Source organism: Haemorhous mexicanus, chromosome 3, assembly GCF_027477595.1.
Source record: "Haemorhous mexicanus isolate bHaeMex1 chromosome 3, bHaeMex1.pri, whole genome shotgun sequence".
Classification (NCBI taxonomy): Eukaryota; Metazoa; Chordata; class Aves; order Passeriformes; family Fringillidae; genus Haemorhous; species Haemorhous mexicanus.
The window spans coordinates 98,032,709-98,176,887 of NC_082343.1; the positions used below are offsets into that span (position 1 = coordinate 98,032,709).

General features: G+C 40.0%; 1 protein-coding gene across 3 annotated transcripts; it reads left to right on the plus strand.

Moving 5' to 3' along the window:
* The first annotated feature begins 24,935 nt into the window (after positions 1 to 24,935).
* ERICH1 (glutamate rich 1) lies at positions 24,936 to 117,012 on the plus strand. Of its 3 annotated transcripts, none has more exons than XR_009485939.1 (7): positions 24,936 to 25,066; positions 40,460 to 40,651; positions 54,695 to 54,829; positions 82,889 to 83,266; positions 85,934 to 86,128; positions 113,965 to 114,053; positions 115,860 to 117,012. XR_009485939.1 is itself a non-coding variant. In XM_059842803.1 (6 exons), exons 1-6 carry the CDS (start codon positions 25,045 to 25,047, stop codon positions 90,453 to 90,455), a joined length of 996 nt encoding a protein of 331 aa, XP_059698786.1. In that variant the 5' UTR covers positions 24,936 to 25,044; the 3' UTR covers positions 90,456 to 98,737. The 3 variants fall into 3 exon arrangements, 1 of the variants encoding a protein (XP_059698786.1); XR_009485940.1 differs by lacking the exon at positions 115,860 to 117,012 and adding an exon at positions 115,665 to 115,683; XM_059842803.1 differs by lacking the exons at positions 113,965 to 114,053; positions 115,860 to 117,012 and adding an exon at positions 90,382 to 98,737.
* The last annotated feature ends 27,167 nt before the right edge of the window (positions 117,013 to 144,179 follow it).

Sequence of the window (144,179 nt, forward strand, 5' to 3'; positions counted from 1 at the left end):
GATACATCCCACCCAAGAGAAATAAGAGTGTGAATTAGGCCTGTCAAATTATCAGCAAAACTGCTTGTAAAGATAAAAAGGGGTGGAGAATCCGGAAGTACCAGTCATGATGTCCAGGAGAAGAATTCTGATGCAAGAAAAGCCTTGAGGGAGTTAATAAAAATGTGCTTTGTGAAGTTGAGGAAGCTGAAGCTGCATTGAGTGTGTGATCTCGAAGATGCCACTAATTTTAACCATGAGAGGTAACTCAGTTCATTGAAGTGGGAAATTTCACAAATAGAAGTATTGGCTATATGGAATGCTATCTTTCTGTGGATTCTGAGATACACTGAAAAGGAAAAAGCAACGAACCTTATTGTATTAATAATATCCACTATAAAATGCCTGCCATTTCCTTTGAAATGTTCTCTTTACAGTTTTCTGCAGAATTCAAACTTTAACAGATACTTAAATCATGAAGGTATTTTTTGCCTTGTCCTGAAAAAACCCCGGTTATATTTGGAGAAGATCACTGTATTACAGCATTTCTTATCCATGTATCAGACAGCACAGGGCAATGTTGTCAGCCTGGTAACACTCTTCAATATTGTTATCTACTCTGTATACATTGCTTTAGAATTAATATTGGCTAGGAAAAACTTGATAACATAGATATTTTATGTGGAACAGTTCTCAGTTCCTGAAAACACTTCTCAAGTTAAGAGTGATATCCTTGTAAGAATTGGGGAAAGAGCTAATAGTCTTTTATCTTGATCAGTGATGTGGAAAAGATAAATTAAGGCACTAAATCTATGCACAGTAAGAATTTAATATTGGTCTTCTTCTTCCTAGACAAAGACTTTAAACATCCTGAGAATATTGAACTAGTTGAGGAAGGGGAGTGCTGACTGATATAGTAAAAAGTAAATTTAGATTGCTTTAAACCCTTGGAGTTGCAAAGATATGGAAAGCTTTCCAAAAGACAAAATAAGAACACAAAATAAAAACAACCAACAATAAATAGAATTGGGACTTAAATCAGTCCAGTGATATATATGTCCTCATTATCTCAGTGATCCCAGTGAACCTTTTCACTCCTAAACACTTTATTCCTAAGAGTAATTTTTCATTACATTCTTGATCAAGAAGCAGGTGTGTTCCAACATGTCACTACAGCAGTCACATGGCTCTCCCTGGCCAGGGGGCAGCTGTGGGGGGCTCTGAAAGCAGAGGAGCCCTTCCAGCTTCCACGGCAGGTGCTTGGACTCTTGCCTGCTCACCAGGCCGTGTGCAGGAGCAGAGCTGCGCAGCCTCGTCTGGCCCTTGTTCTGTGACCTCAGACAAGACACTACGCCTCTCTGTGAGGGACTTTCTCTTTGACAGTGTTACACAGATTGTGAGAAACAAAAGCAGTCAGGACCTTTCACCATATGCACTTATGCTCTACTGCAGTAGGAATAAATAAGGACAATAAAACTATGTCATACAGGTACACTTCTCTCAAAGTCACTCAAGTATCTGTGTAAAGCTACTGCTGAAGGTCCTTTCCACCATTCCCAATTATTAACCATCTTTTCCTCATGCCTGGTCTAACTAGACTGGTTGGATAAATGTCATTTCTAAGAATGAGTGACAGAGGCATATGGCATCTAAAAAGTGTGCTATTTATGCAAAGTTTCTTAAAAATAAAACCATTTTTAAATCTAAGAAGGTTCTAAAATGTAAATGAAAATAAAATAATTGAGGTTGTCACATCAGGCAGTTGGAAGTCAGGAAACATGAAATGTCTTTATTTGGCACTTCTGAATATGTATTAGGATACAAACTTAAATTACACAGTGACTGACTGATGACCAGAAGGGCTCCCATTTCAGGCATTCAGTGCAAAAAAAAAAAAAAAAAAAAAATCACCTTGTACATAAAGTCATGTTAATGAATAAGGAAACTTCCAGTGTGCTAAGAGTAATAGGAGCCATACTTCTGGCTGCACATACACCCAAGAGGACATTAAATTACTTCAGAGAACAAGATAAATTAAACAATACGAGCACATCCAACATCTAGGATCCATCCAGAATTGTTCAGAAGAGATTCACCAAGTCCTTCATTCAAAGTGCAAGAGAGGATTGAAACTGCAAGCAAAAAACGTTCCAGTGTTTCTCAGGGGAAAGAAAATGACATTATTTCAGTCTCTAAAATTTAACAGGGAAATCAAATCTGTGCTCCAACAAAACCTGAAAAGTTAAAAGCAGAAATAACCTTTTGATCTGTAAAGGGATAGAAATATGTAATTACATATTTAGACAGCAAAAGTCTGATAGCCAAAGGCTTACATGGGATACATTAATTAAAGTAGTTTTGATAATTTACCTGCCTTGCTGATGAACAGTTTTCAAAGCTATTGACTGGGAAGCTGATACTCTTTTACATAAGTCATTCCTAAAGACTAGAATTAAATTCTGTAAGCTCCTATACATAATTGATACTCTCAAAGAAACCCAAGATAGTACAACAGAAATGCAATTTATGTGAAATGTTTTAATTTCTCTAATGCAAATATAAAGAATTGTACTAACTCGAGATTTGGTCAAATGTGCACATCCTTAGGAGATTAAGCCAAGAATAGTTACACCAGCTCAGATCCACAGCCCATGTAACATGTAACAGTAGTGCCCTGCTTTCATCCACGGTCAGTAGGAGATATTTTAGAAAAGTGAAGAAACTGAATGCCCCTTCTCTGGATGCACACTCCCAGCTTTTAGCAGTCAGTGTTTTCAGATCCTCCTGATAAGAAGTTGCGTCTGATCACTCTGTGAAATAAGTGCCAAGAGCTCAGTTTTCTATGTTATATTCAGGAAAGTAATTCTTTTTGGTCAGCTAACACAGAGAAATCAATAGAATTGTTAAATGAATGAAATCACTTGCACGTTTAAAGCCTAGGCCAGTAGAATGAACCTTTCTGAAAGTAGCCATGTCCATCACTTTCCTGGCTTCTCACTTCCTTCTCAAGTCAACTTCTCATTCTTTTAAAGTTGAGATGACAACAGCTGGTCACAAACCAATTAAATACTAGGCCCGTAGTGAGCTGTGTTTCCAGCAGCCAGGATTCTGGAAGTACACATGGTCTCTTTGAGAAGCACTGCTCACAGAGAAGTTCCCAGAAGCAGAGGCACAATTCAGCCCTAAGGGCTGAGAAGCAAGGGAGTGGACATAAGAGCAGGGAAATACAAATGGATGATTAAAAGTATGACTAGAGTATGATAAAGTAAAACAAGCAAAAATGGAAAAGAGCAAAAAGAGGAACAGAGCCACAAGCCACATTGAAAGGCTTTGTAGTGAACGGAAGATCTCATTTGATGAAGCTTAATGCTGCATTAGGCTCTTTTAATAATCTGATCATTTTGTGAACTGCTTCTCTATCTTTCTGCAATGTAAGGTTCTTTTGTCAACTCTTGATTTTTACAATAGCTATTCACACTTCTAATTATTTTTTACCACACTCTTACTCATTCTGGATTTAAAAATCTGCATTTTATATTCTTATTATACTAATGTAAATTTAGAGAGAAAATCTGAGTAGCAACTGAAAGAATTTCACTGCTAGGCTACTTTTCATTCTCCATTTAGGACAGGAATGCCTCGATTCAAAAGCAATTACATAAAAGCAACTAATACATTTAATAAGACTGATCTAAAAATATTTATTGAAGAGAGGCAGCACTGCTTGACAGATTTTAAGAGATGAAAGAACAAACCACATTCATATATGGACTATAATAAGACTTCCACTGAAATAAATATCAGTATTGTGGCTTTGAACACAGCTCCTCTTTGTATTTTTGAGTATTACCATCACAGCATTATGTTACCACACTAATGGCATGAGAAACTACTGAACTGCAACAGATTGCACACAACAGACAACTCAGCTTACCCTCTGTTTAGTTATTTACTTACATCTTTTCTAATATATAATATAGCATCCTTCCAATGTGTTTATCCCTTTACCAAGTAAAAGCTTCTTCACAGAAATAAGCAAAAAAATCTTCCCCTGCAAACATCAAAGTACCTGAATTGAGAAGATAGGTTAATCAAAAAAGGGCATTTGTATATGAAGTTTTAATAAGCCTCAATGATGTTATGGACACTGAAGTTTTACAAAATATTTCAGAGCGGTGCTAAATGTAACAGTAAGGTTCCTTTCTGCATGCTCAATTTGAAACATGAACTTATTTCCTGTAGTTCTCTCTTAAATGCCAGTCATGTCAGTTCTGAATATGCATGATGAGTTACCTTTCTAAGATCTACCTTGGCCCAGCCCTTATGCTCATCAGCAAATGCAGCAAGAAAAATAATTTAAAACTGCACATTTGATCACAGACACAGAAAGGACTTATTAGGTTGTGCAGAGCATCCACCTCATGCAGCTTCACAGCTTTTGGATGAGAGGAGATATTCCTTTCCAGTTTGCTTTCCCACCCCTTTATTTAGTTATGCTATTTGCATTTGCTCCTGTTGGGGATGGTGAATATGAGGCTGCTGTGCTGTAGGTACAGGTAGAGCAAATACACTCTTGTCCATCGCTCCTCTAAGATACACACAGTTTCTTAGCATGACTCACATTATTTCTGTAGCTCCCACCTTTTATAATTTCACTTTCCGGCAGAGTTCCTGACTGGCAGATTGCTAACACTCCTGGCCTTTTTTCTTGCATGGCATTTTCACTAGCAAGAGTAAGGTCAGTCAGAGTAAGGTCAGTCAAGTCGGTACTAAATCCAGATTGAAACTAATTAACTTCCCCTTTCCAAACATACCTTAAAAATGAACTTTCCTAAATTTAGGCATTAAAATTTTATGATTATTTTAAAATTAAAATATTAGAAACATGCCTTGTAGCACTTGAGCAGGTTTTCGTTTATCTGAGATCTGTGGCCTGACTGGCCACAGTGACTTAGGATTCTTATTCCTTATGAAAAACCACCACATGAATCCCTTTATATTCTTTTCCAACTGCTATGGCTAGCTCACAGTGCCCAACCTGTAGCTTCAGAGTAATATAGGGCTTAAATATTCATTGATTTTAATTTTAATTAGCAGCATATTGTTTCTTCTTCATATTTAAATAATCTAGCATTGAGTACAGCTTGGAATTTCAAAGAATTTCCTAGTAATTTATGTAATTAGCATGTGAATAGCATTGTTTTTAAAAAATCTGTAAGAAATAAAGCATCAAACTACCTATTCACTTCAGTAACAATGATGCAGGTCCCATACATATTTACTAAAATATAATAGATTGTGTTTCAGAGCTTTAAGTTGCCTTATTTTTCTTTATTTTTTTTTAGGGGCTTGGAGTGTATTTTCCTTTATCTGTTTGTTTGGAAGTGGGTGATTTTTGCTGTGTTGCTGATTACTGAGACTTTCCTTACCAGTAAAAGCTGGCTTATTGCTTATAAGATCTCATATAGATCTGCTTTCTTCCAATATGAAGCTGTTTCCAAGTCTTTTGAAAAATGTCAAAATCAACTAAGATAATTCTTGGATTAATTTGTGAGTGTCACTATTCAGTTATTGCTGTAGAATAAATATTCTATTATAGAAGATTAATATACTTTCACAGTAGGGAAATCAGCCACGAGTGTGAAAGAAACAGAGCAGAAAAAAAATGACATATAATTAGAATGAGAACTCAGGTCAGTAAATGTGTGCTGTTCCAGTGTGGATGATCTATGCCTGCTCTGAAATTCTCAATGCAGCAAATTTCTGTCTGTAACATGATTTTCTTCTAGATGAGGGTAACTGTAAGAGATGCAAGTAAAGAGATGACAAATAAATGAAGCTTGACATAATATCCATATGTGATGTCCAGTGCCATTCTGAGACACTCGAGTGTGCAGGTACCTGAGTCACCTGCACAGTGGCAGGAAAGACACAGAAGCTATAGAAGACCAAACCTTCCTTAAGCACCATCTGGAAATAGGGATGGTTACATATGTGTTACCAAGTATTGCATTAAATCTGTAGAAATCTGAACAAGGTTCCAAGAGATCACATTAAGAAAGAATGTAGGAGTCCTACAAATTAGGAAGTCTTAGAAATAGAAGTCCTAAAAAATTTCCTCAGTCCTCCACAGTGAAACCTTATTCATTGCCTTGCTTGCTGCTCCAGATGACCCACACAAACATAATGGGTGCTGCCCTTGTGTTTGTGTAAGGTGATAAATAATTATTTGGTATTTATGATTAAAATTCTGGTAAGACAATCTGTGCTAAATGCTTAAAACAGACTTATTCTGAAACACTTATACATCTGGTATGCTAACTGTGGCTCAGTAAAGTTGAATGTATATTTTTAAAGGCAAAATCCTAGCAGTTTTGCCCACGGAACAGGTAGGATGAGATTCAGTTCTCCTACATCTGAACTAGTCACCTCCATGCACCCTTTGCAGTCAGTCTGATCTATTCAGACACCTACTTCAGAATGAGATTAGTTACACTTTACACTGACTAGACCTCCACTGACTGTAAAGAAATGCAAGGGCAACAAGCTCAGATGGAGACATCTGCAACTCTATGAATTCCCCACATTTTGATAAACACCAATATGAATTGTACACTGAATCCCACTGAATTCACATTATTTTTGGCTGTAAAAACACCCCTACACTTGTCAATTCAGATAGCAATACCCACAGCTAGAATCGCCCCCCAGCTCCCCACTGAACACAGCACTACTAGCCACCTAAGACAGGAGATGACAATCTGAATGATTTAGCCAAGGTTTCAGGAAGAGTTCATAGCTTCTTTTTAATTCCATTCTTATCCTCACAGGCATGGGCACAATATGAACTTCATTCTTTTGTGATGTTAATATTTGAAAAACATATTTAAAGCCTCTGATGACCCATAAGTGTGAGATCTTATTGTGATTATTACATAGTTTGACTTCATCCCCAACTTCTGTTCAGGCTGCATGGATGTGGTCTGGTGGGAAGATTGCTGCACACTTCAGATTCCCACACTTCAAGCATTTGAACTTCATAATACTAAAGCAATGTTTTGATAACAGAAGATCAATTAAAAACTTAATAAAAACCATGTAGACATGACCTGCCAGTCTTAGTCCTAGGTACACAAATGTTGGTTCATGAAAATCACTGATGACTGTTCAAAGGTTAACTAGGCACAGAAGGTGTAGCAAACAGGAAGGATATTGTTTGGATTTCAAGTCAAAACCTTGAATAAGACATAGAGGCCAAAGAGCAGAAAATGTCAGTTTATGGGAACAGGTCTCTTTAGTTGATGGACTAGTAATTTCTTGAACAGATGTGACAATGAAGTATTGAGGTACCACAGGCAAAGAGCCAAGCAAAAAAATTATGCTAAATTAATATCCAGGTGCTCCACAAGGCAGAATTCAGCTCACAGATCCATGAGGCACAAATACTGGTGTCTACAGTTCCCAACGTGCCTATGACTCTAGTACAGTAGTGGTGCCTCTGGTAATAAATTCCCTGAGGCTCAATTCAGCTGCTTGCATACCAGCGCCTGGTGTCACTGCTGGTGCTCTCAGATGCAATGCCTGACCTCCAGGCATTCTTTGAAAGAACATACACCCTCTGTACATCCTACAATGCACATTCTACCCTGTGCAGGTGTGACAGATAACCTCAAGCCCCTGAAATACACACACAGAGGCTGTTCAGCTGAATTTCTCAGCTGCTGTTGCTGTACTGATTCATCTTCCCACTATGGTGGGATCTTAGGCACAGAGGAGTTCAGTCAGTACATAAATACAGGTGATTATTATTATTATTATTATTATTATTATTATTATTATTGTTGTTGTTGTTGTTGTTGCTGTTGTTGCTGATGTTGTTATTGTTGTTGTTAATGCCTTCCCCCAACTTCTGTGGCTGCCTCTTTACTCGGAGCTCTGCTGATGCTGGGAGATGTCACACAGAATCTAAGAAGGATTGGAGTCTTTTAGTGCAGTAGCTGAGAGCGACATGGAATAACTTAAAGTTTTTGATATGGCATTAGATGTCTGATAGAGGCAGAAAACTACATTCAGATATCTTAATCCCAAATTGAGTATCATCTGTAGATTCTGACATAAATGCTACCCTAAGAATTGGTAGCTAGATTGTAGAGCTGATTAGAGCAATAGGTCATAAAGAATGCAATTTATAAAAGTAACCCTTTAAGCTTGCAGAGACGTGAAAAGAAGTGTGATGGAAGCAAAGAGTGGTGCTCACAACCCCAGCTGGCAGTGATGTTTTATAGCTGGGTTGAAAACAGGAACATGCATTGCATACGAAGTTCATAAAAATGCAGTGAAACATTTTAATGAAAGAAGACGCTGCCTGAATGGTGTAAGTGCACAAAGGCTACCACTGTACAGAAGAAAAAAGTTTATGGTCATTTTTCCTACAAAGTATTATTTATCCATGCCTAAATATGATTTAGATATTTATGTGATTATGATAGATGTGTACCACATCCATGTTTAGGTAATTTATAAACTAATTATTTCTGTTATTTTATTGATAGAAAATTGTGAATGTATAACAATGTCTATAGAGTCTTAAAACACAACTAATAACAAGAATATTGATGAGAATTGGAGGGAGAATAGCCATATCTGTATTGAACAGTTATCTTCTTTTTCCCTTAGTGTCCTGCAGAGCTAGAGTAAGCTAACTATTCAATAATCAAAAGCAACAGAAAACAGCTTAGAAGTCAATTGGACACAAAAGTTGGAACCTACCTATGTGAGTCAAACACAAAGCATACAGGCTCTTTGGAGGAAAAAAAATGCTAAATTTCTTATAATAAAGGTACTTAGGGATCCATTGTAAAGTTTTTGCAATAAAGAACCACAAAAAACCTATTTAATTTCATGCTTACAGGGCAAGAGAGAGGCTGTTTCTTTAATGCATGAACATGTGCCTATTTAGGATGCTGAACTCACTAGGACTAGGATGGCTTACAGAAGTTTCATATGGAGCAACAACAATATCTATTAAGACTTTTTAAGGTATTAACAGTATTAAATTTTAGAATGTCATGCATTTTTTTACTCTTACATATAAATAAATTGAACACTTATCCTGAATCATTACCAGCTTTCTCAGTTGAAATTTTCTAAGATTCATTCAGTTAAAAAGAAACTCTGTGACTGCTTCTAAAAATAGGTGTGTGTGCAGCAGAGCTGCTTGTAAAACAGAGCTTTGCAATCTTTTAAATCCCAACAATAACAGTTCCATTTAATTAAAATTATTTTTTAAACACTGAAACTTTTCAAATATATCTGCTTCTGAAAAAAGAGAATGGATATGTGTATAATGATGAGCATTATGTATACTGACAATTTATCTCTTTTATGCTAGCAGAGCTATGGGAGTATAACTTTTGACTAAACATTCCATTTCAATGGCAATTTTCTGTTTAACATTCTAATGGTCAGTAGCAGATTCAATTCAAAAAAATGCCAAAGTAAGTTCAGCTGCAATAAAGTGCACAAGAATTTTCTTCTAAAATATTATTTTGTTACTTTTAATTTGTTGTGTTATTTTAACTCTAGGATAAGCTAAAGGTAGCACAGTGCAGAGTTGCCACTTCAAAAACTGACAGTAGATCAACCCAGAAAAGGCAGAACATATCCTTTCCAAGAACACCATGGATGGAGCCAGCATTTCCATGTCACTGTAGAACTTTCCACTTTTAGCATTTTAAAATGAGCACCATGACTATCTAGACATGAAAAATCTTGTTAAAAGGACCAACATAGAGATCAAACTCCCCAGTTCAAATGTAGCTGGTGGGGGAACACAAACACATTTCTTAGGTGACTGCTAAACTTCTCTTAGCAATAGTTGAAAGAAAGATAATATCAAGTATTCCAAGCAGACATTTCTGCCTCTCCCTTATATTCCTTATCTCTCAACCCATTTGCTTTTTTTTATACCAAATTATTTTATGCCTCTGATATTTTTATGTATTTAACTACAGGCAGCAATCAAAATGTTGGCACTTCCTGGCTACTAACATTTAAAGCTTCTATCACAAGAGAGGAGGAGCATGTCATGTACTTATAAAGAATAGATTCATTACCAACAATTGCTATTATTGGCATGTTTCAAATAGACTCCAAAACAGCCTTTTTCTATGTCTTAACCTCCTGTTGCTGAGCAAGGAATAGAATCAGCAAGCATCTCAGGAGATCTGACAAAAATTTGCTTACTGATAGGATGAGAGAAAGAGAGAGACAAAGAGAGAGAGAAAGAAAGAAAAGAGAGAAAGAGAGAGAAGGCAGGTACCCCAGCCCTGCTACTGCGTAGAACTGCACTAAACCAGACTTTTTACTCTATGAAGATTTAAAAAAAAAAAAAAAAGTGTGCATGAGACAGGGCATACAACTCAAAGTTTATGCAGTGTTAGGACACAATTTTTAACTTTCTGCAGAATTCAGGGCATGAGAACAGCTGATTCAAATGCAACCTCATATTAATGAGAAGTCAATTATTTCTGATGTATTTATGCTTATTTTAAAAGCATCTTTAGCAACAGTGAGAAACTACAATAATGAGATTAATTCTTTCAAGACCTGTTTAATATTATGGCAAAATTCATTCCCTAAATGTATGAAAAAAAAAAAGACTACCTGTAGATTTTCCTGACAAAACTCACCATACCTTTATATACATCCTTTATGATAGAAATCCACCTCTGAGCCAGTCGTCCCAAGCTCTGGTGTTGACACAGCAGCACTTTCCAGGTGTGATGCAGCTAACCTGCCTTAGGGCAAGGCTACATCTCCAGTTAGGGCTGCCCATCCTACTCCACTCTCCACACCAAGGGAACCAAGTTCCAGTAACCACTAGTGACTGTCCCAATGAGCAACTACAAGATGCACATTTAATCAGATTAACCTCATACCCAGCAACAAAGTGTCGAGGAAAGAACTGAATCTGTAAGTCTGTTTGACCACCATTTCATTTTCCTTTAAAGTCAGCATCACTAAAGCACATAAAATATATCAAATACTGTGAGAAATAATGGATGCAAATTATGAGAAGAAACTAATATATTTCATCAAGAGTCACAGAATTTGCTAGGCAACATTTCCCAGTACTATACATAAGGGACCAGCATTATCCACAAATCAAGCAATGTTCTTATTTATTTCAGAAAATATTCAACATAACAAATGAAAGTACCAACATTACAATTATAGTGGGAGGCAAGAAGACAGTAAAAAGAGAGCACTAGTGGGAAAAAGATAGCATGGGAGAGCTACATTAATTTTTATAAAGAACTAAAAATGCTTCCCTGTTTGGGAAATCCACTCTGAGACCTTTGACTGTGAGAGCAGGGGCAGAGGAATGGTGATCTCCATAAGCAAGGCAGGAACATCACTTTACACACAGCCCAGCATGTGCAGAGCTCAACCATGTAGTGCTAGGACAGGGGAGCTTGTAGCCGTGCAGGCAAGATGCAAACTGAGATTTTACCAGCACCTAACTTAGGGATGGGCTACACAGACCACGACTTGGAAGACTTCCTGATGCACACAAGGAAGACATGGAGAACAAGGTCCAGGACTTAGAGGAAGAGGTGTCCTAGGAGAAAGGGAAGCCTGAAATAAAGGACACAACACCACACCTGCACCTATGCCTTTGAAAGACTTCAGAGTGAGGTTTTGAAAGACTTAAGAGTGAGGTTTTTGTAGTTTCAGTAAGCTGCATTACAGAATGGAGCTATTAATTAGCTAATGAAGGTTGTCATAGAAGGCCTAAGACATGCAATAAATACTGAGGGTCACTGGGTACTTTTTTGCTTATTAAAATGATATCTTATATTTAAAACTCTTATTGATTTCACTTAGACCAAAAATAATTTCATCTTCTGAAGCACTATTTAAAATAGATCACGCATTGTCAGCTCTTTCAAAGGAAATTTCTAAAAATGATGGAAAAGCACATGCAGCCCTGTACAGGATAAACACTAAATCTGTCCCCCTTCTCAGTCTTTACTGGAGATCAGCAGAGAGGATTGCTGACTGCGCTCTTCCCAAACACTGCACCCAGAAGAGAGGTCAGTGTTCCAGTGGCAGGGTGAGCTTTGGAGCTGGTAATTGTGGTTAGGCAGCAAAATGCAATATGCTGCCCTGCTTCAGTATGGCCTGAAGGCATCATCTTAGATGGAGAAAGCAGAGATCTTCAGGTGCCACTTCTCTCCCAGGCCCCTCCTTCAGGGTTCTCTGATACCAGCAGAGGGATGGCCCAAAGTACTCCAGTAATTCTCATCATGCCAGTGACTGGGGCAGTGTGCAGAAAGTTCAGAGATGGAAAACTCACTGACACCATAGAAGAATGGACTTCCCCACTTACAACTGGCCACCAGTCCCAAAGATGGCACATTAATCAACAGAGCCACTGTGGAATTCCATGCAGTGTTCTGGTCTCAAGCACTTGATACACCATCAGTGATCATCGATGGAAGGGGAGGCTATCAAGCAAAGGGCACTGCACAGTTTGGGCAGAATAACTTGGTGATGATCTCTCTTAATACATCAGCACATATCCCAGCTCAGTGTTTTGGGGTATCTGGCTGCCTTTCTGACAGAAGCAACAACAGTAAGAAAATGTTTTTTCCCAGTTTCACATTAGAAGAAAAAATAGGAACATGGATTATTTGTTCGTAAACAACATAGAGAAGCCACAAATACAGCTTTTCTTGTAGGTAGTTTTTGATCTTTATGACTTGAAAATGCCCATGATCATCAAAATTTTGCTCAGAGAGTTAATATATAGAAGTCACCTTTTCTGTGGAAGACTACAGGGAAAAGAACAAACAACTGAAGTATGACACAGCCCAAATACAATGCTAAAACCCAAAACCCTGCTCACAGCAAGGTGTGTGCTTAGGGATGCCTTTGCCAGCTGGCACCTAAAAACCAGGTCTGAGTTCAGAGGCAAAACCTTCCTTGTTCACCTGTAACTCAAATGGCTGAATTAAAACATTTCAGATACTTCAGATGGCTGGTTTTCACTGGGAAGTAGTCTAATTTGTGAAAGCTAAATACAAATAAGCTGAAGTCTGAGCAACTGACAGCTCAAATTTGCACATAGCCAGCACAGCGCTCTCCAAGCATATCTGAAGAGCACTTTATATGTGCTCATTTATTATATAAAATAAAAAAGACACAAACACATCTAAATCTCTAGGATCCATTACTTTTAAATTTGCCTTACCACTGAAGTTTTTTCATCAAAGTCGATGGTAACAGCCAGGTACTGCCACTTAAAGAGCTCCACTTGGTGCAATGCAACACAGGTCTTGGGCAGGATTTAGTTACTCGCAAACAGGTACCTGGTATTATTACGGAAAGTCTGAGCTACCTGAGGTGGACAGACTTCTTGTATCTGTTGGCAGATACAGCACATGGATTACATGGGACTCTTCTGGAGCCATGGCTGAAGGGCAGAAGTGTGACTATCTATAGTCCCTAACATGGCCCTGAGCTCTTCACCAGTGGTAGGGAAGGGCCACCTTGGGGAGCTGGTGCTCCCTGGGCAGTGCTGGGTGCCCCTGACCTGGATTCAGCCAGGGCTGCACAGGAATCTTGGAGATGCTACAGCACCTAAAGTAGTGCTGGGCATAAAGGGAGCCCAGCTGCACTTAGCCCCAGGTGTAAGCCAGAGCTATCCAAATGCTGCCTCCTGTCAAAAATGAGGATGCTGTGTTCTCCTCACCCCCCAACACACTCAAATGCCATGGAATCAAGCACAGGTAAAGCAAATTGCCATTGTGCAAGAGAAAGCCTGCAATATCCGTAGTGACCAAACCACAATTGGGAACAGGAGGTTTCAGCCAGCCTTTTTTGCTGTATCAAGAAACTTAATGAAGGTCGAGGTTCAGCCAAAAATACATGCAAGATATTTTTACATGAATTCACAAATATACAGCACTTCAACGCCAGCTGAAATTTCCAAGTTTCCCACTGTGAAAAAAAAAAAACCAAAAAAGCCAAAAAAACCAACAACAACAAGAACAACAACAAAATGAAGTTAATATCAAGGAACTTCTGAAAGATGTTGTTTCCTGGTGACAACAGGCAACATTCCAGGAAATTATTTTCATTCATCTCTAAATAAAAATTTCAAATCACAACTGAGGAAAAAAAAAATTATACATAACCACTAAATGACCTTATACCATATTTTATTTTTTACAAGAATCAGTTCAACTCTGTTTTCATCTTTCAATTCATGAGTTTTTTCATATATTTATGAAAAATTACTTGCCTCCATGTGGAAAAAACCTGAAAATATTACTAGTTTCATTTTCATAATGACTATATGAATTCTACTTAGCTATTGCACAATATCATTAATTCTATATTATCTTCTGGCTTTCCACTTTTATTTGTTATACTTTTAATCACTTCTTTTTTTTCCAGTGGGAATATTTAGGCTACTCTTAAAATTCTAATCTAAGGACACTAAAGATGTTGAAAATTTACTCTTTGCTCTGCAATCTTCCCTCTTTCTTCACTCTTCTTTGTGGAACATATGCCTGGGTATAATCACAATTTGTTGCTTATACATACAGTGCATTTTTCTAAAAGGTTTATGGCATAGAGATTGAAACAGATTTGTGTTAAAACAATACATGAAAAAATCTATCAAAAATAATATCAGAAAATTCTCTAGGTCAAACTACCCGATTAATAGCTACAGCCAAAGAAACAGTAGCACTGGACAGTTAGAGTAAATTTTCATGGATACAGTTTTTAAGAAAATGCATCAGTAAGGTTTTTTGGAACAGTATTTCAGTGTATCTATCATTCCTTAATAAAGGTGACATCTTGCATGCACGTACATAGCTCTTTATTTTGGTATTTCTTGCAAATCTTACAGGTGAGATTTCACCAGTGGTAGTGATTACAAGAGCTGGACATATTTATGAAGGGAGGAAAAGGCTGGAGAATTTTATGTTTTGCTCTGAAAAATAAAGGCAATTAATGATCACATCAATGTCTTTCAGAAGGGAATTAAGAGGGGAATAGCCTGGCTGCCAAGAATACTTTGCTCCTTGTGCTTTAAACTCCGAAACACAGGAAAAGTTTGTTCCATTGGTCAAGAGATGCACAACTTTCATAGCAAATTTTAGTAATAATAATAAGATATTTCTTTAGGGTAACTTGGATCAGCCCCATGAAAGATGTTGAAAAAGAGAGACTGAGAGACAAATTTTATTCATCATCATGTAGCATTATGCAACTGAAGTTAATAGCAGAATATTGTTTTCTTTCAGTAAACATCTTCTTGGGTTTTGTTGGGGTTTTTTTAATATAAGTTACCCTCTTTTACGGGCAATCCATTTTCTGAGTAAAGAACAATCCAAATGTGTCCTGGCAGCTAACTCATATCAGCTGAGCATTTTCTATAAATTTTTATATATCAAGATACATTATGCAATACTGATGTCTATTTACCTATAGTCCATGCAATTTTTTCTTATACCCATGAAAACATTAAAGTCTGTCAATCTTGCATGATGCAATTCCTAAAATGTGTGTGATACCTCAGGAAAGGGATGTTATGAAGTTTATTCCTGCCCCTTACATATAACCAGAACAAGGCAACCAAAACAGTCATCCCCTGTATTGCACTATTAGGATCTCTCCAGGGTTACATTCTGACACTTTCATCTATATTCTTGATCATTTGTCTCTTTTCTTCTGCTGCCAAGCAGTACCACATGCATCCCTAAAGCTCTCCATGATACTCTCCCTTTTTTCAGCACTAACCTGGGCTTGCTCCTGTGTCTGTTCACCCTCCAGCTCACAGACTGCAACATGAAGTGCAGGAAAACACAAATGTTAACAAGCTGCACCTAGAGCAGTGATTGTTCTAGCAGTGAAGCAAAGTGTTAGATTTCATTTCCAGGCTGTAATCAGAATGGAAGGCTTTACACATTCTTGTGATTCTCAGGTATCACACTACTTTGCTAAGCTTCAGTGTCCATGTTGAAGTAACAAATGGACATTTGTCAGCACATTTTAAACAAAATTCCATCCAATTAGGAAATATACCACAAAGTTTTTAAAATAATGGAGTGCAATTTAAAGAAATTAACAAATGCAGAGAAAATATTCTATTAAATGAAGTTCAGAAAAGGCATTTGTAGATTTCTTTAAAAAATGAAAATAAAAATGTATTACATTGCCCAGGAGTGGAACTGAAAAGAAGATTACTCACAAACATGCCAGGAAAGCTCCTGAAAGAGAATGCCATCTGAGTGTGATGTGCTTATATAGGAGAAATTTTTCCATTTTATTGATCAAAGCATTATTCTACAGCCTAGCATACACTGAGCTTCTCAGCTTTGTATTTTGCTTTTCTGCATCATTTTTAGAACAGCAATTCAGGACTATTTTGGAAAGTAAAAAGAAACAGAAAAATCCCAGGGAACTGATCAGAGACCTGACACTGGTTAGCAAAGTAAGTGTGCTGCATAACTGATCCACAACTAAGAGTATTGGAGAGACTTCCACACTAAATTGTTAGCACAGCACATGATAAAAATAATAATATATCAGATGAGACATTTACTCAGGTATGCACAATACCAAAAAGCACCATAAAATGAAAAAAATATTTTGAAATACAATAATTAAGGGGGGAGGGGGAAATAAATACACATAAAAAAGATAATTCAAAATGAAACAAGTTAAAAAAAATTACCTGCACTATAAATTCCCTCAAGTTTGAACACACAATTCTATATGAGCATTTTACTGGTGAACAGGAGAAAATTTCCACTGATTTCTGTCACCTTTAACAAATTATTTTAGCTGTAGAGAAACATTAATAGGGTTGGGGAAAGAGAAAAACTCTGGCAAGCATCCAAAATTAATCTATTAGTTTTTAATCTGAAAAGAAAAATAATAACTTCAAAATATTTAATTTACTATTTAGATCTGTTTTAATACTTTGGTCCTCTATTTCCTTACTTTCAAATGTCTCTATGTGCCTTTCAATTCATAAAATAATGTAAAAACTTTCTAAATCTTGTTGCAGCTGAAACCTTGCAGTGTAGATAACTCAAATTTTCATGATTAAGGTCAATGCAATATAAGAATGCATCATTTTACTAAAGGAGATGAAACTGCAAAGTATCAGAGAAAAAATTTCTCCCTTAGAAGTGTCATGTTAAGATTTTTGAGGAGTACATTATGAATTGTCACTTAAGAAAACTGTTATCAAATGAGTTACCATCTATATTATTATAAAAGTACATGATATCATAACGAATTGCATCCCTTTTCAACTTCATAAAAAGTAATTTTTTCTGAAACACCTCACTTGCTATACTCACCCCTTGCATAATGAAGAGCTGACATATATTGAGATGGAGACACTAAGAATCCAATGAATTTCAAGACTGGCAACAAAAGTAATGCTGCATTCTTACATGTACTGCAGCCTTTTCTGTATATAATGCTGTAAACCACAGGACCTTGTGACAAAACTATTCTGATCTGCAGTAAACTGGATTTTCAATAAACTGTTATGAAGGAGCCATGCCTAAGCTACATGTAACATTTTGATTTCTCAGTCTACTAAAACTTGAGGGGAAGGAAAGAGCATTCCAGTTTATTTATTTGAATTCCAGAAAGGAAAAGAGAGTATTTAAATTTCTGTTAAATTACTAAGAAAAAAGTAATTTACACTAGTTATTTAAAAATTAATCTATTATACATTGAAGCTATTCTCTAAAATCCCATAGTTTATCTAGCTCTGAAAACTAATTTTGGGCTTTTGTGATATGAATATAAGCTATAGTAGCCACTCCTAAGTGACAGTATTTGTAAACAGACCCTTCTATGAATGAGATCAAAATCTCAGACTGAAATAAAAATAAATTTATCATGTATACAATGCATAATAGGAACAATTAACAATCATATTTTTTTTCAATTCCTTACCTTTAAGTAAAACATAATGGCAAAGATAATCCCAAAATAGGCCAAAACCAGGCCAGATGCTAGATAACAAAGCCACAAGTTGCCATCAAAGAAAAGATCAGTTTCATGTCCTGTTGCCAGAAAGGGCTGGAAACATCAGAGGGGCCTGAGCTCTCCTCCAGAGGGAAGGTGATGCTTGTGTCATTGTTACCAATGGGAGCCCATCATCTTCCCAGCTGGAGGATATTAATACTTCTCACTGACACTCAGCATCTTCTTGCTGTGATGGTCTTCATAGCCCAATTTAAATAAACCCACACATTCTTAAGTCTACATGTTATTTCCTCTGCATTGTGTTATCATGAGGAAGCCTGATTAAGAATTGAGACAGATACATAGTTTTTTCAAGACATTTGGACATACTTTTCCATTTCCTTTTCTGGCATTAAAAAAATATTTTTCTTGCAGCTTCAACTATGCAGGATTTGAAATGCTGCAATATCAATGGAAGTGAATCAGAGGAATAAAACCAAGTGTTGTCCTTCTTTCTGCTCATCAGGGAAGATAATTGTTATCAAATTCTAAAATTAAAAATATATTTGTTCATTTAAGTGAAATCTGCTGTTGCACAGAAGATAAAGGTAGCCTTATACTGATGCTGTTTGGAAAGAATTTCACTCTGCATGAATGAGGAAAAAGTGTTGTCTTTTATCTTACTTGGACACTGCTTAGACAAATTCGAGAGAATAAGAGTGTTTATTTTCTGTAGCTTTATATCCCAATGACTTATTCATCCATAAATCAACAAGAATGTGGAAGATCCACTGGGGTTTTTTCCTTGCTCCCTTATTTTTAGAGTATAAGAAATAAAAGATGTAGTAACTACTTGAGATTCTTTCACTTCTTTCACTACTGTCTGCTATTCAGGGGAAAAAAAGAGGTTAAAAAGTAACCTCCCACTTGTGGCAATTGAAGCTATTTGTTCAGTGTTATTTTTATAGGCTACTTGTGAAACTAGAAGGCAGGCGTGAAAGCTGAGAAGTTCATTCTACTTCTCATTGCCAGAAAAGCACAGAATAATACAATAGCATACTTCTGCATTCCTGCAGCTGCACAAGCTCTAAAAGCCACCACATGAGAGTGAAATGGTTTGGACAAAGTTTCCTGTAAGGGTAACTTGGTTATCTGCATCATTAATAATATTGTGTCTGTTTTCTATAAAAACTCACCAGCTTCTCCAGTTGCAAAACTAGGAAAATTGATGGAGACTTTGGTGATATTTTATGATATGTAATTTGCATAACATTATTAGGGCATTTAAAAGTTTCACAATACAAGCCATACCATCAAGAAGCAAAGAATCACAGGAAACTTATTCAGCTGACCTCCAATGCACAAAATAAATTTCATGAAGAATCAGCATTTTTTAATAAATGTTCATGCTAAGGGAAAGTAGATTCCAGACAAGCCTAAATAATTATTTTGCATCCTCATCACACCTTAGGGATTACCGACAATACAGCATCACCTCAATTAAAGGAGAAAGATAATAAAAATAGTTTTGAATTGTTTTTCTCAATACTGACCTGCTACCTCTCCAGGACAATGCAGAGAAGTTGTTTCCTCTGAAAGGCAGCATGCCAGAGGCTGAACACTGCTCAAGCAGCCTTTCAGCTTCCAAGATGAAATACATATGAGAGACACCTTAATTGACCACTATACTAGAGTGGTGTTCAATTTCTCCCTAAATCTGTCATAGTTTTCCTAATTGATTTCAATGTCATTATCAAGATTTAACCTTTACTTTTTCTAGAATAAACTTTGAAATGCAAGAACTTTTGTGTTCAAAATGAGATCAGGTCAATCTGACAACATTAGGATGCTCTTCTTTCTTCTGACATAACACATTTACTTTTTTAAGAGAGTATTTAAGATGGAAGATGGCAAATTGAGAGTGGTTGGAAGAATTTTGCATAGAGAAGGAGAAGCTATGAAGAACCCAAGATGGGGAGCTATAGCGAGACAGAAAGCTCTAGAGTATACTTAAGCTCTTTTTATTATTTGTGCAAAGTCTAAATCTCTAAATTTCTGATTTTTGTCTTGTTGGATTTATGCATTTGATCATATTTTTGAGATGTTCCACTGCTGTCAATTTATCTACACACAGTGGTTGCAGCATCTCCTGAAGATAACAAACACCGATTCCCCTTGAGAGATAAAAGCCTTCATCTATGGTATACCTCATGTATTTCTGCTAACTACTGGTGTATGCTACCTTTACTATCAAAAATAGAAAGAAAGCCTTTTTATATCATAGGAATATACGCTTATAAAGCCACAAAAAATTGAGAGGGCTTAAGGCCAATGCCATTTTGGAAGTTATTTGCTGTTCATTTTCAAAACTGGCAAGGACAGAGAAATGTGACAAATATGGAATGAAAATGCATGGAAGATAAGTAAATTTTATGCACAAAAGAAGTATTTAAGAGAGTACAGTGAGAAACAGATAAAAGAAAGTGAGACCAAATATATATGCATGCGTGGAAACGCTGATTGAGAAATCTAACTGCAGTGATTTCCATCCTCTCATCACAACCGAGCATGTACTAAATGAATAAACTGCTACTTGACATTTTCTAAATAAATATCATGGGAAGAGTACTTATTTTACTTTAATGAATCATTTCAGCCTCTCCAACAGAAAGTAGTTGTGATGAACTATAATCTGTTCTGGGAAATATAGTTCTATAATGGAGATATATATGGACTGAAATATGAGAAGTTGTGTTCTCCAACAAGTCTGCTTTAAAAGAGATTCTGATTCATCTATGCCCACTTCTACTTATATTTGATCATAGCTGTTGACATACTGTATCTGCCATGCTGAGAGCTATTTCTCTACTAGAGGTAAGAAAGCCATATGGTTCGTGGATGACTATGAATTTTTGCAAGGCAAACTGAACTAATATGTGTATATTTTTTTTTCCTGTAGCTATTCAAACAAAACTATCCATTTAGCAAACAGAACATTTTCAATTCAATGGGATATTTTGGCCCATGTAATACATTTCTAAGGACTGAAAGTCTTCTTTAAATGCAATCACAATTGATGGTCTAACACTGACTTTCTGCATTAGTGATCCTCTCATTCACCATGCATGGTTAGATATAAACAAATTCACTGCACTGATTAAGTGAAGCAACAAACAAGACTTGTCTTGTTCATGGAGTAGAACCAAAACAGCTGTTTTTGTTTGACTGATGCAGATTCAAAAGGCCCCCAGTGGTACACCTCATAAAAAATCAGCAGGTTATTTGAGGGGTTATGTTCTTTTTATTACTAAATCTTCTCATAGGATTATCGTAGTTATACAAGGAAATTGCTTTGACTACATGTAATTACAAACAGGGAAAAAAAGTTACTGCCAAAGACAGGTGTAAAATAACATTTTACCATCCTTGTTAGGGCTCAAAAAACACATGCCAACAATTACTCCAAAGTCCACAATTTAGCCAGGCAAAGCTCACAATCAAGCTGAAATTCAGTCATCCAGACTGCATCTGCAAGTATTTCCTATTAGAACATCTGCTGTCAAAAAACCCTTTCATAACTGTGACATGATAAGTGGAGCAGGACAGGCAATGTTCAGGGGAGCTTGCAGAGGGCACCCTCTGGGCAGAATACTGCTTGATGTTCAGACACAGTGGAAACTGGACATGCAAGCTTGCCTCGGGATCAGGTATGAATCCCTCTATTCGGGGATATGTTTCTTATATCACATGCACCAATTATTATTAAAATAAGTTGTTTCATGTATTGGAATTCATTTAGAATATAACTTTCAGTTTGCCACAATGGACCTTGAAATTTTTGTCTTGCTTTGGTAACTTTTTGTTTCAACAGCTTGGCATTGCCAACAGTATCAGTATTAATATTTGTGGGATCCTGCCATACACAAATGTGAAATCCCAATCCCATTAAGCCATTGTGGTTATTACCATTGATTCAGCAAGTCTTGGATTTGACTGTGATTTTATGTGTTACATAGACAAAACACATTGTCCTCAACACCTCTGTCAAGAGTGGTATATGTTTGCTGATTGTTACATGCTTGCTTAAAGCACTTGATTGTTAAATGCTTGCTTAAAGCACTGAGGACTTCACTCTAAGTGTAATTTCAATTTGCACCAGGAATTTAAACTCATTTCAGAGGGACTGGAAATTCTAAAAAGTTTTTAGAGGTATTCCCTATACCATTCTAGTGCAAACTAGATATATGACAAGCTAAATGCAAATAGCACTTTATGGTACCAAAATGAAAAGCTAAAACAAAATCAACAAATTTATTTGACAATGCTAGATTTTAGTTCATGTGTTACTGAACAATGGCATAATAAATACATTCTTTAACTTAGGAATATTATGTCATACCACACAGGGTCTGCCTCGAGCACTCACAATTAAATCTCCAATGTATAACATTGTAATTCATAAAACTATTAAACATTGTCTGAGTCCACATAACATACATTTTGAAAAGCGTGCAAAATGATGGGGGGAAGAACCTCTGAAATATAAATGATATGATCAGCTTAGCACTGTAAAAATAGCTGCACACAGAAAAATTAAAACTTGCAGTTGCGAAATAAAGAGTTTTATGCAAACCATCTGGAAATTACTTAAAAGTATTGCTATATTGCTGAAAGCACAGAAATATAAAACTTCAACTCTTCCTATTTTACATGTTTTCCAGATAAAACACAAAGGCAGAAAGGCAACAAATCAGAGATGTGAACGGCTGACACCTCAAATACACGTGCATTATAAAATATTACCATCCATCCTCTGGTCTACCCCCAAACTGCTTTTTAAAACGTCCAGTACAGTCAGTATGCCCCCTTGACACATACTACAGTAGAAAACATTGAGTTAATAAGACTCCACATGAGATTTCTCCTCGGTCACATTGAGGTGACCATTGCTCCTCGCAGGATGCCTGCTTGCAGTCATCTACTACCTAAATGGCTGGAGGTATCCAGTGTTTCAAATTTTTGTCAGTGCTCTGCTTGTGTTGCTACTGTGAAGCAGATAGAAATAGTTACAAAACACTCCAGCGCTAAGAAGGGCACTTGCTTTCACAGCCGTGATCTTGGGCTCACACCACCTTAGGTGACGGGAGCACTCGGTCACATTCTCAAGTCTTTAATCTGGAAGAGATTCAAGTATCACCTGCTCCCAAGGCACATTAAGCCTGTGTAGGAATGTGCCGTAACGAAGCAAAATTGGAAACAAACAATAGGTTGTCGCCGTAAATTAGAACCCTTTAAGTTTTAGGGAAGTTGAGGCCGAAGCACTAATAAATGGATTTATGGCTAAACGCCAAGCTGTACGGCACCGGCACCGCTGTTAGAACTGGGACACCAGCAGTGGCAGGAATTAGGTTACGAAGGCGACAGAAAGCGGGACGGTAAAATAAAGTCCCTTTTCTGCAGCTCCCGCCGGCTGGAAGGGTGTCTCCCACTCCCGTGCCCCGGACCGATCCGTACCGGCCCCACCGCAGCTGCAGGTCGGGGCGGGCCGGCCAGGACTGCCCGCCCCGACGGTGGCGGCCGCCGGGCGGTTTGCCGGCTCCGCTCCGGGAAGCGAGGCGGGCTGGGGCGCGCTGCGCTCTCATTATGACTGGGTAATTCTTTTAGTTCTCCGGCAGACGGTGTTTCAAAGGACCGCGGAGGCTCTCAGCCAACCCGCCCGCGAACGCCGCCCTCTGCGTGGCGAGAGCCACCCGTGATCGCCCCTCGGTGACCGAGGGCAGCGCAGCAGATGAGCCGGGCTCCCACCCCCGCGCTCCGGGTGCGCGCCCGCGGACTCTCCAGCCGCGCCGAGCCCTGTGCACCCGCGGCGCGGCAGACGCGCAGAGCCGGTGCGGACACCGTGCGGGACTCACCTGCCGCCCGCCCCTCCTCGGCTGCCGGGCTGCCGCCCCACCGTCCCTGGGGGCCGGGCAGTCCCTCTGGAGGACTGGGACAAGCCTGGCGGAGCAGCGCGGCCGCTCCGACGTACCCGCACCCTCCCCGGGGCGGCACGGCACAGCGGCCGGGAATGGAAAGGGGGGAGCGGAGCAGGCGGCGGTGCGCCGCCAGCCCCGGCTCCCCGGCCCCTCCTCACGGGGCAGCCCCAGAATCACGCGCTGCCAAAATTTAAATCGCCCCAGCACTGCGGCTCCGCGCGCAGCATCCCCCTCCTTCCGCCGCTCCCTCCGACCACACCGGCCACACGGGAGGGTGCCAGACCGCGGCCACCCCGCTCAGGCATCGGGCACTCCGCCGCGCAGCCGTCCTGCCCGGGCTGTACCGAGGCGAGACCCCCGCCACGGCGACACCGCGCCCGGGCCAGCGCGACGCCGGGACGCGCCGGTGATAGGGATGACACCACAACCGACGGCGCGGCTGGCGCGCCCTCGCCCCGCTGCCTAGGCGCCCGTCCCCGACGGTGCGGTCCCCGCGCGGACCCGCGGCACCGGCACCCGCCCGTTCCCTCCGCTGCTTGTGCGGAGGCTCCCCGCGAGCAGCCCGGCGCGCCTGCCGCCCCGACGGCGGTCCCTTCCCTTGCCTCCCCTCCCTCCCTACCTCCCTCCCTACCTTTTTCAGCGCTGACATTCTAGTGCATTATTAACGCGGCGGGTGCGGGCTGCGGCGGGTCGGGATTAAGGAGACGCCGGGAGCGGGAGCAGCGGCGCGCGCCCAGCGTCCCCCGGCGCCGCTCACCCGCCGGGGCCGCCGCGCGCCGCTCGCCCGCCCGCCGCGCGCCGCTCCCCCCGCCCCGCGCGCACCCTCGCCCTCGCTCCCGCGCGCGCGGCAGGGGCGCCCCCGCCGGCTATGCGCAGCAGCGCGCCCCCTGCCGGAGGCCGAGGACATCGCGCCCGCTGAGGCGGGGCGGGACGGGGCGGAGCCAAGGCGCGGCGCGGGGACGCCCTGCCGCAGCCCCGCCAATGGCGGCTCCCGGCGCCGGGACCGACAGGCGCGGCGGCCAACGGGAAGGGGAGCTGGCGCGAGGTCGCGGGGGTGTTTCGGAGGGCCCGTGGGGCCATGGCTGGGAGCAGGAGGAATGGTGAGTTCGTGTCGTGAGGACGGGTTAGTCCTGCTGTGCTGCCGTCGGGGTTGGTGACGGAGGGAGCTGAGGGGCGGCGGTGACGGCCCCGGGCGCGGCTGCTCTCAGCCGAGGTGTGTTCCGGCCCGGGCGCAGCGCGCTGCTGCCGCGGGACTCGCTTGTTCCGCTTCTCGGCGCCCTTCCCGCGGGGGAAGGTGGTGAGAAGCCGAGCGAGCCTGGCGGCGGGGGAGGCGGGTGGACGAAAGTTGCCTCAGCGGAGCCGGCCCGCCGCACAGGCGGGGCTCTGGGTGCGCGGGGCGCCGGAGACTCCGGGGCTGAGCCCTCCCCACCTCCTGACCAGCCGCTCTGGCTCGAAGGGGCCGGGACGGGTTCTATTGACGAGTATTTCTGCCTCGGGGTGGGGAGAGAGTAAATAAAATCTACTTGTCTAATCACAAAGTGTTTTAAGATGACACCTTTTTTCCTCAATACGCACATACATGCGTGCTTACTTGTTAGTGACCCTCTATTTCGGCTTAAAGTGGCTTAGCTCACTTCTGAAATAACTGTGGTACTGTGCTTGCAAAGAATAAGATAAAAGCCTTCTGCTATCCAAGCACAGCTTCAGTCTGTTTTGTTTATCTAAATGTTTTATAAGACACGGCACAGGAAGAACGCAGTAATCAAAATACAGGTGTTCCATGAGTAATATCTTATTCTTAAGGGGTATCGAGTAGAGCTGAGCTGTGAGAGCTGAATACTTGCGTCCTGTGGTTGGCTTTTGCGTTTTCAGACAGTTCCAGCATCCTGAAACTGGAATACTTCATGGGAGGGTAACAATTTGAGAGTGAAACTGATCACTAGAGTTAATGTGTAAGCTATTTGCTGACGGATTGCAAGTAGAGATCGTTTGAAGGAGGTTTAAATACACAGCAGTGTTCTCTGTGGTTAAGATGCAGATTCGCTGAGAGGAAAGGAGAAGGAGTTTGTCTTCTATGCTTTGGGCATGTGAATTACAAATTGATGATTTCTGGAAAAAAGTGAATTAGGAAGATTGTTTAAAAATGAAGGTCAGATAAAGAGCTACTTCTTTTGGTAGCGTGTCAGAGAAAGCTAAAATGATCATGCTGGGTATCTGACTTTACAATGTAAAGTCGGAAATCATTCATGTTTTATTCAGCTGCTCTAAGGAGCCTTGACTTTAGATTGGGAGAAAATACAGTGAGAAATACAAGGATGTCACATGCTCCCCTAGGAAGGAAATAAAATACCTGGATGAGTTTAGAACCTCATCTGATCAGCCTCTGTAGCCCATAGCATATATGAAAACTGTTGACTTTCTGTTGTAAAACAATATGTATTTTTGAAAGGACAGGTGTCCTATAAAAGCTGAGAAAGAAGGTTTAGCTGCTTCTCTTTAAGGTTAATTTTGCTGGTTTTTTGTAAGAGTATGTTGAAATGCTGAAGACAGATTTTTGTCTGCATTACAATAGAAAAACGAAGCTTTTTGTTTTGTTGGGAAACTGGGCCGTAATACAGAATAAATGGGATGGTCAACAGCTTGTAGGGCATAAGTCTAATTGTCAGTGAAGAGAAACTAAGTAGTGAAAAACCAGTAGCGCAGGTAAGTGAAATGCACTTCACTCTGCCAGGAAAGGGTGAGACAGGAGTAGTTGAGAAAGTGCATTTCTTTTCTTTTAGTTTTTGTGGAGATTTTGTTTGTTACTTGCTCATGTACCAGTGATTCGTGACAGGGCTAGAGGTACTACCACTGTCATTCTGTGTGTTGTCAGCTAGGTATTGATCCTGTCTAGGACAGCTGAACTCCTAATTTGTTGCTGTTAAACATTGACAATTGCATCTTGAAAGCTTTAGTCATCATTCTTGAAAGTTTGTGCCACCCCAAAATAACACATTCGTAAAGGGTTGTATGGAGAGTAATGTTCCAGCTGCTGAAGGGTAGAGATAAGGTATTGATGCAGTTGTAGTGTACATTATTGATATAATTGCCAGTAAAAAGTGATAGTAAAGTTGTGCTGTACAAGGGATGATTTAGTGGGACAGCAGGAGGCTTCCTATTGGAGAGATTAGACTGGAGAGCAAATGTGGGCCCTTGATAGACATCAGTGACCAATGACTTTAAATAGAGAATATTGCTTCAAGGAGTGCTATTTTCATCTCTCAGGTGACTTGGGGTAGAATTACAATGGTCGTTGAAATGAGATTGCAGTTCCTTAGTTTTGGGGTTTTTTGTTTTGCTGGGTTTTTTTTTTAATTGCCTATATCACATATTAAATATCTTTATTCTCGCAGAAAAGCACACCATTTCTTCCCTTTTTCTAGTTTCAGAGAAGCATTGATTATTGGAGATCTTGAGGTTATTCAAATCCTTTTCTTATTTTTGGTTTTCAAACTCAACATAATTTTTTGGCAAATACTTTGATGTTTTACTGGGAAAAAATACACCCTTTTTTTTTTAAGCGGGTGTGTTTTCTTTCGTCATCTATTTCCCATCATTTAAGGTAAATATTAATTGAAAATGGAGTTTCATGCCTGACATTATTTTTTTTCCTTCTGTGAGAAGTATCTTGCTTACCCCCCAAATGTGACCAAAGATTTATTATAACATACCAAGATGTAAATTATATTTGGATTGTAGTTGCTAAATTACAAAAAGCTGGGTTTTTTGTGATTAAATGTAGAAGCTACACTCGACTAAGTGTACTTGACTCTGCCATTGAAACCCTTTATGGAAGGGGGAAAAAGTTTTTGTTGCTGACCTTGGTGTTATGCCTGGATGAGAAGTGCAGTCAAGGAGAAAGGCCAAAAAGGTAGTGAAAGAAGCAGAAAGTATATACGCAATGGTCTTCTATTTAGGAAGTCTGCAAGGGGAGCACGTGCTCACAGAGAGCAGAGCCAGATATAATGTGGTCTTTAGGGTTCTGTGTTTTGTGTGGGTGGCTGTTTGAAGTTTTGGCATTTTTTCGGGAGATGGAGTGTGTTGGTGTATGGTTGGTTTGTTCTTAGGAAGTTCAAGCAATTTGCACGTGCTTTGCATTGAGATAGGATGGTCCTCAAGCAAAGGTGGGACTGTTTAAACGTGCTAGGGAGTAATAATATTTAGGATCAGGTGTCTGAATCTGTGTTATATAGTAAAAGTGGTGGTGTGTGCTGTTAAGGTGTGTCTGTTTGTAGTTACTTTGCCTTTTTAAACATTCAGTGTGTAAAGCCTTTCACTCAACGCTAGGTTTACTCTTGCTGTAACATAGATTTCTGGATTCTATCACCTCAGAGCAAATCCGCTCACATACTCACCTGCTAGTGGGATGAGGGAAAGAATCGGAAAAGTGAGAAAACTCACTTGACTGAGACAAAGACAGTTTAATAGGTAAACCAAAATCCACACAAGCAAAACAAAAGAAGGAATTCGTTCGCAGCTTCCCATGGGCTGGCAGGTGTTTAGCCTTCCCCAGAAAAGCAGCAGTCCTTTACCTGTAATGGTGACTTGGATGACAGACATCATCACTCTGAGCATTCCCCCCTTCCTTCTTTCCCCCAGCTTTATTTGCTGAGCATGTCCACATACGGTCTGCATATCCCTTGAGTCTGCTGCTCCAGGTGCGTCCCCTCTCAATTCCTTGTGTACTTACAGCCTTCTTCACTGGTGGGGTAAGTAACAGAAAGGGCCTTAAGACTGCTCAGCAATAATGAAAACATCCTTGTATTACCAACCCTGTTTTCAGCACAAATCCAAAAGAAAGCCCCATACCAGCTACTAAGGAGAAAATTAACTCCACCCCAGCCAAAGCCAGCACAGCTTGTCATGGCAATATGTGGTTTCTTATGTTTTCAGTTATTTTTAGTTCAAAAGTTTGAAAACTGTTCTCAAGAAGTTTGGATTTTTGTGGGTTGGGTAATGACTTAAAGTAAAACTCCATATAAGTCTAGAAAGAAAAGAAAAATTCAGTTGCATTGGAACTTCCATAACTTTTTTGTGATGGGATGTTTGGTGTAATATTGATTTCTGTTATATATAGAATAGATATGCTTGCAGAAGTTGCTTGATTTTCTTATAATCAAATGTTGAAATCACTGCAAAGGCTGATATATTTACTCTTTGAAAAAATCTATGTAGAAATTCAGTTAATGTTTTATATAATATGACCTTATAAAGATTTCTTTTCAATAATACTTAATGTACAAATCTGTTGGACTTTTCTTTGTGTTTAGTGATACTACACCTGCCAGTTTCATGGTTTGTTTTAAATACTGGTATATTGACCTTCATTTTACCTTCCTTCTTCTCATGTGAAACTGCCTGTTTAAAATTTGCAATTTTTTTCTCTTCAGTAATCTGAAGTCAGAATGAGTTGTGGGTTTTTTGTGTTTTGCCTTTTGATTTTTACTGTTTTCAGCTATTTTGATGTTTTCCATATTACTACTATAATTTACCATAACATTTTACTTTAGCCAGTGTGTGTCATATGCTCTTTGCATCCCTATTGAGGTTGAAGTAAGATTTAAACTTTCTGAAACTTTATACCTGTGTTGGCCTCAGATTGGTCTCTGAGCAGTGATAAGTGCACAGCCTTCCCCCTTCCCTCACCCAAATCTGTCCAGAAGAGAGAGGAAAAAAGTTTTATAGAATTACAGAGTACGCTGAGTTAGAAGGGAGCAGAAGAATCATTGAAGTCCCATTCCTGCCCCTGCACAGCACCATCTCCAAGAATCACACCATGTGCCCAAGAGATCTGTCCAAATGCTTCTTGAACTCTCTCAGGCTTGGTGCTGTGACCACTTCCCTGCAGAGTTCCAGTGCCCAAACACCCTCTGGATGAAGAACCTTTTCCTGATGTCCAACCTAAACCTTCCCTGACACAACTTCAGGCCATTCCCTTCAGTCCTGTCACTGGTGACCTCAGAGAAGAGATCAGGATCTGCCCCTTCTCTTCCCCTCACAAGGAAGCTGTAACTGCAGTGAAGCTCCCCTCCGTCTCCTCCAGGCTGAACAGAACAAGTGCCCTCAGCCACTCCTCATATGGCTTCCCCTCAAGGCCTTCATCATCTTTGTAGGTCTCTTTTGGGGGCTTTCTAACTGCTTTGTATATTTCTTATATTGTAGCCCTCAAACCAGCTCACAGGATTTGAGCAAGGAACAGTCAGCAGTGAGGATTTGAGAGTGGGACAATCAGCAGTGCAGAGTGGGACAATCCCCTCCCTTGCCCAGCTCTGCCTGATGCCCTCTGGAAGACAATGGGCCTTCCTGGCTGCCGGGCACTGCTGACAGTCTTGTGCAGCTGTAGTTTACAGTTGGCTCAACTTAGTGGCCAGAATTATGATTATTAATAATAATAATAGTCACCAAAGTTGAGTTTTGGTAAGGGGGTATGATATCTTCAGATGTTTTCAGTGAGGTGTGTTCGATTATGCCAAGTAAGAAAAAGATAATGGTGCAGTATGAGGAACATATTTTTAAGTTTTGTAGAAGATAGACTGTATGCACAAATTGAAACTATAGTGAAATGCTGTTTTCCCAGGACGGCAGTAGCAATACACATTTTGCAGGGCTTCGCTACAAGGCAGATGAGGTTCTTATGAACAGCAGAACAAAATCCTGGTGTTCTCGTTGTGAACTTCTTATCATCTTGGTCATGTCAAGTTTATTGGATGTCTAGGATCTTGTGGCTGCAATTAAGGTGGCCTACTGACAGATCTCTAAAACCGTTGTTGAGACAGGATATCACGATCTATTAGTCAGATTCTAGTTGAACTACACACTCATGTAGAATTTGCTGACAGATGTAACGCCAGTCTTACTGATTTGAAACTGCAATGTGACAGAGCCTGTGCTTGGTCTAGCTGAATAAATTTCTTTCAAGCTAAGAAGAGAAAATAAATGTTGGCTTTTTCTAGCAATAAGTTACTGTTTTGTATCCGCAATTGCTATGAACTGTGTTGGTCTGGAGGCTCACAGGTCAATCTTTCTTTGTAATAACACTCCCTTTGTAATAACTGCTTAATTTTGGTGGATGCATAGATATGGGGTGTTTATTCACTATATTTTTTTCCTTTGCTACCTTTCAATCTTACTGATGTATGCCATATACTTAAATAAGCTGCAGCTCTTCAAAAGTTATCTCACAGATAGGAGAATTCTATATTACTGAATTTTAGATAACAAAGTGGGTTTCCATGTGCTATAAAAAGTAATACTAAGTAAAAAGATAAATGGAGATGTATTTTATCAACTACTACTTTAGAGCACAAAAATGGATTTTTTTCCCACTGTGGTTCTTCAACCTGTAATAAAGAATATGACAAGTGTAAAATTAGGGCAATTAGCATCTGATTTTTTTTTTTTTTTTTTTTTTTGTCTAATGGGATATTGAAGACTAATAGATGCTGTTTCAGTGAAAATAATGTCAGTGGTCTTGAGACAAGCCGTGATATTGTGAAGTTACTATTACACACTAGATATAAAATAACAGCATCTGCATTTCTTGTGCCACTCCCTGTGACGTTTTGGTTAAGAACCATACTGATATGCAGCTGATACCTAGTAGTTCAAGCACAGAATTCTTGGACCTTGGATACAACTAAATCCTTCCATTATTTCATTCCCAAATAGTACATGTGGGTTCTTTACACCGTGGCTTCTTTACACCATTACATATTTAATAATAGCTTTAGCTGTTAAAACCATCTGTTATGTGTAATGTCAATGAGACCAATTGTAACTTGTAAAGAGGACCATTCCCACCTTGTGTAGACATCCTGTGAAGAACTGTACAATTTTTTCTCTTTAAGATGTCATTAAAGTTTTGTTCGTCTTGTAGAACTGAAAGGTTGCCTAAGGAGCTAGTCAAGTTTAAAATAATCAGGTTTTTATATCAGCATTTCACCATGGTGCTTCTACTCAGTCTTAGTTTTGGAGTTCTAAAAGCAAAGCCAGGAAAACTGCACAACAACCAAGCAACATCATTGCTTGTGGGAGAAATGGGATGAACAGCCTTTGTTCAAAAAACCTGCTCTCTTGACAAAGGCAGGTAGTTAAAAGTAAGGTGTGTGAGGCTGAAAGACTGCTTTCTGGGCCAAAAGAGACCTCAGAATCAAGGTTTCTAACCTGCAGGAAATCTCCAGTGGGAAACATATTCCTATATAATGTAGGATTCCTTAACCTAGTAAGGAGAGGAAGAAAAAGGTCCAATGCTGAAAACAGTCAAATTTTTCCAATCTAAATGGCAAACGTGGTCTGTGTGTGTCTTGTGCCAAAGGTGATAAGGCACTGGAAAAAACCCTGATATGAATTATGGAGTTCATTTAGAGTCTTTTGAAATATATTAAAAGTATTGCGATACAAGTTTTTGGGTCTCAGTGTAGGTAGGTGTGTAAAAGTACTTCTCCCAGTAATTTAGACGTGATGGAGTAGTACATTTTCTGGCATTAAGATGCAAGTGAATTCTATCCTGAAATATGAAGCTGAAAAATTACTTGGTGTCTTCCTCAAGAAAGCATATCATAAAATAGCAGTGCTGTTTGGAAGGAAGGACTGTAAATTCATAGATGTGTTTTAGTCTGACGTATGGAGACTGAAGATGTAGTCAATGATCTGCAGAATGGCCTCCTCTTTGACTAAACACAAGATCTTGTAAACTGTTAGCTTCTATGTTTGTCTACAAGTGCCTCTTGAAAGAGACAGTCGGCTTCAGCCTGAATTTTCTGCTGCAGATCTTGCAGTCCTTGCTTTTTTATCCTTTTTTTATCCTTTAGCTGCTGTAAGAGCCTGTTACCATAGCTTCGCCTGCAGGATGCGGACTGCTTGCAGCCTGGGAACACAAAGCAAAATACTGTACCCGTTCCTATGTACATAAAACTGTACTTTGATCACAGCTACGATTCCACATATTTCACTATTTTTTTCCCCAGTTGGAAAGATCAATTCTGTTATTCCCATGATACTGCTACAGTGCTTTGCTTTGGTTTGCATGTACTACGCTTGGTGAAATGGAAATACATCACTCTTGGCAAAACTGACATTGCTGATAGCAAGAAAATCACATTTTCTGTTTCTTTCTCCTGCCTTGAACAAGAGCATCCCATCTTAGATGTTAGACACACCTTTTAGGTGATCTGAACTGTCAAGCTACACAGAATGTAATTGCATGTCACTATATTGTTCTTTTTACCATATCCCTGCACAGCTTGAATGTTTTTTGGTAAAAATGACGAGGATTGGGGAAATGATACCCTCTTCAGCTGCCGTGGAATGTTTAGTAGTGGTTAATTACTCTCTTTCTTTCTTTATTTTAATCTTTCGGTAGTTGCTGAATTGGTATCCCAAATCTGGGGATCTTCTCAGCAGCTAAGTGATCCCTGCTCAGAGGATTTGGGAGTTAATGACTAAATAGCTATTAATTTCCCTCAGGACTAGAATATGTTGTGCACTTACACAAGCTCTCTTGTCTTTATTCAAGCCTTTGGTCTCTGCCATTTCTAGCAATGGTTTAGGGTCTTTGAGCTTCAGCTGATTCCTTTTTGTTTTGTTTGTGCCGTTTTGGCTGTGGGGCTTGATGATTGGAGGTTTTGTTTTCTCTAAGGTCTGTGTGTGTGTGTGTGTCTTTTGCTTGTATTGGGAAGTTAAGGTCAAGGTTAATAAATGTAGTTATCTTTGTAGGTTCTGTGTATTGATTTCCATTTACTCTAACAGGGGCCTGTACTCAGTGCACCATCATCTCTACTAAGTACATCTTGGGCACTCAGAGGCTCATTGGCAGAACTGGTGTCTTGTGTACATTGAGGTCTCTGGAGCAAGGTTTAATCTGCAGGCAAAACAGGATACCTTGCATGCCATCAGGCATCATAACTTCAGGCTAAATTTTGCCCTGGTAGCTGAAATACAAACTGAATGTCTTTGTGAGGCTTGCAGAGCCATGACCCAAGAATCACTGTGTTAGGCCAAATAAGCACAGAGAAAAGACCTTTGTTCATCAGTTTGGCCAGCTGAACAGCTCTTTCAGAAAGAATCTAGAAGACTCAAACTATGAAACTATCCTGTATGGTTAAAGGAAAAGTAAGCTTTGTTGGGCATCACTTAGAGGAATGAAATGACTTCTGGCCTGAAGGTATCATCAGTCTTCCACCTGCTAGCTGGTAAGAATAGCAGTCTAGCTAACATTTTCTGTCTGTAGCAGTCTTCTAAAATGCTTTGTCCTGATAAACACAGTCATCTCTTTTTCAAGAGTCACTCTTTTTCAGGTGGTTTCCTTGAAGGTCTCTGGTCAAGAGTGTCCAGGCATCATTAAGGAAGAGGAGATGATCTATGCAATGGGATTGCATGGATCCCATGTTATATCCTACTTGGCAGGGCCCTCCACAATTTGCTCTAGTTGATCCTGTTCCGAGCTTTTGGATTAGACTGGGTGATGTCTGGAGGTCCCCTCCAGCCTTAACAGTTCTGTGATTTTTATGATTATGTTATAAAGTAACTGTCCTTTTGTGCCCTTCATAGGAGATGTGGTACTTGCATGATAAAAGAGACTTCAAGGATTTAAATCCATTCGAATACTGGAGAGCAATTCTTCACTAACAGAGATGAACTGAATGTTTTAATGAAGCCTTGTCCATATGTTCTGCATGAGGATTATCATTCTGTCTGCTCTTTCCGTCCTTTTCCATTCTGCTGTACTATCCTTCTGCTGTAGCAGAAATAGCATATTAGCACATCTTGCACATGGAATGGTTTTAGAAGAAGTTACTGATTCTTCCATTTTTGGAAAGCTTCTGTTTGTAGGAGAGACAAAGAGACCAAGTAGGGCAACTTGCAAGCTTCACAGAGTTCAGTGCTCCCAATGCCATTTTACTTTGTTCTTGCTGCCCAACTTCCACTTAAGTAGGCAGGAGGCAACCAAATGAGAAATGTGGTGGAGGTACTTACAGTATGGATAACAAGTAGCCAAAAGTATGTGCCAAGCATTCTCCACAGAAATAGTTTTGAGGAAGCACAGAAACGTTTCTGATGTTTTTCCAAACTTAATGCATTTAGTTCTTCAGCATGCTTTTGTTACAGTCTAGTCCTGAGTTTTGAGTCATGCTAAGTCCTGTTGCCCGCCCCAGAATGTTCATAAATCTGCAGTGCTATTTCAGTGTGTTTGTGGATAGTCTGCTTATGTATGTAATATGAATTCAGTCAATGTGTCAATTTAATACATAGCCGTCAAAAATGCATTTATTTGAAGGAGGCTCCTTATTCATCTTGTGAAATTAGTAGTAGAAAGGTCATGGATGTTCACAATTTGTATCAGTAGCCAGCATGTGTTCTGCATTGTATTTCTTGGAGTTACACTTTGCTTTTTTATGTGATGTCAAGTGTAGACACTTGGTGCTTTTTTCAGTTTTCTGATGTATTTGTACTTCACTCTTTCCAGATGTGAGTTGTCAAGAATTAGCCATGGAACTTGTTTGGTATGTATTGCAGCTTGTTCTCATGTCTGAAAATACTGGCTCCTTTTTGTCACTGAGGAATTCCTGGAAAGTCAAGTGTTATAGTGTTTCTTCAGCTCATTGCACAGTAGGAATATTTTAACAGTGCTGCATGTTTTCAGCTGGAAAGTGATTTTTTTTTCTTTTAAAATTAAATGAAAAGCTTAATCAGAATCAAAAGACTACATGAACTTGAACAGTTTCACAATCAGTTATGCTGACAGGAAAATGTTAAGAAATAACTATATGGATATTAAGTTGACTATCCTATGGCTATGCTGAGAGCAAGTCTTACTCCATTTTGAAACTCTAATAGGTAAGATACATTTCTGGTAGTAGATATTTTTGCTTGAATTTCCTTTGTTGCTAATATTCTGTTAAGGGGTAGTTATTTTTAAGGGTCTGAGCAGTTCTTACCAAATTGACTGATTTCTGATGCTGAATAATACCAGAAACATCAAGTTAAGGAGAGGTTTTCAATAGGCAGGAACTGCTCCATAGCATCAGGCAAGACCATTCTCCTGTGATTGAGCCAGTGCTTGTGTATATCACACAGTACCCTTTTTTTCAAATAATTGCAGCGATAAAACCCTCTGGCAAGAGCTTCCTTTGTCACGTGAAAAATGTTTTGGTAACTCAGTTCTGAGACTCTTAATTGCAAAGCAGAGTGCTAGTTTGGAGCATGTAAAGCTGCTGAGGATAGCAGAATGGGTATTCCTCAGAGCCTAATTTCTTTGTTCACTTATACTGAGGACCACTTTGTTCAGGTTTTGGGCTGCAGGCAGATTTTCATTTTCTTTTTTATTCAGGGTAGAATATACTTAAGATTCCAAATAGTTCAAAATAAGTCAGTTTTTTCAGCACTTTCTGGGTGCTGGATTCTGCACCTGTATTGGAATAATTACCAATATATCCAGATGGGACTTGTCTGGCTTGACTAGCTTCTGCTGCTTGACCGAAAGGCAGCAACTGTGGTGTTTTCACCTCAGAGACACCTCTGGCTGTGCTGGATGCTGCAGCTGGCCCTAGAGACAAACCCAGACATGCAAAGCTCCGGTTTACCTCTGTGCAGATGCTTTAAGGCGAGGTGAAGGAAAGGAGTGGGATTCTGCTAGAGGGTTTTGATGCAGAGTTTTATTCCAACCCGCAGGCTTCTGAATCCTGTAACAGCTCTAACAGAATCCCTCGAACCGCGTGGTCTCTGGCTCTTTTAACCCCAGGGAGAGGGGGAGGGAAGGGGTAAGGATCCCACCAACCAAGTGCAGGTTGGGCAGGTCTCAGGTGCAAGGGACACTTGGGTGGGCCAATGGCCCCCCGGGGAAGCCAGGCATCTTTTGAGCTCTGCCAATCACTCGACGCCCTTCTGGAATGCCAGGGTTGACAGACAGCACTCAGCAGGGGTCAGGGTGGGGAGAAAGGAGAGGTGATTGGCACCTGGGAAAGGACCGGGATACCTGAGACAAACTATGACATCCCACTGCAACACACCTGGCATGGGGCAATGCTGGCTGTACAGACAGGCTGGGGAGTGAGATTCTAGAAAGCAATGCCATGGAAAGGGACATGGGTCAATGACAAGTTGAACATGAGTCAGCAGTTCAACTGGTTGGCAGCCAGGAGGGCCAACCCTGTTGTGGGGGGCATCAGGACCAGCATGGCAAGCCAGGCAGGGAAGGGGATTGTCCCACTCTGCTCTGCTCTGCGGTGGCCTCACCTCGAGGGCTGGGGGCAGTTTTGGACACCACAATATAAGAAAGATATTAAGCTATAGAGAGCATCCAAAAGAGACCTACAAAGATGGTGAAGGACCTTGAGGGGAAGCCATTTGAGGAGTGGCTGAGGGCACTTGGTCTGTTCAGCCTGGAGGAGACTGAGGGGAGCTTAATTGCAGTTACAACTTCCTTGTGAGGGGAAGAGGAGGGACAGACCCTGATCTCTTCTCTGTGGTCACTAGTGACAGGACTGAAGGGAATGGCCTGAAGTTGTGTCAAGGGAGGTTTAAGTTGAGTATCAGGAAAAGGATATCTTCATTCGGAGGTTATTTGGGCCCTGGAACAGGCTCCCCAGGGAAGTGGTTACTGCACCAAGCCTGACAGAGCTCAAGAATTGTTTAGACAACGCTCTTGGGCACATGATGTGACTCTTGAGGATGGTGCTGTTTAGGGACAGGAGTTGGACTCAGTGATCCTTGTGAGGTCCTTCCAACTCACCTGATTCTGTGATTCTTCATTCACCTGAGTTAGGTGAACTGCTGGGGTTCGTTGCTTTCTGCTGTCTTCAGAAGGCTTGAAATGCATCAAGTTTCAAATGAGGACCTTGTAATGTCTGTGTGTCAGCACTTGTCGCTTCTGTTTTGTTACAGATATTGGAAATTGCTAGTAATCTTAAGAGATGATGACCTGTGTCAGTGCTGAGATGCTCTGACACAGATGTGAAAACTTTGCAGGCAGTAAAGAGCTCCCTCACTCCACATCTTGCTGCTTCTTCCAGTGTCTGCTGAAAACTCCAGCCAAGTGGATGTTGTTTTGGTGAATCTATCACTGTTCCTGATCTAGATACTTCTTTCTGAGCAAAAGAGAGTTTTATCAAAGAATAACCTCCTCAGTATTTATACCCTCCAAGGGAGGCATTCTATCAGCTTGCTTTCTCAAGCAAAAGTATTAAAGATGGGTAGAGCTCCCATGGGAATTAGAAGGAATAAATGTATCACAGCAGGTCTTATCTTGCTTTCTGAAGTAATGCTGTTGTGTGTATGAATATAGTCCCTCAATTTTAAAAATGGAAAGGAAAAGGTGATGTAATTTGGGGGGGAGAGATGACTAGGGAAATCACATTTCAAGGTGAGGAGCATAAAAGACAGTGTAGTTATGAGGAGGCTGCTCTTCTCAGCAGATTTGGAGATATATTTGTTTATCTAGATTTATCAGTATGTCAGTGATCATTTGCTTTGGAAGAACAGTTCCCTCAGTACAAGTGCTTAAATGTTAATGTGTGTACTGGTTGTGGATGTGCTAGAGTTAATTTTCTTCATAACAGCTCCTGTGGTGATGTGTTTTCTATATTTGTGGTGAAAATAGTGTTGATGACTCAGGCATCTTTTTGTTATTGTTGAGCAGTGCTTACATGGAGTCAAGGTCTTTTCTGCTCCTCACCCCACCCCACCAGCGAAGAGGCTGGGAGTGCACAAGGAATTGGGAGGGGACAGAGCTGGGACAAGTCACCCCAGATGACCCAAGGGGTATCCCACACCATATGGTGTCATACTCAGCATACAGAGCTGGGAGAAGGAGGAAGTGGGACACGTTTGTCTTCCTAAGTCAGCATTGGATGTGATGGAGCCCTGCTTTCCTGGGGATGGCTGAACACTGCCTGCCCATGGAAGTGACGAATGAATTCCATGCTTTGCTTGTGTGCATGACTTTTGCTTTACCTATTAAACTGTCTTTACGTCAACCTGTGAATGGTCTCAATCCTATCTTTCTGTTCTTTCCCCCATTCCATGTGGGGGAAAGTGAGCAAGCAGCTGGGCTGCCTATTGGCATTAAACCATGACATTTAGTAATGGCTGTACTGTAGTTTATTAAAATGCTGTAGTGTTAGTAGCAACACTTGGGAAAATGACTCAGGATAAACCTCTTGGATAACTTGCTTAAGAGTCAGAGATCTGCAAAAGGCAGTTAACTTTGTCTCATTACGCGGGTTATTTCCATCTGCTTTCTTTAGCAGAGGAGACTAATCGTGGATTTTTGTCTTTCTGGCTGTAGACTAACCTGGCAAGGGAATCTTATGAAAATGCACAGTCACTTGTTCATGTCTGTCTATCTGGAAACTAATCATAGCCCATAGCAAAGCTCATGTAGTTAAGCATTTACATGAGAAAACATAGTTGCCAGGGTACACTGGAGGTAGTTTGTCTGCCAAGGACTGGTTCAAGGATGAAGGGTTTTTTTCAGTTGTGAAGTAATTTATTGTCAAGTTATGTGACAATAAAATGTTTTTCTGCTAAGCTTCATTGGGATGCATTCTTCTTAGAATTGAAGTTATTTTCTCTTGGCAGAATTATTTTATTATGAATCTGCAGCAGGTTGCTTGTGTAGTGTCCACAGAATTTATATTAAATCTGAGGCTGCGGTTTAGATAACATTTTTCTCCTGGTGTCTTTTTCCCCACCCCCACATACCCCCATATCCCCTTGACCACACAGAATTCATGAAACTAAAGATGTTGCTTTGCAATAGATAAAAACTTTTAGTAATACTTTAGTATCTTTTTAAGTTATTGAAGTGTGCACATATATATTCAAAGGTAATGGCTTTGTTAATGAGTAAATTATTTGCATATGTTTCTTTAATCGAATGATACTTGCATTTTACTAACTCATAGCAGATTGTCGGTGTCGTCAGAAATGGGCCCATAAGAAGAAGAGGCGTATAAGAATACTGATAATTCTGTAGAAATAACTGGTTACCATGTGTTTCTGCTGCTGTCTGCTTTTGGTTTTTCTGTGTGATTAAATCATTGTAGCTTACTGATTTTAATGAGTAATTCAATTGCAGTGCCTCTGTGCCAGAAGAGACCTGCATTTTGAGCAGCCTTATGACACTTGCATAGAAAGATTCTAGTTTTAAAAATTGTGTGTTTAGTCTGTAAATGTACTGTTAATTTATTGCCAAAATTTAGTCAAATAGAAGACTTTAAATGTAACCTTGCTAGTGAACTCTGGTGTTTTAAAGCTGTTTTTCTGATTCAAGTTTTGAACTTAAATACATTTTTTTTCTGTGTCACCTGTGAGAGCTAGAGACTACTCAAAACAGGCTTCCATGGAACATGAGAGAAACTGTCTCATATCAATTAGTTGTTGGGGTTTCTGAAGTCTGAAAGTATTTTTAAAACACTGCATTTCTTCATATTAAAAAAAGTTTTCTTACCCTGCAGTGTTCTTGGCGAAATTACTGAAACGACTCTATGGTGAAACTTCATCATCTCTTGTTCAGACTTCAAGTAGAGAAGAGGAGGTGGTTCTTGAAAATCTTGGCTCAAAATCTAAAGAAAAGAATTTGGATAATGTTCAGATTTCATCAGCAGATGCTAGCACATCAACTAATACACCCTGCGAATCATTTCAAGGTGAGACTGTGTTGTCATTTTTCTGATAATATGCTTTTAAATATAGCTGCTTTATTTCAGAACAGTATAGTGTGTCGTTTTTTTCATCTATTGATACCAACGGATGAATTTGACTACTAGGATTAGTGGTACTTAATACCTGGAACACTTGAGGTCCTGTGAAAGTCAAGAAATAGTCTTGATGTATATGCTTGGATGCAGCATTTAGCAAAAGCAAATATGAAAGTTCAGTTTAAACGGTAACTGTCTTTGATATAATGTCTCTTAAATAGTGATAAAATGACTTCTACTGGTATAGCTCTGCTCAGCTGTTAGAGATGCAGATGAAGATAGGTGGGAATACATGACCCTGCCCTCATGCTGCAACAGAAACCCCATGGGGAGGGCAGATCCATCAGAAGGCAGATATTAATTCAGAAACTATATTAGTCCCTTGGAAAAGAGCATTATGTTGTGTGTGTTTATTCAATGAACATGGCACATGAATATTTGAACAGGTAAGTAAAAGTCCTTTTTTTCTCAACTAAGTTGTAGAATGTGAAGGGCATGCCAAAAGATGGAGCTGGAAAATGAGGCTGTGGTATTACTTGTGGGTAAAAGGCTCTGCACAAGTATAGAATGAATGTGAGCTGCTTTGTATTCATCTAAAATCAGATTTTGTCATAACTATAAGGCTGTTAAACTGGCTTGAAATAGAAGGGTATGTTCCACAGAGCATAAAATAAAAAGCTTTCTCTGGGGGAGATCCTTACTTGCTCACAGGGAAGAACTGGTTGTAGATGTGGTCTGGGGCAGGAGAATAATGTCCAGAAGTGAGCAGAATGATTAGTAGGGTTAGAATTGTGTGCTACATAATAACAGATGTTTGTCTTGTTCAGGGATCTGCTTGGTAGGATTAATGAGAAGATTAGTCTGAATTGCAAAGGAGCTCTGAAGAGCTGGTTCAAGAATAACCTCTCAAAGCACAAGAATGGTTTGTTATGACATGCAGAAAATAAAGCAAATGTGGCAGGATGCCTGACAGAGCTCAGATGTGTCTGGGAAAGCAGCAAAGGGAAGGTGGAGGAAGGCTGGCTGGGACAAGGTAGGCACAGGAGCTGTGTCATCACTGTGGAAGCAGTCCCACAGTGCCTGGCAGAGAAGCACAAGGTTCAACCAACAGACCAGTGACACCAGGCAAGTTAATAGTGACAAGGCAGGTCTGAGGTCAAGCCAGTATCTCAAGTCTTTGTGTCAGTGTGTGTGCATCACTTGGTCTGAAATATCCCTCTGGTCAGTTGGGTCACCTGTCCCAGCTGTGTCTCCTTCCACTCACCTCCAAGTTCCTCACCAGCGTGGCAGTACAAAAAGGAGGAAAGGCCTTGGCTCTGTGCAGGCCCTGCTCAGCAATAACAAAAACATCTCTGTATTATCAGCCCTGTGTTCAGCACACATCCAGAACACAGCCCTGTACTGGCCACTGGGAAGAAAATTAACTCTACCCCAGCCGAAAGCAGCGCACCATTACTGTAATACAAGGTTGCATGGAAATTTCAACTTCTTTAGTTCTGTGTTTTATACTCGATTTGGTTGTCAAGATTAGTACTTCTGGTACTTCTTTTGAGTAAGTCAATAATGAACAACATATTTTCAAAAGCTTGATAAAGCAGTAAACTTATTCTGTACAATTATATGTGATAGCATTGGTAAATAATGGTCCTTTCAAAATACGGAACAGGCTATTTATTTGCTCTATGATAATGGTGTGCTAATTATTCCCAACTATGGAGTAATTTCTTAAGCTAGAACTGTTTTTCTTTGTAGTGAATCTATACCATTCCTTATAAATTAGGGCAAAACTACCACTGAAATGGGAGGTGAGGGGGAGAATTTATTTTACCTTGTGATTTATAACTCCTCGGATTTGTTTATACCTGATTCCTATTGCAATATTCTTCAAGATAATGAAAGAAAGGCTTTTTATTCAGAATCCTAATACAGGGAAAATATAGCTTATGGGATAAGAAAAAAGGAGTAAAAAGAACAGGTTTATATTTAGGATTTTCACAGCAGAGCAACAAGGCTGTTTTTTAAATTAACAGCAAACTATAACTAAGTTTGTTATCTATAACTAAGTTTGTTATCTGTTGGAGGCATGCAAATGCCACAGTAGTACAGAAAGGGTTCTGCCTTGTTTCAAGTTCCACATATAAGTACTTTTAAAAAAAGCCTTGAAGTGATAAACTCATAAGAAAAAAATAAATCAATTACCCATCTGGGAAACCAACGCACAACCATTCTTTTCTGGTTGTGATTTTATTTAAATTTAACAAACTCTTGCATTTAGATGTCGTGATTTTATAGCATTGAACACTGAAAGTACATGTTTAGAGATAGTAGAAGGTTTAAGCTATAAACTCTGTGGCCTCGGTGAAAGCAAAACATAAAAGCATTGATTGAATTTTTTGATCATAAACTGTTTTAAATGACTTCTTACTTACAGACCAAAGATTATGCACATAACTACAAGACAGCTGATGATTTAAGTAGCAGTAGTCAAAGATGACTAATTGGAAGAAACAGTGGAAAATAAGGAATTTGGTTTTTTGTAGATACGAACTCTTTCCTAGTTTGAAAATTTATTATTTCAGTCCTACAAAATGCTACTAAAAATGATCTAGTGTCAATAAAAAGTTGAGGATTTCTTTTAAAGTAAACTGACTTAGTCTTAAGTATTTTCTAGCATTAAATAACAGATTTTACTGTAAAACTCATCACAGTGCCCTCATTTGCCTTAACAGTTACTCTCAGATTGTGAAAATATCATAACCAATTTGTCTGAGCTAAACTGCCACCACCTTCCACCTGTGAGATTCTGATCTTTATTGGAATGCAGTTTGTAGCATTGCCTTGAAATTTTATGGGAATGTCTCTATTGTCCTTCCACATGCAGGCTTTTAAGATCATACTTTTATAGCCTGTAAATATTTGCCTTTTCATGCCTTTTTTGAGACCAGATTGGAGTTCAGACGCTTAAGAAGATGGAACCAGCAGTACCTTTGTTAATGATTGGTTCTCATTTAATTTTGGATAATTAATAATTTGGTATCGGAAAGGGTTATCCCATAAAGCTCCTCACATAGTTCTGGAACCAAAGCTTTCAATAAGACCAGGAATAACTGGAGGTGGAAGGCAAATTCTGAGGGATATTGTCCTTTGTAACTGTAGAGAGGCCTTTTGAATGGTATTTGTGTTTTCTTCAGGAAGGTGGTAGTTCCGTTAGGCATGGAGAAAACATGTGGAGGAATCATCCTTCTTCTGGGCCCCAAAGAAGAAGAGTAGTCATATCTCTTTACTTGAAAAGAGAAATTTTGGATTTTTAAAAAACAAACTAACCAAAACAAAAAAACCACACACACATGCAAAAAAATCCCCCAAAACTGCACCCCGCCCCCCCCCGCCCAAAAAAAACCCCAACAAAAACAGCCAACCAAAAAGCCTACCAAGCAAATGACAAACCAAACCAAAACAAAGCAAATGCCTGTGTGCAGAATTTTAGTTCTAGGGTATAGATATTAAGATATACCTTCCCTTTGGATTATAGTTGTCCTAAATCAGACTTTTTTCCCTTTTGTACCAAAATACTTTGTAAGAAAATAATGTAACCAGAGTAGGGATTCCTGTCCCCCAGAACAATTAAAAAAGACTTTCTAAATATTTCCCCCCTTGAGGAACTTCATTCATCCATAGCAAGAGCTGTAGTTCTTAATTTCAAAAGATATAATAAAAGCATAAAATTAATGAGGGTCTAGATTACCATCTTTATTACCTTAAACCATTTTAAAGTTCCACAGAGGTAGTGAACCTGATTCTTGTGGAAGGCAAAGCATTAAAAGAGAGCAAATGGAGAGTTGAAAGCTCCTATAATAAGAGAAATTTTCCCTAAACGAAGGATATTTTGTGAATCTTAAAAGTGCTTTAAAACTTGCTGTATCACAAAAAAAAAAGTATCTAGCAAAAGACTGAGCATTTCAAAATATAAATTGCTCACGTGGTTATGGTTGTTGGCTAAATTCTGTCCCGAGAATTGGATTTGTTAGTTTTAGACCTTTGTTAGGGCCAGATCTACTTGCGACCAGATTAATATAGTGAAAAATGTTTCTTGTGAGGTCTGCAGTTCTGTGATTTCTTTACTTTTTTGTTGATATTTTAAAACCTCAGTAATTATTTCTATTAGCTTTGTAGTATATATTCAAAAGCGGCATGCATGCCTCTAACTAGAGATTTTCTAATTGTAGAATTGGTTTTCCCAGAATCACAGAATGGGTCAGGTTGGAAGGAACCACAGTGGATCATCTGGTCCAACCTTCCTGCTCAAGCCAGGTCATCCTAGAGCACATGGCACAGGATTTCACAGCCTTTCTGGGCAGTCTGTTCCAGTGCTTAGTCACCCACACAGTAAAGTTCTTCCTCATCTTCAGGGGGAACTTCCTGTGCATCAGTTTCTGCCCATTGCCTCTTTTCCTATTGCTTTGCACAGACAAGAAGAGCCTGGAAATGTTCTCTTGATGCCCCATGCTTTAGATACTTACACACATTGATGAGGTCCCATCTCAGTCATCTTTTCTTGAGGCTAACAGGCCCAGATCCCTTGGCCTTTCCTAGGACAAGGAAATGGCCTCCTTGACCTTTTTCTTGGTCAGAATTATAACTACTTTTTATAAGAGGTGGAATTTACTGATCAGTATTTAGCATCTTCCTTATAAAAATGAAAATTTCAGAGTTGCTTGAGAAGGATAATTGCATTCAAGTTAAATATATGTCAGTATAAATTGTGCTGTGCCACTTTTGATTTTTGCTTTTTCCCTTATTCTGAAAAGGGAATTTGAAATGCAGAGAGCCTAGCCAGAGTTTTGGATCTTGTGGAGATAACTTTAGTTAAACTTTCTCTCTCCTTCATTTATTTAAGTAAGAAATAGTGAGGAATGTTACTAAGCTGTTGCTAGTAATAGGTTTTAATTTTCAAAAAAAGCTGGAATCCATGTTATACTATGTAAATGGACAAAACACAATTTACTACCTATTCATTAAATAAAAATGTGAATGTCTTATCAAATGTGACCTATCCCAGCCCTGTTATCCTATATGAGAAATTCGTGTCAAAATAATCACAGCTGTGTGATTATTTTGTGTTCTCCTTATTTGTTCCACTGAAGTTATTGATGCTGACAGTGTACTGCATTTAAATCATCACTAGGACATAGGACTGTGTCCTTTCTCATACATGGCTGTCTTCCTGCAGCCGTTTTACTGTAGAAAACTTGAGCTAGTGGCAGAAATGCCTAGAAGACAAAACTTGTCTAAAAATATGCATGAACTGCCCTGCCTTTTAGTTGATCAAATTGATGAAGTGCTTATGGTTGAGAAATTAAATTCTAGCAGTACTTAATGCAATAAACAACTTTAGAGTCTTGTTAAACAATTCAGCTTTGCTTTAGTTAATTACTTTGAAAGGCTGTCTATTGTGAATAAGCTAAAGAGCAATGGAGATTATACTTACTATACAATAAAGTGTTGTCACACACTCTTATAGCCTTTTCTCAAGGGTTTAAAAATTCTCTCATTGCATGGTATGTTACAGTGCTGTTATGCTGTGCAAATGGGACACATGTATCCAGGAGTAGAGTATTTGACTGAAGATACCAGCCCCTGGTGGCTGTAGTAAAAATGGTGCCCAGCCAGTTTTACAAGCCAGTATAGCTATGTGTTTCAGGGGAACGTAGAAATGTGGGGTTTAGGGGAGAAGGGGAAAAAATTCCAAAAGCCAGCCTAAAAAACCCCAACCATTCCAAATCCCACAAACAAAAAAACCCCTTCTCTTTTTGTTCAGACTGAGTGGGCTGTATAATGTCTGTAACTTCTGTTTGTGACAGAAACAGTTCTCTTGTTGTTCAATTCTATAGCAATGGGTTTTTTTCTGGGTTTTAGAGGGGTTGTTTGCTGCTGATTGACAGATTCCTTCCTTTTCCAGTGTTCTTATGTATATATGTTAACTCCTCCTCCTCTTCTACATGCTCATTGCAAGCAGCTTGGCTGTCATAGGGAGAGCTGCTGGCCTCTATGAGGCTTCTGTGAGCTACTAACTGAGCTGTGTCAGTAGCTAATCTAACAGTGTGTAGCAGTTGCCTACGTAGAGGAGAAAATGCCAGCTTTAGTTCTGAGTGTTAACAAACTCTAAACGTAAACTAGTCAACTGCTGGAAAACTAATTATCTTGGTAAAGGAAATAGAAAAACGGCTTGTTTAAGAACTTGATAAAATACCCTTGGCTCACCTAGAGATGGCTGATAGTACTAAATTGAATTGAACTCCAGCATAATAACTGTGTCTTAGCATTCCTGCTGTCTGCTTTGCCTCCTTGTTTGAAATGATCTTCAGTGCATTGGTGACAGAACGGGTTGTGTGAGACACCACTCCTGCTCCAGTTTACACTGGGGAGTTTATCACTTATGCTGCTATTGTCAAAATCATAGTTATGCAGAGTGAAATCCCATATTTTCTGCTGTTGCACAAGCTTATTTTCTGCTTGTGTTTCCTATCAACTCTACCTTCTAACAATTTGAAAAATGGAAATGATTATAATGTGAGCTTGGTACTGAACTATGTTCTGAGCAAATACTTTTCTGTAATATTTTGTGCTTCGCATTGTTTTTTACACAAATGAGAAGGGACTGTTACCAATAACTTCTAGCTATAGAATAGAAGATGTGAGTTTAGAGGGGCAAAAGCTTTAAAACTTTAAATTTTGTTTAAAACTTTAAATTTTGCTTTTACTCTTACGAGCACATCTATTTATTTTCTGGTCTTGTTTCAGGTACGTTCCAGTAATGACATAATCACTTCATCAGTGAGGATAATTAAATAATTGCAACTTAGGCATGGCCTTTTAGATTCAATGTGGTTGCATTTTTTTTTAAAAAAGGATTGATTAACAGGGATATATTTGGCTTTTGAGAAATGTGTTGAACAAGTAAGATCTTCAGCAGGAGAAGTAATTGAGCTGCATACTAGCATGACATTAAAATAGCTTTATGTTCCTGCTTATACAGCTAGAAATCTTCAACATCTAATCAAAGTATTGCATATAGTCATATACCAGGGCATATGTGGGACACATATACCATTTAGCTGTATAGTTTGTTTCATTGTTACCTCCTATATTCAACTTTCAGAAAACAGAAAGCAGCAAAATTTTAATTCCACCATCTGCTTGTAGTCAGATTCATGTCTGAAAAGTGTTCTGTTTCTTATTTTCCTTATCAGTGGTTTTTCCATGCTTCAGTCTCACTTTGTTTTATGCTTAGCTTTCCTTACTTTTTCCAAGGAAATGTAGATATTTGAATGGTTCATAGGTAAAAAGCAAAAGTATCTTCCCCAAATCATGAGTGAGAATAAGAGTAAGAAGGATTTGTACTTAATCAGTTTTTTCTCTGTGACAAAACATAATGCCACCCCTAATGTAGTGAGACTGAAGCTGAGTTTTAATGATAAGTGCTGCCTCCAATAAAATGAGCTGTAATAGAGCCTTTCTACGTGTCTAAAAAATAAACTAAATTTCAGAGTTAGTGGACATGTGGGAGGTTGTGAGGGAAATAAATGTGAGCTTGCTTGTTCTTTGCTTTTTGTTCATTTCCCATCTCAAGTTTGGGCCTTGTAAAATGTCTTATTGACCTCAGTTTCCTTTTGAAGTTTTTTGCTTTTTGACAAGTGGAAGGAAAACACCATGATGAGGAAGTACTTCTGAGGATTTTCTCATTTCATTTTCTTCTTTCAGTGCTCTAGTCTAGTATCCTCTGTAGTCTACACTTTCTCTTTTCAATGAACTGAAGAACTTTTGGGAGTGTGGAGGGTCAGAAGGGAAGTAGTTTTTAACTAGCTTGAATTTCAACATGCTGCCGTGCACAAGTGGTATACACCTTAAGAATTGGGAGCAGTTGTCTGTAATATGGCTAAGACTCTAAAAAATAACAGCCTGGGAATTAAGTGAAAACATGCTTTGCTTGAATATCAAAGGATAGTGGACTTGGTTTTGTGTAAACATAACTGAATAAAGTATCAGAAATTAGGGTTAATCAAAAAATTCAGTACTGCTGTCTGCACAATGTTGTTACCATCACAATTATAAAAAAGAGGATTGGAATAAGTATATTGTACTACTTCCCCACAACGTTCTCCAATGGGTGCTGCTTAAGGATTCTCTGAGCCAGAGGACAACATGTACCTCTTTAATTAAAAGGCTTTTATCACTTTATTGTTTAAATGTATGTAATTGTGCAATTTAGAATAGAACTTTAAACTTTGACGTTTTACTTGGCAAATAGGGGAATTTGTCCTTCCATAAAGAATAGCAGACATCTTCAGACTTATAAAATGTCACAACTCTGAACCTTGCAGAAGAAAAAGTTTTTTCAGCATTCTGTTACATGTATTGGTGCTAATAGAATATATGATATTAATAACAGTGTATTTGAGAAAACTGGCTATCTGAAAGTCATTCAGAAAACTTTTTTTTTGTATTTAGAAAAGTATAGAGAACCTTTGTAAGGAATATATATCTCATCTTCTGCCAAGAAGTGGCATGAGTGACTGCCCTTGTTTATTCCAATTTAGTAAGGATAATGAGGTCGAGTCCGTAGTGACTAGTAGCGTTTGTGTTTTTTTGTTTGTTTGTTTTCCACCCAGTGTGACTTCTCTAGTATTGAGGGAGAGAATACTATTGAAAACTGCGGTCAAGGAGTTCCACCCTCCAAGGAAAAGGTCCATACTTTCCAATTGCATAGGAGACTAAAAGCTTCTGTCTTTGTGTAAAGCACTCCAGTGTGTGTGAGACTAGAAGACAAGGCTGCACTAAGTCAGCCTGGGAACTGAGGTTGTTTGTACATAATGTAGCACCTCATGTCCCTGAGGTTACTTTATTGTACCTTATAGACTGAAATAGCTTGATGTCCAGGAACTTGGATATTGTCTGAACAAAAATGAGTATGCATTGAGAAATGGGTAGGTATTTAGGTTCACTGGATTTGTTCATGCCATTGAAGGATATTTTGATGTGCTCACATTGATCAACAGGAAAAGTATTCATTTTTCTGTACCACAGTTCAGGAGGACACTCAAGGTAGTCACTGATACCACCTTTGGTACACTTCAATTTATGAAGCTTTTTGAAGGAGACGACTCTTGCCCAGGATTTGAGTCCTGTCTTTATAGATTCTTGTCTTTCTAGTCAACGAAGGGGAAAGTTATTGTGTACAGATAATGAGGTATATATGTTCCTTGGAAATTGTCAGAGTTTTGGAGTCACAGTGTCACTTGTATGCAATAAAAATGAGGAATAGCTGTAACAGGGTCATATTCTAGCTGACATACTAAGTAAAAATCATACTTTAATACAAAATTTTTTAAGGGAAATAACAGACCTCATTCAAGCCTTATTTTTGTCTTGGTCATATCTACTGTAACACGGTACAGGAAATGCCTACTACCAATAATGACTTTTGTAGAGAGTATGACACTGAACTATTCTAGACCTCGTATTTGATTCAGCATCAATTCCTCATTTCCTGTGTAGGATGGTTTAGGAATGGTACTCCCAAATTTAGTACTCCCACTAAAAAGAAAATCATCAGCTGCTCCCCTCTCCTTCTCCACTGGGAGACAAAAGGCAGAGATCATTGGTGAAAATAAGAAGTTTACTGGAAACAACAATGAAATAAGAAAACAAACAAATAGCAACAATGCTAATAACAATAATGTACAAAGAGAGGGTAATTGACAGGCAAAATGTTCACCCCAGCCCAGGACACTGAAAAACAATAGCAAACAGCTCTTCTGCCTGACAGGTATTTCCTGTGACTGGAAAGGAGCACCTTTCTTGGAAGCAGGAGTCCCCTTTCCCCAGCCCCTGGAATTGGCCTGAGGTGATACTGAGTAACCCTGCTGTGTTGGCTATGTCCTCTGGGCACAGCTCAGGGCAGCCCAGAGCTCCTGGATCAAGTACTCAGGTGGGCTCAGCCTACCCAGCAGCTTGTGACTACAGGCACGTGCCACTGCAATTGGCTGCTGTAAAAAATAATTAACTGGCCAGAACTGGGACACTGTGCTGTTCTACAAAGACCTATTTTGGGGGATGAACTCTTTCCATCTGTTTGGAAAAGTGATGACTGGGTGTTTCCAAGAGGTAATTTTGTGGAAAAGATCACAATCTTGGTAAGATTAGGCTAACTTACAGTTGTTTGGGTGGGAGGGGGAACTGCAGGATTTTCTAGCTTGACTTGGGTTCTCTGTTTGCTCTTATGACTTCTGTCATATGGGAGCTTAAACTTGGGTGAGTTATCAAAGCTTTCTGAGTTGCAGAGAAGCACTTCACAGGTGAGATGGCGTTTTTGTCTTGATTGAAAAACTTTACAGGGTCCTGGTGTCCAGTCTCTGTCTGTAGGACTTCTGTGAGGGGAGGCCAGGGATACCCTGTGCTGCACACAGCCAGTTCCAGCCCACCCACTGCAGGACACAACTGAGCCCACAGCTGAGGCTGGGGCACCCTAAGGGACACTTCTTTAAGAAATGAGAAAACAATCCCAAGACAGGAAGGAACTAAAAGGAGTGGCAACAGTGGAAATGCTAGGGTCAGAGGAGGAGAAGCTACTCTGTTTTTGAGTAAATGTTCCTGAAGGATGACAGCCTGTGGAAAACCCCTGTGGGGGAAAAGGAAGGAACAGCAGAGGCTTCAAAACATTTACCCCCACCTCCTTGTACTGCTCTTTCTCTCTGAAGGAATTGGGTATAACCTGCAGTGAAAGGAAATAGAGGTGAAGTTGGGAGTGAAAAGAGCCAGCAAGGAAAAATGCTTGTAGTTGTGATCTCCTTGCTGTTGACTCATGAGCTCTCTTAGTCCTGTTCTCGCCATTGTAAGCTGGCCTACCCTCAGCCTGCTGAGGAGAGGGTGAGTGTCTGGCTGGGTGTTGGGCTGCTAACGAGGGCCAACCCAGCCCAGAACCTCGAAGTGATTCAGTCTCTTTCCAGGGTTTAGTCTCACAGCAAGCTAAGGACCAAGACTATGAACATGTGCTCTGGCCATGTCTGTGTCTGAGGTGTGCCTAAGCATGCTTGGTGTTCAGGCAGTCTGGAAACTGTGCTAGTGCTATGTAACACCATTTTGAGCTATGAGTAGGGGATAGTTTAAAGATGCTGAAAGATAAACTTAACAAAATACAGTGGCTACCTGAGATGACTGACTGGGCAGTTGACAATTCTGTATGGCTGGAAGCTTTACCTTCAGCTCTTTCTAAAAAAGATCTGATGCTGGTTTGTAGTAAGATGGCAAGAGATAACATTGCTGGTCAAGCAACTAACATGGTTGGAGATGTAATGGTGGTAATGGCATGGTGTAAATGCTTTTCCCTACTCTGTGCACAAAACAGCACGCTGAGTTACATACTGTGGATCTCTGTGTGGGGAACATGAATAGAAGATAGATAGTTTGAAAACATTTATTCTGTATTCTTGGTTTTCCTTAAAGAAAAATGTTTACTCTTTTTGGGGCATTGTAAATGATCTTTAGCTGTTCTAGCTTTTTTCCCCCATAAAATAAAACTTCAGAAATGGGATTAATGAATTTTAGCTAGTAAAAGGGAAAGATTCTTTATTATCTCTAATATCTGTTTACTTTTGTTTATCAAAAAACCCTCTTTATGTCACAATTTTATAAGCTCAGCCATTTTCTTTGCAGCGGTGTTTGACTTTATGTTTGGCCAACCCATCTCTTCTTGGCCCAAGGAGCCTCCGGGCTGCAAAAATCCAGATGTAGATATGGTAACAGTTTGGTTTGACACACTTGCACAAGATTAGCGAAGACTAATTCTTGATTTATGAGCTTGCAAGCTTCTTGAAGATGCAGCTGGTGTGAATAAATATGTAATTTGGAGATTCCCATTTAAAGAGGTAAAATAAAAAATATAGTCTTGAGTCATCATTCATTTCCACAGAAGGAATTGTAACTGTTCTTACCTGTAGGATTGTGTGTTACAGATGGTCCCTCAAATTCTGTTATGTGTAACTATTTTGTCTGGGAGGTTATTATCTCAATATAGTTACTGCTTATATGATTTGAAAATTTGAATTTTTCAAGGCTGTTGTAAATTAAGTTTAGTGTTTTCCTGATCATCTTTGTTTTACAAAACCTAAATGGAAAAAAGGGGAAACTTGAAATCTTTCAGAAGGGAATAACTTAAACATTTATACATCCTTATAGTTTTTAACTGTCACTAATTAGCAGTTCATCATTAATCAGCCTGGATGGAAGAGAAAAAAGTCAATGCAGGTACTGCTAGTTCAATGATTTGGCATCATCTGCATGTAAAGGATCTGCTGAAGAATTATCCCATGTTAATTTTTAATGGATTTTTTTCGAAGCACATAGTTGCTTTTCATCTTTCTCTGTTATTTATTTCTTTCCCTTTATTATCCCTCTTAGTAAGTATTATCAGTACGGGAAACTTTCTGGCTAGGTCATTAAAAATATTATATTATTCTAATGTGTTTTCAAAACAAGTTTATTCCCTCATGATGAAAGCAACAGTGGTGTTTTCAAAAGTACTGTGAGTGTTCAGAAATGTACTTTGTTTTTGAAGTAAGCGGTCTGAGAAATGTCAGTGCATAGTTAAATTCTGTGTGAGAAATATAGAAGTAATTCTCATTAGGGATCTATCATTTTAAATATTTAAGAGTTAGTCCAGCCGTAGTTGCACATAGCTGCACCTTGGTGATCAACTTGGATCATTTGGGATCTTCTGACAAGTTTGTGGTGTAAGGAGGTTGATTGTGTCCACCTACCAGAAATGTTTTTATTATATATAATTTTAACAGCTAGCTCTGTGTTTTAAAGAGACACATTGCCCCCAAAAAGGGAGGGCTAGTGCTGTGTCTGACTTACGGAGCTGGCTGAGTGTTAGAAAACCCAACAAAACAGCAACAAACACAACCAAAAAAGCCCAACAATCCAAAATTAAAAAAACCCCACACTGAGCCATCTAAAACTACATTGCCGCATCTGGAGACACCCTGAAATCCTGGCCTTCTGGAAAAGCTTTATTCTCACTGTGGTTGATCTCTGTTGTTGTCACTACTCTGCGCAGAAATACAGTCTGACTTCGTGTGAATGGAGCAGAGATGTGTCTGTCACTTCTTGTCTGGTGAACAAATGAGGTTTCTACTGCTGCTCTAGTAGGTACTTTAAATACCTTTCAAAGGGGAAACAAATCATAGAAAAGCAGACTGCTGCCATCAACACAAATAGTTTCCTATGCAATTAAATAGTTGGAAAGCTGGCCTTTGTCACTTCCCCTCCTTTCCCAGAAAGAAGTCGAGCAGGATGAGGAGGTGAGTCCTCTGGGGCAGGCGCTGCTTAGGCTTAGTCAAGTGTGACTTTAAAACTTCCTTTATCTTTGCATCCTTCAGAGAAGTATAGGCTGTGACTAAACAGTGTGCAAATGGGCAAACCACAGTTCTGTGATTTTTTTTTTCCTGTTGCTTCTGTCACTTCCTAATAAGCTTGTATCCATCCATCCATCCATCCATCCATCCATCCATCCATCCATCCATCCATCCATCCATCCATCCATCTTTTGTGAAGCAGTTCTTAAAGCAATAGTCTGCTCTTGCTGAATGGGGAAAAAAAATGTTTAGAGTCTCTCTTAAAATATCACTGTAAGTGGAAGCTTCTTTTGAAGATAGGGGAGAAGATTTGCCTGATACAATAGAAAAAAAAAATGCTTCTGGTGTAAAGAACTAACCCATGGAGTATTTGATTATTTGTAGATGTTACAAATTTAATGCAGTTCTCTTGGTCATTTAATGCAGTTCTCTTGGTCATAGGATAATTTCAGTGTTCCACAGCTGACCCTCTGTAAGTATTTTCGAGATCACTTGCTGCTTTAGTTGGGAAAAGATTTGAGAAAATCTGTAGTGAGACCAATATTGAGCCAGATACTTTGGATTTTCTTTTTTGTAGATAATGATGATACAGTTATGTCTCCAAGAAGAATTTACACAGTGGATCTTCCTCCAGAGGGTTATGTTACAGTTACTCCAGATGCTCTTAGTAATGCAGTTTCTGAAAACTCTGGCAGTAGTGCTGACTCAACAGGTAAGTTTGCATGGTTGTAACTGTGATTAGTTTTTCAGAAGGGAGATGACTTAGCAGCTCTTATCAAGTAGATTGAGACTGCAACAATAAAGCATTTAAACCGTTGCTGCCAGTGGGTGTCACTGTTTTGCAGTGTAAGCACAATGAGGATGTGCTTCCCGATGGGTTCGTTTCCATTGTTAGGGGTTTCTAGACTAGATTCAGCATTTGGTAATAGCCATGCAGTGCCACAGATCTTACTGAAGTTACATAGAACCTAACTGAGGACAGAGTCTTTAGCTCCTCCTGCTCAAGTGACGTGTGTTCTCATATTATGCCTGCTCACAGTCATATTATTTTTAAGGATAAATGTTAGATAAAACTATTTTACTACATCTACCCTTGATGTATTGAGGAATTGGGTAAAGGCTTAACAATCTCTCAAATTTGCATCTCTCAGAGTAGGTATTCATCACTGGAGTTGGTGGGGGGGAAATGTATCAATTCTGTAATGTTGAAAGGCTTTCTGATGAGAAACTGTGGCCATATAACTTCAGAAACAATATTTGATGTTGTCAAAGGATACAAGAGAATAAGCACGGAATCTGTAAAGTAGGTTCTAAGTTGACCTCAGTTAAATACATGGTTTTCTGAATGGCATTGCCAGAACTCAGTTGATTCTGTCTGAATCAAGAAGTCCCAAGCTTAGATGAGACAAATGAATTTAGTTTTTTCAATTGTTTTGTTCCTGTGGATGTATGTTTGTCCAGAATTGTGTATCACTGTCGTTGGCCGCTAGGGACATTCTATAGCAAAGAAGATACCCAGGTGAGGCAGCTGAAGTAAAACTCCTGATAAGGAGCAGTTATTAAACTACAGTATCAATTTCAGCCTGGAGATTGCCTTAAATGCAAGGAAAAGCTGAGATATAACTTGCAGATACAGAAAGGCAAATTCTGCTTCTCTTTGCAAACAATACCCACAGGGGTGAATTTTGAGCTGGGAAATTTGTTCTGCAGTCTGTTCTGAGCTCCAGTCAGAGTCTGAGTACAAGTAAAGCTACCAAAGTAGCTCAAGGGACTGAAACAAAATACAGGGTGACCAAGGGCACATCAAGAATGTTCTTCCTTGATGTGCAGTGGTTTAAAGACCGTTTTTGAGTGACAAAGAAGTAACTTTATCAGAGTAACATAAGAGTAGATCCTGATAGTTTTTGGATTATGAATGGAAAGATGTTCTCATTTAGAGCTTCTATGTTGTGCTCTTCTCAGCTACACAGGGTTCATGTTTGGAATCCAGAAGCTGTTTCTAGGTTTCCCTTTGTTTAGTTGCAGAACTGTCTTTGGACAGTTCACTGGGTTTCTCTTTCCCAGCATGTCAGATTGAAGCTGCTTATTCTGATCTTGAAGCATCTTTTCTCTCCTTCCATGCCATATAATTTCTGTTTATTATTTCATGTACTTTTATTTCAGATATTAGAGGAGTGCTTCTTCCTCTTCTGTGTTTTGCTGATAAGACTAAATGAAGTCTCATAATACTTTGTAGGTAAATTCAGTTTTATTCAGGGACTTAAGTTGCTTTCAAATAAAACACTAGTATACCTACTGAACACTGCAGATATATCCTTACAGCATTAGCATGGAGCTTTTGTGGCAAATTTAATCAGCTGCTGTTTAAAATCTATGAATAAATCAGATTATATGTGGTGCATATTAGATGTTGCAGTGATACAGTATTATACATAATTAGATGTTAGATACATTGCAAAGCAGTTAAGCAGAACAGAATTCAGGATTGAATTGTATTGTCTCTTTTTAGAGTCATATAAATACCTGCTTGGTTTTACAGTGGATAAAATATTGAACAATGGCTTCATTTGCTCATCTTTTAGCTTTAATATTTTCCTGTAGTATTTCAAAACCAATGTACTCAACCATGATAGCATAAGTAGAGTTCTGGTGTTGCTTATTGATAGTATTAACTGTTGGATGTAGAATGCTCTTAGTTGATCCCAGTTTCACTGTTCAGGAAGAGTTAGTTTTGGGTTTTAACCACTTTTTATACTGTTAACAAAGGATTTGGGATTCTGGGAGACTTACTTTTGGATTGGTTTGTTATTTGGCTTTGCACTTTGTCATAGAATCAAGAAGAAACAAATTTGAAGTGAAGGTTTTTAATCTGTGGCTCCTTTTGCAAGGTAGATTTGATGTTACACTATAGATGTTATTCTTAGCAAGTATTTGCCTAATTATTTTTTTAAAACCTCCTTATAGGGAGACTTTTGTTACATTCCCTTTTTTACTTGCTCTAGTGTTTCACAACCCTTTAATGATACATTTTTCTTGCTGCAGTTTAGACCTTTATTTGTTTTGTCTAAAATAAGGATTGCACAATTGGAGATCTGTGCTAATCTTGCTAGGGTGAGGGGACATGGTTCACTTTGCTTGTATATGTCATTTAAGCATACACATAAAATCTATTGCAGAATGAAGTCTGTGATTTCAGGCAGTGCTCATAAAATATTAAAGGAATATCTTAAGCAATCACACTATGGATTACTTAGCTTGCTCACCTAGGTTTAGTTGTATATCCAGAATTTAGATCTTTTTTGAAGGGATAAAGGAAAGCTCTAATGAGAACCTTTGACACTTAAAGAAAAAAGAGGGTGCATGCATGACTGTATGTATGACTATTTTATATATATAAAATAAATCTGTTATGTTTAGAATTGTCCCAGGTATTCCCAAAGGACCAGCTCCATAAAGTGAAGTTGGTGTATGCATTGTTTTAATCCTGGTACTATCTATATTTTGTATGGCAACAATTAATCTTACACTGTGTTTCCTAAATATGTAAGCATATTGTTTATGTACTGGGTAAGAAAAGGTTCCTGTGTCATCCTTTTCTTACCCAGAATGGAGGGGAATTAAAGATGTGGAAATTCAACAAAAAAAAATCTGACTCAAACATTAATTTCATTGTTTATCAAATTTTCATTGTTGTCTCATGAAAATAATATGACTCTATTTTAGGATTATAATTTTTCAGTTATGCATCACTGTGATTTGCTGTTTCCTCTCAATAAATTAAGGAAACCAAATATGACTCTATCGGAATTAATATAACAAGATCATCAAGAGAAATGGGTGTGCCATGGCTGCCTTTTTTTGTGATAAATTACTGTTTGGAAGACTGAAATATTCAGTCACTAAAGTATGTATTTCAACATCAGCTGCTTTTGAGAAATGGTTTAAAAGTTGAAGTTAATTAAAATTATAAAATAATTTCTTGTCAGCTCTAAAATATGTTTGGGTTTTTCTATTATTATTGTTGTTTAAACTGCTAGTTCCATTAAGGTTGATGTTGTCAGGATGAAATTAATGATGTCCAGAATAGCTTCTGAATAAAAGGGGAGAAGAGAATTCAGGTAGTCTCTTATGTGTCTATAGCATCTTGATTCACTTAAAGGCAGCCATTTCAGGAAGACTCAGTGGTGCTTAAGCGTATGTTTGTTTTTAAGAGATGCTGTTATGAATCATGTGTTGACTACTTACATTTTTGGCAAGTGGTTGGGGATGTGATACTTCACAGAAGCACACCAAGGGAGCAATATGTTTAAAGCAGCTAAGGTCAGCAGCAAACTTTTTTCACTGATAGGTAGCACCAGTTGTGAAACTCCAACATTATGAATCTTTTTTAGCCTTCAAACCAGAGGAATCATTAGACCATTTAACTTAATCTTCTGTACCTGTTAGAGAGGTCTTAGCCCATGTTGACCTCAGCACTTTGCGTTTAGAAGAAACCAAACCAAACAAAAAAAAGCTGTTCACATTTCAAAGATGTCAAAGAGGCTTTACTGTTTTCTGGTGCTAACAGTTAAGTGATCTCACTCTATTGAATTAAAAAAAAAAAAAAAAAAATTGAAAATTTCTTTTTCTGCCTTCCTCTTTTGAAATGAAGGGCCTCTATTGACCAGTATTTTCTTCCCACAAAGAAGTACAGTAATCAAGTCACCATCAATCTTTTTGATTAAACAGGTTCACTTGTGCATTGCTCTAAAATATTTACTTCACTCCTCAAGTCATATTTGTAGATCTTTTAGGTATCACCCTTTTCACAGCATCTTTTTAAGAATAAAGAAACACGAATACTACTATTTTTTATAGCCTTGAAGAAACTAATACTGAATCAATGTTTTAGATATGTTTTCAAATTAATCAGAGGGTGTGACAGTAGACAAAAGTTGCAAGAAACAGTTAATTAATTAAGTCTTGTGCTTTAATTCCAAATCAGCTCATTCATTATACCGTTATCTCTGATATTACAGTAAATATTGTTTGTGTAGGTCTTCTTAACTGTAAATCAAAATGTTTAACAGTAGTCAATGTTACTTATTTCAAATAAAGGAGTTCAGGAAGGAATTCAACATGAAATAAACTCTACTTGTTTTTCTCTTGAAAACAAAGGAATTTAAGAACACTTACAATTGCTTTTCTGAATCTTATATCTGAGAGAAAGATCTATGAAAAAGCCTCCTGCAAATCAGGTTGTCTTATAGTGCCTTCTGTCAGCTGCTCCTGCATTGTCTGTCCAGAGTCTTGTGACAACTTCTGTGAGAATATCCAAGGCTTATAACAAGACTGGTTGAGGGAATTGTGGCAGTTTCAGAGTAAGGATTCTGCATTTGCAAACGAAAAATACTAAAATTCTTTCCAGTTTTTTTCTTTTTTTTAATAGAATAACAAGCCTCCTAAGGGATTCTTATGAACAAAAATCCTATCTAATTCATTACTTCTTTAAGTATACTTGAATAATGAAAGATGTTACAGTACAGCTCTTAGTATAATTGCCAGTGTTTTGCTACACAGGTGAACCAAATCATATTTCAAACCATAGCATAAATAAGTGAATGGGATTGATATACAGATGTGTAGCTTGTTTTTTAAAACTTGCTGAAAAAAAAGGTTTTACTTTTCTGCTTTCAGCTACTTTTATAACTCTGAGGTTTGCTTCTTTCTTTCTCTTGTTAGATTTGTTAACATGGGTCTTTCCTTTTCTAGTAAGGGTGGCATGGACTTGCAGGTTGAAAACATACTGTGAAAGAATTATTACTTTAAAAAGTTTGTTTCAATAATTCAGCAAGGAAGGATTATATGATAGTTTGGGCTCTTTTGTATTTCTAATAGGCTAAGTCTTTTTAATTTTTATTGACGACTTCCCCTAGTTAGTTTTGGGTGCTCTGGTTTTAATTCTCTGCCAGTTTGGATGCCACTGTTTAGTATTAAAACAATATATCTTTGCTTGATAAAATTATATGTGATAACATTCTGTAGTTTTGCTTTGTCCTTGCAGAAATCAGTGTATTGCTCCCAGTTTGTGAATGGCAGATTTTTCTCAGCCATCAACCACTTCTGGAATTCTCATGTGAATGTCATCATCAGAAAGCAAACTGTAGTAACAATGACACGTCTGTTGAGGTTGTTACTATGAGCTTTTTCAAAATGTTGTGGTCTTTAGAGATTAGTCAATAGCTTGGAGGGAGAGATGTCTGTGAGGTTAGGAAACTTTCTTCTCTACAGCTTGTTTCTTCTTCAGCTTTAGTGCACTTGACATTTGGAATCAGTTACAGTGAAAGATGCTACAAACCAGTAGAGATGTAGGACAGCTGTAGCTGAAGAATTCTGTACTTAGATGTTTTTTCCTTCAATATCCTCTTGGCAGACTTTGTATTTGTTGATAGATGCAATGACATTCCTTAATAGGTAAAATCACCACAGTTTTCTTTCTGAAATTAAATAAGATTAAATAACCATTTTTATTTCCAGAGTTCAGATAAAGTATTTAATAATTTGTGAAATCTGGTTTAATTTTTTAGAAAAAACAAAAGTCTAGATCCAGTAATGTTCATATGTAGACTGACATTATTGTGGGTTGATTGCATCACTGGAATTATATTAAGAAGGACCTAAATTAAATTCTCTAATAATGCTTTGGAAAATTTTTTATTCCTTTTCTATCTGAACAGGAAATTTCCTTTTTAAAGGGACACCTGATTTAAGACTTGTCAAGAATTCTAGCTATGAGTTTAACTTTTATCATACCTAATTTTAAGGAATTAAGTATATGCTTGAAAGAAGATGCTTGCTGATGTACTTGCATTGCAAAAGCTGACTAGTGTGATGTCATATTCTTGGAAATATTTCTAGTGTACTGAATATGATACAAATTATAAACATTTAAGGTGCAACTTTGGCAGGCATTTAGGAAAACATCTCTAGACTACCACTGTCCTGGAGCAGTGTTGCAGGCAAATTCTGTGCTCTGTCAAGCAGCCATCTAGAATGGAGTAATCACTTCTCTTGATTTCATAGCAGACAAGTCTGAACCTCCTGAAAGCAAGTGTAGAATTTACCAGGAAATTCACTGCTGTCCAGTGAGGCTTTTAAACACAGGACTGGGCTATCAGTTGAAGTTGTAAGGATGACTCACTAATTTAGGTTTATATACAATGTAGAAACCAATCATTTCTAACTACCACTATCTGTAACTATTTACATCTTCCAAATGCCAGTACATTCACAAGCATATGGGACTATTGCAGAACGCATGGTACAAATCATGAGTTTTTAATGTCACTGAAGTCTTCAGTATTTCTTGTGATAGTTTCTGACATTAACGTGTTGGCAGACCTCATCAAAACAAACAATGCAACAAAATAAACACACACACACAAACCCCCCCCCCTTGCCTACGCCAAACTCCCAAAAACCTCTTTGAAAGCTAGATGGCAAAGAATTCTGCCCCAGATATTTAGCTCAAGTTTGTGTGTTCCACTAGCAAAGCGTATAAATGCTGAAAATGTATTAAGGAAAAAAGAATACATGGCAGTGTGATACACTGGTAATGCTTTACTTTTGCCATGGCTGCATGTTCATGGTTTATTAAAAATCCCTGATTTATATTTTTGTAACTGTAAATAAAGTACATATTTAGATGCTGTATTAGTTTCTGCATGCTTCTAAAAAAGTCTCAAGTATTTCAATAACAAAAATTTACCTCTAAAATAAGCTTTCATTACTATATGTTGCTGTAGTACAGAAAATAACATACTGCTAATCCCAGTGTAGAGGGTTGATGCTGACTGGATGCCAGACACCCACCAAAGCCACTCACTCACTCCCTTCTGCAACTAGACACAGGAGAGAAAATTTATAACAAAGCGTTCATGGGTTGAGATAAGGACCAGGAAAGATCACTCATCAAATACTGTCACAGGCAAAACAGGCTTGAATTAGAGATGCCAAGTTCACAAACCTCTTCTATGTGAGTCCATCTCATGAGCAACAGTTCTCTGAACTGCTGCAAGGTGAATCCATCCCGTGGGCAACTGCTTCCCTCAGACTGCTGTGGCATGGGTCACTCTTCCACAGAGTTCAGTCCTCCAAGGACAGGCTGTTCCAGCCTGGGAGCAGGGCCCCTCTCTCCACAGGCCTCCCATGAGCTCACAGCCTCCTCTCAGGCATCCACCTGCTCTGGTGTGTGCTCCTCCACAGACTGCAGATGGATCTCCACAGGCTGCAGGATCACAGCTGCTTTGCCATGGGCTGCACCACAGGCTGCAGGGGAATCCCACCTCTGGTGCTTGGAGCACCTCCTGCCCCTCCTTCTTCACTGACCCTGGTGTCTGCACAGCTGTTCTTCTCATATGTTCTTATCCCGCTCTTCTCTGGCCCCAATTACACCTGTGCAACAACTTTTTTGTTTTGATTTCTTCTTAACTAGATTATCACAGAGGCATTAACACCATTTCTGATTGACCATCAGGATGGCTCCACATCCATCTTTGAGCTACTTGGTATTGGCTCTGCTGGACACTGAGGAAGCTTCTGGCAGCTTCTCATGGAAGCCACCCCTGTAGCCCACCCCCACCACCAAAATTGTGGCCATGCAGACCCAATACACTTAGTTTATGCCTTTCCATTTTAACTAAGTAAAGAGGATGATGGGCTGGAGCAGAGTAAGAATTCACCAGCAAGTGCATGTTTAATGAGACATGTTCACCCAGGTAATTTCCTTCACTTTCTATGGTAGTTCTTTGACCTTCAGCTTTTCTTATTCCTTTGTGCTACAATTGGTGTCTCAAGTGGAATCTCTTCTCATTACATGTCCATAAGTCTGAAAGTAATTTGATTAAAGTAGGTTCTGAAGTCAGTTGGCAGTATTCTTAGTAAGAGGAGAGGGAATTAGGGCCATTATCTCTTACTTCTGTTTTCTTGCTTTTTGTTTTTTTTTCAAATTACAGTGATGACAAATATTTTTGTTGAGCATCCTGTCCTATAATAAAGGAGTCTCAGAAAAAGAAGAGGCACTGTGGCTTTTTATTTTCTTCTCTTTCCTTAGTGAACATAATTTTTCCCTTCTTGCTCCCTACTGGCTGAGTTACTTCACCCCTTTCAGCTGGAGCATGCTCCCCCTTTCTCCTCCCTTGCAGCTGTGTTACAGGCTTCTGTTGTCGTAGTGACAGTAAGGAGCTGATGGGCAAGGAAAATAAATAGAGAACAGCACCAACAAGATTTTTAGATCTCAGAAAAAGGCCAACACTGTTATAATTGCTGCCTCACTTGAGCAGACACCCAATACTTTGGAAATCTGACACTGTTTGATTACTTTCACCTCCTTGTTTCATAATTAAAACATAATCAAGACCTAAGCTTTTGTAGTTAAATCTTCACGGAGCAGCAGGATGTAGTCATTATGGGGCTAGATGAAGGAGAAAGGCAGAAGACAGCTGGGTCTCTGTCTGCGAGTGCCTCATGGTTCTGAATCTTAGTTCCTCATGTGTTAAAGCAGGAAATTTAATCTTAGGTTTGTAGATCTTGGGATATTTCTGATCACATGATATTTTAATTTTGGTTATCAGTTGTATAGTTGGTTGTGTGCAAAATTCATACTTCCACTGCTCTGCGCTGTTATTGCTGTTATTGCCTATGAACCTGTTGGTATTGAACCACAGCAAAACATTGCTGTTTTTCATGTTAAGAGCCAAATATCCACTGACTGACAACACACTTATTATGTGTGAGAAGGTGACCCTGGCTCATCCTCTTGCTGTGAGGACCCATGTTACTCTTTCTAACAAGATTTGTTTCAATGCAGTATTTTCAATTTTCAAATTGAAAATAAAATAGGGAGCAGGGGAAGAGGAAAGCCTTTTGTAAGAGTAGGAACTCTGCATTCATGTTACCCTGGTGTTTAAATACTCTGGACATTGTAAAAACAGAGTAGAAACTTTGTTTCTAGCATGAAGGGACTTAGTGTGGCTGAGTGGACAAGGAAAATTAAGACAGTAAAGAAATGTATGCAGTATTAACCGTGTCTTTTCTTTTTCCTACGCAGCTTTTTGCAAGTATTTTGTATGACACACAGAAAATGCTGCTGTCTCATGCTCAAAGTCAAAATCAGGCCTACCTCATAATTTCATTTTATTGTTATTCTTTTTTTATTGCAGTAGTTGTAGTTTATGGCAACTTGTAGGCATAACCGCCACACATTGATATTGCTTCCATTAGGCTGTCTCCATTCAGTCACCACTGGGGAAATTTCTTGATCTCATATCCTTTGCCTTTGATTACTGCCCTCTGCAAAGTGTACAGGTAGCAGTTTGAAAGTACTGAGCAACTCTCAATACAACTGTAACCTGTGCCGAGGAAGCTTTGAAAATCATCTCCCATTCACAGTAGCTTTGCTAAATAATTGTGTTAGTTTCATTCTATTTTCATTACATTTTATCCCTGCAAGCAGAAATTGGCTCGTAAGTAGAGTTCAAATCGCTAACAGGGCAAACTCCACCAGAGCCTTCTGTATTGTAAACTGTTGGAGAGAAAGGAAGCTCCTGCCTTCACTGTAGGCTCAGGATTGTTCAGTATTACAGGCTGTGTGTTGCCCATGCCATGCATCAGCCTCATTCACCCTCTTTCCAGCCATCTGTGTAGGGCTGAAGAAAATGGATATTGCTGTGGCAAAAGACAGAAATACCAGTGTACACAAATCTATTGCCATAATCTATCCAAAATGCAGTGCAGGCAATCTGAAGTGCATTCCAAGGATCCCCAGTTGCTTTGAGCAGCTTATGATTGAACAAAGCTGCTGCATCTCTGTACCAATAGTTCCATTTCCCAGCTGCATCGGCCGTGCCAGGTGTGGAGGAGGCATTTGGGCCAACAGGCAGTCTCCCCTGACAGAAAGCAAACCCCTTCCAACAGCTGCACCTCTGGCTCTATCCAGCTGATGGTGCTGTATCTCACAGACTCCTCTCCCGAAATCTGAATGTGCTCATCCTCTGGGCTGCTGTAACCAGCACAGCTGTACTGACGTGACTGGGTCTGCTAGTTTGCAGTGTGCTGAGCGCTCAGCTCTGTAGGGGTGTAGGGGGGAGCAGGCCTTCACTGTCCTGTGGGACACTGCCAGCCTCTGACACTTCTTTTCTTGATGCAGATACTTTAAACAATAGCCTTGAACCTCTGGTCTTTGTGTAGCTGGTCTAATGACAGGTGAAGTTTGGTATTCTGCCTGCTTCTGTACTATTCCAAGAACTTATGGGTGACCTTTCTTTCTCAAAGGTCTTTGTTTTTGGGTGCATGGATACTTGGAAAGGACTTACTTATATCTCACCCGACTAACTCTCTCCACATCTTGCTGTGGCGAGAGTAGGAGACAATGCAGAAGCAGTTTTATGCAACTGTTTTTGTTTTGTTGAGATGATGATACCAGTTTTTTACCAATCTAGTTGAATGAACACAAATAAAAGGTTTAAGTTGCTTTTTTTAAAAAAAGAATATTTAAAAGCTGCATTCGTAAATGTTAGGAACTCTAAGAAAACGCAACATAAGCTAATTTTCTGAAAAGTCCAACTTTAAGGTGTGTAGAACAGGGTGAAAAACACCACATGACATAAAGTTCTGACTGCTAGAAAGGAATTCTGCCATTCAAATCTTTTTTAGTACATTACTCTCAGCGGATGTTGGTGGTAGTTTTGGAACAGGTCTACCATGTGAGTGTAACACTGAACTGGATATCAGCATCCTTGCACAGAAAATTGAATTTATTTTGTTAATTTTCTTTTCACCAGCAAATAGCCATTGCACTATCACAATGCCAGATATAATATTAGATAAAACATTTGTTTTGGTAGCTTGAATAGTAGGTTAGCTAGATACAAAAAACTGAAATATCATGGACCTGTAGTGGTTGCCACACCTTAAGGAGAGCCTAATATACATTTAATAAAAAATATGCATCTTTTATGCACAATGAGCTTAATTCCTTTTATGCTTCTGTCTTAAATTCAACTTAAGTACTTATCTGGATGGCTTAAGTTTGCAGTGTGTTCACAAACCATTCCTATCTTTTTACATTTAGGTATGCGCTCTATTTGAGTAGTATATCAGCATTTCTTGAGTACTTAGAAATGGACACATCTTTTGTCAGTCTGGACAAATAAAGAGCTCTATTTTGTTTTTTGGTCACTGTCTGTCTGAAGATGAGAAGTTAAAAGCTACTACTGTCTGCTGCATGTCTTCTCACATATAGAATGCTTTGTTATTCCCATTATGAAACAGCATGTAAAATAAATTTCCAAAAATTACAAAGGCATGCAACATTGAATTGATAAAAAATACAATTTTCTGTAAAACTTTATGGAGAGTGGCTGTTAATAAATACAGGAACTGTATATCTAGTTACTCAGCTAGCTTTCCAGAGGAAGCAGCTAATACAGTGAATACATCTTAAGGAGTACTCAGTGTTCAAGTATGGCACATATTCTTTTCCAGCCTTCATTCAATACACTAAAAACCTTAGCTTGTAACTGACAAATTTAGATCAGTTCTCCATTTAGACAAGGTAGCAGAATTAAATGTGCACCTTTATTAAAAGTCATTCCTTAGAGAATTCAACTTTATTGAATGCTCAGATCTAGGCACTTGTCATATCACAAGGTATATAAAATAGTAAAGATTCTGCTGTGGAAGCCTGAGCATATAAAGACATGAACAAAAACCTGCATACAGCAATGTAGTTGATATTGAGCCAGTGCTAATAGATCAGCACAGAGAGGCATCAACTGCTGCAGGCTCCAGGGCTGCTCTGCAGGTCTGTAACACTTCATAGCCTGAACTGCTGCAGTACAGCACATTTGTGCATAGATCTGATTTTTTCTTTTCCACCTCTGAAGCCTATGAGAATACTCTACTAAACTGCTTGAATAATTAGAAGAGCGAGGCAGCTAGTTGTATTACAGTAAGTGATGATAACAAAGTCTGTCTAGGATCAAACTTTCTGTTTGGAGAGCCTGTCTCTTTTTATGTGAACCCAGAAAGGAGAGTGTATATTATGGTAGCTTTTACACAGCAGTTAAATACCTTAACTGAACTGTGACATTTTTACTGAAAAGAACATAATGTCTATCCTTCTTGTTCATCTGCCAGAGAAAAGTGATTGATTCTTTGTTCAGTACTTTATATAGTATATAGATGAACACTGTAGAGGAGAGAAACACTAATTTGTTACAGCTTCTTAAGAAATAAAAATACACAGCCTTGGGATAAGTGGGAAGACTTTAAGTAGTAAACCAATGACAGAGTTCTTCCATCTCAGGATATATATTTAATTTTGTCTTTTTTTCCAGCTTTTATCCGCCTAAGAAAAAATGCCAGATTTTCTGAGTATCCTTCTCCTTTGTAGCACTTGCTAATGGAAATTATACATTTACATCCATGTAGTGGGTTAACCCCGGGTGGATTCCAGACACCCACCAAAGTCTCTCTCTCACTCTCATCTGCACCTGGACAGGGGAGAGATAATACAACAAAGAGTTCACAGTTTGAGATAAGATCCAGGAGAGATCACTCATCAAATAACATCACAGGCAAAACATCCTCAAAATCTGAGGATATTATTTGAGTTTATTATTTTAAAAAATCAGAGCAGGATAATGGGAAGTAAAAACAGACCTTAAAACTCCTTCCCCCCCACCTCTTCTTCCTTCTCAACTCTACCTCCTCTCCAGAGGGGAACAGGGACACGGGTAATGGGGGTTATGGTCAGTTCCTCACATCTATCTCCTGCTGCTCAGGAAGAGGATTCCTTCCCCTGCATAGGGTTCCCCCCACAGAAGATAGTTCTACATTAACTTCTCTAATATGAGTCTATCCCATGGGTAACAGTTCTCTAGTACAGGGTACAATCCTTCAAGGACAGGGTGCTCCAGTGTGGGCTCCTCTCTCCACAGGCCTGCAGGTCCCTGCCAGGACCCTGTTCCAGTATGGGCCTCCCACAGGGTCACAGCCTCCTCTCAGGCATCCTCCTGCTCCAGTGTGGGTCTCCTCCATGGGCTGCAGGTGGATCTCTACATCCCTGTGGATCCCCATGGGCTGCAGGGGCACAGCTGCCTCACCGTGGGCTGTACCACAGGCTGCAGGGGAATCTCAGCTCTGGTGCCTGGAGCACCTCCTGCCCCTCCTTCTGCACCAACCCTGGTGTCTGCAGGGCTGCTCCTCTCATGTTCTCACCCCACTGTCTCTGGCTGCAATTACGGCTCTGACTATGACTTTTTTTTTAATACTCCTTAACTGTGTTATCACAGAAGTGTTACCACCCTTTCTAATTGGCCAGGGCACATCCGTCCTGGAGCTGTCTGGCATTGGCTCTGCTGGATATGGAGGAAGTTTCTGGCAACTGCTTACAGAAGCCACCCCTGTAGCCCCTCTACTACCAAAACCTGGCCATGCAAACCCAGTGCACTCCATTACTAAGTATCTCTTGGGCTTTGTGTGTTTAATCAAATAATATTTAATTTATAATCTTGAATATGCTATTGATGGGTGGAGCCTTTAGTGCTAAAGATTGTGCAGCTTTGGATGGAGGTTCTTATTTTTCCTCTGAAAGGGAAGAAGAATATATCAAGGAAAAATGAAAGATTATAAAATACAATATGCAGTGTTTCCTTATTTCATATGTTATTTATGTCTTTGTGTTTCTAATTTCAGTTTGTAAATTAGTTTACTGATTGCATGAAATTTAGATGGATAAATCAGTAATCTCAAGGAAAAAAATCCGTTGCCGTATTTTGTTTGACATATATCTAGAAATCATAATAGTATACAACATTCACTAATAATCAGAAATGTTAACATTTGAAATAATCTTCACCCTTTTTTTAGTATAGAACCATATGTACTTCCATGGAGAACTTCAGCAAAAGCTTTAGAGATAGTGTTACACGTTCTTCTGGCAAAAGAACTTGTACGTATGCAGAAAAACATCTAAGTAAAAGCATAATGATTAAATTATTTGAATGTGTTCTCTAGTGACCTACAATGCTTTTCCTTTTTGCTCTGACTGTGGCATTTTTCTTCTATTAAATACGTTCTTATAGTAATATATAAATTCTATTAAATTGAAGTGCCTCTAGCAGTTATGTTACAAGCAGTATAAAATTCCATTGTGATTATATATCTGTTAGTTCAAATGTATTTACAGGGTTTTTATATTTCCCTTTTTTTATACCTTTTCTTTTAATGGCAGTAATTTTTTACACTTTAACTTGCTTTCAGTGAAGTGCTTAAGTTAAAAGCCAAGTAAATGGAAAGCCCTGAATTATTTTGAGGTGTTTGCAGCCTATTCTCTGGTGATCTTCTGCCAACTTTTTCTGTCACCATACTTGTTAGTACAGTGGAAGTTCTCTCTACTGGCTACAGTGTAATTTAATGGCAGAAGTGAATCTTGTGTTAAGTCCTAATTAGCATGTATCTCCTTGTGGGGGGTGAGTGAGTAATAAAATACAAGCTGTAGTCTCCTTTAATGCTGCCCAGCCAGAGAAGTAGCCAACACTACCACAGAGCTAGGCATCTGCTGTCTCCATCCAAAGGCCCCCCATTCCCAGTCGTGCTTTCCCAGAGGTCAGTGCTCTGGCCCTTGTCTTCAGAGAACCTAAAGCCATTCCTGAGATTTATTGATCATTTCACCTGCTGCAAGATTTTTGTGAGCTCTTTAGTATTCCAGAATTAAAGAAGTCCTGTGAACACACTGGCTACCCAAGTCAAAATCCCTAGTTTTTGAGAAGACAGAAACTTGTACTGCATGGCCTCTTCTCCCACTTGATGAAATATTACTTTTATAAGGGATCAGGAGTGGAACTGAACAACCATTCCTTGTAATTTCAAACCCAGCATTCCAGTGAAAACTTAAGACTTGAATTTGCTAATAAGATGTGCAGGTAGCTTGTAACCTTACTACAGACTTCTTGGACTTTCTTTTTTGTTTAAATAAGTGGATTTGGATCAGATCTGTCCTGCTTTCTTTTTGCTCTTTACTGGTATATAAGAAAATGTTCCGCTTTTTCATCATTTATTCTGCATATCCTTTAGAAAAAATCAAAACACAGCTGAGCTGGGCATAAACCCCTTGATTTTTAGGACTTCTGTAGGACATAGTGGATTGGTTTAGGTAAATGTGGTTTGGTTGGGTTTTGATTTTAGAAAAACACTATTTCTTATAATAAATAGCCATCCAGGAGTCTTTATAAAACATAAATATTGCTTTTCAAGGAGGCAGTTTTGGGTACCTGTACTCCACAGAAGATACTCAGGTTGATACAATGCAATAACTTGTGCTTCATGTGTAGCATGTGATACAGCCATGAGAGTAAGAGTGGTATAGTGTAAAAGCTGTTGGATAGTTTGCACAGATAGGAACAGCAGCAATCATGTAATATGTATTTCTTACAGAAGCACACAGATCTCTTTAAATTTATGTCACCTGCTTAACTAGCCTGCATTGTCTATTCCGCTGTAAAAAATTTGTGTTTTCTCAATTGGAAAAGAAAAGGCCAAATGAAGCTATAGTCTGTGACTCCAGCAGAACATTTGCTTTTACAATGAGGTTTTTTTTTCCCCACCTTGTGTTTGGTAATTAATTAAAATTAGGGAAACTGTAACTGCTTAAGGAAATTGAGAAATGATTCTTGGTCTTATGTTTCTTGCATCTAAATCCAGAATCTTTACTTTATCTAACTTACAGTACTGGGGGCACGCTTATGCCTGGATCCTACAAGAAGGCTCCTACTTGTCCTGTACAAGTAAAATGAAGAAACTTTTATTTTACATTTTCTTGTTTAAGTAAAATTATGCATGATGCATATAATCAGGCTCTGAATATAAAAAGGTAATAGTCCCCTAGTGTCAGAAAATTTTCTGTGATGTAGTAGCTGTTAAGGGGAAAAGTGAAATATTGTAGTTACTTAAGAGTATGACTTGATGATCCTTGTGTATCCCTTCCAAATCAGGAGATTCTGTGATTCTGTGATATCATTTAGTCTAGAGAGGGACTTTCTAGACCCAGATTTATTCCTCTTCTCACATATTTCTTACATGCTGCTCAGTATTTCATTCAGGAAGAACATCCTGCCTCAAAGCCAACATATATGGTTAAAGTTAGATGCTTGTGGCAGGGTAAGCTCTCTTTGGGAGAACCTTTTTATTCCTGCCCCAAAGGAGTGGCATTTTACACCAGCAAGGAAATTTACTTGCATCCCAGCTGGATTAATAGTGGTACATATCAGCCAGCTCCTGAAAGCAAGTGGGAGATTCATTAAGTAATGAACATTTAAGTACATCAAAGACAGGATGTATGCACATCCATTGCATATTATGCGTAGTCTGTGATTGACAGCTGTTGATGTTGGAAGGAAAAACTAAACCAACTTTGTAGAGGTGGTAGGCAGTGTACCAAGTAAAGATGAAAAGCATTCACGTCACACTAATCTGGATTGGGGGTACTGTATGTGATGGAAAAAACTGTGTTCTGCAAGCAGATGACAGATTTTAAAATTTGTGTGAAATACAAAGTTAAGTGAAGACAGATGAACACATTTTCCTTTATCATATGAGTTATTTCACAGATCATGTCATATAACTGAAGAGTAACAATGTCTCTTATTTCCAAGGGATACTATACTTCAATGAGCTGCAGAGCAACTCTTATTTTTCAACAACTTAAAGGGGAACTAAAAATAACTTGATGCTTTACTAAGCTGAATAGACAAGTTGTTATGCTCCTGTTGCCATTTTAAGTGGGGTTTTTTTTACTTTTGGGAAGCAGTGTAAGAATCATGGAAGTGATAGAGAGTGATCCATATTATCCTGGTAACATTCTACTGTGCCCAGAAATAGGTTGTTTAATAATGTAAAGATGGTGTACAATGGATTCAATACCTAGGAAAGCAGAATATACATACTACGTGATCTCTTGTTGAGAACATGTGACAAAATTATTTCAGTCACTTTGCAAACATTTTTTTTTGTAATGGATGCTTTCATCTGCGTTTTGTGGAGTTTTTAAAATTTTATTATTATGAATAATCAGATGTTTATGTCTTATATATTTTAGTCTTTGAAAATCTGTAGCTGCTTAGTACAGAAATCAGAATGGAGCCCCTAGGAGATGAGGAGACACCCACTGAGAGGGAATAACTTTATAGAATGTGAGCAACACACAGGTTTAGAGGAATGATGGCCAAGGAATAAACCCTCTATACAGCACAGACTGGAAGTCTGCTGGGAGCAATGGGAACCCAGGGTTCAGAGGGACGTTCCCTAGAGACCCAGAGAGCATTGTACAGAGTGTTCTGCAGCTCTGGTATCTGGTGTGCTGAACTGAGAACAAGCCTAAGAAGAGAGGACTGATTTATGAGGATGCAGTGGGCAAGGTGGAGATAAGGTTATGTATGTATAGTTTTGATTCAGCTTTCCTTATTTTGAGTTTTTTCCACCCCCTGAAAAGAAGTCAGCTGTTTTAGTGTCTGTTCCAATAAAACCTAGCTTTCCTATTAAAAAGTTGGTTTAAAATATTCAGTATGGTAAAAAGAGTTTGAGCAGGTTTGTTCTTGGCATGCAGTCAAGGGCAAACCTGTGTACCAGGGAAGACTGTGGCACCAGGTTCACATCTATTACAGACTGACAGATTACCAACTTAGAGCTGTTCTGGATTTTTCCCTCTGGTGTTGCTCCTTTTTCCAGCATACTTGCCTTCATGGTTATATATATATGATTGGTTCAACATGGAGCACTTGGTTATTAAGAAATTACTTACTGCTTCAATATACAATTAATTTAGAATGTGGTTAGTGAAAGTAAGCTTAATCCTTGTCCTAAAGCATCCCTGTTTTTACAAAGCTGCTTGGAAACTATGTAAGTAAATTTAATTCAAACCTAGTTTAAGATCCAAAGATAAATGGATGAAGGAAATAGCTAAAAATAAAACACATGGAAGTTCTGCATTTTTTCAGACTTTACTTTTCCAGAGTGTTTTGAAATAGGGTTTACTGGAAGAACCATGTAATAAATTGCAGTTGTGGAAATTTCATACACAAGGTTAAATATAATTGTTTATTAGATGCTTTGTAAAAAGTTTAGAAATACTACAAAATATTGCAAAAAATAGAATTGAGGTATAAACTGAAATATTGAGGTGATAACTGACATAAGTTGGGGAGTTGCTGCTGAGTATCCTAATTTTGCTGGTTCAGTGTCTGTATATTTTTGTGTAGCTCTTCTGTGCTAAAGATTGTACTTTAGTTTACATCTGCTCTTAGATGCTGTTCTGTCACAGGGGAAAACTACATTTCTGTTTTCCAGTAGATAACCCGTTTTTATTTAGTAGCAATTAGTCTTTGTGGCTGAGCATTTCTGACTTACTAGCCTTCAAAACAGTTAATGGTTGTTATTGAATCTCTCTTTTTTTCTTGTATGTGAATATGCTCAGCTTTATTTTCCTCACTGAGTCAACATAATTCTTAGTGATTTTGGGGATCACAACTGGGCCCATTTGGGAAGTGCTGTATATGCCTCTAAATAATGGTGACTGAGTCTGATTGTTTGCACATCACCCCAAAATGCCAAAAAGACTGAAGATAGAGAGTTTGAAATTTAAAGCAATAAAGGATCACTAAAAGATCAAAATATTTGCTTTTGTTTAAAATTTCTGTCATTGAATGGTACAGAGTTTGTATCAGAAATACTTCTATCTAAGAAATATTGGGGGCTTCATCAAGTGTAGCTTCCTGTATAAAGTGACAGAAGGCCCAAAACATTACTGCTAAAATTAATTTCTGCATTAAAATAGTTTCATATATCTCCTGGATGCCTTAGATCAGTGTGTGTGTGGACTGAGCATACATACCAAAAAGCAAAGCAAGCTTAGACTCTGTTTCATCATTTATCCAGCTGGGATTGGGAATGCTCACTGCTGAAAGATCAGAGAAGCTGCAGAGAGCACAATAATGGGATCTTCAGTTTCTCCCTTAGTGTCTCATCAGAATGTTGTGAAAAGTTTCAGATTTTAGACAAAGTCAGTAAAATAACCAAGACATTGGTTAATGGAGCTGTGAGGGGAAATGACACCCTTGACTTTATCCTGTGTAGAATTTGGTTCACAAGAGGCACATCACAACAGCAACCGTTGGGTTCAGTATGCTGGAAAAACAACAGGAAACAAACAAGCAATCCACAACAATTCAAGAAGGAACACCACACAAAAATAAAGATACTTACTAAAAAGAACCTTAAAAAGGTCAGCTAAGAGAAGGAAGTTGTACCAGGTGGTATGGAAGCTACTTAAGGACACCATATGTGATATTCAAGGCCAGCGCCCACCACCTGTCATGACAGGCTTGAGAAAAAGCAAAAGACAGCAGAGCCAGACAACAGAGTAAAGGAAGTTGTTAGAAAGTAGTAGGTGTCTTTTTAAAAACGGAATTCACACCCAGATGATGTATTAAACATATTTAAATGTAAGAATGTGGTGAGACAGGCGAAGGAGTGTTTGAGCAAATGTTATATAGAATTAAAATTGAATAGGCCTTACTTTTGAGGCACCAGGAGCAATGTGTCTGCCACTCTTTTTGAGCCAATGATCTTGGTGTAAAATGAATTTTTAGAGAGGCCTGTTTCAGAGAAGTTAAACAAATCCTTTGCATTGGTGTTAGCTGTGGAAAAATACTATGGAGAATCCCATGATGCAGCACTTCTTCCTGGCATTTCTGAAATGCTATGTGAAATTGAAGTTATTTAATTGTCATGCAACAAAATAAATTTATAAAATAAAATCACAAGAACCAGATTTTATTCACCTAAGCTTTCCAAAAGAATTTAAGGAAAAAAATTTCCCATATTACTGACAATGATGCATAGCTACATGCTTTTCAAATTGCCTTGTGGTCAGAGACTTTGAGGTTAGATAGTATGAAGCCAGTTTTTTTAAACAGTTCTTAAATCATCCAGGGAACTGCAAGCCTGTTATCCTGTTGTTTTAGGCAATTCAGCACAATTTATGATGCAAAATAATATTTGTGGATGCTTGATAACCTGTGATCTGAATGGGACAGATCAACAGAAGGTTTGCAAAGAGGAGATATACGAACATTTTGGAATCTTTGAAGACGTAGGAAATACTTGGATAAGGATCATGCTACGGCTGATGTGGTTTCCTTGAGTTTCCACCAAGCTTTTGATAAAGCCCCTCTCCAAAGGTGGCACATAGACATAATATGAAAGGTGAAGCCCCAGAATAGATAAGTAGATGAAGAGAATGCAGCAGTTCTCAAAACAGAAGTCACAACTGGAGGCTTGTGTTCAATAGATGGTCAGGTAAGGAGAATGAAGTGATATCAGAAGGTTTCCTGATGGCTACATGGATATCAACTGCACCAAAGGCTAGAGTTGGATGCAGTGTAATCCCAGACTGAGTTGTCAAAAATGACAGAAGAAACACACCTTAGACAGTTTTCAAGTGATGTACTTTGGAAAAAATAACCAGTTAAAGTTCACCTGCAAAATGGTGAGCTCAGAACTGACTGTTACCAAGCAGGAGTAAGATTTTACAATACAATGAATAACCATGAAAACAAACTTTTAGCTCTCAGCAGCAATCAAAAAGCAAAATTATGGCAATTATTAGGGTAAAAGGTGCAAAAGAACAGCCATTATTGTACCTCTTTGTAAGTCCAGAGTTCATGTTTTCTTGAATGCATTGAATGGCTACTGTTTGGTACAGGTAGGTAGTTGTTTGATGTGACCAAGTACGGTTTGTCCTATGGCAGGAATTTGACTTAACTTATGAGTTAGAGAAATTCATCTGTATATACAGTCAGGTTAACATTTGTGATTGAAGACTTATGCAGAAAGTGGTATCTGCCTTTAACTGATTATTGTCATTAGCATTAATTGGATTTGCTTAAAATCCAGGAGGTAATACTCCTTTGTGGTAGGCAGCACTTATGCAACATTTGCCAGTTTTATGTGAATTCTTGATTTGTCAGCGCACAAACTTAGTATAAATGAAAAAATAAAAGACAGTCCCTATCCTAAACAGCTTCCAGTCTTTTGCAGTTTTCTAGAACATTACAAGTGTTGCACATTAATAGAAGTTCTAAAATTTTTAAATGGGTTTTCTTTCTCTGATTTCAAATTATTTCAAGCTGTTTCCCCAAAAAAGAGTAAAAAAATAGTAACATCATTTTGTGTCCCTGAGATCTTTCTAGTATTGCTTTTATTCTAATGAACCATTCCATTTTATTGCATTCACCAGCCACAGCTTTTCACTCTTGGTCGAATTGCAGCTACAGATATCTTAATTGGCACTAAAAATAACATTTGGTTTTTGCCTTACAAGATCCTAAACCAAAATTAAACTCCTCTGCTTTGACTGCATGGTACACCATGGAAGATTCATCCAGTATCAAGTTGAAGAAAAGAGCTTAAACTGGCTGAAAAATCAGAAGGGCATGTCCTGATTCATCCGAAAAAAGAAACCAACCCAAAGCCAAAAAATCAAAACCCAAAAGAATTACAGAATTACCATGAGCAACATCTAGGCAGCCAACTGTGGGACTTGGGCAGGAGAGCCAGCTGCCATACTTGAGTAATGATGAGCACATTATATGGATTCCTAAAGCTGAGTGGATATTCTTTCACTGTGTTTTCCTCAGTATGCTTTACATATTTTTTCTCTCTTTTTTTTTTTTTTTTTTTTTTGTCCCTGTTCTAAAAGTTTGTTCTTACAATATTCAGGGACCCAATTTTAAAATATCCATAGCATTCAAAAATCCCAGCTTATTCTCATAGGGAAACTTCATTTTGCATACTGGGAACTTCATATCCCTTAGACTTGCAGACAGCTAAATAATCAGCCTCCCGTTTTTCACTGTCTTATAGGATGCTGTCTCACAATGTTTCCATCTGTCATTGTCTGAAGGAACTAAAATAGTAAAGATAAACTCGAGGAAGCTTATATTTTCCATCATGGAATTGCCAGCAGTTCAACAGTGTTTATGCTGATGGTTAGTCTGGACAGGAGCATGTCAGCTGTTGCTCTTAGCCTGTGTTAAGCTTTGTATTTAATCTCATTATGCTGCTCTGTTGATGAATACAAAGTAACTTCCTAATATAATAGAACTCAATAAAAGTTAGCTTATTGGGTGTCTTCCTGTCAATATTTTTTATATTTTTCATTTTTTTCTGTTTTTCTTTGAAGATAGAAACTGGCTGTGCTGAATTTTCATTATCACAGTTCAGTAAGCTGTATGTATAAACAGAGTCCTCTTATTTCATTTAAAGTCTCCTTTTTATTTATTTCTACCTCTGTTCTATTATAGAAACGTGAGTTTGAATGGAGAAAACATTTAAATCTTTCAGACAAGATAAGATAGGCTGTTACAAAATTACTTTTTCTTTTAGTGCTAGCTTACATTCTGAGGCTGCTCATCCCTACTTCCATATCATACTGTCAGTCAGGGCGGTGTGACTGTGCACCTGCATGGTAAAATGCATCCAAAAAGAAATCTATGCCAAAAAAAAAAAAAAAAAGAACTCTGAAGAGTTCTTGAGGAAGGGGTTCTTACTAAGGCTGACAGAAATGCCTATGAAATTATGACTGTGACTGGAAAATGTATATTGGCATTCCATGTGGAAGACACTTTGCTCAGTCTGAAGGGGCACCAAGTACAGACTAAACAGGTTAGAGTCAATTGCTCTTGGATAATTGGATTATGTGATCAATTAAGCAACTTCTGGAGCAGAGATAGGTCTTAGGAGGAAGAGAGGTTACAGACCAGTATGGAACAGAAGAATCATCAGCTCTTGTGGAATTAGAACAAGCTGTAGCTATGGTTGTGGCTAGAGTTACTGTGGTTCAAATGCTATTCCTATCATTGTTGCTTAAGTACTTACTCAACATACTGAGACTGCTTGCATAGTGTATATTCCCTGCATTTTTTTAGAATTGCTTAGCTTGACATAAAAAATCTTTTCTGTCAGTGGGAAAAATTATTAGAACCAAATTTGTATCTATTGGAATTTTATCAGGCCTCCCTACTGGCTTGAAATGTAGAGAAAAGTTCAAAAGTTGGGTCTTGTTTGGGGTGTTTTATAAAACAGTGGATTTTGTTAATTAGTAAAAATTATCTGATGAGCAGACTCATGTTAAGAAACACCTTCCTGTGTACCAATATTTCCTGTAAAAGAGACTGATTCTTCTCAGGTGTTGCAGGCATCTAGTCAGAGCTCATCATCTCGATTTCCTTTGTGGTTAATGGAAGGAGGAGAGAGATTATGTCCTTCAGATTGCATTTCCATCCCTGCTGGTGTGAGCTATGGATGAGATAAGCTGCTTTCTGAAGAAGAAAGTGTCTTTTGTGTTATCAGAGAGAGCATAGGTCTAAGTATGCACTGAGTATTTTCAGGCAGCTAAAGCTGTGGGAGTCGAATCCCACTGAATATGTCATTTGTTAAGGTCATTGTGTGGGCTGTGACATAAACTTTATGGTCTATGTTTCTTGTATAACTTTCATTTATATTTTAGCATGGCTCTTGTAATCAGGTAGCCTTGCTGGTTATATGAACAAGCAATTCTCCTGGCTCCTCTGCATGCCATGTGCATGGGAAATCTATAGCTAACTGTACCATTAGTGAAAAAAAAAAAGGTTTTCCTTTCTTCTATTAGCTAGTGAAACAGCTCAGATGTCACTTTGTTTTCACATGAGGAGGCAGAAATTAAGTCTATTTTTTTACTCTTTCAAGTCAAATCATACAAATCTTTGGAGTTTCTTTCTCTGCTAACTTCTGTGAGAGTCCTCCTTTTGCCTGCCAAATTTTACTTTTCTGGAATTATTCTAAGAAACACAGCATTACAAGCTTGAACAGTACAATAGGTTTATATAATAGCTTTGGAATATTTTTCCTGTTATTTTCCATCTCTTTTCTTATGTATGCAAACAAGGTATTAGCTGTTGTGATCACTGATACCAACTGAGCAAATGTTTTCATTGAGCTTTCCATGCTGATGCACAGGTATGGCTTTTGTTTTTCCTGAGCTGATAACAGCTCACTTTACCCCTACCAGCGAGCTGCTCAAATTAATCCCTTTTGTGTGCATTGCTTTGCATTCATAAGCATCTAATTGTATTTGTTCCTGATGTTGAATCACTGGTAACTCCCACACATGGAACAGTAGATACTATACAGATACTAGAATACAGAATAAAGAATAACCAAAACTGCTAAAGGACTGCCACTCTAGGTCCTCAAGAGAACTAGTAGAGTCTTGTGTTTGTGTCCTGTGTTGGAGGAAAGTCAGCATAGTTCTGGCTTCCTTTCAGCCAGGCATTTATCTTAATACCTACACATAAGAAGACTATATTCATTCTGCCTTTTTACAGCTTCACCGTGGTCTCTTCTGACCTTCTGCTGTCCTGAGCTACTAAGAATAAGGAAACTTTTGGATTTGACTCAAAACATTGGCTATCTTAAGCCCCATCCTGGCTTCTGCCTTGTGTTTTTTCAAGTGGTCTCACACTAAAGAAGGGTGCTTGGCTGCACACCATGCTGTGGTTTCACTGCAATTTGCGGGTCACAGATGCTTAGAGAACGAATTAGGCCACTTTGCTGAGAGCATAAATTAAAGTAGTGTTATTAGCAAACAGTGCTTTCAGGTCAACAGAGGGCTGAGAAATTTTGCAAAACAATGTATATATTTGCAGTGAAATTCACCTATTTTAACACAAATACTTCCATGAAAATCCAAATGAGATCTTAAGATGAAACATGATATTTTGTTTATAGCATCTTTCACCATTGGTATCTGCCTTAGTTCTGATATTTTATGCCTTCAGGATGACACAGACGTTATTTTTCCCACATCCCATATGCCCAAATCACATATAAAGATATTTAGCTCAAATACCATGGGTGCAAAACATTCCACACTGTGGGTCCAGGGTGATGTTTGGCGTGTCTTTAATGTGCTGTGGTGTTCAATTACAATACAGCAAATTTATTTTTATGCAGCCTTCTTCATTGAAAGTATGGGAAACTGCTTTGCAGTGAGTCATCTGACAGGCAAAGAACTGAAACTCTGTAGTGATATTTAAAGAGAAAGTGGCTCAGAGATGACAGAGTTCAAGACAGAAAAAGAAACAGAAATTAAAGAGAGGGCCTCCAACCATGGAGAAAATAGCGACAAAGACTGGTTAGAGGGAGGAGTGATGAGAAAACCAAACATGCTGAGAATGTCTGAGACAGTTCAGGAGATAATGCATGTCATTCTGAAACAAGCATTAGGCTTCAGATGTCTCTCCTGTATCACACCAACATTAGCCAAAGTTGCTTTGACCCTAAGAGAATGGTGTAAACCCAGATAAATAAGAGTACTAGTTTCAGGGCACTGTAAGGAATTTAGAAGCATGCAGGTAGGGGTTGAGGGAAGGATTAATGTCTTAACTTTCTAGAGCAAAAATTAGAATGTGGTGTTTTCACCTTGACTGAATGCCAAGCACCCACCAAAGCCATTCTATTACTGTCTTCCTCAGCTGGACAGGAGATAGAAAATATTACTAAAGGCTCACAAGATAAGGGCAGGGAGAGATCACTCAGTGATTACTCTGATGGGCAAAACAGACTCAGCCTGGGCAAACTAATTGAATTTATTACCAATAAAAGTTAGAGAAGGATAGGAAAAAGTAAAATCAAATCTTAAAAGCACCTTTCTGTTCTCCCCCCAATCTTCCCAGGCTTAACTTTATTCCCAGTTCACCACCTCCTCCCCACCAGCACCACAGGGAGATGGGGAATGAGGGTTTCAGGCTCTTCATCTCCTCAGGGTCCTTCCCCTTCTCTGGCATGGGGTCCATCCCATGGGAGACACTCCTGCAGCATCAGTCCTTCCCACAGACTGCCGCTCTTCATGAACTGCTCCAGCATTAGTCCTTTCCCACAGCATGCAGTCCTTCAGGCACAGTTTGGGTCCTCTGTGGGGTCACAAGTCCTGCCAGCAAACCTGCTCCAGTGTGGCCTCCTATCACCACAGGACTGCAGATCCTGCCAGGAGCCTGCTGCAGCGCGGGCTTCCAGCGAGGTTACAACCTCCCTCAGGTTTGCACTTGCTCAAGTGGAGGGTCCTCAACAAGAGGATTTCTGCTCCACCATGAACCTCCATGAGCTGCAGGGGCACAGCTGCTTCACCATGGTCTTCATCATGGACTGCAGGGGAATCTGCTCTGGCATCTGGAGCATCCTTCTCCACTGACCTTGGTGTCTGCAGAGTTGTTTGACTCATATTCTCACTCTGCTCTTCTCTAGTTGCAATTGAATCTGCACAATAACTTTTTTCCCCTTCTTAACTGTATGTTACATAGATAGATAGATAGATAGATAGATAGATAGATAGATAGATAGATAGATAGATAGATAGATAGAGAGAGAGATAGAGATAGAGATATATAACTATGTTACCCCAGAGGAATTACTGCCATCACTGTTGAGTCAACCTTGACCAGCAGCAGGTCCCTCTTGGAGCTGCCTAACATTGGCTCTTCTGGACATACGGAAAGTTTCTAGCAACTCTTCACTGAAGTCACCACTGTAGCCCCTGTCACCAAAATCTTGGCATGCAAACTCAATACATAAAAAAAAACTGCATTCTGCAATCCATGATGTTTAAATGTGTGGGGATTTTGTTAGATCATGAGTGAGGGAATTCCAGTTAGTTAGACAGCAGTTATTACAGACATGAATATGGACTTCAGCAGCCATTCACTCAAGAGGCAAGATAGTTTTTTGCTTCTGGCCAAATCTTACTTGGCTAGTGCTAGAGGGGCTAATTGTCAGAAGTGAGTTTGTGGGAGGAGCAATCAGTTCAGAGTCAGAGATTACTTTAAAACTTGGGCTTTGTATATAGGATTAAGATCTGAGTAAAGAAGCACAAAAGCTGTCTTGAAGAGCAAGAGGGACTTATTTCCTGTGGCATCTGAGGCTTTTGAAGAATTAGGTAATAAGGAAATGATAATGTAGCAAGGGAACAACAGAACCAAGGCAGGCTGTTAAAGAGATTAGAGATTACTTCCCAAGGTCACTGTTGCCTTGCATTCTTTTCCTATGAAGTTGATGTCCAAAACTGAGTTCGCAGTAAGATATCCCAAAGGATGAGAATGTTTAAGGAGGATAAAAGACATGAGTCAGAAACATATGCCTGGTGTTTTTAAAGCACAGCACTGTCATGAATGGATATCATCAATATAAACACTATCATGTTTCATTGCAAATGATGTACATTCTTCTTGTGTTCTTGATCAAGTCTGCCAGCTGGCGGTGTGGGAATCTTTGGGAAGCTCTCTCATGTCATGTCACCCAGTTTGCCCATACTGGTTTTTTGCTCTGGGCTTTCTTTTGGCCTCACTCTGTATAAAACCCAATTATCTGCCTTAAGAAAGTAAATGGGATGTAAAGTATGTAGCGTGAAGGAGAATACTGTCTTTATTGAAAGCAGAAGGGGAAAAAGCATGTCTTTTTAATGCATTCAGAAGAGTTGACTTTGACATTGTAGTACTAAAAGACATTGTAAGCATAAAAGTAAGGTTAGAGCCACTCAGGTATCCCAGAATTTGAAGGGTGTCATATTTCATTGTATGCAGTTCTAAAATGCTTATTACAGATCTTCTTATTTACAGCTCTCATGTCTCTTTTGAATCCGCAGAAGAGGAATATCAAGGGCAAACCAAGAGAAAGCGCATTCGAAGGAAGAAACAAAAGAGCAGTTCACAAATCTCTAGTAATTTCCGTGGAGAACAAACAGATTTGGGAATGCAAGAGACTGTTGTTCAAGATAATTTACAGCTGCAGCAAACAGACGGTCCCAAAATAAGCAAAAACAAAAAGAGGAAAATGAAAAAGAAGCGCCAGAAAGAAAAAAAGAGAGCAGCTGGCTTAGTAACAAAAACTACCAGTGTGGATTTTACATATCAGCCTGACAGAAGCAACAAAGAAGAAGCAGCAGGCTTAAAAGACTTAGGTGAAAAGGCAGATAGCATTCTGGACTTCCTGCAGGCAACACAACAAATTTATTTTACTGACAGTATGTACCACTCTTTCTCCTTTCTTTTTATGAGTATTATCACATAGTGGAAAAAGGATATGCATTTATTACTGCTGTAAAATGGGACAAATCTGCTAAAGAATGTCTCTCTTGAAGAGAGCCATATGAGAAGGAGCAAGGCATGTGAGTGCCTAGTATTTGTCCCACTTTCTGGTCTCTACATGAATATGCAAGAATTCATATTAATAGAAAAAACCTGTAGACCTCTGTCTTTAAAAATATACATTATGTTCCTTGCTCTTCTCTTAAACATTCAAATGCACTTAGGACAAGTAGTTAAAATTCATTTTCCCCTCTGCAGACAAACATCCAGAAGGATTACTTGCTTTCTGAGAACTTCAAACAAGGGCAATTGCTATCCTAAACTACTTTCATGCTTAGTATCTCTGAACCAGTCTAATTTTCTGAATGCTCTGTATCTCAGGAGATTTATTTGAATTCTATAAGGAAATCTAGACAGACAGCATGTACAGGAACAGGGAAGATACTATTGGCAGTAGGAAAGTATATTGGCATAGAATGCTTGTGAACAAGTTGAGTGGGAACTGATGCTCAATGCACATTCCCTAGTACTTTTAAAAGAATTGCATGGATTTATCCCTAATGGCCTATCCAATGTTCATTGGTCACGGTGGAGCTGAATGGAGAATCTTAAATAGCTTACCTACCTGTATAAGTCCATCTTGAAGCAGAGCTGTCAGCTTCTAGTACGATAAAATACATCTTTTGGTTACAAAATTACTGTAAAAACCTTTTTAAGATGACATCAGGGATTTCATGTTAACTTTTTCATGATTTATACACAGAATTTCCCTTGCTTAATGTTAAATTTTCCTGCTGCATCAGGTCTTCATACTAAGCCTAGCATTTGAAATCTCTCCTACTTTCTGGCTAAGGTATTTCCATCACCAAAATTAAGAATTTTACTACTTCACCATATGGCTAAGTAAATGCAAGCTAAGCTACTTGCCTTTGCTGTAGTGGAACTCCACAGTAACCAAGCAATATTGCAAATTTTTCAAGTTCACTGTTAATACATGACCCAAACCAGAAACCTGATGAATTGTCCATAGCTGTGTTGCATGTGAATTTTTAAGATAGAGTGTTGTTGTACTTCCAGCTTTCCTGCAAGTCAAGTTCAGGTTTTGGTAGTTTTTGACAGACTGACTGGCTCTAGTTTCAAACCAGCAGATTGGAGTGTAGAGCCAGTGAGTACCTTGGAATCCAAAGAGGGGAATTCTTAGTTGAAAGGAATTTCATCTGCAGATGAGATATGACATCTATAAATCAGAGTGTGACTAACTTTCTTGTTAGGCGAATCCCAGTTTATATATGGATCTGACATTATGCTGTTTGCCTTTTCTAGTTGAATGACTTTAACACTCCCTATTTCTTAGATAAAATTGGAAGCCTTTGCTTTTACCTGCATTTTTAAATGGTCACATTGGATTATACTTCTAGTACATATGTTAAAAATCTGAATGGGGAAAATTCTGTGCTTCTCAAGTGTCTTGCTGGTAAAAAAACAACATATTGCTGGAATGAAAGAGTGAATTTATAATTAGTACTGTACTAATTTATGATTAGTACAGTTGTATTGGGTGTGGCTTATTGTGCACAGCAGCCCTCCCAGTGCTTTGGAAAGGTGTTGATAACACAAGAGAGTTTTGGCTACTGCTGGGCAGTGCTGGCATCTTATCAGTGCTGTCTCTCCAACATTCTCTTCCATCAAGGGGCTGGGAATAGGCAAGATCCTGGGAGGGGACGCAGCCAGGCCAGCTGACCCAAATTAGCCAAAGGGATATTCCATACCAGATGGTGCCAGCTCAGATATAAAAGCTAAGGGAGGGAGGATGAGGGGGAGCATTTGTTCTTTTACAATGTTTGCCTTCCAGAGCAGCTACTACATGGGCTGTAGACGTGCTTCCCAGGAAGTGGCTGAACCTTTCATCCTCTTTAATTATGTGTATGCAAATACCTGGTAGTTTTGGTTGGGTTTTTTGTGGTTTTGGGGTTTTTTAACAAACTGCCTTATCTCAACCTGAGCTGTTTTTCATCTCATTTTGTCTCCCCTGGCCCACTTGGAAGGCGAGTGATAGAACATCTTGATGGGCCGCTGGCATCCAGCCAAGGTCAACCCATTACAACAATGTGTGTCCTTCTCTGCGGGCTTGCGTGCAATAGTTGCTTCTTAAATAAAAGCATAAAGGTGCAATACCAAAGTAGTTGTTTGCCTCCAGAAGTGCTTTGCAGTAGTTCCACAGACTTGTTCCCTTCTCCAAATGTCTGTGCAGTTCATAATATATAGTGTGTAGGAAGCAAAAACACAGTGCTCTGGCCCCAGTACAGTTTCTTCTTCACACCTTCTTTCTCTGCTATCTTTGAAAATTTGATTCTTCTTGCATTCCTATCATTATGAATCCTATTGTCCTTTGTACTAACTGATTTTTTAGGTTTTTTCTTTACCATTGTTTTAATATTTACCAAAAAATGTTTAACAAGCTACTCTTTAGTACCTGATATTTGGTTGTAATTTGTAATTTGTACTAAAAAGGAAGATGCTGTCTTAGGAAAAAAAATTGTAATTAGGAAAATTCTCTGAGTTCACTGAATATTTTTAACATAGTTTTCTAACTGTTTTTGCAGAGAAATCACAATGCGGAGATGCTGCTGTAAATTCAGCAGCTGCCCAAGAGCTCTTACAATGTCTTGAACTTCGCACCATCTCTTCCTCAGATGTGACTCATCTGCATCGGCTGAAATCCCTTGTATTGCTACAGGACATTGAGAGATTGAAGGATGCTTTGAAACAATTCCAAGAACAATCTATGATGTCTCCTGGTAGGTTCTTTTCACTCATGTTCATACAGTGATATTTTTGTGTGAATTTAAATTCACACGGCTTTATTTTTTTTAATTAGGAAGCTGTAAATAATGATGTAATAGTAAATATATGCTTATGCAAGATATGAAAACATAATTCCCACCAAAAATACTGTGATATCCCTATTTCCCATTTGTTTACAATCAATATAAAAGCTTTTCTCACTTTGCAGCATCTACAGGATATGAGATGATTCAAGGGTTTAACCAATATTTTTAAAATATGAAATGTTTTAAGATTTAATCATAATTAAAACATATTTTTAATACATTCCCATGGTAGACTTTTTAAGTTGGAGGAATTAACTTTTTTATCTTGGAGATTTCACTCTTCCAGCTAAGGATTAATTTTACATGCATAAAAATCAATAAAACCCATTATATTTTTTTTTCTTGGTCACCACATGGCTTCTTTAATACACAGACTGTGCAAGCTAAACTTTCATTTACCGTTTTGGTTTTGTTTAAATATAAACATTTGGTTTAAGTCTCAAAAAATACTGTTGATAATGCAAAAATTTAAAGTTACTCTTTATAACAAATATTCTGAAGTCATTCCTAAAAAGAAAAATTTCTGTGTTACTAAATTTTTTCATGCCTGAGGCACAGGCTCCTTCTGTTCTCTATTATTACCCCTATAATTTTAGTAGAATCTCTTCTTGTACAGTTAATAGTTCTTCAAGTGAATGTGGGATCAGCATGTAGTCCACATGAGGTATAATGTTTCATTTTTCATGTAGTCTTCATTTAAACAGCCATTGCTACTAGTCATTAGAACTTGTGTTGCAGCATCAGACAAAAATTACGAGATGTGCTGTATTTTCTTGCCTCCCAAAGAATTTAATCAGAGTTGAGAGTAGTTAGCTACAGCATGAGAGAATCTCAGCCATTTTAGGTTGTACTCTAAGTCTTTTGAAGAGTAGAGATGGTAGCAGTGTGGTAACAGTGTAATTAAGATCACAGCCATCAGAGGCTTAGCAACAGCATTCGAAGAAGAGACATCTACTTGTAACTTCATTAAATAACTTACAGCATGAATCGTGAAAATGTTATTACCCTTTATTGAATGAACTAATTCAGCTTTTCTTGATCAAATCCAAATGGAATTGAATGACAACATTTGGGATATTCTTTACAGGCCTTATCTAACTTCTATACAATACAGTTGAAGTTCTGTTGGGTTTTGCAGCCTTGAGAAAAGTTGCTCTGTTTACTTTTGTATAGCAGAAATGTCAAAATGAAGAGAGAAAACAGAAGCAAATTAAAACCCTGAATTTTCCAATGTATGTATTCATGACTTGAAAAAGCAAAAGACAATTTACTGAGTGATTTTTAAAATTCAATAATGTTTCTGCTGGTGCAGCCTGGAATTGTTTACTCTTCCAGTTGATTTTTTCGCTAGTAACTGCTGTCACTCTGGGCTCAATTCTAATCTCATTCCAAGTTCACAGTGGTGTAACCATAGTAGTTTATTTGATATTCATGAGGTGCAACAACATAAGAAAGAGGAAAAATACATTCTTATGAATTATTAAAGGATAATTAAGCACCTGCTAGTCATTAAGTTTCCTCAGCAGACTTTAAAAAATACATTCTATTTGTAATTCTGGAAATTCAGTGAATGAAAATACAATGCTCTGAAATTTTACTTTGAATTAGACCTTTAATTATACTTTTTTTTTTCTGTACATTTGGCTCAAAATCTGGTCATCTTCTCCAGTGTGGGTTTTTGCATTTTAGTTTTCACTCCCAATGAGGAGGTGATAAAAGTTAAGAGTTACAAAGACCTTTGTAATATAGTACCTTTCTATAATAAGATCTTGAATTTGTTAATACACCCTTTGTTGTATTAACAAATTCAAGATCTTATAATAGAAAGACAAGTTAGGACTGTTTATGAAGTTAAAAATGAGCAGTACATAATAGTATTCTCTAATTTTTTATGATTTTGTCTTATTTTCTTGTCTTTTCTCTCTTTATTTTTATGGGGATGTGAAGTACTAGAAGGAAAGATCATTCTATATTAGCATGATAAAAAACCCTTGATTTTAGGAAGTTGTATTATTTTTAAAATAAACATTTTATTCCCTGTAGTTCAAGAAACAGTATGTTAACCCTTTTTCCCATGGTTATGATTCTACTTAAGATGCCATCATCAAGGCAGTAAAGATGGATGCTGTGTTTTGTTCAGTTTTATCTTTAATTCCAGGAAGGGAAGCATAAGAAAAAAATAAGAAGTGATGCATCTCATCATATAAGTGCACATTCTCCACTAGTAAAAGTTAGAAATTCTCCACACCATTGTCTTTTATTTCTTCATATATGGATGTTATGGTTTCATCCAACTTTCCACTGGTATTACTAAATCCCACTTGGCAAGCTTATGGCTACTGATGATAAGGGTGCTTAAGGAAAAAGCCATGGGCTGTTCCAGGTCTGCAGATTACAAATTCAGAACCTCTAGTTCAATACCATGAGTTGCTATTTCCTTTGCATCTCGTAGCTCTTACTCAGATTGAAAATCACAATGCATCCAAAAGAAACAAGAAACAAATTTCTGTTTTATCTTAAGCTCTTAAATAAAAATCCCAATGTTTGCAGTCGTATCGAAGAAATTCTTATCAAGGGTGATGGTAGGGTTTGATAAATTTTTCAGAAAAGGGAAGTACTAAGGAGATTCAGACACACAAATTACCAACATTAACTATTATCTTTTAACCCTTTGTTTAAATGAGAAAAAAATACTTAAACAAGAAAATCTCTGTGGTTCAGAGGTACTGGTTGTTCTTTTTAGTTGTCATCCTCCATCACCTTACTTTGTACTTTGTGCTTCAGATGCTCTGTCAAGTTGCCTTTGACCTTGTATGTGAATGATCAGACAAAGTTGAGGCTGGTCAAGAATGTTCATGTGAACATGATTATCTAGAGTGTGATTGTTCTTAGTCTGTAAAAGAGAACAAAATGCCCTCTTATGGGTTCCATTCATTTGGTAGTCGTTAACAAAAAGTACTTACCTCTACCAAAAATCTTCTGTGTGTGCAGGGAAGAGAATGTTTAGAAGTCACATAGACATGGATTTCTCATGATGGGGGCTTTGCTGAGCTCTGATAGAAAGTCCATGGCCGTTAGCAAAAGGAAGCCAGAGACCTTCATGATCCTCCACAGTGCAGTGGGCAAAGGAAAAGAGCTGTGACTGGAAGTAATGCTCCCTTTGCTGGCTGGAAACTAGCTTTGGAAATGAGAGCTACTTAATTCCCATTTCACATCAATTATTAAAGCATAGGTGATTGCCTAATTAAAAAAAATGTCATTATCTCGTAATTTATGAACTCATTTATGAACTTCTGCTCATCAGCTTCATTCTGTTATCTGTTAACATTTTCCTTTTGTTGGTTGGTTTCAAATCTCAAACATACTCTTCCCTTGTTGCCTAGGAAATTATCACTCACAGCAGAGCTAGGAGCTTCTTTTAACTGCCTTTTTTTGGAGAATTGTCATTTATATAAGTCTTCATTGCAGGGGGAGGTACATTTTGCAGACCAGAATTAATATAGTTACTGTGTGCCAACAATGCAGAGGATGGATATACAGAGGCCTTAAAATGATGAAATTTACACTTTTTTTTTTGAATGAATGAGCATTCAAAGAAAAGGAAATTTGAAAACTGTATTAGCATAATGTTATAGAATCATCTTAAATTTCATTATTATGTGATAAGTACTGCAGAAAATCCCATCATTAAAAATCAATAAAGTCACATAGGTAATCTCTGAATTCAAAGGCAGAAGTCATAGCATTTTGAGTCTTTAATGCAGCTATCTGTACAATATGACTCATTCTCAACTGGGGCTTCTAGGTACTATTGTAAGTTAAATAATGATCTGTGAAACTACTCTCCAGACAGAAAAAAACCTTGCCCAAATGAACATGTCATTTCAATCTCATTTTTTTTGAATTATTGAATCATAACAAATAGAAAATTTCGAAGTCTGTGAGCAAAATTGTGTCTCATACAAATGACTGACCTCCTAAAATAAAATGCACCTGCTTATATAGAAATTTATAGGTATAAGTCTTCAAGGTCGAGCATGTGCATTGGTTTTAATGAAATGTTAATATTGAATGGAAATAGATGTTTGCACAAGTCTTTTTCTTAGTGTTCAGCAATGTCATGGAGGTATTTCAGGAGGAATGTGTTTTCTTTGTTTCAGATCATGCCAAGGTAGCCACATCTCTGTTTCACTACTGGATTACAGATATACTTCCTGTGAAGAACAGGAAATAAAGCCTTACCCATGTATCCATATGCACAGGACTAAAATTTAATATACAAACTGTTAACCAAGTAGCAATTGTTCAGGAAGAGCAGTGTCAATACACGTTCTGCACCTTCAGGTCAATGAACGGGTCCAAAAGACAGTAAAGGTAAATGAAAAAAAACTCCAGTAACTACAGTGTGACTTTTGTGATGGGTTGGTCAAGAGTATGGCTTGAGTCTTCAGCTGCATTAATATGGGATAAGGGACTTGACTGGAATGATAAAGTCTCTCTCTGGTATTTTGTTTAAGAAGTATAGTATTATCTTTGGTTTGTAAGTTTATCATTCCTTTCTGGAAGTTATATTTCTTTACTTTATTGTATACCTGCTTGCCTGGAAAAAAGAACTATATTTTTTTATATTTAAACCTAAGTAACATTATGTCTGAGGAATGTATTTTTGCTGAATAAACTGCTACATTGTGGACATAGATACGTTTCTATATGTGTGTCATGTGGGTCATGTAGGTCCTGTTTGGAATTACACAGAAACTTGGATGGCATTTTCAGAACTACTGCATGGTTCAACCTGTTATGATCCAATGGGTTTCACTGACTTCAGAGTTTTGGTACTGGGTTCTCTCTGCCTGATTACTGTGTAATCTGTCTACTACTGAGTAACCTTTCTGCAACTGAATTTATCCAAGTGTAGATACTACAGTAAGTAATACCCACGGCTGCAAAATGTTTTGGAATAATGAAGAAAAAAGTGCTTTGGGAGAGGCTCTTCTCTCAGCTGTATCATTCATCTGACAGGTGATACAGAGCAAACCATGTCTTATATCTAGGTGTTAGCTTTGTCATCAGTAAATAGGGGCAACATATTTAACTCCTCCAGCATGTGCTTGGAGATACACTACTGATGAGACTATACAAACATTGCATGGGGCATTTTGCTTTGTTTTTTCTGTTTCATTATATGGCCTGATATATCCCGTTGCAAGGCATTGGTTTAGTGATGCTCAGAATGTGTAACAAAAGTAAAATCATAACTCTTTCTCATTAATTGAAGAAATTAAAAGGGGTTTGGTGATACACCAAATGATTGCAGGTGCAGAAGAACCATTCTTATGGCTAGGGGAGCTCTGTGCAGCTCTGAAGAACTTGAGTTTGGTTTGTGTCTAGTAGGAAAGGTGTATAAACCAGACTTTGCAGAGGAGAAAGCAGTATTGTGTTCCCTGTTTTAATGTTCCTGAACTGCTAACACACAGGCATTGAACTGTAGCTGTGACTTTTCACTGAGATCCTGTGGGCCTCAGTCTCACATCTGGAGAAAGAAGAAAACGTTACTTGAATGTGAAGCACCCAGATACTCTTCTTAACTGACTCATGGGAAATGAATCACTTCATCCTCACTTTAAGGTTTGAATGCACACAGTAAATGAGGCCTAGAAACTGCAAAAAAGGATACACAGCAACTCATTAGGTAAACATCATCTGTCCTGAAACTGAACATGAAAAAAATGAGCAAGGTCATCTAATCAAAGGCAGACTTTTGAAACACAAGTACAAAAGAGATCAAATTAGGACCACAAAAATAACTGTAGTGTCTGCATTTCCTGATACTTAAGTGACTTTGCTGAGGGGTTATAGGGCTGCTGCCTTGAGTAAATCCCAAGACTTGGTGATTCCTCCTCTTTGTCCTCTGAATTCCAGGTTAGTGTACCTGGAGATCTGGATGTCAGTGTAGGTGACTGCATTTCCAGGTAGGTTTCTACATTTCCAGGTTCAGACAGTAGCAATGCTTAAGCACATGGCTCAGGGACACACACACAACACTCACATGGCTGACTACACACCCTTTGATCCCTTGAATAGCAGGACAGTCACCCTCCTATCCCTGCATGGGTCCTGGGCCCTCATGCCTGCTCTGTTGCTCTCCTGCACACCAGTTAGTCCAGCCTGGAACACACTGTCACACGTTCACACACTCATCTCAAAGGCACTCATGCGCTCATGTCACAGCCTTGTTTATTGCTTTAATTTCTCTAACTTTTATGTCTCTTTCAGTGCTTGGCTATTTCTTATTATTACAGAATGGCTTCTATTTCTCATAATCACATAAAGGTCATCAAGTTCCAGCCCCCCTGCCATGGTCAGGGACACTTTCCACTAGACCAGATTGCTCAATATTAAAGTGATTTTTAAAATTCAACTGAATTGTGAATAGCTGCATATAGATGAGCAGATTTTGATATCTTTGCCAAACAGAAATATTTTCACAGAATCACAGAATGGGTAAGATTGGAAGGGATCCCCACAGTGAGATCTCTAGTGCAGCCTCACTGCTAAAGCAGGATAAAATTTTGTACTATCCCAGTGAGTAAAAGTTCACAGGTCAAAAAGGTACTTTGCTTGAACCAGGTAATAATGTATAAAAGATTACTTTTGGTCTCTCTTTTTTTGCCTTTGCTTTCACCACTGTAAGAGCCTTATATTCTGTGCAGAAATCAGCTGGCCTCAGCTTAGCAAGCCCAGGAGCATTTTCTGAGTGTAGCCAGTTAGTCAGTGATATCTGGCGTTTTTGCAAATGACCTGTGAGAGGAGCTGAATCTTACACTTACCAAACCTGCCACAGTTGCACTAATGGGGATTATGAAGAGGTTAAAGTATGCTAAGAGTTTAGAAAATTGGACCAAATTCAAGAAGATAAATGATAGATTGTCATTGTAGATAAATGCAATTGCATAAGTGTATTTATTTCTGAAGCAAATGTGTCAGAGTGGTGTGCTGAACTGCAACATGCATGAAGACACTTAAAAGCAATGCACAAAAGTACGCAGCAGAAAGATCTACTTTAAAAGCCAAGAAATGGACATTACTCATCATTTAAATTAGACAGTGTACTAAAAATGGCAGCACGTGCATATTTGACCTATTTGCACTCAAAAAATGTCATACATCACAGTTTTAATACCTAGTCACTCTTCTGCGCTGCTTCTCTAAAGAAATGGTGCTCAATCTCCTTACAGTTTCTCAGGTTTAGTTAAGCAGTGGTATCACAATGTGGCTGAGATATGAAAACTGAAAAAATTAAAATAATATCCACTAGTGAACACTGTTTTTCATTTCACTATACATGGCTCCTTCAACATAGCAATGAAACATTTATCCCAAGGATATGGCCTTGAATTTTTGCTTCTTCAGCATCATTCAGTTTAATCAATGTGCTGCATCATGTGGAATTACTGAAACACAGAAGAGTATTTTAAGTGGATTTTGCATCAGAATACTTCTGGCTAAACTGTACATACACTGTTATTAGCATATTTCAAACTTCCGTGAGAACAGAACTTTAAAATTTTGAGTTTAAAACCTACATGGACTCCAAGAGTAGGAAGAATTTAAGGATCAAGTGGAAAGTAATCTGCGTGTGTCTTCAGGGTTTAACTTTCTAGTTTACATTATTGAACAGTGCACAGTAAGTCAGGAGCAGCAGCACAGTGGGAGAGAAGCCTGCTCAGACAGGCACTGGTCCCTTACCAGCATGCACAAGGAAGACCACCGGGGCTGAAGTCACTTGAGACATCTGTAGTAGTTTATAAGCTGGTCAGTGCACTTGTATGCAAGGGTATGAGTTCAAAGCCATTATCTCTATATATAGGTGTATGTTTTATTCTTAAAATTGCCTGTAAGACTTAATTTTTCTCCTTTGTGGATATATAATATGGGAATCAATCTCTAATGTTACAGATTTTTACTGCTTTGTAATTGGTGCAATATTTTAGGTAGTGCTTTACAGTCATGTAGGTTATAAATTCCCTATTGTGTTTTCCATGACAGCTGGCTTTTCTCTTCTGCACCTGTGTAGGGAGTTACCACTCAGTAGGCTGAATGTCTGAAAAACATTTGGGGGGAAAAAATAGCTTTAAAAAAAACTAAAAAAAAAAATGCAAAGAAGGAAAAAGTGGTGAATGGCAGCATGAAGACAGAAGATTTTTAAGCTGTCTTTCACCAAAGAAAACTTATTTCACCTACTGATAATACTATGGATGTCATAAAAACAGTCCACAGACGTGGAGTGAAAAGAGGTATGTGTTATGCATGTACAGTATGCTACACATTGGGCATAATAGTAGAAAGTGGTAGTGCAAAAGATGGCAATCTGTAGGATTGGGAAAATGTATTATATTTAATATTTAGGGAAACCTCAGGTTTTAGCTATGCATGTTTTGCAGTTAATTGCATCAGCCCTGGATTGCTCCTAAGGAGGGCTGTATTGCACGTGTTTATGCAGCTAATAAAGCTTCACTTTTTTTACTGCTTTATCCTCTGCATTGCATCTGAGTAAATTTTGTTTGTTGTTTTAAACTGTTCAATGTATGCAGGCCTAAGGGGAGGGGGGGACACGTATTTTAGAAAAGCAGAAATTTAGATGCTGTATTTGTTTACTGTCTCTAAGAATCTAGGGAAAAAACTATATATTCTATGATTATTTGAAACTGCATATGCACCATAGTCAGTGAAGGTCAAATATATAGCTTTAATAAGGCTGTTCTCTAAGTTGAGTGCTTAACTTTGTATAATTAATAGTCTGTAGTCATTTTAATGAACTCCATGCTCTGGTAAAGTGTATAAGCAAGCTGTAATTCTCTTTTACATTATTACTGCAAGGCTGTGTCCTGTTTTAGGATACATAATGGACAAAAAAGAAGTGTAATCTAAGATTGAAGAGGAGTACACAAGGAACTTTTCTTTTGCATCAACTCTAGGCTCCTATAGGTTTCATCAAATAGGGGCTGCTTTTCTTCACTTTAAAGGTCTTTGCCAGTCCTCTCCATCCCTCATTGAGTGCACAGATGATTCCTCCGTCCCTGCCAGCCTCTGGTAATAATTTCCATCACCCATTTGCCATACTTTCAGATTTGCACATTTGTGCTTTTTCCCCACGGTGCTTTCCACAACTGTACAGCACAATCTTTCCATTGTCTTCCTTTCCTTCTTTAAAGCTCTCTTTTGCTGTGGTCCTGCCCAAAACCTTGGCCAAAACCCCAAGCCTGGTCAGTAAGGTGCTAGGACAACTGCCTGTTGTGCTGACTAATGTTGCCTTACTGTCTGTGTACTCCTACAACCATCTCCCTGTTTTCTCTGCTGTTTCCTCCTTTCCTAATCAGTTGCAGTTTGATGCAGGGTTTGCCCTGCTGCACAGCACCAGTGCAGCCAGTTCTGTCACCTCTGAGATGACAGTATGCTCAGGAAATGCAATAGACCTGTCTGCAGTGGAGAACATGCTTGAACCTGTGGGCAAGGCTGCTGATAGTTTAAAGTGGCTTCCTAGTTTTATATTGCACACGTGATCAATATGATAAAATGGGGACCTGGTTCTCCCCAGCAGGTGCTTTGGAGGCAATGTTCTTCTGCATCTTGCTAAGGAGAGCTTGGAGGCATGCAGTCATTCCTCCTGACTTCAGATGTCTTCAGTGTCTATGGCTTTTCCCATCTGAGCTGCCTATCCTAAAGAACTTCCTAATCACTGGGAATAAATAGCTGGGTATAACTGACTGCTGCTAGACACCTATTTTAGAATTGGAACAATGGTACCAATGGGAGAACTTAGTGCTTTGTGTTGACTGGTATGAAAGCATGAATAGGTTAGTCATGAAAACATCTGCATTGCAGGCAGATGGGTCTGGTTAAAACAAAAAAAAAGAAAAAAGGAATGAGAAAAAGATCATTTATTGCACCTGAGAAAAGGACAGGAATGTGCATGTTGCATGGCCAAAGCATCACTTACTCCTGACACTGGTCTGGCAGTGGCAAGCTCTTTCAGCTTGCACAGGGCCGTGACCCCCTCTCCTTGATGCTTTCATGTCTTTGTGTTGAAGCTACTGCCTGGGAATGGTGAAAAGGGAAGGGAGAAGAAGAGTAAGGAGCTGTTGTACAGCTGTGCCTGGAGTTCACCCAACACAAGCTGAGGAGATTATTCTCCTGTTCTTCTTGTTCCCTTTGTGCATATGATTGTGCACAAAGCCTCCACCATTTCTCAGGCAGACTCAGAAAAAAGTTTTCTGTATGATTCATTCCTCCTCCCAGTGACAATAATCAAGTGGAAGTGACTGTAAATGCTCAAAGAAAGAGTAACCATTGCTGGGAATATCAAACTGATCAACCATTACCTGGATTCTGCAGAAGAAATCAATACCAAATATGGTTTCTTGAGTATCACAGGTGTAATCACTGAACTCTGTAGACATAATGATAACTGTTTGATCTCTGGCATGTGGGAGCTTAAAATGAAGGTCATGTTCAAATCTGATTGGAATTCAGGGAAAGCTGCTTGGCTTATTACCATGGCTATAGTGCTGGATTCTATTTACATTAGTAAACAGTTTAAAATACTTGACATGTTATTCAATTAAATCTGTGATTGCAAGCTGACAGACCAAAGTTCATTGATTTTTCCAACCACATTAAACTAAGTACATGGCACAGCGTTTCATTTAGCCTGTCTGCTTAACCCTTTCACCTTGATTCAATTACTCAGAATAAAATTAATGTGTAAAATATTAAATAACTCTAAATTTCTAAATTAGAAGGCATTGCAAGAGTATGTTCATCTCGATGGCTTCTGACATACATTTATTACTGTATGATTTACAATTTGCTATGGATCACGTTGTTATCCAGATGGCAAAAGTCAGTCAGAAAGTTTTTTTCTATACTCATTCAGTAAATTGATAGATTCGTGGAAAGTAAGACTGAAAAGGACATGAGATTATCTTCTCTGACCCCATCTAGATCTCTGGTCATAAATTTTCCCTTTACTTCAGGGCAAAGACCAGTCTGACAAAGGCACAATTTTTGGTTTTTGCTAAAGCAAATCATGTACAGAGACAGGCCTGCTTTTTCTAAGGACATAAGGAATGAAGACTTAGCCCCTTCTTTAGTCATTTATTCCAGTACTCAATCACTTTCATGCTTAGAATCATGTGCCTTATTTTAAATTTCAGTTTGTCTAGATTTAACTTTCAACCATTAGTTCTTGGTATGCTTTTCTTCATTAGATTAAGTAGTCCCTCACTAGCCACTACTTTCTGAGAAAGTTTCTGAACACTGTTATCAAGCTGCAAGGCAACCTTCTCATTGACACCGTAACTATTATCTCTTTGAACTCTTTGATTTAAAGCCTTTTCTATAGCTTCCACCTTGGTTTTGTGCCTCCCTCATACATTCTCTCCTTTTTTTTCCCACTAATTAGGAAACAAGCCTGCTGGAACTGAGCATAGAAACTTAGCATTCATTTAAAATCTCGCAAGTACCAACTTTTGTATTCACGGTTTTGGATCAACCTCTTGACATAGGATTGTACAGGAAGTCCACTTAAATTATTTTTAATGGTAGACAAGTACTCATGACATTTATTGCTATCCAGGATTTAGTCCTTGGTGCCATACTTCATGTTTGTAAAGGTTAGTCTTTCTGTTAGGCTGTATTGACTTCAATTTTTTGTTTAGTATGTGTAGATTAGTAAATGATGGATCATTTTGTGTGCCTGTACTGCTTTCATTAGTATTGACTACCTGCTGATCTTCATGACATCTGCAGATTTTATCAGCAATGATTACATTTTCTTCCATATCATCAGTAAAAATGCTAAACATGTTCATTCCTAGTATTAATCTTCATGGGATTCAGAGAGAAATAACATAATTTAGTCATGATTACACATCTGTACCTTCTTTTTGAAAACAGAAAACTGAAATAATTTAGTGGATTTCTAATGTATTTAACATGTATTTATTACATTATGTCCTTTTGTTTTGATCAGAAAGTCCTGTGGCACTAGCTGTAATAGTTGTCAACAACTGTAGTTTCTTCAGTTTTCTACAAAAACATGATTTAGTGTTTTTCAGATAAGGATAAGAACCCAAACTAAAGACACTGAACAAAAAAACCAAAAACCTCTAAAATTGTGTTTTATAATATGTTTAGGGAGAAGCAGAACAGTTGAAAAATACTCAAAGTAAATAGCCTCTCAGATTTATCCTAGGTGTTTTCAATTTGTTGCTCTGCGGGGAATGATTTGCATTAGTTAAGAATGATGGTTGTGTAAGATTCCTCATTTTTAAACATCAAGGGAACATTCATATTTTTTCCTTTTTCCTGCAAGGTGTGATCCACAGTTTCAGTTACAAAGGTGTCTATTGTTTGTATTATCTGTTGTGTTGCATTTCTTACGACTGGTAATTAAAGAAAGATCTCTGCAACGAGTTCATTAACTGCTGATGAATAAACCAGATTTGAGATGTACAAGTTTGCTTGCGAATTTGCATTCAAAGTTTTGTAGTGGGATATGTAAATTGTCAGTTCCTTACAGAAGCAGTTCTCTGAGCAGATTTCTAGGCTGCAGCACAGGCATGTTAAATGTCAGCATCAGCACTGGCTATCTAAACCCTAAGATAAGATCAGTGTAAGGATTCATCAGAATTATTAATTGAACTGTGGCTGTATAAAACCTTGCAGTCCAATGGCATAGAGCCTTCAGCTCCCTGGATCTGGCTCACTGCTAATACACAACACCTTGCAGGATTCCAAAAGGTTCCTTAACTCTCCCCTACACTGGAACTCTTAGGGAGAAAAAAGCAGCATTTCTGTCAAAATGTCCTGGTACTATCATTTCTTCCAATCTGATTCTTTTTTCCATAAGCAGAAAACATCAAGGTTCAATATCAAGCCAAAACCAGTTCAGGTGTCTTTGTAAGGCTACCTGAGGCATAAAGACTTTGCTGACTGTTGTGTTTCTAAAAGTGCCCTCTCCATCTACTTTTTCCATAATTTTCAAGGCCTTGCAAAATGAGAAGTGATCTCAAACAACCCTGCAGGTACCACAGGGTGAGAATTTGAACATGGGCAGATCCTGGCAATCAGCAGTGGCTTTCTGAGGAGGTGTGAACAGCCGAGAAGGAGACACAAGTGTAGCTTTTCCCTTGTAGGTTGTGATGGTGACTCACAGACCCATTGTGCTCTGTGCTTGGCAGCGTTCTTGTGGGTAACCTGAGACCTTTATTTTCAAATGAGAGCAGTGGAAAACATGGGAGGTAAAAGTCACAAAGATGAGATGACATAGAGCAAGTATTTCCAAGAGGATCATTAGACTTTTGAGAAGCAACTATGGGTCCTCTCTTGGTGCAGCTCCAATTGTGCAAGGCTGATCACAGGAATCACTGGTGTCCTGAAATCATAGTTGCCCTGTACAGCAGTCTCTTGAATGGCATTTAGCTTGTAGCTGACCAAAGAAAAAGTCCAAAATTATACAAAAATTATACAAAAATCATAAGACTATATTTTAGAAATCCAAACTAGAAACTAGTTTGTCACTTTTTTGTTTGTTTGTTTTTTGGTTTTTTGGTTTGTTTTTTTTTTGTTGTTTTTTTTGGTTTTTTGTGCTGAGCCATAAATTGTTGTTGTCATTCTTTGGGAATAGGCAGGTGTTGTGGTTTAACCACATTCAGCACCTAGTCCTAGTCACCACACAGCCACTCACTGTCCCCAATAGCAGGACAGGGGAAAGAATCAGAAGAGCAGAAGGGATGCTTTAAAGACAGTTTAATAGGTAAAGCAAAAGCCATGTGCACAGAGAAAACAAAAGAAATAAATTCATCACTTAACACAGGCAGGCAGGTGTTCAGCCATCCCCAGGGAAACAGGGCTCTCCCACATGAAACAGTGACAAACACCATCACTCCAATGTCCCCTCCTTCTTCTTCCCTCAGCTTTCCATACTGACCTTGACCCCACATCCCCTGCATCAGTTGGGGTCAGCTGTCCCCTCCCAACACTCAGTGCACCTCCAGTCACCTCACTGCTGGGATGAGGTGAGGAGCAGAAAAGGCCTTGAGTGTTGGAGCAGTGCTCAGCAGCAGTGGAAATATCCTTGTATTACTGTAGGGAGTTGACCCCAGCTGGGGTCCAGCACCCCCCAAAGCCTCTCTATTGCTCCCCTCCGCAGCTGGACAGGGACAGAAAATAAAACAAAGGGTTCATGGGTTGAGATAAGGACCAGGAGAGATCACTCATCAAATAACATCACGGGCAAAACAGACTCAACCTGGGGATATTAAATGAATTTATTACTAAGAAAATCAGCATGATGAGAAGTAAAATAAATCCTAAAAGCAATTTCACCAACCCCTCCCTCCTTCCCAGCTCTACATCTCCCCAGCAGTGCAGGGAGATGGGAATGGGGGTTATGGTCAGTTCATCACAGGTTGTTTCTCCTACTGCTTAGGGAGAGGAGTCCTTCCTCTGTTCCATCTTGGGGTCCCTCCTACAGGAGACAGCCTCAATGAGCTTCTCCAATGTGAGTCCATCCCACAGGCATCAATCCCCCCCAGACTGCTGCAGCACAGGTCACTCTTCCACAGGGTACAGTCCCTCAGGCATAGCCTCTTCCAGCCTGGGTCCCCCACAGGTCACAAATTCCACCACCAAACCTGCTCCAGTGTGGGCTCCTCTCTCCACAGGCCTGCAGGTCCCTGCCAGGACCCTGCTCCAGCACAGGCCTCCCACAGGGTCACAGCCTCCTCTCAGGCATCCTCCTGCTCCAGTGTGGGTCTCCTCCATGGGCTGCAGGTGGATCTCTGCATCCCTGTGGATCTCCATGGGCTGCAGGGGCACAGCTGCCTCACCATGGGCTGCACCACGGGCTGCAGGGGAATCTCAGCCCTGGTGCCTGGAGCACCTCCTGCCCCTCCTTCTGCACCGACCCTGGTGTCTGCAGGGCTGTTCCTCTCACGTATTTTCACTCTGCTCTTCTCTGCTTGTTATTATAGCTGTGCAATAACTATTTTTTGCCTTCTTAACTATGTTATCACAGAGGTGTTACCATTATTCCTGACTGGTTCTGCCTAGGCCAGCAGTGGTTCCATTTTGGAGCTGTGTGGCATTGGCTCTTCTGGACATGGAGGAAGCTTCTGGCAGCTGCTCACAGCAGCTACTGCTGTAGCCCCTGCACTCCCAAAACGTGGCCACATAAACCAATACAATTATCAACCCTGCTTTTGGCCCAAATCCAAAACAGCCCCACAGCAGCTACTGAGAATTAACCCTACCCCAGTGAAAACCAGCACTCCAGGATATGCACACCACCTGAAAAACCTACCCAACCAAAGCATTCTACTGACAGTTGTTCTTTCTCTTCTTTGGCTTCAAATCTGAGTATTGAGTCCATGGAGCTCAATACTATCTCAGTGCATGGAATGGTGTGCTGGCAGTGCATTATGCCCTGAAGCATTCCTCATCCCCTTCCCAATCCAGCAGCCTGAGCTCTTGAACAGGAGTCATTACAATGGGGGTGCTGTGCTCTGGGATGCCCTGAGGCAGCAGAAATGTCTGCAATCCAGCCCTCAGCTCAAGAGTATTGTGCACCAGGATATTAACTGTAAAACTGGCAATATTGCTTTGGTGCAGAGGCTTCCTCCAGGCACCCACAAGACAGATGGCTTTATCAGCGCACAGCCATTCACCTCTGCATTGCAATTGGGAAGAAGTACAAGCAAATTTCCAACTATCTTTGCTAAGCAATTTTACAGCTGTCTATCTGAAATTAAAGCACCCTCTCTTGGTTGTGCTTTGCATTTTTATAGTGACTAGCAGTCTTCTTTCTACAGTGCTGCACTCAGGGCTTCCACTGGGCTTCTGATCCTCGCAAAAATATGTGACACTAAGTTAATGAAGATGAGTGCTTCAGGCTGGAGGGAACCAAACAAAGGAGAAATCTGTGTAATCTGTATAATTGGACACTTCTACAGACACTGTAAAAAACAAATCATCTCCAGCAGGGAAAGGCTTTTATGTACAAGTTCATAGGAAGGTACTGATCTGCACTTCATGGAAAGTCTTTGTAGAACCTATACAAAGGGCAGCTTCCCGTGCACAGCCCATGAGTCCCATTCCTCCTGAACTGAAGTGCACAGGTCTTTGCATAGGTATGATCCAAGACTGAAGCAGTGGGTTTCTCAGTAACTGAGTGTCTGTCCCACTCAAATGAGTGGGAATCCATGAACACATCTCTGAAGTTGGAGTGATTTTCCATCTGACTCAAAACTAGTCAGAGGTGAGTTTGAAGATGAAGCAATCAGGGCACGTGCACCCCTTGGCAATTGTAGGACCTGTGCTCTGGTTTTCAAATGAAGTTGACTCCAGCTTCCCATACATAAGAGGTAAGAGTGAAACATGCTTAAAAGAGTGGTACCACCTCACCATCAGGGAAAAGCAGAGGACTGAGATTTCTATAAGCTGTGAAGTGAGAGGAGTTTACAGTCAGATCTGAAAGTAACTTCCAGGTGGGAGAGTCTGCCACTGCAGGTCTTAACTCATGGAGAAGTTCTGCTCTGAAAGCAGTCTCTGCATCCAAACTGGAGAGGTCAATGTCTGATAATCTGTAAAAATCTTGTTGACAAGGTTTTGATGCAGGAAAGAGATAAAAAACTCAAAGTTTTTGGTGGTTTTTTTTTACCTTTGTATCTTAGTGCAGTGAACTCACATTCATTTTCTTCTTTACAGTAGGAATATGGGAAGCTGAAGAAGCCCTCCCTCTGAGTTAGAAGAGAAAATCCCAACAGGTTGTATTTTGACCCTTGATTTGTCTGGGAACACTGTGGAAATTATGGTAACAACACAGAAACATGAGAGGGAGAGGACTCCATCCAGAGGAAGGAGGGAAGTGGGGAAGAAGAGTAGAAGGCCACACACAACTTTAAGAGGCCTATTTGCAGATTCTTCATACAAAAACTTTTCCTACTTTTCTTTGTACCTTTTTTTGCCCTTTCCTGTAACTTTTCTAAGCCTGCCTCATCCTTTCAAAGATGAGAAAACAAAACTGCCCATGTTGTTAAAACTGCTGGTTCACCACACATTTGTTGAAGTGTGGTCTGGTTTGTTTTCTAGTCCTTTTCAAATAATTTAGTTGCTTTTTTGACCCCTCACTGAGTATGGAGCTGACATCTTCATGGTATCATTTTTTAATTTATGAACAGATCTCATCAGTTTACGTAATTATGTCCACCATTTCACGATATCCTATGTGGAATTTTATCTGCCATTTTATCTCAAGCTGTGCATGATCATAGTGCTTTTCTGCAGCTTTGCACAGTCAGCTTTTGATTTTAATCCCTGTGATAACTGCAATGGAATCAGCAGTCTCTGTTCTCCCATTATTCATCACCTTTTCCAGGTCATTTAAGACTTTGCTGAGCAGCACAGATCCTGGCAAAAAGTCACAAAGGATTGTGTTGGTGATTTCCTTCCAGTGGGAAAACCACATTCCTACTTTTTTTTTCATATTTTTTAATTGTTTATTCATTTAAATTAGGATCATCTTAGCTCATGACACTTCCTTTTTAAGGGCTTTCTTTTACTCCATCTAATTGTAAAAATGCACTTTAACACACCTTGTTTGCTTATTTGCCAGTTCCTCAAAAAAAAAATGCCAGTAGGCTTATGAAGTATGTCCTCTTTTAGGGATGCTTAATGGAGTGCCTCCCAATATATTTTTCCATGTGTCTGCTCATTCTCTTCCTTGCAGTGGCTTCTACTGATTTGCTGAACAAGGATGTCATGATGTCATGTTCACTTATCTGTAGCTCCTCAGATCACCCCTGGAATCCTTTGTAACAATGAGTCATTTCCCCACCTTCCCATCTCCTGACCCAGAGCATTCCCAGGGAGAGGTTACACACTGCGGCTCGCAGTGGTGTCATTGCATCCTTCAGCTGGTTTAGAGCTCTTGGGTGAATTCCATCTGGTCCTAGTGAGCTGTTAGGGTTGTGCCCTGGGAAATGGGATCTCTGAGGAGAGAACTCCAGGCTAAGTCCAGTGGATCCTACTTGAGTGCAAATGCTCACTGCTCAGACCCTCGTTTTCCTCTCCCAGATGATTTGAATCCGGTTCTAGTAATTTCTGCTTGGCCTCAGAGTCAGACATTCACAACATCAGAATAAAAAACACCTAATAAAAAATAAATATCATAGAAGTGGTGCTCTTTGGATTAATGTATTTGTCATGCTTTATTTCCTACTTATTGCATAGATTTTTTTAGCCTCTTATGAAGTTGATGAAAGAATCTTGCAGTATTCAGCTTGAGACTTCACAACATAAGACATGTACCTTTACCAGGATTACGCCTAAAAATAGACTAAAAATAGTGTTAAATAGCTACAGCTCTGCTGTACAATGCCATGCCAGAACTAACAGATGTCTGTTTAAGGGATCAGAACATTTAAACTGGACAGCAGACTGTAAGGAATGGGAACCAGGTGTAATCAGCAATGTGAAGGCAATTACAGGGGACCAAAACAAGAGAACATACCAGAAAGCATGCAAGAACAAAAATTCAGCTAGCAAGGTTCCCACTAAAGATATGTGATTTAATTTAAAGCTTTGAAAGATTTTCTGTCAAACGTGGAAAGCTCAAGTAATTTATATCTTCTTATATTTCAGTTTAAAGTCTTACAAGGGAATTTACAGACCTTTTGTGGATTTGGTCGACTAATTCACTAGCCTGTTGCATTGGAGACACACAGCATTCTGCAAAATATATTCAGGATTAATCAAAGCATTTACAGTTTCTAAATCAGAAACCATTTTTGGATGTCACCAACCTAGATATCCATTGCCACTAAATGTAAGAAAATTTCCTAGGAGACCACTATAGAAGACTTTACAACCTCTGGATGCTTAGACCTGCTTTCTAATTCAGGAATGGTGAATGTCAGTAAAATTCTCCATTTTCATAATAGCTCTACATTCATTTTAACTGTGATCACATGTAGAAAAAGTTCCAGCCCCTCCAAACAGATTGGACAGGCTTGTTTAGAAGGTCAAACAGGTGCTTTTGTAGAATTACAGTTTATAAAGCCATGTGGAATATAGTAACTTAGACAATTTGATTGTCTGAAAATTTTGTTTGAAAGGCACAGAGAGGTACCAATGAAATGACTGGCTGAAGTTATACTCCTGTTGTAAAACAGTGCTTTAGAATTAGAACCAAAATTGTGGTAACGCTTTGAATGTATTTTTGTCTTCTTAGAATGAATCCTTCATAGAATGAATCCTATTCCAGAGTCCTGGTACCTCAGATATCCCCGCTGCAGCCATAATTTCACACTGTGGCTGTGCTCTGAAACAAATGAAACATAAAGGATATGTTTCATGTACAGCTATTTCATATACAGCTTTGCATGCCAAGCTATACATTCTCTGTATATTTCTAGGGTTTTTTTACAGAAAAGCACAGCCTGCTGTATGTTAGGGTTGTTCACACACACAAAATATGGCAGTTCTTTGCAAGCCATCCAGCATTTCACAGGCATTGAATGAAAGGCCCAGCCTCCCATCCCCATTTGCTATACCCAGATACCTGGAGTTACATGTCAGAAGGCTGCTTGCTGAGCTCTCTCACTTGTGTGACCCTCGGGACTTGGTGTGTGTGTAACAGGGTTGCAATGTGGGAGGTACACGAGGACAGAGAACCCTGTGCAGTAGTTTGTTGCATATGCATCTGCTTATGGGCAGTTTTACTCATGAGAAAATTTCCCAGAAGCAATACAGCACTTTTGGGAAAGATCTGTCCAGCTTTTTACAAACAAATTCAGATTCCAAAGACCCTGAGCTGTGTGTGTATGTGCAGTGGGCAGGTTACAATGGTTACACTGGTCGGTGTCTGTGCACTGTGTAGCAAGATGCAGAAGATATCCAGGGTGCTGTGATGAAACCTGGCATTACTTGGAACCCCCTGCAGATGGACTGAGGGATGCCTATGAGGACATGGAGTATGAGTCCAGCTTTTCATCTCATCAGCCTCAGAAGCAGCAAAGGACACGACATGAAGAGCTCTCATCACAGATTGTAATATAATTTCTCATACCAGCTCTCACAGTGAAAAACACCCACTCTGGATGGCCAGCCAGGAACACATGTTCATCCTGGCATGGGAGCCAGTATCTGGTGGGTGTCTTGATGTAGATACCCATTTTAGTGGACTTTGGGGAGTAGAGCAGAATGAGAACATGCCTTGCTCCTTAACAAGCTTGCCCCTCTTTCCTCCTGAGCAGATGGGAAATTGCAGGCTGTTCACAGGAAAGATCCTAATGCCTTGTTTCTGTGCAAAACAGCAGCCATTGTATGTCACTCCTTTAGAGCAAGGAATAGTCTACTGTCATGGACTGAAACCAGCTAAGTGGTGCACACAGTCAGAGGAGTGCACCATGCATGGTGGTCTTAAGTAATGATGAGTCTTGCATCTCATGTACCCAGATATATCCACAGGGGTGCCATGGGCTTCCCACATCAGATCAGCAGTGCCTTGGTAGCTGAAGAATGGCTTTATGTTAAAGGATGATCCCCACCTTCTTCACAAGCTGTCAGGACTCCGTTGCATGTCCTTCAGTGCACTACCTTGCTCATGAAGTGCATGTGCTGAGTTCTGGGACATGGCAGGACAGGGCATTGCACTTGTGAGGAAAAGGGAGCTCTGTTACTGACTGTTTCCAAGGTTGGGACTCTAGACCTGTGCTGGAAATCTATCCACTGCCTGCCAGACATGAGCCTTCCCAGAATAACATCCCTAGGTGAGTCTGTCCAGCAGTATGCACCCCGACAATTCTCAGGTCAGCCAGCACAGCTCTCAGGCCGTGTTCCAGCTTCTCTCATAGCATGTTGTGCTGGTTGACCTCTGAACCCAAAACAGAAGCAGCAAGGCATAAAGCTGTTACTCCAAAAAGACATTTGTAATTCTGCTATGCACTTTAAACTGCGCAGGAGTGTGTCTTAAGTGAGACAACAGGAGGACATTGCCTGGGATGCAATGTCTTGCACAGCAGAGGCAGGCAAGCTTCTCCCTGCCCATGTCTGCTAGAACCATTTGCTGATGCAGTCCAACCTACAGGTTCTGCAAAATTGTTCAATGCATTAAGATGGACCCTAACATAAGAGTTGCCAGTGGTTGGGGTGAGTGCAGCAGCACCTTTTCAAAAGATGCTAGCTTCTATTAAGGTCTTCAGACCTTTAAGAAATGCCCATTGTTTCTATTTGTGGGTTTGGGTTGGGTTGTTTGGTGTTTGGTTTGTTTATTTCATTTTGGTTTTCACCTGTGAACGGAATAAATTCATCTATACTAATAAACATCTGAGCTAGAGAAAAGATGACAGCAAAGGTGCTCTTCCAACTGATGGCTCATGGATAAGTAGCTGTCAGTTCTGCAGGGCAATGACTGTTCTGGGATGTTGGAGATCATTCCCCCAAAGATGCTGTAGTTTCATATCAGGTCAATAGTACCTATTTATGCAAAACCTTTTATTTAGCCTTCTCATATGTTGGTTTTTGTATGGCCACTTAATGCTACTGATATTGCTTTCCCTCTGTGCAGATCTCCACTGAGTGAGGGGAGATGAAACTTGGCTATTGACCACATGCAGTAGTTGGGGAGTGAGGCAAAAATCAGTGCTCAAGGACACCCTCACTGCTTGTCAGAATCTGAGAGGAAAGGTTTCATGATTCTCCTTTTGTGAGGTTAAGCATAGCTTCTTCTTGTAATATATGCCTTTAATCTGCTTTGGTCATCTTAAAAGCCATTATTCATAAGAGTTTAATTTTGAGTTGTCCTGCTGTAATCAGTGGGGTGCAGTTCATACCAACTCACTGTACTGTTGTCACTTCCTGCCCTGATTTTAACATAAACATTTGAAATAGGTAAATGAGAATGGGAATTTAGAGCAACTAGTTCCAAGGCTGGTATCTGTGTGAGCCTTATCTGGAGTTAGGTGAGAGAGATCCAGCCCTGCTTGACAGAACTGGGTTCCAGGTAAGCTCTGGAGCAGTACCTTTGTGCTTTTCCAGACACAGTAATGCTTACCTACATTTGCTTAGGAAATACTTCTGGATCTTTCCCCCCTGTACTTTCTCACACATAAAAATTGCAGCATTTTCTGACAAAATTTGCTCCCATGAAAGAATTTCTCCTTTCTCCATAGCTGTAATGGATTTGATTTTTTTCCTATTATTTTGCTATGACATTTTTGTCAGTTTCCATTCTTTTGTCCCTCAATGACATCAAAGCACTGTGGGCAGGCAGACTGCAAACACAGGAGTAACTGCTTGGCAGTGGAGCTGTGGGAAGTGCAGGAGTCAATGCTCAGCAGGAAATAAATGAATAGTTTAAGCTACTTCAATGGTAGCTCCGTAAGCCTCAGCAACACAAATCTCTTGCTGCTGTGTATCTGTAACCTTAGATGACTTTGAGGACTGAACTCTGCAGTCTATAGCTCATCTACACAGCATTGCAGTCTTCTTTTATTGATGGCATTTCCTACTTCTGTCATCAACGCATTCCAATACATCTCCTTTATTTTGTGCTTTGTGAAGATACTACTGTGTAACTCAACAATACAACTAACATTGTTCTTGTTCCTTGCCTCCCTTACCATCTTAAAATTCCTTTATCATCTTCACATCCCTCCTTTACACCGTGTTTTGCTGCAATGCCTACAAAAATTTGGAAACAGTCTGACTGTAAGTGAGCTGAGAACATTGCTTTGCATGCCAAGCTGTACATTCTCTTTGCTTCCCTGTGCTCCTTCCACTGGTGGCAATCATCTGCCTGCCCACAGATTCTAGGCTTCTTGGGGCAGGACTATCTCTTCCTTCTATAACCTAACCTGCCCAGTCCTGTTACCCCAACAGAGCTGGCAGTTTAGTTACCTTTGTTTAAGGCAAAATTACTTTTAGCTCAGCTCGAATTTTTGAGTAATGCACATAATTATTTGCAAGGACATGCTCACAGATCTAATAACTGCTAAAGTCAAAAAGCCTAGCATTAGTCATACAGCTGTGTGTTGAGGAAGATTTGGTGGTTTGTTTTCTTTATATGGTTTGTTTTATTGATTTGCCTGCAGTGCCAGCACTTTATGTTTACTCCTATCCTGCACAAAGGGGTGTTAGTGGAAGCTGTGGGTAGGTTCAAAATTCTGCCATGTATTCCTGAAGCCTGGACTCTTTAAGGATGATGAATTTTGGAAGCTACTTCTTAGTTAAATATCTGGATTGTTTTCAAAATTATGACTTCCAAATGTCATATTGCTCAGCAGGTATAGGATGAAAATGGTGTACGCTTTATGGGAAATCCTCTTTTAAAATTCTGTCCCTGTATCAGTATAGAAAGTCTTGAGTAAATCAAGCTTAATGGCCCTCAAAGCCAGCAGAGAGTCTTGCTTTAAACCAGTTTATTGTTCAGAACTGTGCCTGCACGTAGGCAGTGCCCCGCAGTGTTCTGCCTGCAATCTGTACCCATCAAGTAGGAGCATTAACAGTGAGACATCAGCCCCCACCCCCTGAGCGTGTGGTGGGTCACAAGAAACTGATGCCCCTCAACATGCACATGTGCCATCTGTCTGGGGTGCCTTGGGGCTGCCTGCAGCCTCCCCCTGTCTGCAGGTGGGCAGCTGCCTTCCCCTGGCAGGGAGGGCTGCTTACCCCAGCCACCCCTGGGGCGGCACTGTCCCCTCCGTGCTGTCACACGCTTGCTCTCACCTTGTCAGTCTGGTGACCTTGCCCAAGCAAAGCCAGTAATGTGACTGTGGCAGGTTCCCTTAGGAACTGGGTGTGGCAGCAGGAGAATCCCCTGCCCTGTCCCCTTTTTTCACAGAGTCTTTGGGGCCCAGGCCATAGCTGTGCAGGGTGTGGCAGTCAGTGTCCATGGCAGCCCCAGCAGAGCACACAGCTCAGCAGCATCAGCATCCCCTGCAGGAGCCACCACCAAGCAGCAGTTTGAGCAGTTCCCAGGAGCTTGTGTCCTTTCTGCAGGGGACTTTCTGTCGTGACCTGGCTGCACTGGAGGGGAAGCCTGAGGGGGCTGCTCACCTGAGCACCTCCACCACCTCCTCCTTTGGTTTAACTCATGCACCTGAGCTTGCATTACTCTTCCCTCCCTCCCTTTGCTGCAGGATGGCTGAAATGTTTTTCAGAAATAGATGTAAAAAAAAAAAAAAAAATTAAAAAAAAAAAGAAGCAATGTGGGGAAAAGAAATCAGTGTAGATGTTGGCAATGGACTCCTGTGTGTGTGGGAATCAGGGCCTGCTCGCATCCAGAGTCTCAGGTGCCATAGGCCATTGCTACTCCGGATTCCATAAGGGTCTCCAATGGCAAGAACTGATGAGCAGAAGAAAGCAGGATGGGACCCTCTCCTGAAGAGAAATTTCTGGCGCTAGAGCTGGTATAGAGGGAAATGCTGATGTAGCTGCCCTTTTCAGGATAAAAATAAATATGCTAGGAAGTATGTGGGAAAATGAGCTGGTAAATAAGAATCATTGTATGGAGCACAGGAAACAAGGAAAACTGGGAAGATGAGTTTGATTTTAAGATAAAATATTTTTAAGGACTGAAAGAAGATTCTTATGATGCAGGAATCATATAACCATTACATCTAAGATCATAAAGTCCAGCTGTCAAGAGAATCACCTGCCTGTGAATCTAACAAAGTCTGGGGCACATAGGGAACGTGACAAGTCCATGAAAGTATTTGAGACATTTTTCTGAGGGTGGTCAACAGCACGGGCTTCAAAATCTGCCAGAAGAGCAGGGGCCAGAGCCCTATGTGCAGCGCTGACATAGGTGATGCTGTCATGAGAGTCCCTGCTCCACACCCTGGAGAGGCAGGGACATGATCACTGGCAGCGTGGAAAGCTTTTTGGGGAGTATCAGTCAAGAGGGGTCTTAAAGAGTGTGAAAATAATTTATTTCTGTTGGTTGATTCCTGCTACATTTGGGGAAGCAGCCCTTGCTGGTCCCAAAGGCACTAGATTACAGTGAAGGAACTTGTAATTTCATTATTGATTTGTCTTCCTAATGGAAATAGAGCACAAGGTGGTGAAAATTGTTGAAAGTATCCCTTGTCCCAGCTGAGTTGAAAGTATCCCTTGCCTTAAAAATATTGGGGAGGATGTCAGCATATCACTTATATTCTTAACTGCTTGATGCCTATTAGAAAACAGTGCCTCCATCAGGCGAGGCAGACATTAGGTGAATGAAGAGAGCAGCCTGCACAGCACAGGGGATCCCTGTGTTTGTGCCAGGAGAGGTCTTTGTGGCCCAGAAGGGGTGCATTCATTTCTGTGTCCTGGCAGTCAGGACTCGATCCTCAGATGCTTGGACCTCAAAAGGAAGGGAGGCAATCCCTTGTTTGATCAAAGTTCTCCTGAAACAGCCTAGGATGGTTATTCTTTCAGAGTTCTTGGGCATGTAATTCAGATTCTGGTAACATCTGCAATTACAGAAAATATTCTACAATTCAGCTGCGTTGCACATGGCAAAGAGATCTTTTTTAAAAACAGCTCTGTCAGCCAAAGCATACTCTTTCCTTTCCCTTTTATTTTCTACACAAAGAAATTTATTTTGAAAGCTCTCCCTTTCCCAATACCATGTCACTGGAATCTCACTGCCCTTCTCAGAATGGAAAGAGTTATACACAAAATGGCAGAATTTTTGCAGGTCCTGTAACTCTGATACTTCAGTAAGGAGGTTTTCCTTTGAATGTAGGCAAGGCTGCAAATTTAAAGGAAAATCTCAGTGTTCTGTGTATTTCTGGAAAAAGGCAGACTGCATCACTATCCTTGTCCTTCTCTGGGCAGTAAGCACAGGCCCTCCCTGACTGTTTGGGAAAGCTGGCAGGGGGCATACAGTGAGAAACAAGAAAAAGGCCTTTGACTTTTCATACTATAGGTTTTCATCCCAAATGCATTTGGGCAGGTACTGATGGACTTCCTGTTAACTTCAGTCAGCTCCCAATTTTATGTTGATTACTTCCTGTTAATACAGTATTCCCTATAGCTAAGGGATGCAGGGCAAAAGGTTTGGCATGGGGTCATTTTGAAGATTGCATATATATAAAAAAAGAACAAACAAATTGGCAGGTTCCTAGTCTCTTGCTTTTAGTGCCCAGAGAAGTTGTGGAAATACTCAAGGTCAAGTAGGATGGGGCTTGGAGTAGTCTGGTCTAGTGGAAGGTGTACCTGCCTTTAGAAGGGGAGTTGGAACTAGGTGACCTTCAAAGGTCCTTTCCAACTCAAACCATCTGTGGTGATTAGATGGTGATGATTTAGATTGATGCTACAGGATAAATTCAACTCAAGTTATCTTTTTTTTTTTTAAGAGACATTGCTCTGTTGGTGCCACAGGGTTGGTGCACTACAAACATGGTGCAGTGAAAGGAAAATGAGAACTGCCTCCTGTGTGCTATGTAAGCCAGAGCCTTGGAATAAAACAGAAGCATGTTCCTTTATGTAACATTAATTAGGCATCTGCTGAAAGGTAGATGAGGAAGTGGTACCATTGTGGAATGGATCATTTCTCCAAGCAGAATCATGTTCTGCTCTTTTACAGCAGGAATATTTCTCAGAGATCTTTAAGCTGCCATAGCAGAGACTATAGGGGTGCAAGTCAGCACTGACATCTGGAACAGTTGTCATGAGAACTGGTGTGGGCTCAGTGTGCACATTGGTGCTCTGCTGACTTACAGCACCTGAAGATTCTTACCCTGCATGTTTAGGACTGCAACTGGAGTCAAATTCTGCCTTTCTATCTATATGCAAGGTTGCATATATTGAAGATGGAAAAAAGAGCTTTCTTGGCATGGTCTATCAATGGACATAACTAAAAGCTGGAGAAATTAATTTTGTAGATTATATTTCACCACTATTTCTCACCGTGTGCTATCTGACTGCAGGAATACAACTGAATACAAGCACACTACAGTGAAAAGAGATCACAGTTAACAAAAAGTAGTAATATCAGTAAGTATCAGATTAGGTATTTTTAAAGAACTAGCAGTAGAAAAATGCACAAGACCATGCATAATGGTGGGTAAAAGGGAATGCTATTAGAAAAGAAAGCACTTATTTTTAAATGTGCCTCCAAATAGCCCTGTTAGATTAACACATCCTTTGAACTTGGGTCATGGTTGCATTAAGCTTCCTACCCAGTCAGGTCATCCTGTGAGTATAAATATATGCTTTAAGTTATATAAACACCCTCCAATCCTATTTGCATTGTCACTCTGCGACACAAAATGCTATAATGACCTCCTTTTCCTATGTCCAGGGCTATGTATAAAGCGGGCTTAGGTCCTTTTCTTATTAAGGAGGTCAGGTCTCTTAATGAGCTTTAGGCATTCCCAGAGAGTTTTCCAATATTGCAAGACATACCTGGCCCCAGGCAGGACAGCTGCAGCCCTGCCAGCACCTAAGCAGTGCAGACAGATCCCATGTGACAGGTTATGCAACAGAGCGGGGCTTTATATACCCCTGGCCCTAGAGCATGGAAAGGGCTCGAGGGAAAGGAGCATCAGGTGAGCAAGAAATGTTTGCATGCTGTCATTCTTGGGGTGCTTTTGGCACTGCAGCAAACTGCATTAGGCTTAATCTTGTGTTTCATGAAGAGGCCAACTTGTAAAACATCCTGGGGTTTAGTAATGTTTTGTGTGCTCTAGAATTGTAGGGGCTGAAATTCTACGAAGACTCAGAAATCATGGTTATTCCTCTCCGGAGAATGACACCTGGGTATATAAGGTTGCTGCAGGTATGATTTTTTTTTTCTTTTAATTAATCTTAAAAATACCTGTGTTTCTCTTGATCAGGTTGATTTTATATCAAATTGTTGTATGACCAACCCAAGGGAATGCTATTTTCTTGTGGGTTAACTCACATGACTCAAAATAATTAATCCTCTGCTGAAAAGCAAATGAATTATGACATTTCTTGATAATTGGTATCATGTTGGAATACTTAATGTAGAATATTTGGAAGGAGTTAATTCTTCTGCAGTGCTTAAATGGAAACTGCTTCTCCGTAATTTTTTCTTGCAATAGCTTTGTGTGTTTGGGGCAGTGGGAAAATGCTAATGGAAGAAGGATGTGACTCAGCTGACCCAACAGTGAAGCACTCAACCAGCTTCTTGGCCATGATAAGGAAACCTCAGTCAGTATTGACCTCTGGAACACTGGGAAATCAGACTATCAATCATTATAGCATGTATAGAAAACATTTTAAATCAGCTGAAAAATTGAGACTAAAGCATCTATAAATATATATACAGATATATACACCAAAGAATACAGAAGAATTCCTTCTTGTATTCCATATTTTGATATTTACAGAGTATCCATCATTTCTCTGGAAAATGTCACAGCTCTTAGCACTGTGATCTGCATCCAGAATCCTAGACTGTAGCAGCTGAGAGAGGATACTTGAGTGGTTGAGAGGCTGAGCTGAAGATGCTGTGTTTCAGTCTTAGCCATTAATTTCTTTCACACCTCCCAGCATATCTTCTGATATCACCCTACATAGTAATTATGTTTGAATTTCTTTTGTCTTTATTTATTGTGTGGCTGAAATAGCCAAAGTCAGACACATTTATCAAGGTCAGAGCACTAAACTCTAATTCTTTAAGCTCAATAAAAAACCCAGAATCTGGAAGTAAAGAAGAGGCTCATTGGAATCTGTTGCTCCTGTCAGTGATGCCATGCTTTTCATCTATGGATTGCATGGAAAAGCATTAAAAAAAACCCAAAAACCCACAACATTATTTGAGGCCTAGTAATTATTTCACTTAAAGAAACCAAATGCAGCAATGAGAAAGACACGCTGTATTTTAACTCAAAAGGGCCAATATGTAAATGAATTTTTGTCTTGCTCTCTAGGGACTCCATGCAAATGTGTTTCTGCCTCTTGATCAGTGTATCATATGAACTAGGCAAGCAACAGTAATTTTTTTTTTCCTGATCGTTATTCAGATAGTAAATAAGTAATTCTTATCTTTACTTTGCCTGGCATTTCTTGCTTCTTCATCAGACTGGACAAAGTGACTGTGTCAAATCTTGTCTGCTTGGTCTGGTCCTACCAGTGGAGGTCATAAAGTATTAGTGATCCCTTCTGATCCCTTCTAGGCTTGCTTTCCTGAATTAATATCCAACATTCCAGGGAACGTCCTGTGTTAGTAGGAAATCTATTGGAAGGAGAAGATCTTTGTTCTTTACAGAATAAGGAAGTTCTTTCTCCTTTCTGCCTAAGCCTCCACACTTGATTCAGCTCTCCCTCTCAGGTAGCCAGAGGGAACCCCATTAAAGTCACCAAAATCAATATACAGCAACTGAAAGGAAAATCATTATCAGAAATGTGTCCTATCTTTCAGAAACTGAGAAAAAGGGAGAGTTTCCAAAACATGCAATAGATTGTGTGAAATGCTCTTCAGTGGAAAGCAGAATCATACCCTGTTAAATGGCAAGGAGAAGAAAAGAAGCGCTTTGTAGGTTTGTAGGTTCCAAAGACCTTCTTTTGTGTTGCACTGAGCTGAATCAGCTGGTAACTTGCCCTGTTTCTCCCTCAGACTCAAGCTGCAGCAAAGATCGTTATCAACCCGTCAGACACAGCGCTGCAGCGGGCTGCACTGCTCCTGGGAGTGTTCGGGATCAGCATATCCAGCTACAGCACACACCAGCTAACTCAAACAAAAAGATTCCCCTTGACCACTTAGGCTGTACTAGGATGTGACCCCAGAAGTCCAGGCTTATGTCAATACTGCTGATGAGTGGCTTTGCTGCCGCTGTTACCCTGTGGAGGTAATGAGACATTTTGCAGCTGTGATATCTACATGCAAAGTTAAATAGATGGAAGAACTGCAGACTTCATTGAGAAAGAAAAAAAAAAAAGTGCTCTCAGAAGCTTTGGATTTCCAAACAAGACAAACTTTCTGTAAATGTAATGGATTTCTTTTGTTATTCAGTGTATACATAGAGATCTAAAGGTATAAAATACAGTTACGTTCAGAGTAGCTGTAAACAGACCATGTGGGTGCTGGGCTCTGGGAGTGTCACTGCGTTGCAAATGACTCCAATGAAAAGACTGTTTTTGCAAAGAAGAAGTTAATAATAAGAAATAAACTCCTCATGACAAGGGTTAGAACAAAAGGAATTAATCTCCCATTGACTCCTTGCACTGTACATTTGGGTTTACAGAACTAGTGCACTTAGCTTTTTCTATTGAATCTTAAACATTTCTTGATGCCTTTTGAGCAGCAATGTTTGTGTATTGCAACACAAGCTGGTAGCCTTCTGTCACAGCAGAGATGGCCACAGGCTGCTCCAGCCACATGGTGCTGGGAAGGACCCATGGCTCCAGACCAGGTAACTTCATAGCTGTGCAGAAACTCTCTGTTCTAGAAAGTATCAATAAAAATATTGGGTTGGTTCCATTGCAGAGTTCAATATCTGGCTGTATTCTTCTGCAAAGTCAACTCATCTCATAATATACATTCTGATTAAAATAGAAATAGAGTTTGACCTTTTTACCCTACTTTTCCCTTGTTTTCTTCTCATTTGGTACAATAGCTTATTCAGGAAAGTTCTCTTACTATTGGCTTGCACTTTTCCAACTGTTTCCTATGTCTATGTAAACATGGCTTTGTAGGCTCTTCTGTGCATATGTTAGCATTTAAAATCCTTTGTTCTTGGTTACTAAATACAAATATTATTTTGGGGTCATTTTCAGTGTTTAAAATTATTTCGTCTGTCAACAGTGTTTAAATTCAACCACTAAGGGGCATCCTACACAGCTGAATATTTTGAACTCTTCAGATTGCTCATTCCAACATGACAAACCACAAATTGAATCAGGCTGAAATTTTTACTTTTTAAATTTTTAATTGTTCTTGTCCCTGTTTGCCTTTTTCTCACCCTCTCTAAATGTCTCTCTTCCCCCCACAACTTTTGTTAGAAGATGACCAAAAAACTCAGTGTTTACAAGGTGATTTTTTTTCAATGTGCCAGTTCATAAATTGCCTCCATCTTATATAGAGTTTAGTTTATACTTTAAAAAAAATAATCATATAATGTAATATTCCATCTTCTACCTTCACCTACAAGAAAAGAAACAAAATACTTGAACTACTTGACAAAAGTAAGAATGACACCTCTGGAAAGCATTCAGTCACAGAGACTGATGTTATATAGTGTGACCCCCACCACCACCCTCAGTAGGCCATAATTATGGCTTTTTAATCTATGACAAGATTTTTGGCTGCTGCATTTTTGTTAACTGATTTCCTGCTCCCATTCAACATGAATGTAAGACCATTAGCTGCTTTCAGGGCCATTACTATGCTAATGCAAGCTCTTTTGTTAGATGAAGACTATGTGCAATAACATCATTTTCACAAGATATTCTAGAATAAAATAAATGATTACTTGGCCACTGAGATGTTCCCACTGGAAATGATGCTCATGAGGAATGTGTACTTTTCCATGAGAATTGTTTTGAGTAGTTTTGAAAGTTTCATCTAGTACCCGTGAAAATGACAGGAGGCAACAGGCACACTAGGTAGGGGTCATTGGAGCCTCAGGAGCATACAGTGAAGCACCAGGGAGATGTAATTGAAATTATTTACAAAACAGCCATGTTTCAACTTGCTTCTGATGAATTGGGCCTGGGCAGAAAATCACCTTTATGTGAAAAGTTGGGACTGCATGCAGCAGAAGATCTAGGCATTGGTATCTAACCTATCTGTTCCTGTAGAAACCTACACCCAAAACGTCAGTTTTCTCAAGTGCATCTGCCACCTCATGCCAGGCACAACAGCCAGCCATGTGCCCTTCTCTTTCACTGCTGTGCCTCCCTGGAAGACGTTTCAGGTTTCCCCTCAGCCAGATGAGGCTTGGGTGTGTTGAGCACCAAAGGCATCAAAATCTTGTGGAGGTGGCAGCAACACGCCCATCTCCTCATCCTTGCCGTGTCTGCAAACCCAGCCCTGGGCTGGAGTTGCCCAGAATACGAGTGGAAGCTAAAATCCTGTAGCCCTTTTTGTCCTGCTGTTTGTTAGAGCAAACACTCTTTGGCAGAGGAAGGAAAGGCACCTGTACAGGTGCTCCCATGGAGGACCCTGCTGTAGCCTGTCTCCCGCGGCCGCGGGGCTGTGAGGGAGCCCGGCTGGGTGCCCGCGGTCCGGCCGAAGATGGCCACACGAAGTGCCACCCCCGGATCCCCTCCGGAACCCTGGGTAGTGGTTCCCGCCTGCAGCGTGGGTGGCGCAGGCGGGATCTCGGCTACGAGGTACCAAAGCAAAGGAAGGAGGAAGGATGCCTGTATAAGTACCAAGGATCTTTTAATGCTCTCCCCGCTGAGTTCAGGGACAGGCGACAAAAGAGGCCGGAGCGGGAGGCGCTGATAAAGGGAGCGGGTGTGATAGGAGGAGACACAAAGCTAACCAATTGCAAGGACCCGGGGAGGAGCGTGGGTTACAGCTAAGCCACTGAGGATCACACAGGGGAGGGGAAAAACCCCAGGGGCAAATCATACATCAAATTAAGGAATGACTGACACAGTGAATTCTCGAGATAAGGGGGATGGTTACCATGACAGGCGCGGAGCAGTCTAATAGGGAGAACCCATTGTGAGGGAAGTACATGGGGGGAACCGAGGACCGAACCATTATTGAGTTACAAAAGGAGTAACTGATTCTAAAACCACACAATGCCACAGCCTGCGGCACTGTACCTTCCCTCCTCCTGCTCTCCTGAGGGACTGCCATGGCCCCAGGGGGTCCTGACTCCCAAAGGAGGCTGGCTGTGTGAGCCTGTCCCTGCTCTGCACCCTACAAACAGGCAATTAGGACAAGCTAAAATCTTTTCCTCCTAAGTGGCTATTAGCTGTTTTCCCACTCCCTGCAAGCAGTGTGCCATGGATTTGGACCTTTCTTATGTTTGCCATGTTTATAGATATGTAACAGAAGCCTGCAGTCTCAGTATGTGGCTGGGCTCCCAAAGCCTGAGTAGGATACTGCTCCATGCTGCAATTCCCAAACCTGCCTGTGAATTTTCTCTTCAAAGCTCTGAGCATGCCAAACTTGAAGCATATGTTTATGTCCTACTGAAGTCAAAGGGGATTTAAGGAACATCCTTACATCCTTTGCCAGAGTGAGGTATTTAATCTTTTCCTTGATCTCCACCAAAGAAGCATTTACATTTTAAATATATTTGTACTTTTGTTTATATGGTTTTACTTCAAAAATGTTGGCAATTCATCAACAATTGAATGCTGATGAAAGTCAGGAGCCGGGTGAGCTTGGGGAGGCTAATGCTGCATTACCTAGTTTTAAAAAACACCAGCAATGGATTTCATTTGGCATAAAAATTGTTATGTTTGAGGACTTACCCTTCAGGAATTACTTTGTACCTTCCCTAGCTTCTAACAATATTTAAATGGAAATACTATTTAAGCTAGTAAATATTAGACCTTCTTTACAAATACACTTTAAAAGCCATTTCATAAAATTTATTGGATTGGTTTTACTTCTAATATCAGGCAAATATAGGTTAATACCTCTTGATACTGAACAATTGTAAGTCAACTAATCCACTTCTAACAGAAGTAACTTTTCTAGTTGAATTATGTCTTGATATATCAAGTTAATTATTTTATTCTTTGAGGAGGAATCACAGGAGATTTTGTAGCTGTTTGATTTGTATGCCTGATTCCACCTCTTAAAGGCAAGAGACATGAAAATATTAAATAATCAGAAACTCAAACATGGTTGTTACACTTCAAATAGATGTAGCATAGACTGGAAACTTGTTTGTGATAAGTGGCATTGCTAGTGAATATCACAAAGCATTCAAGCTCTTTCACATGTACGTACTCAGTTATCTAAAGCAGGATTTCTGTCTCCTTCCACTGGGACAGGCAACTAAGGGCAGCCACTCAAGGTAGCACTCATCCACAGTAAGGGAAGTATAATATAAAGAGAGTGTCTGACTTATTTCATGCACCTTCTGGAAAATACGTTTCTGCAAACTGCTGCTCTAGACCATTATTTATCTCTAGAGTTGCAGACTGTGTATCTCCCATAGATCACAGACACAGAAGATGAAGTTGAGTTTGCCTTACCCATCAGTGGGTGCTCCATTTCTTAGGAGGTAGTGGTGATGTCCTCATGGGGCTGAACTCCTAATTCCTGTATCTGACTGAGAACAGAAGGCAAACAAGCTAAGAAACCCTTCATTTTAGACCATGCATTTTTGCTAGTGCCAGATTCGTGGAAGTCTGGCCTCAGATCTGAGGTTTCAAATGCTGCTGTAGTGGTAATTGACAAATTAATAAATTAATAAATAAAACTGGCATTGACACTGTGTGGGACCTTCCTCCCTGAAATGTCCTGTGTCTGCACCACCTTTTCAATGGCAGGTTGTGCAGTGGGTTTGTCAGTGGAAAAGCTGTGTGTTAGTGTCCATTCACTTCCCTGGCTTCATTGCAATGTGGCCACTGACACTTAACTGGGAAATGGTTTTCCCTGTGCAGTGCAATGGCACTTCCCTATGGATATATTAGTGATAAAACAAACAGAAGGAGATATTAATGCTCGTCACATCTTTTCTCACCTTGGATAAAAGGCCTTTTCCCCTCCTAGTTATGAGGAGTCAATGACAACACAAAATAACACCCTCAAGCAGTCTTGCCTTTCATATGACTTTGTTGTTATTCTTCTAGAACTACTGAAGTTTAATAAGGAGGCTGAAAGGTAGTTTAATCAAACAGTAGATTAATAAGGTTCCTAAGGCTACATTCACTTCAGCCTTCAACTTCGTGTGTAATCATGAGATATGGAGTGTCACTGACTTTTAATCAGTGCCCGTGTCTGCAGTGGGTGTGTTTGTAAGCATAAAAAACAGCCCCAAAGGGCCCAAAAAGAGCTGTTTCTTCCCATCCTTAGCATCATTTTTGAAAGTGACCTTTTTAAAAGCATAAAAACCATTAATCCACACCTTTCAAAAAGGTTTTTAAGAACATCATGTAATCCACAGCACGCCACTGATGAGGGCCATCCTGCAAGGGGACACTGGAGTCAGAGTAGTCAAAGGAGGTGTCGGATGCCAAGCAGGGTGAGGGCTTGAATTAGCTCTTGGTGGGTGCTTCCATGTCTTTCCATTAAGAAACAAAGGTGAGATCCAGCTCAGCTGACATGAGCAAAGGAAAGTTTGGCCAAAACTGCTCACACCATTAGTTCTCAATACAGAGAGCAGAGACAGCTCCTAGGGAGGCCACTGCCACCTTGGCACCTGGCAGCAGCCTGAAGGTGCTTTGTGATGAGCTGAAGAATGGGGATGGTTTTCTTACATGTCAAAGTACTTAGTGTTTGATGGTTTTCTGTAATTTTCCTGACTAGGAGAAGGGACTGTGTCTCATTGCTGTTATTTAAACCAGAGTAAGGAAGAAATGTCAAGGCAGAGTTACCCTGCTGCTGAGAAAGACTTTTAATCTTTTTTTAAAAAGCAAATGACAAATTGGTTTGTCCTTTACTCTCTGTTCTTCAATAATGGATTACAGGAACTTGGAACTCTTGGCCCAAAAGGAATGGGGGCACATAAATCCAAAATTGCTGAAAGCTTGAACAGAATCATCACTGGATAGGAATAGCTCAAACATCATGTGCCTTCCCTGTCATAGCTGAGCCACAGTTCCTTTTTAAAAGTGAGCTCTGCCTCAAGGCAAAAGGAACCACACAAGGCTGTACTCTGCTCCACCAGGTGTTATTCAGCTGCACTGTGATAGATTCCTGGGGGGAGGAAGGGCAGAGGAATGGAACCCAAAACTTTGCTTCACTGTGACCCTCCAATTGCAGAAGAGCCCCTTGGCTGCTGCCTTGGGCCAAGACAACCAGAGTATGGCTGAGCCTTCAGTGAGGGTCCACATCTCTGCCCCAACTGCTGTCTCCTGCTCCCAGAGCTGCCTTGTGGCCCCTCTGAAGCTTGTGCAGCTGTGACTGACCCAGTGTGCCTGTCTGCCTGTGCACATAAGGGAGAGAGGGCAGGAGCAGGCTCCTGTGCTCAGATGCAGGTGGTGAACGCTGCAGCTGTGTTTTGTGCAAATTGCTGGCTCCATCCTGAGTAACCTGCAACCTCCCACCGGATCTTAGCTTTCATCTGCAGCACAGCACTGGCAAAGAGCCCTTTCATCAGGTAACTCGGAGTCCCCTTTTCAATCACTTGCCAGCTACATCCTGTTCATTAGCCCCAGAGCTCACCTGAGGGATTATTTGTCATGCTTCATCCCCAGCTGAATTCAGCTGTTTATTTGATAGCATAGAATCAAGAGGAGAAACTAAATAAACACTGTGAGTGTTTGCCCTGAGAAGGTATCTGCAATGTTTTTTGCCACTTTCCACCTTATTTTCAATTTTCCCGTAACAATTCTGCTGTTGCATGTGTGTCCCTGCATCTTCCTGCTTTTCCTTGCAAGCAAAAAGGCCCTGAGGCCTCAGCTGACCCTGTCTTGCAGAACAGCATGGGATGGGATGAGAGGCATCACTCAGCAAAGAACAAGGGAAGCAGAAGCAGCATCCCTCCCACGGGGTGAGAGGGGCTGTAAATCTCATCCGTGCACTGAGCCTGAGACCACACAGAACCCAGGGTGGCTCTAATGAGCCCACACTCCCACAGTCATGGAGCAAACCTGGCAACTCACTCAGCCTCTGGGTAGCTGTGGTTTAGCTGTGCAACTCAGTTCAGATTTGTGTCAAAGTGAAAGGAGGTTGAATGTAAAGAAACCCACTTTCAGTGGGCCACTAGCAGACTTTTTGGCTGTTTCTGTTTAAATCATACAGCTTGAATTCCACTTCATAGTTCCTCTCCCACATTAATTAGTCTCTTGCTGAACAGTGCACTAAAAAGCCCAGAGTTTGCTGTAGGATATCAACACTGGAGTATGATTCTGCACCTTTAGTTCACTAAACTTTAGTCGCTACATATTAAACATTCAGCCTGAGTTATTTCAATAGGTTCTGTCCACAGTGCATGAAAAAAATTACCACCTCCAGAAAAAACTCATCCCCTTCAGGAGATGTCAAGAAGAGGTGGGACAACTTCCCATTTAATGAGTGCCTCTCCCTGTACTGACAATGGACTGCACAACTTAGTGTCAGAAAGCTCAAGGCAGCAGAGACAAATCATCCCTCTTTCTACAAAAACATTCTGTTCCAATGATAGCAGTTTCCCATTGAAGAGAGACACTGAGACAGATAGTGAGTTCACAGGCACAATTTACAGGCTCTGTCTTTCAGAGGGAGTTACTGAGCTGCAGGATGCTGTTTCTGGGACAGGGAAAGCAGAGCCTGGGAACTGACCAGCCCCACTGTGGCTCACCTCTCAAATGGAGGCACCTGGAAGCCTCAGAGAGCTGAAACAGCACTGAGTAGGAGCAAGCTTGCACTGGAGAAGGAGATGTACTGGAGCCTGCCAGGTGCCAGAGCTGACCAGCATTTATGAAAAGAACAGTGAAGATGCCATGTCAGAGCATCCTCATGGGAAGTGAAAGGTCACAAAGGGCATTCCATATTTCCTTTGGAGACAAAGCCCTTGGCACCAAGGGCTGTCATTGAGCAACAGCAGCACTGCTAGACAGGAGTTTGGCACGTTTCTACTGACCATCCTCCCTGAAAATGGCAGGATGCCTTCTGCAGAGAGAACAGCTTGCAGGCACCCAGAAAACCGCACTGAAGGATCCACCATGAGGCCCATTCACAACCCCACTAGCTGCTGCCCTCCATCTCCCTGTTACAGGAACAGGGACCCCAGTCTGGTCACTCTTGTCCCTTCCAGAACCAGCTGTCTTGGTGGACCTTTCAGGGAAATGACCCTCATCTGCAATGTGTTCATGAGAGATGGCTCACTTTCTGCAATCCTGAAACAAAGGGATGGCCACTGCCTGCAGGCTGCAGGCTGGAGGTGGACTGAGGGCCAGGGTGAACCTGGCCGGATGTGCTGGCCCTGGGACGTGAGTTGTGGCCAAATCAGGAGGTGCCCATGCACTGCAGCAATCCCAGAGAGGCCACAATTAATTTCAACTGGAGTACAAATGCAATTTAACAAGTTTCCCAGTCTGTTATGTAGGCTAGGAGGGAACAACACAAAATTAATCATTTCTGGGTGAGAGCTGTAATCTGCAAACAAAAAAACCCCAACAAATCTCAAACAAACAAATAAACAAAAAGGAAAGTTCAGCTCAAAACTGTGCAGCTCTGTGTAAAATACACTTCAAATACTGTTTTGAGTCTTATTTAGTTCATCATTATTTTGCTACCTGAGCAACTTGTATATCAACTGACACAACATAAAATATCTGAAGTATTTAAAGTAGGATTGCAATTATTTTAGGTTCTTCCCATTGACAGTGGAGAGACATAAATGCTACTCAGTTCTTGGGTGAGACAGTCCACCCTCCAGAGGCACACATTTCTTTCCACTGATCATGGAGGGAGCCTACTGTGTCTGTGCTCCTGATTCAGGCATCTCATTTATGTTTTCATAGCTAGCTAGGATGAATCTGAGCCAAAATCAATCCACTTAAGTGTCAAATCTCCCACTGCCAAAGGTCAAACAACTCGTTCTTACAGCAAATGAAATCCATGGCTCTTAACGCTTGCTTTTCCCAAGCAACAAAGCCACAGTCACGAACAGCATCGCAGAATCACAGCATGGTTTGGGTGGGAAGGGACCTTCAGAGTTGGAGCTTCACTGTCACCCCCGCTATTTGATTAAAAAGTGAGTTGTGCTGTACCTCAGTCACCATGGTTCTTTTAAAGCTGGACTTCCTGTACTTACTGCAGTCTAACAGCCCTTTAAATGAAACATTCTTTTGCCAATACCTGTACTGAAGTATTATTTCCCCTAACACAATGTTTAACATAGAATGTTAATATGTTCTTTAATCCCAGGGACTGCTGAGAAGTTCTCAATAAATAATAATTTTCATTTCTTTTCAACACAGGCATCTATAAGTAATTGTGTAATATCGCTGAGGCTGAATTATCTGCAGATCTCTGTTGCACTGTAAATAAAGTACTGTATGTGCTTTGCACTCTCAGATCTGAACTGGTGCCAAGGACTTGAAATCATCCGCTTCACTGCGAGAGGATGAGAAAAGGACAGGGTTTATGGATAACAGGGCTCAGGTTTTATATTAGAGTCCAATTAGGGACTCCAGCAGTTGTTTCAGTTCCTCACCTGCAACAGGCAGGTAACAATATTTCCTTTTTCTTACTTTTCTGCTCTGACCATGGCAGCAGGAGAGGGGCGGGTGGCTGCCCTTCCCATGCAGGCAGTGTCCCCATGCAGGCAATGTGTTGTTTGGGTGCCAGACTCTGATGGACCACAGCCTTCTCTGCTGCCCAAGGAAAATGCCTTAGGAGTACTTTAGGATCTGGCTGAAGAAGTCACAGAGTCATTAGTGGTTATAGCTGAAGTTCTTGAAGACTGGGGGAGGTCCCAGAAGACTGAATATAGGGCAAAAATCTTCCAAATGGCAAAGCCTAGGATCACCACTTAGTAGTGCTCAAAAACCACTCAGCAGTACTCAAAAAATAGTCAGAGCTATCTGCAAACCCACAAGAAAATAAAAGGATAAAAAGCAGCAATCGTGTTTATCAGGAATAAATCATGTGCAACCAACCCAATTTCCTTCTCAGACAACACTGCAAGGTGAGCAAGCATCATAATGTAGGTGGAAAATGTCATTCTTACATGCAAACTGGGGGAAAACACTATTAAATGAACTTCAGTAATGAGATTACAAGCCTTGTTCAAAAACCTACAAAGAATGAAGAGCATTCTTTGAGTGTCTGGGAAGAAATTATAGAATGGACTTCTGCACTCTGCTGTGAACGGGGGCTGCCTGATATTTTTACTAATGACTCATGGTATATGAGTGGGAATGCATAAAACATCAACCTCAGAAGGTCTCTGGGTGCCAAAAGACAGGAGCAGAATTCAGAATGATCTAAAATCTGCCAAGTGCTCTAAGATCAGCAGCGGGATTCAGGAGGGACAAGCACAAAAACTTGATGCTTTGGCAGAAGCATCAGCTGTGTGAACACAGGATGAGGAGCAAGGCAAGAGTGATGGAGCGAATCACAGCACTAGGCAGCAGTGTCAAACACTTGCAGGGGTCACTGTCATATTTTCTGGAAAAATCACTTCACTCAGGATTTCTGTCCTGGGAAGCTGAGAAACCTCAGAGAAAAGGGGAAGCAATAATTATCTGATTTGCTTCTCCTATGTTTTACGTCTTTGGAATGTGTTTGGACATTGTTTACCAACAGGTGGTTGTTTCATTGTTTTCATGTGAATTGTTTTGCCTTAATGGCCAATCACGGTCAGGCTGTGTTGGGACTCTGGAGAGAGTCATAAGTTTTCATTATTATCTTGTTAGCCTTCTGTAAGTATCCTTTCTGTATTCTTTAGTATAGTATTCTTTATTTTAATATAATATCATATCATAAAATAATAAATTAGCCTTCTAAGAACATGGAGTCAGATGAATCATTCCTTTCTTGCCACAGGGGACCCTGTAAATGCAATACAGGAGTGGGAAGCAGCTCCATGGGGATGTCAGGAGAGGGGGGTGCAGCTGGAAGGGATGTGAAGGAATCTTCTTGCTTTGTCCAGGGCTGGTGAAGTCTCAGCAAAACTGCTGTTTCTCATTCTGAACCACCCTTCAAGGAACATGTGCAGCAAGTGAAGAGAGCTCAGAAGAAAGTTACAAAAGTAAGAAGCACAGAAAATGTGATCTGCACAGAAAGTGAACAAACTGGTAGCTTGGAAAAGGGAAGTCTGATACATGCCACAGACGTGACCATCTCCCTAGCAGTCCTGACAGTGGACACTGTGCCTGCAGAAGGCACCTCTGCTGACTCACAAAAAGCAGGTGCTCTTTCTTGGTGGCCTTGTAATGCTCTTTGTCACAAAGCCAAGGCCACCCTGCTTGGCAATGCCTTTGTGGATGCATAATACACATCTGTGACACAAAAATACGCTGGAGACAGCTGGTTCAGACAGGAAGCTCAGGGGTGCTCTGTTACCCTGGAAGTTGCCAAAACAGCAACCAGATCTTGATACTGCAGGGTCACCAGAGAGAGTATGCCACCAAACATGCAAGTGGGGTTGAGCCACCCCAGTAGTTTTCTTGGATGCCACAGGTTGGCATCCAGGAACATAGATGTGCATGGTTACACTGCCAAGTGCTTTCAAGGGTTGTCTGAAAATGGTTATTTTGTTTTCAGTTTTATTTAGTAAAAGATGTTCCAGCAAAATTGATCTCTTGCTGTTCTGCTGTCTCTGAGTGGGAGAGGGTCCATAATATTGGGGGGTGAGGGTGGAAAAGAAAGCTTGGCTTACATTTGTTAATGCACTGAGACCAAAGCCATGATTTTCTACTTGAGGTGCCTTTCTTCAGGTACCACAAAGCCTGACCTCATGGAAATGAGCTGTACCCTGCCATGAGAGTAACCTCTTCTCCCCATAGTGCCAGGGGGAAGAAAATAGACTGCAGAGCAGCCCAGTGGGTCTGCAAGATACTACCTCCAGCTGAGGCAGCTACTCCAAAATATCTGAGCTCCCATCAGCACTTGAGCAGTCCTGATCACTCAGGACCCACAAGTCAGTGGAAACTTCTTCCCAGCACATTCATCCTTCAAAAGCTGGTGCCTTTGGATGCACATCTGAAGAGAAGCAGATGATGCCATTCATCCCCAGAAGTCCAGTAGTCAAAGCACCTGTCTCAGCTGTGTGTCTTGGATGTAGCACCAAACTCATCACCAGGAGTGCTGTATCCGCAGCCCTGGATACCTCCCAGCCCCAAGAGGTGTCCCCAGAAGCAGGCTTGGGGATGAGGCAGGTTCCTGCTGTGGGACAGCTGGGTGTAAGAACACCAAGGGGGCAGGAGCAGGACCAGGAGCATGTCTGTAGGTGAACAGCTAGCATGGGAAAGAAGGACAAAAACTTTAAACCACAGACCTCCTAGCATCTGCCCTGCTCTTCCTACGGCTCCCCAGCCAAATGTAATTAACCACTGAGAACAGACTGACTGAACTTCAGCATAAATATTCTATCAAATGTCATCAATTCTCCTTCCCATTATAATTTCTGAGATAGAGCCGTGATCTTGTCTGCACTCTGTAGAAAATTGTTTGCAGGTGGTAAACAACCTCCATTATCTCCAGTGCCCTTCCCTGCCACATCCCAAGCAAGTCCCACACAGCAGGATTGTTCAGCTTGGCAAGTCTGCCATCACACAGGCAGGTGGATGGAGGCAGAGGTCTCATGCCTACGCTCACCTCCCCCTGTCCCACACGCGGCTTGCTGGACCCATGACAAGTCTTTAGCTTTGGACGTCTGGTCTCAGAGGTCACAGCTGCACACCCACAGCAAGCCCTCTCCTGAGGCACCTCAGGTAAATCTCCATGGCATGAGCCCTGCCTTGCCTGTTGGCCAGAAGGTTAAGATGGCCCAGTTTTGGTGCAGGAGCCCGGATCTGGGTACATAAGAGGTTCATACTTCTGACATTTAACATACCATGTGGGAGGAGGAAAGCTGCCTCTGATCCATAGCATAACCACTGTGCCCTGAAATTTCATAAACTATGCACACTGCTATTTTTTAGGTAAAAGCATAATAATTTTATGCAAATCTCTGCTCTTTTCAGTACTGTTTTTCTTCCCATTCTGGAGTTTTCACTTTTGCCACCTTGTCCATCTTGTGCCCAGCTCTGGTGTTTGATTAGAAATACATGTGATTTCTTTTGGTTATTCTCATTGTTGCACATGGTCCAATTCAGTAGCCTGATTTATTTATTTGTATCAACCATTCAATATCATGCAACCTAAATAACATTTTATATGCCTAAGGTAAAGTTAATTCAATACCATAAACCCCTGGTTTCTTTTTAGGAGTGGAGCTTTTATTTCATATCATATTGATCATCAAGAGACAAAATGTTAATGCAGGTTTCCTCTGAACTGTTCCTATAGCATCAGTGTGGGGGAAGCATAAAGATGAATATAGAAGAGAAACTATATTTCTTTCACAAATTTACATACAAGTAAAAAAAGGTTAAGAATACGTAGTGAAAAGTTCAATTTTTCTGTTTATCTCCTGTTGAACTATAGCTCTTCTTTTGACCAGCTCTAGAGGAACTCAATGGATCGGGTAAACATAAGACCAAAACTATTTTTGACAGTGTTTTGAAATACACTGGTCAGCTTTTGCAGCTGGACGTAGTGAGAGATTTAGGCAGTTGGTGTCAGAACTGGCGTAATTTTATCCTACCTGCAAAATCCAGTCAATGCCCTTGCCCTGTTAAATGTAATTTCCTCTATGCAAGCCCTCACTAAAACATAAAGTCAGTATGAATGAGCTCTCTGAGTGAGCACAGCCACCCTGCAGCCAGCAGCATACTAGGAAAAAAACAGGTCTGGAGCTCAGCATGTCCTGAGGATCTATTTTGATTCCCTCTACATAATTTTTCCATGTTGCTCCAGTGAGGCTCTTCTGTTCTGAAAAATTATGTTCATGGTTCATTTTAAGTGATCTCTGGTGACTCATAACCTTGTTCTTTGAAACACCTCAATCTGAATATCTATCACTGAAAGGTATTTGAAGGCAGATTTCCAGACAAGGTCCTAAACCATCCCTGTTACATGCATGTGTTCACCCACCCCCCTTTGCAAATTCCTGCATTTAAAAAAACTTTTTTTTTTTTTTTTAATGCACAATTATTTTTTCCTAATCAGGAAACTTTCCCAAGGTAAGAACAAGTGAGGATTTGGTCAACCCCTTGTAGCTGTGCTTATAAGAAAAATGAAGAAGTGGAAGAGAGCAGAGTCCTGCAAATGCAAATAGATCACCTCTTAGCCCCAGCTGCTTATCCTTTTAAGTCCTATGAAAACTGTTGTGTTAGCAAATTTAACTTTTCCTTCTTTTGACAAGGGATGAGGTATATTCTTCTTTGGGAGCCTGCCTGGGTATGACTCCCATATACCAGCTGAGCACATAACAAGGCTGAGTGATTTAGACACATGAATCATCTTTCTATCAATGCCAAAAAACTTCCTCATCTGTGGAACAACTTACGGGGAATAAGGTAATATTTGTCACTTTGAAACAACTCTAAATATCTTTAAAGAAGTCAGAGGCTAGCAAATTGATGCAAAAGCTCCTGGGTGAGGCTCCTTCTGGTGTGCTGTGGACTCCCACTCCAACTGTGCACATAACACATCCTGCTGGCTAGTGTGCCCGAGGAGAGCGTACAGAGGAACACGTGGAGTTCTGCAGCCCTATGAGATGCTAGGGCACAGATGTGAGGGCCAGGCTTTCTGTGGTGGCCCAGTTTGCTCCTTTACAATATACAGAATCCGAAATTGCACCAAGGCTATAGCTGTGGAGAGCAGCTTTGCAAATGAAATCCACACACAAGTGCCATAGACCAAAGCCTGCTCCATACCGTGGAAGGACAGGGGATTTCTCTGGTGGATTTGTGTTTCAAGTACTTCTGTGAACAAAAGGAGAGGGTGTGTGTTGGTTTATTGCTTCGCTCTGGACCTTCATTCCAATTTTGGACATTTGGATTTAGCATATGTAGGTAAGTTCTGATTTAAGTGTATATCCTTATGTCACCAATATATTTCTTTAACTGCTTTACTATTTAATATTAATATTTAATATTTAAGCTCAGGTAGAACTCTGCAACACCCCTTCATGCAAGCACATGTCTTATGAAATTCCTCTGTGTTGAAACAGCCCACAAACTAAAGAGAGATTAGTTGGGATAACACAAAAAGTCCCAGGTCCTGCAGTGAGACACCAATCTCCAGTATAGTTTTCCCTACATGGAGCCTTCTTTTGTCAGAACCTCAGTATGTACCATCCATAAGAATGACAGTCCCCAGTAAGACTCGGTGGCACCAATGTGTGCCAAACTCACGTTGTTAAAACACTGGGTGAGAGATGTTTCCTGCTGTATTATGGCTGGGACTGCCTGCAAATGCACACCTACCCTTCCTGTGCGTGCTGCAGCCCTACCATGGGGTTGACCACATGCTCACTTGAGTTGGTCCTGGTGCTACAACATCACTGGGAGGTTTTGGGGTGTGTTCAGGGAGGAGAGCCAACATGGCACCCACCACCACCCCACAGCTGTAACAACAACTCTCTGAGGTGGTCCCAGAGCAGCACTGTGAGCCAAGATCCACCCCCATATAACAAACACATCCTCACGCTGTCAAACCTACTGGCAACATATGGATGGGTGGTTATTATAGGAAGGATTCAAGGTAACAAAAACCCATCAGGAAGTTTTCCTATATACTTAGTTGCATAGTAAGTATATAACTCTATATGTGACCCATTCAGAAGGATTTTTCTTTTACACTTAGTGGTATATCCTTTGGGGTAGGGCAGGGGAATATATGGGGATACACTGTAATTAATCTGTAATTAATCTATAAGCAGATGATAACTCTCTTTAGTGGCAGATTGTCAGAGAGAAACACTAAAATGAAGTGTGACTCTATGAGACATCACAATTTGGGGGAGTCTGTTAATAAGCTCCCTTCAAAGGAATAGCTGACTGGCGTCACAGAATACAAAGCAGGAGGCAGTGCAGTTTGTGGGATGAACTCTACAAGGCATCTCAAAATATTCCAAACTTAAATAGCTCCAGCATTTCTCTATCAGTTTTGAAATATTCAAATGTTAGTCACACTGATTCAACCCCACTGAATTTGTCAGCACCCTGCAGAGGTACCAGAGGGAATCACTGGACAAGGCAAACCTTCAGCATCAAAACTGATATGAAATTTTTCATCACTTGCACCTCAGCACTCCACAGGCAGCAGAGAAGGTCTGCTGACCATGACTGTCCTGGTGTTGACCTTATTTAGTTTGGATTAGGGCCTAAATTCATGCAAATCTGCCATCAAATCAACATTACAAACGCCATAGTTTTGTGTTTAATTCTTGAATTCTCCAGATGGATTTTTTTCTTATGTTGTATAGTTGTTTCTGAATATCAATAATGAAAAAATTGGACTAAATGTTATTTAGCAATCCACATTTTATGTGCAATTACTTCCTGATCCTTCTAAGAGTATGAACTTTAGAAGAAAGAAAGAAAGAAAGAAAGAAAGAAAGAAAGAAAGAAAGAAAGAAAGAAAGAAAGAGAAAGAAAGAAAGACTCCTGCCAATTTAAATGAAGAAACTGATAGTCCTGTCATAAATTCACCTAAAAGCAGTTCTGTGGAACAGCACAGAGGAAAATACACACCATAAATAAATAAATAAATAAATAAATAAATCATAATAAAAAAAGACCAGTGTGATCAGATGAATGTTGGTGCAGTTGGAGACTGGGAAATCAATCAATGCTCTTGGCTGTCTGTACACATTTCTGCCTGTGCCCAGTTGCCCAAAGCTATTTCTCAAATTCCCATCTGAAACCTCCGCCACCCCTACACCATCCTTTGCATAATAACTATCACTGTCTTTTTTCTAGAGAATTCTCAGTGATGTCTTCCTGCAAGAGGCAACTGCAGTGATAGTTGCTATCTTGAAAGTCTGAAAGAGCACATTTGTGCAAGAAACACTTTCCAAGCACTTCAGAAAATCAGTTTTTCAGATGTTTGTGTGGAGGCAGCCTCACAGCTCTGAAGATGATGTGCATGTCCTTATCCCAGGACATAAATCTCTGGGAAGTCTCCTACCAGCCAGCACTCTCAGGGAAGGAGCCATATTCAGAAAATCTTTACTCAATATTTCATTTTTGTCTGAATTATTTCCTGGGAACTAAACACAATCTATAGAAAGAAAATAACAAACATCTGGGCAAATATGTCAGGCAGGGATGTCCTGCAGCAGTGGGGTAACATTAAAAGAGCTGCTACATAATACTGTCATTGCCACCTACATATTTAGGTTGAAAATGCAATTTATGCAAAACCAGTACTAAAATGAAGAGATGCAAGAGCTGGTCACCACAGTGTTAATGCCCTTTTTAAAGTTTTAAAAAAGGCACATTAGGGCACCTCTGCTCTCCTTGTCCCTCCTCTTCAGGTGTTGCACTGCAGTCTTTCCAGATAGTAACAAAACTGCTTGGCACTGCAAGGCACAAGCCAAATCTGACAGATCCACTCATGCATTTCAGCTGAGGGGTTTATGCATACATATAGCATTATGTCTAATAATAACAATACAAATACTGTATTATGTACATACAATGCATATAATGCATATACTGTATATTATATGCATGTTATTAGGTTAAATGTATAAATATAAAATATAGTCATATAAAGCATAGCAATATATGTCTATTATATGACATATATATTATGTAAAAATACTGTACATGTTACCTAGCAATACATGTCTATTATATGACATATATATATATATGTTACTTATACAAACTTACATTGCATGTATACTGTATACTATATACTATAGTATATCTTTACATATGAATGTCATTATATATTTGTTATTTTATAAATGTATTATTTACATGATAAAACATATACATATATTTATGCTTCATATAAGTAATATATAAAATGCGTTTGTGTATTTATCAGATGTGATTTTGTGGTTTATATTATCAATGTATTTATATGACTTAAAAACATACAGCAATTTAACCGCATCTACTATTGTTATGTTGTAACCACTGAGTATTTACGTGTTCCCGCTGAGACGCAGCCCCCGCGTGTCCTGAGGCCGGGGTGGCAGAGGAGGACAGGCGGCAGCTCCGGGGCCTCGTGTGTTCCCCCGTCCCTTGTGCCTGCCTGTTGCCGGCAGTGCGGCCCCAGCGGCCCCCCGATGCCCGTGGGACCGAGCCAGCACCGCCGGGCCGGGCCGGGCCGGGGAGCGCCCGCGGCCTGCGGGGAGGAGAGGGCCGGGCGGGGGCTGCGGCCCCGCTGCTGCCGCCTCGCTGGGAGCGCGCTGGGCGGGCGCTGCCTCCCGCCGGGAGCTGAGCTCCAGCTCGGATCTGTGCACGCCGTGATCCCCGCCAGCCCCGCTCTGATCCGCACCGGCCCAGGCCAGAGCCAGGCCCCGCTGGGCCGCCCGGCACGGACACAGCTCCTGGCTCCGGGGACAGCGGCACCGCCCCGGCCTTGCTCGGGGCCAGCCAGAGCCACAGGCAGCCTTTTGGGCTTCATTTTGAGGCAAAAAGGTCGCTTTCTTACTTCTGTGTGTTATTGTGTAAAAAAAAAACCAACGAAGACAAACCTTTTTCAATGATTTCCAGCAGATTTTGCCAAAGTGTTCTAGTTCAATGTCATGGTCTTCAAGCGCCCATCATGTTGGAGGAATCTGGATCACCGATGTTTGAGGCTTTGGCAATAGTCTTTGAGAAGGGAAACTCACTGTGTTTCATACTGTTCACCTCAGGTTAACTTTTGATTTTGGACTCTTATTTAATCTACTACAAAAAAATAGCAATGCAGTTGGCTCAACTTAGGGTCATAAAACCAGTCAGTGTTTTTTACTTCTGACCAATATGAAATCAAAAGCCATTCAGGAGGAACTTCCTTGCCAGTTAGTTCACCTTACAGCACTTCTGTGCATCTTATAAATGTAATATACAATTACAGAGCTTACAGAGCTCCTTATAGCATGCTTGCTTCATTTTGTAGAGCCTCTTCTTTACCTGACAGCACTTCTGTAAAAAGCAGCTGAAGAACTGATAGCAACTTGCAGTTTAATTTTACTCAGGACTTCACGAATGGCACATCCTTCCTGAGGGCACTCTGAGGATGGAGCCAGTGAGCTGAGCCAGAAGGGTTAAATGACAGTGAGCTCAAGTGCTCCAAAGCTAGGGGTTTATGAATTCCCTTCCAGGGCACTATCCATCTGCTACTTATCCAGAACCTCCGGACATCAACAACAGTTCTGACATACAGCTCCTGGAAAGTGTATACACATGCACATCCCTATATGAACAGATAATTATTTGGGATTTTATCTATACATCTATATATAAAACCTCAAAATGTGAGCCTAGTTTCTTGCTAAGACTGTCCCCAAAATGCAAGTGAGATGCCATGTGACAGGGATTTGAGCTACCAATAAAAACAGGAAAGCAATCCCCCCAAAACACCATGACCATGAATCTGCCCAACACCCCAGCTGTGCTAGAGCTGAAGCTCTCTTGTGCTTAAAGTAATTGTAAGACAGAGCAAGAGTGTTTTATGGGCTGGTGTGGCAGAAATGAGAGCACCCTCAGCAGAGCCCACAACACCAATGCACAGTCAGGGCTGTCACTTGTGGGGGGAGTCAGTGAACTGCTCCTTTCCAAAGGGAAACAGGAAAAAACACCAGTACACAGAGCCTAGAGAAACTGAAGTCAAAACAGGAACTAGAGTAACACTTGAGAGGAAGGAAGAAATAAAATAAACTTTCATACACAGCCCAGCAGGGAAGGAAGCTGGGAACCTATGCTGTCTTGTCTGTTACTCCTGCTTTCAGCAGGAAAACAGTTGCATCACAGAGCCATCTGGATCCATCAGCCATTTCTCCATCTATCTGGTAAAAAATTATTTCAAGGTATGGCTTTTCTTAAATTAATGAGCTCCTGCAAGAGAGCACGCTAACCTGACACAGCTGCAGAGGTCTTCTAAACAAATACAAATGATTCTTTAGGATAAAATTTTTAGTTGTTTATTTCCTTTGTCCACTCATCTTGGAATACTAATTAAAATTAATTGTTGAATAAGTTATTCCTATTGTTTTCTCAGGCCTTTGAGCTTGATGCTGTTCTCAGGATTATGGACCTGTAGGCACACTATCCTCTGAAGTTATTATGTGTTAGCTACAGCTCAGGAACAGATAACCTGTAAAGTTTCACTCCATGGTAAATATGAAACTGCCCAGCTCTCAGCAGAGAGCAGCAACACATCAGGAGCTACCGTGTGTTTCCCATTGGCAAGAGATGTGTATTTGGGCAGTTAGTGTTAAGCAGTTGAATGGAAGTAGCTTGTCAGTCCCTGGGCTGTTGATGTGCTCAGCTACATCAGTGTGATTCAGGGCTGGTCCCTGAGGATGGTGAGTGAAATCCACCTCTCAGGAGCACAGTCTGCTCTGAAGAGAAGCACTTGTATCTTGCTGCCTTAAAGGATCCTGTTGTGTTTGCCTTGAGCTGAAATATTCAGCACGCCTTGCTGTTGCCAGGATGCTTCAGTGCTGTCCTTGCTCCTAGCAAGAAGGCACAAGAGCAGGAATGTTCACTGTCTGCATGAGGGGTCCCTTTCCTTGACTTTTGCCATGAAGAAGGAAAAAGTGATTTAGTGTAGGACTGACCACTACAAACTCTTATTTTTCTGATAACAGAAGGACTATACAAATGATTTCCCAATACACCCTTCTCTTCCTTGTGCTACCCCATGAGGCCATACTGCTCTTGCTCTCCCAGCCTACTTGATGCTTTTTTTCTTCTGGCACAGTGGCACAAACAGCTGCACTGCAATTAAATACCTGAACTCCTGCATTTGGGATTAGATCCAAATAGTACTTTAAATTAATTCCTGCTTAAGCTTTCCTACGTGGCCCAGTGGTTTGGCCTGCACTCTGCTATTTAGTTGCTGTACTCCATAAAAAAGTGTCACACTGGAGGATAATTTCAGAAAAGATCTGCAACTATAGGCCTACATACACTCCAAGAAAATTCTAAGATCAGGACGCAACCCAGGATATTTGGCACATGAAACCTTCCACTGAGTGGCCAAGGCTGAAATTCTCTTCCAGTTGGAGCACTAAGTCACAATTCCCACCTTGTAATATATGTCTTTTTGGGTAAAATTCCTGTATAAGTGCTTCCCTGAGCCAGCATTGTGCTCAGGGAAGATCATCAGATCCAGATGAATGCTTTGGCTCTCCTCTGTCAGCACAGTTCCTTAAATGTGCAGGAGTGATCTAATCTTATCTAATCTTACCAATCACAATAGATCAATTGAATCTAATCACAGGTTAGGTTAGACACCTGGAAGAGCTGTGTTAACCAGTCACCTCTTCTGACAAGGTGCTACAGAGATCAGCTGGGCTGCTTCTTTCTGATTGCTCACATGTGTTTGGGGAAAATATCAGTGAAAAGCTGCAGGCTTCAGCTACTGGTCCCACATGATGGGAAAGCTGCAGTAAAACATCCCATACTGGCACCGTTTTTTGAACAAAATGGTCAGCTTTGCAAATGCCCGTGAATAAACTGGCTATTTCCTGCTCTAATAGATATGCTGAACCTGTGAAATATTGGTTTGAGGATGGAGGGCTTAGGGGAACACTGAAATTGTCTGTCAGTCACCCTGTCATTGCTGTTGATGGGTGGTAATGAGAAAACAGGCTATACGTTTCTGTCTGTAAAGTGATGGGTTTTTGAACTAGTATCAGGAGACTATGAATAGGCTTTGCCTTCCTTGACTGCAGAATAGACTAAAGATATTTTTATTTGAATACATATCAATTATTTTTGTTATGGAATTCCCTATAGCAACCTGGACTGCCTCACAGTCTAACGTGATGTGTAACAAATTGAACTTGTTGCTCAGGGCTCAAGAACTCAGAATAAATGATTCTGTCCTTCTGAGACCCATTTCTTACAGCTGGAAGTTATTGAGGAGTGCCTACTTATTTAAAAATTTGTGGTTGTGGTATGAACTGTTAAGGGCAGAGAAATTCCTAATGATTGCAGGGAACTGACAAAATGTGTAAGTTCTTTTTGCGTGTTTAATTGAATACACAGCTGAGCACATGTAGGTGCAACCTGGCCAACTGGTGTGTGCTCATATGCTTGGAAGCCCTGCAGTCTATCTGACTGGTTTGGTTTGATTCCTACAAATGCTGGCTGAAGAGAGGTCAGCTCTAGACTGGAAAATCAAGTTTCTAAGGGTGAATGGCATTCAAAACCAGCTCATAGTGGGGCCCACTCACAGGAGTATAGGATGTAATTTGAGGTATGATCTACCTTTAACCTGCACACTGTCCAGGTAAAAGTAGCATCATCTTCCCTGTGGTACTCAGCACTATTTGAAGATACAGCATGTTATGCAGAGACACAAAAATACTCTGAGTTTGTCATGAGGCAGTATAGCAGATAGGGGGAAAAAAAGTAGTTTAGATTAAAAGCTGAAAAAATGTCAGCTTTTATGAATCCCACCTCTCTTGGAGTAAAAGGAAAAAGAATTACCATTTTCTAATCATAGAAAGGAAATGTCATATAGTGAAGTTCCTTCTTCCTTATGAGTGTATCTCCCTAAAAGCTCCCAGGCCATACAAGGGGCAGTAGAGAGCTCTTCTGGACCCCTATTCCTTATGCTAATATAAAATTATACTTATTAATGCTTTGATATTTATTTTTTCCTCAAACTACAGTGTTTGGTTTTGGGCAGGTTTTTTGTGACTAACTTTACACATTCTCTTTTTCTTTTTGGAGAAATTATTTCTGTTCACTGGAGTGCTGGCTACCGTATTCAACAATTAATAATTGTGGGATAACATGTTCCTTGGATATATGCTCATACAATTTTTGATCAGTGAGATTGTTTTCACTTGCAGAAAAACTACTCACTTGAGGCTTGTATTACTGTGTTTTGTTTTGTTTTGTTTTTTTCTGACACCAGGAACAGAGACATAAGTTAATGTTGAGATCTTCTCTATAGATCTTACCTCTCCCATTGCAGCAGATTGTTTACATTTCATTCTCAGCAGAGCATTATGAATGCAGGGAATAATCTGCTAAGATAATTAGGGATCTGGGATTTAGCGAAGCAATAAACACGTGAAAGCAACTTGTAAACTTTTGTAGCTTCACAGCTGAGCTCTCCCCTTTACTACTTGTATTAATTAGAATGTGTGTAAACCAAATAAATATAAATGTCAGCAGCAGCAGTAGTTAGCAGAAATGTAAATGTGCTTCACTTCCCTTCTCTGCTATATTTTCTCCTGATTTTGCTACAAAGGGACAGTAGCAAAAGGACCACATTATTTCTTTCCTCTTTGTTGAAAGGAACAGTGCAAAGCAGAAAGTTTTAAACAGGAATGAGAATGATAGAGAGGAAACAGAGCAGGAATTGGTAAAAAGAAGGGAGGAAAAAATAATTAGATCTGGGAAAGAAAAAAGCCTCTTCATACCAATACTTGTTCCAGGGATTACTATATGATTTACTGCATATTTACCACATTTAAGATTTCAAATGGATCAAAAAAGCTGAGAGTTGGGTATCATTCCTTCTGGTGATGAGATAGGATCTGGGCAGCTGGTTCTTCACTTGTCCTTCAGATTATGGGCAGTGCTCCTGTCCCTCACAGCTGGCAAAGTCTGTGTTACCTACATGTCCATTCTCATGAACTTTTACATGGCTAGTGCATGGCCTATATTGATAGGATATGTGGTTCACTGTCTTACCACATATCCTATCAACCACACAGAGGTTGGCAGGATATGTGGTAAGACAGTGAAATCATCCTATTTTCAAGTTGTCTCATCCCAGTTTCTGATGAAAGCTTGCAGTATGAACTATGGTTTCATTTCAACGAGCAAGAAATAAAAATCTCATGTAGTGGCCACAGATTCTTCACACTGCAACTCCCAGCAAAAGAAGAGGTTTAAGAGTTTCTGCTAAACGCAGGATGAGTAAGTCTGTGCCTTGGCCTGGGCTGCATTGAGGGCTGTGTCACCACTGCCAAGCTTTGACAGAGCTACAGGCAGTTTCAGCAGAACTTGCAGTTTGGATGACAAAGTTTTCTGATTTCAAATTAATGGGCAACTTTGAAATACCCAAGAAGAGGCCTCAAATGCATCAGATCTTATCTCATGTTTTCATTCTTTTCATTATAAGAATTTTCCTTGTGTGCAGTGATCTGTGCACCCTACTCCATAGGAGAAAATGATGACAGTCAGCTATTTCTTGGATATGATTATGTTTATTGGCAAATAATGTTCTCCTAAGCACGAAAATCATACAGAGCCAATTTCCCTTTTCATATTTCAACCCTGGTGTTCAGCTAGCATTCTGTCCAAAAAGTGGTTTTCTGGTTTTCTTTCTGACTTACAAACATGAATTTTTCTGTCTGCATGGCTTTCTGCTGAAATTCTGCCTGTTCTATAAGTTGCACACACATATAAATCCTGAATTAATTAATTCCCAGTGTTAGTGTTTATAGTCAGTCTAGTCCTTGGCAGTCACTACCATTGCTTTAGGTCTGGCTGAGCAGTGGGACACTTAATTGTTTGCTCATTTAGTCTGAAGAGAGAGCAGCCAGCATAACCATAAAACCCAGAGAGAATTTTATGTGACCAGATTGAAAAACAAAGATGTATTTGCTGGATTTCACCCAACCTCCTGCAAAACAATGCTTCAGCAGTGCATGAAGAGGAGAACTGCCATCTTCACAGGGTAACGGGGGGGGCTCAGTGAGTCTCTCGGGTAGAGAGCACAGATCCCCTGCCTCACCTGGGGGCTTTATCCTGACATTATCCCCAGCTCTTCTACTGCTGTGGCTTGCTCCTGCCACCATCCATTCCTGCCAAGGCAACCGTGTAATTTAAAAAATGAGTTTAAAAATGTTAAAAACTATTTAAAGCACTTTAAAAAAAAAAAAAAGGAAAAATCTTCTGTGTGGAAGTAGTCCAGTGAGCAATCATGCAGATATACCTGAGGAGCACAGCCAGGCTAGGGGCACTGGGTAGCCTAGGCTTGGGTGATGGGCATGGGAACAGGTTAAGCCAAGCATTGCCATCTGCAGTGAAACTGGTACATGAAACTTAGGAAGAGGAAAAACTTGGGTCTTACTTCCCATACCAGTTTTGTGCCTCAGGTTGCCCATCCCTGTATTTCTGAGGACCACCTTAAGACGTCGTTAAGATTATGAAAAGCTTTGAGGTTCCTGAAAAGAAGACAATACCATTTATAACAGGAGTTTGTTTACTTCTAATACTTCAGGTTATACATCAATAGGACTGTTTCTGCCACTGCAGTCACTCTGTGAAAATACTATATAAGTGCTTCCTCTAAATAAATGACTAGATGAAGGAATATAATTTGCATAATTACTTAATATCTATAATTTAGCATTTTCAATGCCCATTAACTTATAATTCATGACAGCAATTTATTCCTCTGTACCCATCCACTATTTCTCTCTCAGCTACAAATAGCAGTGGCCTATTTTTGGCCAGCCCTAGTAAAGAAATTAATAGACTGACTTTGTGATTATTTATTACTTGTTGGCCTTCTAGCAGTAACTGTGAGAGTCCCAACAGCCTGACATCAGTCTTTTGACAGGTGTAGATCTTGCCTTTTTCATCTTGAGCTCAGATTTAGAGAAAGCTCAGCCTTCCCATTGTTGCCCTGTGCTATTATTTTACTACAGACCTAAGTGTTCATGGAGCTGCTAATATCACATGCTGTAAGAGCATCTGTTGGAGAGCCAGTGGTGTCTCCCTGTGAGGGCAGTGGAGAGAAAGTCTCTTCTAGTAAGAGCTTCAGACCATCTCAGCTCAGGTCTTAATCTCACTTGTCCTTCAAGAGACTGCTGACTGTGGAGAAGGATAGTTACCCAAGTTCAGAGCACCAGTGCCTTTCCTTCCATGCTTTTTGACACCAGGAATCATTGAATGACTGAGGTTGGGAAAGGCCTCTAAGGTCATTGAGTCCAACAACTAACCTTACACTGCCAAGCCCATGACAAAAACATGTCCCTTAGCCCTGCATCTACACGGTTTTTTGAACACTTCCAGGGATAGTGACTCCACCATTTCCCTGGGAAGCCTGTTTCAATGTTCGACCACCCTTTCAGTGAAGAAATTTCTCCGAAGTTCCAATCTAAATCTGTTTTGCTACTAGAAAAGATATTCACTGTAATATATACAACAAAAAACTGGTTAGCTCCTTCAGTCCAGCAGCATTTCTGTTCCAGTTGGCATCTCGCTGTGGAGCTGCGTGAGGCAAACAGGGTAAACAAAAGCTATAAAGGACCTCCTGGGCAGTGTCCTTCAGGCACAAGGGTGCAGAGCTGACTCCATCTGCTTTACACTGCCTGGAGAGTGTTACAGAAATTTGGTACATTGTTCCCAAGCATGGGGACAAGAGCTGTTCCCTGTGGTTTAGACTGGTTGCATCCATGCTGCCTTGCTGGTGAGACTGGGCTTGAGACAACACACCTGCTGCCTGAGTTTCTCCACCTGACAACACCTACCTGTTGCATCACACCAGGGTAGCATTTCTCTTTTTTTGCCATTTTTTAATTGCCTGTGAATCATCTTTAATTAAGTTTAAGCCAATGAGTAACTCAGTGATGCAACAGAAACTACAGCTCAGAATTCAACTCTTCAGGCACCATAAGTAAAGCGTGATACCTTTGATTGATCTATTGTCAAAATAACTTCAGTTTAAAGCAGCATTTAATTTCAAAGGGTTTTCATTTATTTCTCAGGACTGTGGCATATGGATTTCTCTTTATCTGATGGGGAAAAAAACAGGTGGTAGAACACTCAGGGCTCACCTCCATGCGGAAATGCACTGGAAGAGGCATTCCCCAATAATGAATCTGATGCAGAAATGAGAGCTATGACTATTATTCCAGAATAAATTTTTAATACCTATTTTCTATTCAGCCACCCAGTTTCTGAATTAGCTCTGAATAAGAATTAGAGTCAGACCAAAAAAAGCATTCCTACTCTGAAATAAGAGCATACGGAGAAGATGTACGCCCAAATTATGTTCTGGAATAGCTATTTCAGAAACTTTCCAAACACTGAGGAGCCTTGAGGGCAAGCAGTCTGAGGTCTTCCAGCAGCACCAGGGTGGCCAAGTTTGGACTGCTGTGAAATCTTGGGTGGAGCAGGGAAAGCTGCCACTACCAGTCCTTTGTGGAGCTCCTGGAGAGGTTCGGTGTGCAGGGTTTGTTCCAGAGAAACAGATCCTATACTTGAACACACACCCCCAGCTCACAGATGTGAGTACACATGATGCCAAACAGGCCTATGCCCAGCAGTCCTGCCAGGGCATCTTAGTTTGATCTCTCTCTCTCTCTCTCTCTTGTGTTTTGGCAGACCTGCAGTTATTTTTATGGAGTTAGCCCAAATACATACTGAACATACTGAAAATATGTATTTTAATTTCTGCTTCACATTTGCCCTACAATGTCTTACATATAAAGAACTCTACTTTTTTTGAAGGCCAAAATTCAGTTTAGGTACTTCTCCTCACTGCTCTGCTATTCAAGAAAGACTGAAATAAAACTTTCACATGAAACAATTTCTCTTATGCTGAACAGTGAGATATTTTTTTGAGTTTTATTTACCATGTAAGGAATGTATAAACGAGACTATAAAATATATACATATTCTTTTTCCTAGTTCCTTTTATGGAAATGCAATTTCCCCCCTCTATTGAATTGCAACCTATTTACATACACAATCACAGTCTTCCTTTTTGCTAGTGAGTCAACAGCCATGCCTTGTTCTAACTGTTCATAATACTGTCTTATTATTGCAGACAAATGTTAACAAGTAGGTATATATGTAAGTAACTTTATGTTCCTCATAGCTATGAATGCAACACAGAGTGTATTTGCATAACCCAAAACAAAAATGAGCTTATTGTTTAAGTTGTTTATAGGCTGACCCTGGGTGGATGCCAGGTACTCACCAAATCCATTCTCCCTTCTGCTGCTGGAAAGGAGAGAGAAAAATGTACCAAAGAGTTCATGGGGTGATATCAGGACACAAAGAGATCACTCACAGGCAAAACAGACTCAAACTGGGAATATTAATTGAATTTAGTACTAAAAAAAGTCAGAGCAGGATAATGAGAAATAAAATAATATCTTAAAAACATCTT

Excerpts from the sequence above, each read along its gene's own strand:
- ERICH1 (XM_059842803.1), top strand. The coding sequence starts at position 25,045 with ATGGCTGGGAGCAGGAGGAATG. Across the intron at positions 54,830-82,888 it reads CAGTAGTGCTGACTCAACAG|AAGAGGAATATCAAGGGCAA; the intron begins GTAAGTTTGCAT and ends TTGAATCCGCAG. Across the intron at positions 86,129-90,381 it reads ACAATCTATGATGTCTCCTG|ATCATGCCAAGGTAGCCACA; the intron begins GTAGGTTCTTTT and ends TCTTTGTTTCAG.